Source organism: Dama dama, chromosome 13 (assembly GCF_033118175.1).
Source record: "Dama dama isolate Ldn47 chromosome 13, ASM3311817v1, whole genome shotgun sequence".
Lineage (NCBI taxonomy): Eukaryota > Metazoa > Chordata > Mammalia > Artiodactyla > Cervidae > Dama > Dama dama.
In genome coordinates this window covers 53,065,419-53,185,710 of record NC_083693.1, presented here as the reverse complement: position 1 = coordinate 53,185,710, position 120,292 = coordinate 53,065,419, and the positions used below count along the sequence as shown (strand labels likewise).

Sequence of the window (120,292 nt, the reverse complement as noted above, 5' to 3'; positions counted from 1 at the left end):
AGCTCTATACAGTCAGCAAAAACAAGACTGGCAGCTGACTGTGGCTCAAATCATGAACTCCTTGTTGCAAAATTCAGACTTAAATTGAAGAAAGTAGGGAAAACCACTAGACCATTCACGTATGACCTAAATCAAATCCCTTATGATTATACAGTGGAAGTGAGAAATAGATTCAAGGGATTAGATCTGATAGACAGAGTGCCTGATGAACTATGGACAGAGGCAGTGATCAAGACCATCCCCAAGAAAAAGAAATGCAAAAAGGCAAAATGGTTGTCTGAGGAGGCCTTACAAACAGCTGAGGAAAGAAGAGAAGCAAAAGGCAAAGGAGAAAAGGAAAGATATACCCATTTGAATGCAGAGTTCCAAGGAATAGCAAGGAGAGATAAGAAAGCCTTCCTCAGTGATCAATGCAAAGAAATAGGGGGAAACAATAGGATGGGAAAGACTAGAGATCTCTTCAAGAAAATTTGAGATACCAAGGGAACATTTCATGCAAATATGGGCACAACAAAGGACAGAAATGCTAAGGACCTAACAGAAGCAGAAGATATTAAGAAGAGGTGGCAAGAATACACAGAAGAACTATACAGAAAAGATCCTCATGACCCAGATAACCATGATGGTGTGATCACTCACCTAGAGCCAGACATCCTGGGATGTGAAGTCAAATGGGTCTTAGGAAGCATCACTATGAACAAAGCTAGTGGAGATGATGGAATTCCAGTTGAGCTATTTCAAATCCTAAAAGATGATGCTGTGAAAGTGCTGCACTCAATATGCCAGCAAATTTGGAAAACTCAGCAGTGGCCACAGGACTAGATAAGATCAGTTTTCATTCCAATCCCAAAGAAAGGCAATGCCAAAGAATGCTCAAACTACCGCACAATTGCACTCATCTCACACGCTAGCAAAGTAATGCTCAAAATTCTCCAAGTCAGGCTTCAACAGTACGTGAACCGTGAACTTCGAGATGTTCAAGTTGGATTTAGAAAAGGCAGAGGAACCAGAGATCAAATTGGCAAATTCCACTGAATCAATGAGAAAGCAAGAGAGTTCCAGAAAAACATCTACTTCTGCTTTATTGACTACTTCAAAGCCTTTGACCATGTGGATCACAACAAACTGTGGAAAATTCTTAAAGAGATGGGAATACTAGACCACTTGACCTGCCTCCTGAGAAATCTGTATGCAGGTCAAGAAACAACAGTTAGAACTGGACATGGAACAACAGATTGGTTCCAAATTGGGAAAGGAGTACATGAAGCTTGCATATTGTCACCCTGCTTATTTAACTTACATGCAGAGTACATCATGAGAAATGCTGGATTGAATGAAGCATAAGCCGAAATCAAGATTGCTGGGAGAAAAAGTATCAATAACCTCAGATATGCAGATGACACCACCCTTATGGCAGAAAGCAAAGAAGAACTAAAGAGTCTCTTGTTGAAAGTGAAAGAGGAGAGTGAAAAGTTGGCTTACAACTCAACATTCAGAAAACTTAGATCATAGCATCTGGTCCCATCACTTCATGGCAAATAGATGGGGAAACAGTGGAAACAGTGGCAGACTTTATTTTGGGGGGCTCCAACTCACTGCAGATGGTGACTGCAACCATAAAATTAAAAGATGCTTGCTCCTTGGAAGAAAAGCTATGATCACCCTAGACAACATATTAAAAAGCAGAGACTTTTTTTTGCCCACATTTGATGTTCGTCTAGTCAAAGCTATGGTTTTTCCATTAGTCATGTATGAATGTGAGAGTTGGACTATAAAGAAAGCTGAGCACTGAAGAATTGATGCTTTTCTTTTTTTTGTTAAAGAATTGATGCTTTTCAACTGTGGTGTTGGAGAAGACTCTTGAGAGTCCCTTGGACAACAAAGAGATCAAACCAGTTCATCCTAAAGGAAATCAGTCCTGAATATTCATTGGAAGGGCTGATGCTGAAGCTCCAATACTTAGGCCACCTGATGAGAAGAACCGACTTATTAGAAAAGACCTTGATGCTGGGAAAGATTGAAGGCAGGAGGAGAAGGGGACGACAGAAGCTGAGATGGTTGGGTGGAATCACCAATTCAATGGACATGAGTTTGAGCAAACTCTGAGAGTTGGTGATGGACAGGGAGGCCTGGTGTGCTGCAGTCCATGGGGTCGCAAAGTGTCAGACGTGACTGAGCGACTGAACAGAACTGAACTGACTGAGCTCAAGTCTCTTTTTTTCAACTTACAATCATATCATTCCCTCAAGCAGTAGGCCTATTTCTGTTTGAAATATTTCTTTCCACAACCTCCTGAAGAGAATCTGCAGGTGAAAAATAAAGAGAATCTTATTATCAAGAGAGAAATTTAACATCTTCAGTATTTTGGGCTTACAGTTAGAGTGCTAAAGGCAGACTTGGCTCAGCAAATATTTATCAACAAGTCACTTGTAACATATTTTATGATCTGTCTCAAAAATCTGTCTTTCCCAACTTCAAAATAGTAAAAGGGGGGAGAGTTAATTATAATGACTGAAAGGCTAATATTTACTCCATGCCTGGAGCCCATTTTATTTGATCCTTAGAGCAACCCTCTGAGGAAGGCACTAACTCCCATTACTGATCAGGAAGTAGGCACAGGATCAGGAAATAAACACAGACACGCATTGTTTAGTTGCAGCTATTAAAATCCCAGAGTTAGAATTCAAACCCAAGCCTGCCTGACTTCAGAGAAGAACCTGAAGTGAGAAACCATCACACAAACTGCTGTCTTATATGCTGTTGTTCTTTGCTACGCTAGAAAGGAAAGGTACCTTCCTGCCTGCCTTCGTGTTGTCAGGGGGATAGCGAAGACTCAGATTTGAAATGGTGCTTAGAAGCTGCTAACTAAGCAATTTCATTTCTTGTTAATTCCATCCCTATTGTGTGTCTGGGGCTTCTCTGGTAGCTCAGTGGTAAAGAATCTGCCTGCAATGCAAGAGACCCAGGTTTGATCCCTGGATTGGGAAGATCCCCTGGAGGAGGGCACGGCAACTCGCTCTAGTCCTCTTGCCTGGAGAATCCCATGCACAGAGGAGCCTGGTGGGCTGCAGCCCATGGGGTTGCACAGAGTTGGACATGACTGAAGCACCTAAGCGGCAGCAGCGGCAGTGTGTCTTTGGGCGTGGGTTTTGGTTTTTTATTTTGTCTGGTTTTTATAAAACATTCTGCTTTCCTTCAGGAACATGTGAAAAAAAGAAGGGTGGGGAAATGGTCCTTTTCTAGGGCCTCTGCTCTATTTTTGGAGGAGGGTATATGGGCTCAACAGTGCCCAGAGGGCCTATTTAAATGCATGCTTTCTTATCTGTCTTTGGCATCCCTGCAGGTATCTGAAACAGATGAAAATATGGACATAACCCTCCCTCCAATATTTTATCTATGTTATCCATATCTTTTTTAAAAAATTGTTTTAATTTATTTTTTAAATTTTTGCCAGTGCTGGGTCTTCGTTGCTGCACAAGCTTCGCTCCAGTTGCAGAGAGCACATGCTCAGTCTCTCAGTCGTGTCCGACTCTCTGCGACCCCGTGAACTGTATAGCCCGCCAGGCTCCTCTGTCCATGCCCTCCTTCGGGGGATCTTCCCAACCCAGGAACTGAACCCAGGTTTCCCACATTGCAGGCGAATTCTTTATTTTCTGAGCCACCAGGGAAGGCCAAGAATACTGGAGTGGGTAGCCTATCCCTTCTCCAGGGGAACTTTCTGACCCAGGATTCAAACCAGGGTCTCCAGCATTGCAGGTGGATTCTTTACCAGCTGAGCTACCAGGGAAGCCCTACACTATCTGTATCTTTATATTTTGAGCACAGCACCTGATTATAGCCATATATCAAAATTGTGCACAAAGAATAACTGAGAAAAGAGAGTAAGAACATGCAGAGAGCAGGGGTCACGCCCTAATTGTGGTGCACGGACATCTCACGGCAGTGGGCCCTCCTGTGTGGAGCACAGGCTCTAGGGCACACGGGCTTCAGCAGTTGCAGCATGGGGGCTCAGTAGTTAGGGTGCCTGGGCTTAGGTGCTCTGCAGCATGTGGGATCCTCCTAGATCAGGGATCAAACCCATGTCTCCTGAACTGGCAGGCAGATTCTTTACCACCAAGCCACCAGAGAAGCCCTATCTTATCTGTATCTTTATATTTTGAGCTCAACACCTGATTATAGGCATATAATCAAAATTGTGTACAAAGAATAACTGAGAAAGGAGAGTAAGCATGTTTTTCTCTAGTAACTTAAATGTTGAGTAATCTCAGCTTTCCTAATAAAAGAGATTGAAAACACATGTATATCTTTACTTCACTATAATTGTCAATAAGTCACCTTTCCCACTTCAGGATTGGCTCAGTTGCTGATTATGGGCAACTTTAATAGAATGTTGAGGTTATACTACTGTTTTCCTGTAGGTTACTGGTTTTTAACTGCTGGGAGGAAAAAACCAGTAGAATAAATAGAATACATTCACAGCAATATGAAATTCAGCCTGTAACTTTCCAACACCAAAAAAAAGGTAATTAATTATTTCTTAGCTGTTTAGAACTTTTGTTATCTGTAACTGCATTTAGTATTTATGATTTGACTATTTTGAATACTGTTTGGAATCAACTGTCTAATACTCCAGCTTGTTTGAAAAATTGGGAACGAGGTGAAGTTTTTCTCATGAATCCTTTACTCCTTTTCTGTGGCATCTTTCTGCATTCTCCACCCTTCCAGGGACTTGTGTTCTGCCGCTGATCTCCAGACTGCCTACTGTCACCATTGCAGACTCATTAGCTTGGCAGCTGTCCTTTCTTTCCCTTTCGGCACTGAGCTCCTGTTTCCTGCAAGTCTTCCTCAGGTTAGTAACTGATAAAATAATTCAAAACTAACATGTTAATAGCTGACAGCTGCCTTGGGAATCTGGAGCAGCGGTTTGGGGAAGGTATCTCCCTATGGCTTTCAGATCCCACCTGGGAAACAGATTAATTAGCTTATCTCTAACAGGGGTCTTGTTCCTAACCAAATTAATTGACAAGTACTGTATGTTTGGAAAGCCTATATTGTTTAAATATAAAATATTTCTTTATTAAGAGGTTATTTGCTTAGATTTAATTATGTCTTCCACGTGGGAATTCTTTTTTTTTTTTTTTGAACATCCAGATTTGAAGTGAGAATTAGGAAACTGATCCCAAAATCAATAGCAGAAACTTATCTTTTTTCTGGCTTTGTTGCTCTTAGATATACCCCTATATACAGTCTTATATTAATCTTTCATAAAATAGGAATAAAATGTCATATCCATAGAAATGTCATGGAAATTAATGATTATTCATTATATTAAAAATATAAAATTAATAATAATTATAATTAAAATCATAATCTTGTGGTTTCTACAATATTACCATTTATAAAAGTACACAGGTCTAAATATAGCATTATACATTTATCCTTTAAAATGTGTATAATGTTAATTCATATCAATATTAAATCAGGATGGATAAAACTTTGGAAATGTTAGACACTCAAAATGAATTTGCTGTAGAATTTAACTTTTGTGCATGTGAACTTTTTCCCTACTTAGCAAGTCAATAAAATAAGAAAGCGATTGGAAATTTAGCACTAATTATTTGTTCTAAATCAATATTGCTGATTGATACAAACTGAGCTATAATTTTGTTTCACATATATATTTCAGTATATACATATTTTTTCAGTATATATTTCAGTTGCAGACCTCATGAATCTGGTTTTAAACTATAGTACCTAATTTGGATTTCTCCTTGAGGGAGAAATCGGAGGAAAAATTTGCTTAGCTTTGAAAGCAGAATTGTTTTCAGATTATGCTGAAAGATTCTTGTATATTTTTACTCTCATCCAGATACTTTAATTAACTTTCAATACTTTGTGGACAATTTGAATTATATGTACTTCTTTCAGTTAAATAAAAAGAAATTTTGGACTATCACATGATCATGATTAAACATTGTGCATCATTTTACCAAACATTATATTTGCTCAGTTATTTTGCTCATGTGAATGATGAATCATAACTTTTTGACTAATTGGTAGTATAGACTGAAATGTGCAGACAATGGGGTTGCTTTTTCATTGTTGCATCAAATTGTAAAAATTAAATTGGATCTACATTTTCAGAGCTTAATAAGTCAGAGATAAAACTCAGAGGTAATTTGTGAATTCTGCTTATTCTTTCTGATCCATTTTAAGTAGATTATTCTGTTTACCTGTGAATTCTTTAAACATTTGCTGTACAATAATCACTCAGTTATTCAGCATGGATTTATTAGGTATCCTTTATAGGCATAGCACTTGGCTAAAGGGTATTTGAGTATAATGACCCTATTTTCTAAACCAAAACAAATAGGACTCGTGCTCAAACAAATATCTCTGGTGACTGTGCTTCTGTATCATAGAAATGAAAACCATCTAGGACAATCTCAAGCACAATGTTGCCAAATACACATTACTTGGAAAAAAATAAAGACATCTATAAGGTAATAATAATCAAGTGACTTGTTGAATATCAATTATATGTCAAGCACTTTGTATACTGTGTAGTGTACCTAATTTTTACAGCAACCCAGCAAGATAGGTGCAATTATTTCCATTTTATACTTGTAGATGATGATGTTTGGAAGTGGGAGTGAGATGGTTATGTAATTTGCCTGATATCAAATGGCTGGTCAGTGCCAGAGCTGAGTCTCAAAGTCAGAGCTGATCTAACATGGCCTATGGTGTCCTAGTATCTCAGTGTATTGATCCTCGTGGTTAGAAAAGAATGCGGAACTCAAATATGATACTAGCTGTGGGTAAAATGTTTGATAAATGAAGCAACTAAATTAAATTATGTTACTAAACAATTTTGAAACTCTGAAATGCACTATTAATATTCACATTTTTCTTTTACTCAATAAGGAGGCTTATTTATGAGATTCTATTGTTGAACCTTCTTTTCTAGAATAAACCTTGTAGAATTTGTAAAAAAAAAAAAAAGTAAGGGAAGGAAAGGATGGGGAAGGGAATCAGAAGTCAGACAAATCTGGGCTGACTATTGGGTATATGGCCTCTACTACTTAGTAGTTGTCTGACTGAGCGAGTCGACTTAACTCCTCTGAGCCTTAATTTTCTTATGAGTAAAATGGGTTTAATAATACCTATATTGAGGGATTATGAGGATTTAATTGAGATAATACATATATAGCACTTAACACAGTGCCTGCACATAGTTAGCATTCAGTAAATGTCATCTGTTATTTTTTGCTGTTGTTATTTTTATTATTATTTCATAGTAACAGTTCAAAGAAGAGTGACATTGATATATGCTAGTAAAAATGTTATTGCTGGTGAAAATTTTTATAACATAGATCTTCTGATCTCATGTAATTCTCTTTTATCAGATTTAATAATTAAACTAATAAAACTTTTTCTGAAAGGTAATTTCATTTTTTAGAATTTTGCTTTTTAAGAAGTTTATTACTTTTGTGCTTATAGTAAATCTAGATGAAGCAGTAATAGAACAGAATTAACAAATATTTGTTGAGCAACTATGTGCCAGGCACTGTTTAGGAGTTGGGGCTCTAAGGCTGAGCAAATGATGCCCTCATGGAGTATACAGTCTAGTGGGAGAAGCAGAAGAATCAAATAATCACACAAATAAACATAAAGTGGTCCTTGTAGTAAGGGCTACAAAAAGATGCAGATGGTGCTATGAGAGATTGTAGAAAACATATTTAATTTAGCTGAGGAAGTTATGCTAGGCTTCCATGAGAAAGAGACAGATGAGCTCTGAAGAATGGGCACAAGTAACTAGCAGAAATGCCTGGGAAGAATATTCCCGATAAAGAAAGCAGCATCAGGAAACATCAGGAGCGCCAGGGACTGAAAGAGAGTTTGCAGAAGGATACCCAAGCAGTGATTGGAATAGGAACTGGAGTAGGTGAGAGGCTAGAATGACCAGGATTTTGAAGGCTGTGCTAAGGCTTTAAGGACAATAGAGAGACAATGAAGTTTGTAGAGTTCAAAGTGACATGATTCAGTTCAGTTCAGTTCAGTTGCTCAGTCGTGTCCGACTCTTTGTGACCCCATGAACCGCAGCACGCCAGGCCTCCCTGTCTATTGCCAACTCCCGGAGTTTACTCAAACTCATGTCCATCGAGTCGGTGATGCCATCCAGCCATCTCATCCTCTGTCGTCCCCTTCTCCTCCTGCCCCCAATCCCTCCCAGCACCAGGGTCTTCTCCAGTGAGTCAACTCTTTGCATGAGGTGGACAAAGTATTAGAGTTTCAGCTTCAGCATCAGTCCTTCCAATGAACACCCAGGACTGATCTCCTTTAGGATGGACTGGTTGGATCTCCTTGAAGTCCAAGGGACTCTCAAGAGTCTTCTCCAACACCACAGTTCAAAAGCATCAATTTTTTGGTGCTCAGCTTTCTTCATAGTCCAATCTCACATCCATACATGACCACTGGAAAAACCATAGCCTTGACCAGATGGACCTTTGTTGGCAAAGTAATGTCTCTGCTTTTTAATATGCTATCTAGGTTGGTCATCACTTTCCTTCCAAGGAGTAAGCGTCTTTTAATTTCATGGCTGCAATTACCATCTGCAGTGATTTTGGAGCCCAAAAAAATAAAGTCTGATACTGTTTCCACTGCTTCCCCATCTATTTCCCATGAAGTGATGGGACCAGATGCCATGATCTTAGTTTTCTCAATGTTGAGCTTTAAGCCAATGTTTTCACTCTCCTCTTTCACTTTCATCAAGAGGATTTTTAGTTCCTCTTCACTTTTTGCCATAAGGGTGGTGTCATCTGCATATCTAGGTCTTATTAAAAAAGAAAATCTCTAGCATGGAGAGCTGCTAAGAGAGAAGGAAGAATAACTACAGGTAGAGCAAGAGGGCATGGAACTATTTGAAGCCAGGGATGATTGGTTCACCTTTGGATGGTGTTCATGGTGGTAATAGGAAAATTAAATTTTATTTGAGTGATATTTAAAAGAAACAAAAAGTTTTTTTATGGATTGGATCATGAGAACTAAAGGACAATGAAGTAAGTGGTTTTACCATGAAATATAGGCATGCTTTTGAGATAAAGTAATTTGGGAGCTAATTGTATTCACAACCACCACAGCAATAAATCAAAACAAAAACGCTCCTAGAATGTAGCTGAAGACTAAATGCTATTAACAGATAAAATATTTTATCTACACATTATTGACTATAAAAAGCATTAGTGAAAATCTAAACTATTTCTGTTTTTTGGTGGTAGCCATGACGTGGAACATTTACATGTCTTCTTACAAAATTTGAAATGGTGTGTTAGATGTACTTTCAAATTTGCACATGCAAATTGTGGTTATACTCTTCCTAATGATGCATTAATCTTGATCATCTTTCATCCCAGCATGGTAAAAACCTTTGCAGATGTTAAAATTCACAACCCCTCTGACAAACAGCTCATAAGTAATTAAATGCTGTCATCTACCCACTTGATGTATGAATCGTGTGTGTGTGTGTGTGTGTGTGTGTGCGCGCGCGCGCGCACGTGCACGCGCGTGTGTTCAGTCGCATCTGACTCTTTGTAACCCTATGGATTGTAGTCCACTGGGTTCCTCAGTACACTGGATTTAGTTTGCCACTTCCTACTCCAGGGGATCTTCCCAACCCAGGGATCGAACCTGAGTTTCCTATGTCCTCTGCACTGGCAAGCAGATTCTTTACCACTGAGCCACCAGGGAAGCCCCAATATATGAATCAGTTCCTGGTTAATATGCTCTCTTACCTATTTAAAGTGAAATATTAAAATTTAAATAATAATAATAATGACACAAGTCACAGAGAAATACAAAGGAGTTTAAAATAACTAGGAAAATTCCTTTATTCAACAACAGAGCTCTTTTAGAAATATGTGAAATCTTAAGCTTATATTAGTTCACGGTGGACCTAAGACACTGAAAATTAATTCATTTTTCAAGAAATATTTATAGATGTCCACAGTGCATCAGACATGCACTGGAGGGGGTAATACAAAGATGCATAAATACAGCAGCACTGGGCCCTGTCCTTGAGGAGCTACCTGTCTAATGAGGGAAGCCATTAAGGAAGCAAATAAATACTACAAAGTGACAAGTGCTGTAACAGTTCCAGATCCAGTCTGGTCTCTCAGTCGTGTCTGACTCTGCGACCCCATGAACCGCAGCACGCCAGGCCTCCCTGTCCATCACCAGCTCCCGGAGTCCACCCAAACCCATGTCCATTGAGTCGGTGATCCAACCATCTCATCCTTTGTCGTCCCCTTCTCCTCCCGCCTTCACTCTTTCCCAGCATCAGGGCCTTTTCAAATGAGTCAGCTCTTCACATCAGGTGGCCTAAGTATTGGAGTTTCAGCTTCAACATCAGTCCTTCCAATGAACACCCAGGACTGATCTTTAGGATGGACTGGGTGGATCTCCTTGCAGTCCAAGGGACTCTCAAGAGTCTTCTCCAACATCACAGTTCAAAAGCATCAATTCTTCTGTGCTCAGCTTTCTTTATAGTCCAACTCTCACATCCATACACGACCACTGGAAAAACCATAGCCTTGACTAGATGGACCTTTGTTGACAAAGTAATGTCTCTGCTTTTTAATATGCTGTCTAGGTTGGTCATAACTTTCCTTCCAAGGAGTAAGCATCTTTTAATTTCATGGCTGCAATCACCATCTTCAGTGCTTTTGGAGCCCCCCAAAATAAAATCTGCCACTATTTCCACTGTTTCCCCATCTATTTGCCATGAAGTGATGCAACTGGATGCCATGATTTTATTTTTCTGAATGTTGAGCTTTAAGCCAACTTTTTCGCTCTCCTCTTTCACTTTCATCAAGAGACTCTTTAGTTCTTCTTCACTTTCTGCCATAAGGGTGGTGTCATCTGCATATCTGAGGTTATTGATGTTTCTCCCGGCAATCTTGATTCCAGCTTGTGCTTTTTCCAGCACAGCGTTTCTCGTGATCTACTCTACATATAAGTTAAATAAGCAGGGTGACAATATACAGCCTTGACATACTCCTTTCCTGATTTGGAACCAGTCTGTTGTTCCATGTCCAGTTTTAACTATTGCTTCCTGAGCTGCATACAGGTTTCTCAAGAGGCGGGTCAGGTGGTTTAGTATTCCCATCTCTTTCAGAATTTTCCAGAGTTTATTGTGATCCACACAGTCAAAGGCTTTGGCATAGTCAATAAAGCAAAAATAGATATTTTTCTGGAACTCTCTTGCTTTTTCGATGATCCAGTGGATGTTGGCAATTTGATCTCTGGTTCCTCTGCCTTTTCTAAATCCAGCTTGAACATCAGGAAGTTCACGGTTCATGTATTGCTGAAGCAAGGCTTGGAGAATTTTGAGCATTACTTTACTAGCGTGTGAGATGAGTGCAATTGTGCAGTAGTTTGAGCATTCTTTGGCATTGCCTTTCTTTGTGATTGGAATGAAACTGACCTTTTCCAGTCCTGTGGCCACTGCTGAGTTTTCCAAATTTGCTGACATATTGAGTGCAGCACTTTCACAGCATCATCTTTTAGGATTTGAAATAGCTATAACAGAGGTGCTTACAAAAGTGCTCTTCTACTGATGCACAAGGATATTGTCCTGTGAAAACAAAAAATAGCTTCCTAAATGTAATAACAATCACTTCAGAGACTCTGCTCATGATATCAATTTTTCTAAAGCATGAAGCTGTGTTCTTGTACTATGAAATAATGTGAGGGGCCTCACAAAATCTATGAATATAAGCTGGTTCTGTGTCAAGCATCTAATTTAAACCTCTGATTTTATAGATTCGTCAACCCACTGCTGAGAAAACTGAGTGCCTACCACTACCAGAAGTTTAGTGAATAGAGTTAATAGCAGAGACTAAATCTCTTTGGAGTGGGTAGCCAATACCTTCTCTAAGGATTCTTCCCAACCCAAAGATCAAACCCGGGTCTTCTGCATTGAGATTCTTCTGCTTTGCAGGCACATTCTTTATCATCTGAGCCACTAGGGAAGCCCACTGTTTAAAACATGTACTTCAACCTTGTTCTTGATTCAAAAAAGGAAAAACTACTTCAAATCTCTGTAAATTCATACAATAGAGATGCAGAAAATACAGTCCAGATTATTTCTAGTGTTCATTCGTTCATATTCCTTCACTCAGGATATATTAAATAGGGTCAGGTCTTATTTTAGGGGAGGAAGGCCGACTCCCATCCCAGGAATACTGACATGCAAACAAGTGGATACAATGTGTTACAGGAGCTGTGTAAGGGAGTAAAGACAAAAAGAAAGAGATTTGCAGCATTATGGGTGTTTGGGGGCGGGAGTACAGGAAGCGCTTCCTTGAGAAGATAGTGCTTAGTCTAATATGTATTCTTAATCTGTACTTGCAAAACAAGGGCTTGGTCTATGCAATTATATCTGACTTGTAAAAAATTTGGAGGCAATAGTTGCTTTTTTTCGGGCCAATTAAAGTTATGTAAGAACTTTGCTGCTGCTGCTGCTGCTAAGTCACTTCAGTCATATCCAACTCTGTGCGACCCTGTAGACGGCAGCCCGCCAGGCTCCCTTTCCTAGGTCCTGCTTATTTTGGAAATTTTAGCCCTAAGTTATTGCAATTTATGTTTTCTCTGACTGTTGACACACACTAATGAGCTTTTGTTCTTGAACAGACTGGTTGCAACAGCTTTGGAATGTGTTTGTTAAGTTAAAAGACAAACAGAAACACTACAGTTCAAATTTAGCTTTCTATTAGACCTGCTACTTTGCTTCAGACTTTCAACTGTGCACAGATAACGCAAAAAACAGATAAGTGCAAGTTGCTGAGAACTTTCTGTGCTGATTGCCTCTTGGGAATCAACATTTGAATATACTTCCCAAGGTCTGAACATACAGTAGGAGTGGACTCCGGAAGATACAGGCGCCTACCTAGTTGTGAAACCCATTATTATGAAGAACAGAGTCACAGCCAAATGAAATTTTAGGCTGTCCTTGAGGACACTCATAGAGAGTTATGTTACTAATAGATGATTTGTAAGCCTGAAGCCCTTCAAAAGATTCAAGCAATATTCAGGCTGAAACAAAACTTGCTACTTTGTTAAAATAGAGAGAATATACTTTTTGTTGTGAATCTAAGTCCTAGGAGAGTCAGAGACAAATTAAATATAGATAGCAAGCCCCAAAGAATCTACTTTTATACTGAGTGGCATTGAGCTACCATATGAACCAAGGTGGCAGCTGTTTAGTTGCTCAGTTGTGTCCGACCCTTCTGTGACCCCTTGGACTATAGCCCTCAAGTCTCCTCTGTTCATGGGATTTCCCAGGAAAGAATACTGGAGTGGGTTGCCATTTCCTACTCCAGGGGATCTTCCCAACCCAGAGATGGAGCCCACATCTACTGCATTAGCAGGCAGGTTCTTTACCACTGAGCCACCAGGGAAACCCAAGACTCAATGACCTTCCTAGAAAAGTGAAGTGTTGCTGTTGCTTAGAGGCATCAGAGTGGTGTTTTTAGTGGGTTAGATCAGGGGACTTACAGGAACTCCGAGGAAGAACAGAAGCAGCACAGGAATAGAACTGAAATGTGTGAGTGGGGGTAGAACTTTGAGGGGAGGACACTAGGACAACATATAGACAAGGTTGGGCCCAGGTTGTGTTATAATGGATGCCTGCACAGCCTTTTTTGGCCCAGCATTTTTTAAAAGGTAAAATCAAGTTAAAATGAACATGAAAGCCTAGAAGTAGAAAAGAGATCTCTCAGGTTGCAGAGATAAGGCATGATTAGTCCCATTCCTGGTGGGAGGGTGAATAAAAGCATTGACCACTGATTTTGCTCCTACATATAATAGAAAGGGCGGCATGTCTACAGTAGAAAAGTAGAGAGTTCATGATGGCATGGGCTTCCCTGGTGGCTCAGAAGTAAAGAATCTGCCTGCAGTGCAGGAGCTTCAGGAGACCTGGGTTCAATCCCTGGGTCAGGAAGATCCCCTAGAGGAGGACATGGCAACCCACTCCAGTGTTCTTGCCTAGAGAATCCCATGGATAGAGGAGCCTGGCGGGCTACAGTTGATAGGGTCGCAAAGAGTCGGACATGACTGAAATGACTTAGCACACACAGGATGGTATGATAGTTCGATTTAGAATAGAAAACTTGCATTCCAGATAGGGCAATGAACCCATCTATCTCTATGTGTTGTTTTGTTAAGTCCCATTTTTCATTGGAAAGAGCATTCTAGGTGCATCCGGTAAGGGTCTGGCACACCACAGATTCTAGTTCTTTTTCTTAGCTTCCACTGGTGGGCTGTGTACCATCTTAAACTTTTTATTTTGAAATTATGGTAGAGTCACAGGAAGTTGTTTAAAAAATGTACAGAGAGATCCTATGTACCCTTCACTCTCAGTCTGGGCACTTTTTGAGTGGGATCTTTCTTCCCTTATATTTCCCAAATGGTTACTGCTACTCTATGGGAAAGTTCTCTTGTAACCAAACATCTTTCTGAAACTCTCTTATTAGTAGTAATAGTTTTTTAGTTGACTCTTGGTTTTCTGGTTTTATGTCATCTATACATAGTCATAATTTCTCTCTCTCTCTCTCTTTTTTTTTTTGAGACTATACCTCTTATTTACTTTTCTTATCTCATTTATTAACTAACTTCCTGAACTAATGTGAGGAATAGCAACAATTATGGGGATTTTTTGTTTTCTGTTTTGGTGGAAATGTAACCAAAATTTTAATGTTAAGTTTGAATTCTGAAAAAAAAGATGAGTTTTGCTTTATAAAACATAAGCTTTATTGTGTCTTCATTTATCCTTTTGTTTGTTTACAAACCAGGAACAGACATTGAATCTGATCAAGTTCTCTTTCGTTCTGTCTCAAAGCACTCTTGGATTTTTACTCTTTTGATCCATTAATGTGGTGAAATTAATTTATTGATATCCTAATGTTGAACCATCTGTGCATTCTTGAAATAAGCCCCACTTGGTTAGGGTGTGTTATTCTGATACTTTACCACTGAATTTGGTTGCTAGTATTTTATTTGGGAATTTTGGCATCAGTTTTCATAAATAGTGTTAATCTGCTGTTTTCTCTTTTTTGCCACTTTTTTTTTTTAATTGAAGGATAATTGCTTTACAGAATTTTGTGGTTTTCTGTCATACACTGTAAGAATCAGCCATAGGTACACCCATGTCCCCTCCCTCCTGAATCTCCCTCCCATTTCCCTTCCCATCCCACCCTTCTAGATTGTCACAGAGCCCCTGTTTGAGTCCCCTGAGTCATACTGTGACTTTCTTTTATGTGTGTCTGTGTGTATGCTGTGTGCCTCAGAATTTTGTTCTCAGATTATTCTAACTTTATAAAATGAATAACAATAAGCTTTCCACAGCATTATTTTCTAGATTAGATATTATTGATTGTAATCTATGTATACCTCAAGGTTTTGGTTGAATTTGTGTAGAAATATTTATGAGCCTGGAATCTACCTCCACTCTTTATAGATAAGGAAATTTCATTTCCCAAGGCTTTGTGTACCAAATGAAAAATTAAAACTTCCATCTTACCAAGGCATTTGCTTTCTGCAACAGCCTGTTGGTTTCTCCAGCATGATGAATTATCCTGAACTATTATAGGGATATCTGGCAAATAAGGGATTCTTCTCATCTGATAGAACAGACTTTATGAAAAGCTTCAATAATCTGACGTGGAGGGGAAATGAAACTTCTGTATTTGTGAATTTCCCATATATGATCACCCAGTGGTTAGCTGTCCCTCCCATCCCAGCCCCCACTTGCAGCTTCACTTTTAGCCTATGGGGGAGAACCAGTCAGGCTTATACTTTCTCTTGAAAATACTCTTTCTGGTTTTGAGACTCTCTGCTGCTACCAAAAACCACTAGAAACTGACTGAAGTCCATTCTTTAAGCTAATGCCTTCTCTCTGAACAGTATACCTCTGGCTCCAGCCTCCTTGTTCTTTTAGACTCCACAAAATTTACCTAGTAAGCTTTGAAACATAGACAAATTTCTCTAACGTCTATTAACAAAATAACATTTTCTCTGTATTTGCTGGCCTTAAGCTGAGTCAGTAGAAACAATAACTCTCCTTTGCTGTACAGGGCAACTTTGGGTCTTTTCTTCCCTTGCTCATAAAGCCCAGAAGCAAAATTAAAGCACTTTTAATAGCGGTTCTTTTGCCCCCCTTCCACCTAACAAAAATTATTCTGTTTATTTCAACCACTTAATATCAAAATCTTTTAAAATGTAAAGAAGTATCACCAAAGAAAAATCTGAATGGCCGATAAACATATAAAAAGATAATTAACTTCATTAGCAATCAGGAAAGTGTAAATTTAAGCTACAGTGAGGTATTACTACATACTCACCTGAATGGCTAAAAAAGAGACAATACCAAGTATGAATGAGGGTATGCAGTTACTAGAACTTATATAATGCTTCTGATGAGAATGCCAATTTGTATGACTACTTTGAGAGAGTTTGACTAATAAAGCTAAAAATACGTATGTCCTATTTCATTCTTATCTACACACTCACATGTCCAAGAAACATGCACAAGAGTATCCATAGGTAAAAACTGCAAACCAATATTCATCAACAGAAGAATGAATAAATTATGGTGAATGCCATATAGTGATGAAAATGAATAATCTACAGCCATGTGTAAAAATATAGATGAATCTCATAAAAAATGGAGTACAGGCTACCTTCTCTTTCTTTACCTCGGTAGTGTTTTTTTTTCTTTCTTTCTGTGTGTGTGTGTGTGTGTGTGTGTGTGTGTGTGTGTGTGTGTGTGATAATTCATTGAGCTGTATGTTTATTTTGTGCACTGTTCCATGTAATTCACAATGGAAAGGATTTTTAAAAAGTGCATGTATATACAGTATATATATGTAGTAAATGTAGTATATACACACTGAGACTCTTGAACAGTATGTTGAATATCATTTTGTCTTTTCTTAATGATTTAGAGGCACTAAGTTGTTGTAGTACTGGGCTGAAATAAACTTGATTTATGTGGAACTTTTTGTCCTACCATTAAATGACTCCAAATCCATGCTTTTTAAATTCTTGTATCTGGTTCTGAGTGTATTACTTGAGTCAGAAGCAGTCTGAGTCACCTTCTGAGTGGTAGAAATGATATCTGACTTTTATACTAGCTTGTAGTTATCTCTATTTTTCAGTAAAATGTATGATACAATAAATATGAATATGTATTTTCTTGTTTGTATTAGAAAGCTCTTAAGATGTAAAAGGAAAAATTCCTCTAGATGACTTCAAGAAAAATTTAGCTAATTTTCTGTCTTATTCAACATCTTACTGTGATGACAGGAGATGGTCCTATTTCTCTCTTAAAGATACTCTTACGGATGTAGAAATACAGTTCTTTTAAAGCCAGGATAAACTGACTTCTTATCAGTCAAGGAAGGAGTTTTCAGGAGTGGTCAGAATGCTTAAATGTTGTAGACAAATTGAGAGGCATGAGGACTGCAAACAACCTTTGGAAGGAAAAAGAGGTAGCAGCGGGTTAGAAGAGTGCTGTGGAATATGGGGTATGGTGTGGAATGAGAAAAAGAAATGAAAGTAGGGACATAGAGTCATCTTTCAAGCTGAGACATGACATGTATATTTAGTGTGGTTGGATGGATCCAGTGAAAGAGGCAATAATGAAGCTGGGTTTCAAAGGAGTCTTGTGATAAAGGTGATAAAATCAACAGCTTCAGTAGAAGGGTTAATCTTGGGAAAATAAATTCATCTTTACGTGTGTAGATAGGTGGCAAGCAAGAAGACAGAGGTGTTGTCAGCTAACAAATATTAATGCCAAGAATGCAGGGATCTTGTATTCTTCTCTGATGAAGCCCAAGTCTCTAGAACTGTATCTAACATATAAAAGCCACTCAGAAATATTTATTGAATAAATGGATTTTGATATCTAACCAATCTGAATTCTAATCCCAGCTCTTCTACCTACACAGAGAGGGATTTGGGTGATTTCTTTACCCTGCTATACCTCAGCTTTATTATCTCTAAGACAAGAATAATAATATTGGAATGTAGTTCTCCTATACATGTTTGTAACATAAACCTTTAATCTGAGCCATTATGACTTTCTTATATTTAAATATTAAGCTCAGTGTTTGGCAAAGACCTTTACACCTAAAAGTTGCTCTCTAAATGATTTTAATTTAATTTTTATACTTAATTAAGAGAAATAAACTTGCTGTATTTTAGATCATTTCTTTAGATATTTTTCAGGAGTTTTCTAGCTGTGGGGCCTTAATTTTGTTGAGATAACATTAAATACACATTTTATTTTTGTGAAATTACAAAAATAACTTTTTCTAAAAGTTGGTTATACAGTTAGTTTTTACACAGCTCATTCTTTAGCTCTTAAATCCAAATACTTAGCAATACATTCCAGCATGTTCTCTAACTTCATCAACAATTAGAAAGGCAGTATAGTGGACAAGGGTGAAAGGTATCTATTTTTTTAAACTTATTTATTTTTTAACTGAAGAAAGGTAGCTTTTTATGCTAGAAGGAGAACAAGGTGTATGTGTAGAGCAGAGAGGGGAAAGCACTGTCAACTTTCCTGATAGAAAGTTCTAAAACATAAATAACTTTTATGAAGTAAGATTAATTGTATCTAAATTAATAATGGAAAAAATTAGTATTCTCATGATGCCTTCTAAGTTTAAAACTGGAATGCCCACTTCTCGTGCTAGCATCTACATTTGTTGCTATAGGGATCGCCCAAGACTCACGCTTATGTTCTTAAAAGAGTATAATTGCTATTGTTACAGACATCAGAAAAATTCTGACTTATGACTAAGAGATAACCATCACATGACAACTCTAAGTGCATTTACAATTTTAACTCCTTGGAAACAGATAAGGGCAAAGTAGTACTATATTATTTATTGTTTCTTAGAAGTCAGCCTCCCAAATCTCACAATTATTTCTTGATTAATCATAGCTGAAAATATTTTATGATTAATTTACCATATGATTTCTGCCCTACTGAAACTTAAATTTTGGAACCTGCGAGACAAACATATAGGATATACATAAATAAGACTGCTCTCAATGGCACCCCACTCCAGTACTCTTGCCTGGAAAAATCCCATGGACGGAGGAGCCTGGTGGGCTGCAGTCCATGGGGTCGCTGGGAGTCGGATGCGACTGAGCAATTTCACTTTCACTTTTCACCTTAATGCATTGGAGAAGGAAATGGCAACCCACTCCAGTGTTCTTGCCTGGAGGATCCCAGGGATGGGATCCTGGTGGGCTGCTGTCTATGGGGTCGCACAAAGTCGGACACAACTGAAGTGACTTAGCAGCAGCAGCAGTGAGAATTCAAGCCACTATCAAGACAATGAGGTAAAGTTTATATTACTTAGTAACACCAAAAAAGAGTAATAAGTTGGTAGTTCTGAAGGAATCAAAGTGAAGGAAAAAAAGGTTTTTTAAAGGATAACGTGGGCTTGAATTTGTTAGCGGGTCAAAAAAGGAGCAACTGAGGGGAGATACTAAAGAAACAAGCATGGGATAAGATCCAAGAGGTTGAAAAAAATTATGGTCAAAAGCACAGCTGTAGCCTTGGAAAGAAGACAACAGAGAAGGAAAAGAGGGTGAGGTGAAAAGAAAATTTGGGTTGAGAACAGAAGTCATACTGAGTGGCCCAGATTTTGTAAATAAATGAGGAGGCAAGATGCAGCTAAGAAAGGAAGATGAGGTTGGAGTTTTGAGAAAAATGAAGAGGTTTAGAAAAACTGTTGTAGCGTGGTCAATAGAGATGGCTTTAAAAGACATTAGTGTGTCTATGAGGCCCTAAGATTAGAGAGCATGTGTTTCATAATACCTTCCAATGATAGATCAGGAAGAGGCAGCAGAAAGCAAATGCTGGGGCTGATTCATGGTGCAAACACCAGTGAGGAATTCTGGAGTGCCAGTGAGGGTCTAGAGCATCCTGATACTTGGTTCGAGCACCTGAAGAGCAGAAAGAGTATCAAGAGTTTTATTTATTTAGTAAGTATTATTTACTTTTGTATACCCATCAATTGTGTGTGTGTGTGTGTGTGTGTGTGTGTGTGTGTGTGCTCAGTTGTGTCCAACTTTTTGTGACCCCATGGACTGTTGCCCACCAGGCCCCTCTGTCCATGGAATTCTCTAGGCAAGGATACTGGAGTGGGTTGCCATTTCCTCCTCCAGGGGATCTTCTCGACCTAGGAATCAAACCTGGATCTCTTGCATTTCCTGCAATGCAGGTGGGTTATTTCCCACTGAGCCCGGTGTTCCTAATGCCCAGAGGGCATCACTTCTTTGATATTCCATGTCTAAAATCCAGTGCTTCATCTTCCTCCCAAACCTATTTCTATACACGATTGCCCCAACTTTGTTAATTATGACCTTTCTGGTCTCCTATGTCTGAAATTTCTGAATCATCTCTGACTTTTCTTCTCTCTCCCTTGATGTGTAATCAAGTTCTGTCACTAAATACATCCACTGAAATATTTCTCCTGGCTTTTCTTCCTTTCCATTGCCAAGGCAATATTCAGGCTGTTGTCTTTCCCTTGTCCTTCTCCAGTGTCCTCTCAACTGGTTTCCCTGCCTCCAGGCTCCACTCAATACAATCAGTCTTACCTACCACACCTAGATTAATCTTCATAAAATGTCAGTTTGTTGACTCATTTCTCATCTCAGAAAATCTTCAAGAAGCTGTGGTGGAGTCCCCAAGGGAACAGGAAGACCCTAGAAAAGCTCATGTTTCAGTGAGAATAGGGGCAGTTGATGTAGTCAGGAGGAGATGTTGGTTTTAGAGAAGGCTTCCCTGAAGAGTGACAGGTGAAGAGAATGGATGGAAGAAAGCTGGGAACCACCAGGGTTTAGGGAATAGGCTGAAGAGGAAGAGGTGATGGCTGTGACACTCAGGACAGTTCAGAGAGATCGAAGGAAAGCCAGAGTAGAACGTGTCACAAAGCCAAATGTAGGAGAGGATGCCAAGGAACAGAATGAATGAGGTGGACTCCTCCTTGGTTAGAGTCTATTGGATTTGGCAGTTAGGGGTTTAGAATCAAAAGCAGCTTCAGGGAGGAGTATGGGGAAGCTACAGAAGGTTGAGAAATGAAGAAGTAGAAACAAGGAGCATAGGTTTCCTTTTTTAAATGTTGGTTGAGAAAGAGAAATAGTGCCTAAGATCAAGAAAGATGTACTTAATCTCCTCCCCACCCCCACCCTCATGAAAGAAACTTGCAGCTAGATTATAGCCGAAGGGCAGAGATCTCAGTAGTGAAGGAAAGCCTAATATTGGATAGAGGAAAGATTGATGGAGCAAGACCCTAAGGAGGTCTGAGGAGATAGAAACTAATGAGGGGGGAAAGTCTTTGTTCACTGATAATCCTTTTACTATATACTGCTGCTGCTGCTAAGTCGCTTCAGTCGTGTCCAACTCTGTGTGACCCCATAGACGGCAGCCCACCAGGCTCCTCTGTCCCTGGGATTCTCCAGGCAAGAACACTGGAGTGGGTTGCCATTTCCTTCTCCAACTATATACAGCTGATTCTAACTATATATATTATGGTTGTGTATAGTTATGGTAAAAATGCATTATGAAATAACTAGATGAATTTTTGCAACTTGGAGAGGTAGCAGTTGGATGAATCATGGCAGAAAACTCTAGAAGTAGGAATTACTAATAACCTCAGCTTGAAAGAGCTAAATCATTCATTAAAGTTCAAAGGTATCATTCATTATTGCTGTGAAAATCAGCTGAGAATTAGGAATATTTTCATCACTGGATATATTATTTTTCTATTGCTTTTCTAAAAACTTACCAGAAACTTAGTGATAGGTCCACAACACAGGTCTCACTGGGCAAAATAAAGGTGTAGGCAGGTTTATGTCCCTTTCTGGAGGCTTTCAGCGGAGAATCCGTTCCCGTGCCTCTTCTAGCTTCTAAAGATCACTGCATTCTCTGGTTTATGGCCCCCTTTCTCCATTCCACACCAGCAACATCATATCCCCCTGACCTTTATTCAGTCCTTCCTTCTATCTCTGACCACACCCAGAAAGGTTCCCTACATTTGAGCAGTCACATGATTAGATTGGGCCAACCTGGATAATCCAGGCAGCTTGCTTCATCTCTAGGCCCTTAACCTTAATCATATCGGCAAGTTTCTTCTGCCATGTACAATGACATTCAGACTCTAGGTAATAGTCTGTAGACATCTTTGGGGGCTATTATTATCCCTACCACACTGGAACCAAGAGGGAGGTCTTTATTTTAAGAGGGACGATTGAAATGGAAAAAAAGAGAGGTTATTTAGTATTGGGGAATTTGGTTTTTGTTCCTAAAATAGGCAAGATGTTTATTCTGGTAGGTAAACTAGTTTCTAGATGCCAGGAATGTGGGGCCTAGATGCTAGGAAGTCATTGAGAAACATCTTACTGGTAGTTGAAAAAACTTTTTCAGATGAAAAAGATACATTTCAGTTGTGCTAAGACAATAAAAGATGGGTGTTTTGACCTAAACATTTAGACTAGAGAAAATAGGATAGTAGCATGACTGCTGGGTTCTAGGTCTGATGATGGCAATGGAGGTAAGAGGGAGAAAATCCTAAATGTCTTAGAGTAACATTAGCATGTTTCACCAGGAACTCTTAGATTAGAATTAAATGTTCAGAACTGGTTTCTGAATTTTAACTGTCTTAATTCTCTCTCTTCATCCATAATTGCCAGGCAGTCCATGCATACATTGCAATATGGGGCTAGTTATTGGTGTCAACATTGCAGTATGCCATGAATACCATGCTTCAACCACTTGAGCCAACTAGTAAAAAAGATGGTGGTCCTAATTACAAATATTATAAATAATAATCATTTAAATATTATAAGGAAAAAAATGAAAGAATTTAGCACATTTCTATAATAGGTTTGAGTGCCTACTATGTTCCAGGCATGGTAGTAAATTTTTTTAAAGATTTTTTAAAATACATAGTAATATTTAAAATGCTATCTGATGATAATAGGTTGTAGCCTGAACACTAAAGAGAAAGAAGAACAAAGTAGTATATTCCAGTATTTTATACTCAGTATTAACAGAAATTAGTAAATGAGATGGCAAATATTAGTGCAACTTTTATCTGGTAGCTATTTACTACAGATAAACTAAAACTTAAAAATTAGTTTTGCAATTGATAAAAATAAGAACCCTGTAATTCAAATTTTAAAACTTTCTACTTGTTCCTTATATGTCTTATTTTTAAAAACAATAATTAATCTATTTGGCTGAATGTAGTATAACTTTTTCTGTAAATTGATATAGAGATAATAATTAATGTAGTCTAGAGAGAATTTCTTGGTTGTGTGTAATCTAAATTCTATTTCTAGGATAAGATGAAAGCAGCCACCCATCCGACTCTGTTTCTTTCACTGTAATCAAATTAAGTTTGTATTTTATATATCCATCTAACTTCTCATCCATCCAACAAATATGTATTGAACTCGTGTCATGGAAAAAGCCCTGTGCTAGGCCCTGTAAAATATTTAACAGACATTTTTTACTTTGTATTTGCAATTCTAAACTTATTTCCAATTGTGTTGAGGATTTTATTATATTAGCTATCTGTCCTGACCTGGCAGCTTACCATCTAATCTCTGTATCTTAAAAAGTTTTATTCGACTTTCTACAAGTGAAAAAATCTTCCTTTGATCCCTGTCCCCCAGCAACTCTTTTCCCAGAGGCAACCAGTGTGTTATTTTACAGTGTCTTTCCAGATATGTTTTAATGTATCAAGCAAATATGTATATACATTAAGTCTGCATTTAAGATACACTAAATGCATATTTTAATGAACTTTTTTTTTAACTTTCTCATTCTTTCTTATATCTGCATACCATTCCATTATATGAACACATCATACTTTGTTTAATTATGGAAATTTCCATTAATTTTAAGGTTATGCTATTTCTGACAAAGCCAAAATAGAGTCTAATATTCAAATATACTTATGGGATATTTTCCTAGAGATGGAGATTTTATGTACATTTGTAATTTTGGATAAATATCACCAATTTGCCCTTTACAGAGGTTGTACCTGTTTCCCCAGACTTACCAACATATGACGGTGATCTTTGCAAATCTGAAGGATGAAAAATGTCATCTCTGTGTAGTTTTAATTTTCATTTCTCTTATATGGGTAAGGTGGAGAATCTTTCTATATGTTTTAGAAGGCATTTATGTTCTTTTTTCTGTGTATCTTAGCTTATTGTGATTTATTATTATGATAGGAAAACAGGAAGTTATACATAAGGGAAATCATCCCTTTGTCAGTGAGTTGCAAATAATTCTTTCCCCAGTTTGCTATTTGTCTTCCAACTTTGTGGTAGCCTTTGTCATGCAGAGACTTTTAATGTTTATTTTACAGAATTATCTTTATGGATTTGGGACTGTGAGTTATAATACTTAGGCTTTCCCTGCTCTGAGATAATTTTAAAAATTCTCCATGGCTTCCTATAGCAAACATTCTTGATCATTACAAGTTCTAAATGCATTGTATAGTGCATTGGCTCAATTTCCCTGCTTCAATTTATATCTGAGCTAGATTAGAAAATCAGTCCCTTGGAAATATAGAGTAGTAGTAAGGAGTTTGGACTCCATAGAGTTGATAATTTCAGTTTTTCTGCTCCTGGGGTATCTGACCTTGAGCAAGCTACTTAATTATCCTCTCTGAGCCTCAGTGGCTTCATCTGTAAAATGGAAATGATAAATAGTACTTTGTTGAGAGAACTGCATGAGATGATTCATTTAAAGCCCTTAGCACAGTGCTTGACAAGCTGGAAGCATTCATTAAATGTAAACTATTTCTGTGATGATGATGATGGCCACAGACATTCTTTCAACTCCTACTTACCATCTCATAATTCATATCTTTAAGGGCTTGAATAAAAAATGAATTCAAAAATTGCCAACATTCCTACTTCAGCATTAACAATCCAATCTCCTCTTAGGAGTTCTCAACTTGGCAGTATATTAGAATCATGAGTTGATTTTCTTTTTTATTTGAGTTGATTTTTAAACCCCAAACACTTGGGTCCCTAACCCAGAGATTGTATTAATTAGTCTAGGATATGACCCAAGCATCAGTATCTTTCAAAAACCCCTCTGGTAATTTCACTGGGCAGCAAAGGTCTAGCACCTCCATCCTAATACAAGGCCAATGGTTTCGGGTACTCATTGCTTCTAAAGAATAATATATAAAAATCTTTTATAGGCAAAATTGCCATGAATTATAAAGACATTAAAAAGAGATCAAGATCCCCTAGAGGAGTACATGGCAGTTCACTCCAGTATTCTTGCCTGGAGAACCTCATGGACAGAGGAGCCTGGCAGAATGCAGTTAATAGGGTCGCACAGAGTCAGACACGACTGAAGCGACTTAGCAAGCATGCAGGTACGTAAAAAGAGATCATAGAGTTGAGACAGGTGTCAGAGATACTAAGGAAAGGAGTTACGAAGTTGAAGATATTCCTTGTATATATTTATAAGACACCTTTCTCAGCTATCCTCTACATACTTGTATAACTGCTACTTAGAGGCAAGGGACATTAAATGTTTATATTTGTTAGATGTGTTTACTGAAGCATGGAGATAGCTCTTGTCAGCTCTTCAATTGGACACATTTAAGATTTGTATTACCCCAATTGCTTTTCTGGGTAATTCTCAAAAACTATTGTTTCTGATCATGAGTAGTTTATCTTATCCCCTTACACATTTTAGCAGTTTAGGAAGGATCTGTAATAGTATTTTAGCTCATTTATAGATACAGTGCAAGTAGGGTATACCAGAAAATTAAACATTATCAAATCCACGTCTAAAGAGACTAGACAAGGAGTTAGGAGGCCTAGATTTCAGTTCCTGAACTTCCATTTCTTCAGCTGCAAAATGAGAGAATTGAGTTCCTAAAGCTTAATAAAAATAATTTTTTTTAAAAAATGTGTTAAAAAAAAAGAGTTCCCAAAGCTTTCTTTCAGTTCCAGATAATTACTGTCTCACCAAATCACCTAAGTAAAGCCTTTCTTAATCATAGAAGAAGACAGGCAAAGTATTCTAGCTCAAGCTTTTAAAAAAATACATATTTCATAGTCTTGTCTTCACCTATCCAAGGCAGTATACCTTCTCAAATATTAAACTAGTCTTGATGGTATTAGATTGGTATATGTCCTGCCTAACTAGTATATTTACACTTTACATTTAAGTGGGGGCCACTGGTTTCTTCATCCAGAGGGGTAATGGAGTGGAGGCTTGCATCTTGAGACTTGAGAGGATATGCTGGAACATGAGCTTTCTATTGCCGTTCAAATCATGCCCTGTGAAGAATGACTTCATTTAGGACCCACCCTGGGTCCCCCTTCTATATTTTCTTTTAATCTTTTCTATGTCTCTTTTTCCATTGTATTACTCATGGTCATTAGGACTCACACAATTCTTGTATTAGTTATTTGCCCTTACATCATCTCTTTCCTACAAGATTATACATTTTTTGAAGTCAGGATACACTTATATTGTATCCCTTATATAAGCTAGTACAGTGTCTTGGCACATAAATGGAGGACAAATGTTTAACTGAATTAAATTGATAAAATTTTAAATTAATTTCATTGTTTTCTCTTTTTTCCTTGTGATACTCTTTCATAGTTTCCTTTACAATGTTTTCAATTTTTAAAAAACACAAAGTCCTATTTCATGACAGTATCCTTTCACTATTTTCTGAATACAGCAATTAGTTTTTCACTCTCAAAAGTCAAGAAGTAGTAAAGAAGCAAGAAGGTGATCATGATACCACTATATGAAATTAATAATACATTAGGTAAGTTTTCAGTAGTAAACATGTAGAATAATTTTAGGAGAAATGTTATTTTGAGGTACCTTAGCCATGCTATCGATTTGATCAAATATAAGCATATAAAAAATAAACTTTGAATGTTAATTATAGTTTACTAAACATGTTCCAAAATAATAACTATGTATAACAATGGTTAAATATCAGAAATTAAAGTAAATCCTATGTATGTAACTCAGAGAACTGAGTTATGATGGTACCGAAATTTGGGTATGGTAATTGGGAAAATTAGATGGTAGTAGTTTGAAGTAGAGTAAAATTTTAATTTTAGGTTAGTATAAAGAATCCAGTTGTTTAAAAATTTGTATTTAATAAAAGTAAAATCAACATTACTATTTTTGATCATGATTTTAACAAGATTATTTTAGCTTAGCAAATAGTGAGATCTAAGAAATATAAATACTATATAATTGGATAAAATTTCATCTAATTTTAGCTTAACAGTTAAGGTGGGATTTTGAGTTGTGAGAGTGATAGTTCAATATTGGTAGAAAATTATCCACTCTCCTTGTCCCCATTTTGAGTTTATCTTTGCAGGTTCTAACATTTTTATCTGGTAAGTTACTTTATAGGCAGGGAATTCTATATTATCACTCAGTGTACTAATTGGAGACCAGTTTAAAACACCAAATCTTTGCGTTCATAATTTTTTGAAGACTTTATCCAGGCTAAAGAATATACTTACTACTGAGAGCATTTCCAAGCTTCTTCGACTGTAGACTAGGTGCATTAATTTTATTAATGATTTTTGAATCACAAAGTTTTATTTTGCTAGCCACCATAGAAGTATCTTAAAAGAAGTTTAAAAATAACTCTTGAGATTTGGATAGAATTCTAACATTTTCTGCTCCAGTGTATATATAAACTTAATTTGAAGATACAGAGATGATCCCACATTGTTTCTATAACTGAGATCATTTCATAGTATTACTGCATCCTTTTTTGAATGACTGTTCTTCAGACTTAGTCTTTTAGACACATTCTTACATGTTAATCTGCAAATAAGCAAATTTCAAGGGCAGCAGCAAAAATGACCATTTAATACAAAGATGGCAAACATTTTGACAATTCTTTTTAATTCGTAAGTCACATGTATTATATGCATTAAAATTAATTTCACAAATGGAAATCATAGATATGGGAAAGTTGTTTTAGGGGAAATTTCAGTAGTAAATTCATAATCTTTGAAATTCTGGGCGATTGAACTAAATATTGATCCCTTGCATATATTTTCAGCGGCGTCTTCTAAACATTACTTTTTAAAGGTGTGGTTTTTAAATATGTGGGGGTCGTCCTGCAGGCATGATGACATTTTCTGCCATATACTTTTCTTTTTGGTCTTTTCTTCTGCTAAATCTTTGAATTATCCTAAGTATTAAAGAGCACGGCTGTCAAGAAAAGTATCTTCTTTTCGAGATGAATGTTTACACTAGCAAAGTATTTTATTTTAGACATGAGAATTCTAATTCTGAAGAAGAAAATTTCAAAAGGTTATTCATTTCTTATTCCTTATCTCTCGTCCCATCCTTAAAATACAAGTTAAATCTTAATCGGAATCCTTTTCCCATCGTGGAACCAAGCGCTGGTACCAAACTTGAAGAGGAAGGCTTTTACTTTGTTAGCCATGTGTTTATGAAACCCCAGCGCTCTCCCCAGATCTTTGGGCTGATAATCGCAAACATGGAGGATGCTTCTGATTCTTCACTAGGGGTTGCTCCATTAATTAATAATGTAGCTCTCCCAGGCTCTCCGCCGTCTCTTCCTGTATCAGTGACAGGCTGTAAAAGTCATCGAGTAGCCAATAAAAAGGTAGAAGCGAGAAGTGAAAAGCTCCTCCCAACAGCTCTTCCTCCTTCAGAGCCGAAAGTAGATCAGAAACTTCCCAGGAGCTCCGAGAGGCGGGGAAGTGGCGGTGGGACGCGATCCCCCGCGCGGAGCCAGGCCGTGGCAGCGGGAGAAGCGGCGGCCGGCGGTGCGGCAGGGCCGGCGAGAAGCGACCCCCCGGGGGGACAGAGCCTCCCCTCGCCGCCTTTGTAGTTGAGAAGGTGGAGAAGTGGCAGCCGGCGTGCTCGCAGGTGAGGGACTCGGTGTGGTCGCTCGGTAGCCGGCCGACGCCGGCAGGGAGGTGTAGGCGAGCGGGGGAACAAAGCGGAGCGGCGCCGGGGTCCGCCCGCAGCGAACTCCCTCGCGGCGTCGGGCCGGCCGGCTGCGCGCCGAGCACGTTGCGAGCCCGGCGGCGGCGGCAGGCAGGGAGCGGGCGCTGGGGGAGGGGGCCGCCGCTCCCGCACCGCCCGCGGCAGGGCGTCCGGCCCCATTGTGAGCCGGCAGCCGGGCGTGCGGAGGTTGGGCGGCTCCGCCGGTCCACTACCCTGGTCGCGACAGCAGCCACCTCGACTCGGGTGGCAGCCGCGGTGGGTCAGTCACACAAAAGGCAGCCGAGCTTCCCCCGGCGCGCGGACCGGCCCACGCCGCCGCCGCCGAGCGCTCCCTACCTTACCGGCTTTCCTTTCCCTCCAATTTTGATAGGGAAGCGGGGCCGGCGCGGGCGGCCGAGGGTCCGGGTGAGCCCGCGGGCGGACGCGAGATGCCGCTGCTACACCGAAAGCCGTTTGTGAGACAGAAGCCGCCCGCGGACCTGCGGCCCGACGAGGAAGTTTTCTACTGTAAAGTCACCAACGAGATCTTCCGCCACTACGAGTAAGGGCCGGGCCGGGCGCGGGGGGTGCGAGGGAGCGTGGGGACTCCCTCCCCAGCGTCCTTTTGTCTCCTTTTCCTCGCCCCGGGCTTCTGGCGGGGCGACTCGAAAGTGACGGGTGGCTGCGGGCCCGCGTTTCTCTGGCCCCCAGATCCCGACCCAGTGACTGCGCAGGGGCCCCCGGCGGCCCGAGCGGCCGCGGCGCGCGTGAGGGACAGCCGGCCGGGGCGGAGGAGCCTTTGGTCCCCGCCGGCTGCGGGGACCGCTTCTAGTCGCGGCTGCCACCCGACCGCCGAGCGGCGGAAACTCCCCGCCTCGCCCCTCCCCGCCGCGGCCACACGCGCGCTCCGGGGCCAGTTCCGGGATCCCCGCCCGGCGGCCGAGGGGATCCCCTCTCGGGTCAGCGGCACGGAGTCGCCGTCCCCCGGCCCGGGGAGGGAATCCCCGCCCCCGGGGGCAGGAAACGGCCGGGGCTGGGCGTCGTTTCCCTCGGTTCAGGAGCGGAGCCTGACGTTGGCGCTGCCCCGGGTAGGGGCGGGGGTGGGGTGGGAGCAGAGTTGAGACTCGGGGAAGCAAGGGGGGGTCCCCGACGGGCCGGGGGCCGTGGAGCGCGGGACACCGGAGCCTCGGCGGGCCGCCTCCGGTCCCGTGCGGCTAGGCCTTGTAGTGTGCGAAGCGAGCCGTGCGCTCTGTCACCGCCTCTTCTTGGTGACTAACTCCCGGCCCCGGGGAACTTGGCGTCTCCGCCCCCGGGAGACCGGGTGAGGAAGAAGTCGGGGCTGGGCGGGGGAAAAGGAGGGGGAGAGAGCCGGGCCCTGGGCGCCCCCTCGTTTTCACTTTCCCGTAGCCCGGAGCGCGGCGGTGGGAGTTGGGGGAGGGGGTTAAGACAAGTTCAACTCCAACCCTAACCAGCCTCCTCTTTATCCCCCTGAGCATGTGGACCGCCTGACATGTGCCACTCGCTATTGTTTTGATAAGAATCCGGAGCTGCTGCGTGTGTAGTTTCAACCCCTAAAATTTTAGTCCCTTGCCTGAGGTATCCCAAGAGATCGCCTTGTCCTGTGACACCTAACAACGGGGTGTTTCAGATCTCTGTGTTTAAGCAGGATCTCCAAGTGAGAACCTGAGTTGATCAATCGCTGGAACAGCCGGACCCTCCCTTTTTCTTATGCTTTATCCTCTCCACTCAGAAGGAATCCCTTTGTGGCTTAGAAACCAAGTGTTATAGCAACCAAATAAATTGTGTGTAGGAGGCACCTTTTCTGAGTGGGGGCTTGATGGAAGGAGAGCTTTAGGCATCTGCACCTGTCTGAGGAATGAGCAGTGGTTAGGAAAGACGTTTCCTTTAAGCTTTTATTTTTAAGCAAGTCGTCTTTTTCTCCAGCTCCACAGGAGTTACACGTAAACATGTTACATCTAAAGAAGTTTTTCAGCACACAATACTTTTAAATAAATAAGAGTGCACATCTTACTCTGCTCCTGTACAGACTTGTTTTGTTACTCAAATAGAATTCATTCTTGTAACTACTTAAGTGAATTTGGATTAAGTAACTTGACAAGGATGTTGTCGTATTTTTAAAGAAGATTTAAGTTAAAATCCTTGGTAATTCTGAATTTTTTCACAAAGTGTATTTAAGTGTCAACAAGATAGGAAATGGGGTTAAATTTCAAACTTTTCTTCTTTCATGTAAGCAGTCATAGTTTTTGAGACACTCTTCTTAGAAGGGAGCATAAATATGACCATTATCCTTTTTGAATTAAACACTTTTCAAATACTTGGGTTCTTGATAATTTATTGTTAATATAATCATGGAGAAATCCGAAATGCCAAATAAAGGAAGAGACTTTTGATATTCCAAACCTACCTTCCATTAATTTTAAGGAACTGCTTTCTTTATCGTCTTATGACTAAAATTTAAAAAGAAAAAAAAAGAACTAGTTTTTTTTTGGTTTGTTTTCTGTTTTCTCTGTGCCGAAGTGTTTGGATTTTTGGAAATTACGAGCAGTTTAGAAGACAGGGTTGGTTTGGGAGCAAAAATACTTGATATATCCTGAGCAAAGCAGAACTAGAGATGTTCTTGGTTATTAATGTTTATGACTTTGAATTGCAAAATTGGAAGAAGATTGCCATTTGTGTTAATTAAAATTTATTTGAATTACTTTCTCTTATATGATTACAAAGAGATTTTTCTAAAAATGCATTCATGATGAATGGTATATGGTAGTCTGCAGATTGTGGTAATCTGACCCTTGCCACAAATCTGGAGAAACTGTGATGGAAGCTTCTGTTTTCACTAACTCATTAAATTACAAATTGATTTATGTGAATTTGTTTGAAGACTATCCTTTAAGTGCATAAATTTGAATATTCTTTTGTATTTATTTGAAGATCACTATGGTCACCTATTTGCTCAGGTTTTTGATTTCTTGAATATAGCTTTAATCAGTCTTAAAGATTTTTACAACAGCTCTTCACCTCATTCACTTCCCAGCACAAGGCAAAGTAACTGCCTCTAACTCTGGTTAATAGAGGTTGCCAGCGACTTTTTACACTTGATCTTAGCCAAAAGGCCGAGAAGCGATTGCCAGCGACCTTTTAATTGCTAAGTAATGTTTTGTCTACCTTACTTGATATTATAGCCTAACACTTCCTCCTTTGTCCTTCCAGCAGCAGTGGTCACCACGTGGCTCCATTTTATCTAGTGTAGCATCTGCAGTTATTGCTCTGTAATGTAATGTGTTTGTTGCATCACATTTTCTTTTTCTAGACTCCGAATTCTTTGAGACAGGGACTATGACAAAGATGTATTCTTATCATAAGTATAATCACTTATACGGTTCAAACTCCTTTATTTATTTTTGAACTATATACTCTTTAACTAATTGCTGACTCTTGTTTGACCTGCTTTCCACAAGTAAAGAAGACCTAAAAAATAGCACATTAACTGTAGGCAAATGCATAAGCTAGAATGCAGAAGACTGAAACTGAACCACTGTCTTATGCCATAAACAAAAATTAACTCCAAATGGATTAAATACTTGAACATAAGACATGAAACCATAAAACTCCTAGAAGAAAACATAGGTGATAAGCTCCTTGACATAGGTCTTGGCAATGATTTTTTAACCCAACACCGAAAGTAAAAGCAAAAATAGAGGTTCTACATCAAACTGAAAAGCTTCTGCGCTGCAAAAAGCATTAACAAAATGAAAAGGCCGCCTACTAAATGGAAGAAAATATTTGTAAGTCTTACATCTGATAAGGGGCTAATGTTCTAAATATATAAAGAGCTCATACAATTCAACAGCAAAAAATAACAAAACAGTTAGATTTAAAAATGGACAGATCCGAATAGATAGTTTTCCAAAGAAGATATTCAAGAGCCAACAGGTGCTTTACATCAGTAATCATAAGGGGCAGACAAATGAAAACCATAATGAGTTATCACCTCACACATGTTAGAATGGCTATTATTATAATATCAAAAAGACGAAGTAATAAGGGTTGGGGAGGATGTAAAGAAAAATGAACTCTCCTGCACTAGTGGTAGGAATATAAGTTGATGCAGCCATTATGGAAAATAATATAGGGGTTCCTCAAAAAATTACAAATAGAACTACCATATGATCCAGCAATTCCACTTCTGGGTATTTATCCAAAGAAAATGAAAACACTAATTCTCTTTTTTAAAGATATATGCTGCCCCAGTGTTCATTGCAGCATTATTTCCGGTAGCCAAGATAAGGAAACAACCTAAGTGTCCGCTGATGGATAGATGGGTAAAGAATACACAATAGAATATCATTCAGTCTTTAAAAAGAATGATATCTTTCATTTGCAACAATTCCTATGGACCTTGAGGACATTATGCTAAGTGAAATGTCGGGCAGAGAAAGGCAAATACTATATGATCTCACTTATATATGAAACCTAAGGGAAAAAATATAAGAAAAATGAAGCTCATAGATAAAGAAAGTCAAATAAAGTACATAATTTACTCTCTTAAATGCAATAAACATTTATTCTATAATTTAGTTAGCTGACAACAATTTCATTAAATTTTTTTTTTTTTGGTCTGTGGAAATGGAATAGTTAGGTCTGAATCCCAGAAATCCTAGTTTTTCAGGATAGGAAAATGATTTGTATTACCTAGTGACTTGAATCTCCTTAATAAAGTGACTTCTTTTTTTAGGCATGTAGACTCTTGGAATGTATTTCCCATCTTTATGTGAGTCACATTTTTCACATACAATGCAGGAATCTCTTCCACAACATCACTGACAAACCAGCTTTATGTTTCCAACCTGACTGCAATGAATAGTGTGACTGGTTTATAAAACATCCTGTTTTCATTGTTCATCAGCTCTTCCCTTGTTGATTCAGTCCTTTTTGTCCTCTTTTTGCAGATGAGAAAGCTGGGATCGGGGTAAAAAGAATTAAGTCCAAGATCAGTGTCCCAAACTACCTGTCTAGCAATTGGTGACACTATCCGGTTCACATACCTAAGACTCTAGAGCTCGTGTTCTTAGTTACCAACACATAATGCTTATTACATGTTCCCTGGTGGCTCAGATGGTAAAGCATCTGTCTATAATGCAGGACACCCAGGTTCAGTCCCTGGGTTGAGAAGATCTCCTGGAGAAGGAAATGGCAACCCACTCCAGTATTCTTGCCTGGAAAATCCCATGGACGGAAGACCCTGGAGGCTGTAGTCCATGGGGTCGCAAAGAGTCGGACACAACTAAACGACTTCACTAATGCTTATTTTAGAGAATTCTTCATAATATTTGATAAAGTTTGCATAAGTATACACCAAAAACATAGGGACTGCTGCCTAGATCTTTGTGTAGGTACCACTATCTGCTGTCTGCTCAGATATTTGGCTTTTTTACTATATCCCCAAGTATAGTTCTAGATATTATATGTACAAACGAGAATGCCATTAACTTAACAGTGGGCAAAAATGTCCTTCACATAGACAAGTTCCCAAACTCATAATCAACTATGTATGAAATCAACTAGGTTTATCAGTAGGCCATTTCATGAGAAAAGGGTTTTCAAGGAAAGCTGGATAATCTCAATAACTAGTGACTTCAAACTAGATGTTCAGCTTCACTTTAGGAGTAAGTCTGCCACATGGCTCAGATACTTTACCTGGTCTCAGAGTCCTTTTTCTGTGGATGGTATAGCAGAGATTCCTAAATACTTGTCAAGTTTTAACCTTTTATCTGCTTCGCAGGCTACCATGTTTCTCTTCTTCAGGCAGAGTATGTATATCAGTTACTTATAACAGGCCAGCCTGAAACTTAGTGGCTCAAAACAACCATCCCTTATAATTGCCCTCTATTCCTCGAGTTGCCATTGTGGCTTTTGCTGGCCAGTCTGTGCTCGTTTAGCTCAAGTCAGGCTAGGCTGAGGCTAGATGGAGTGAGAGGTAGCCTCAGTCATATGTCAGGGACCTCAGCTCGGGTGGCTTTACTGAAATACAATTGACAAATAGAAATGTAAGATACCTTAAGTGTACTGTGTGATGATTTAATATATTCATAGTATATGTGTATATTAAATGGCATTTCACACCATGTGGTCTTTCATCCTTAGAAAGCTAACTTGAGACCCTGTATTGCTGTTCCTCACCTTGCATTCATGCAAAGTAGCTTAAGTCGTGTCTGACTCTGCGATTCTATGGACTGTAGCCCAACAGGCTTCTCTGTCCACGGGATTCTCTAGGCTAGAATACTGGAATGGATTACCATGCCTTCCTTCAGGGGATCTTCCCAACCCCAGGATCGAATCCTGGTCTCCTGCATCTCCTGCATTGGCAGACAGGTTTTTTTACCACTAGCGCCACCTGGGAAACCCATTCCTCACCTTAGTGTCATCTGAAGATTTTGGGAGCTTACCTTGTATGTCACTGTCTAAGTCTGACTGAGGCAGCACTGAGTGCAAAGTAATAGCTTGTTAAAGTGTATTTAAACTTTATATTTTTAATTAATTGACCTCCCCCTCACCAAAACAAACCTAATTTTCCTCTTGCAGCTTTTTCTGTCTATAAGACATGTTTAGTATACGATGCCCATAATTAACACTTAATCTGCTCTTGTAACCCCTTCAGTGAAAGCAATTGTTAGACTAACCCATGCTGTCTTTTTTTAATAGTTACTACTTTTCTAAGTTCATAAACCATACTTTCCATCTATTGCATGCCATATGCTGTTTTAGTCCAGTTATGTTAGTTTTTAACCTGTGGCTGCATTTCTCAGTTACTAATTATTTTGCTGATTCAGGAGTTTGCTTATGTCAGATTTTTTCCTGCAGTTTTGTGCTGGATCTTTCTTGTTGTATGTCTAGTTAATAGTTTGGGCCATTAAGTAAATAGAGTATGCTTTGCATTTATCTTTTCTTAATTGTATTTGGTTTCTGTTTTTTTATGTCACTTTGTTCTTAATCTTAATCTACTAGGTTTTTAGTTTTCCAGATACTCAGCAAGTTAACAGAAATGCTACCCTTAGAAGTGTGTTCTCACCAGCACTTGACCTGGTAACTCAGAAGCAATTTTTCCTTAAGAAATAATAGTAAAGGACAGGGATCATCAAACAATTTCTTAAAGGGTCAGGTAATCAATATTTTAGGCTTTCCAGGCTGTTAGGTGTCTGTTGCACCTACCCAACTCTATGGATGTAGTGAGAAAGCAGTTGTAGGCAATATCTAAATATATTGTGTTCCAATAAAGATAGAAAGACAGGTGGAAGTCTGGATTTGACCTCTGGTCTAATACTATGCCCATTTCTAGTAAAGAGGAGTGTTGAAGGAATGTATTATAGCAATCAGTTGGAGAAATAATAATCTATATTAGTCTAAACTGATATAAAATAGTACTTTGTATTTTATAAATTTTTCCTCACAATAATAAAAATGTGCTTCTTGGAAATTTTTCATTATTTATAGCCTTATAATATTGAAATTGAAGAGGCACTGTAACCTATCCCCTAGAGTTCAGTATTATTAACAAAACCCCACACATTTGAATGAGTATGATGAATGAGTGAAGAGCAGAATTGCAGAAGTGGAAGTAAGTGAAGGTATATGATGTTAGAGATGGTGCCATGTTGGTAGGGGGTGTTGAATAGGGAGAGATAACTTCTGGCTTTTTTCCCCCTTGCTTCCCACACCACTGTGGTAGTGTGTCCTGCCTGCCTCCTCCTAATGGTGGGTTTTATGCACAGCAGGGCTATAATGTAACAACAGCTTTGCAGAATAGATAAGCACAAAGGAAACAAACAGTAGAAACCCTTTATAAGAGGCTGTGGAAACCCGGGTGAAGAAAGGTAGCTCTACATCACTGGTTGTTGTCTGTTTACATGTTTAGTGGAAGTTTGTGGTACTTACACCATTCCTCTCCTTGGTACTTTGAACAGTGATAACAGATCTAAATAATGTTTATTCAGGGAGCTCAGCTCCCTGCTCTGTGATGACCTGGAGGGGTGGAATGAGGGATAGGGTGGGAGGGAGGCTCACGGATGAGGGGGGATATATGTATGCATAAGCTGACTCACATTTTTGTATAGCAGAAACTAACACAACATTATGAAGCAATTATGCTCCAATAATAAAAAATTAATCAAAATAAATAAGTAGTGTTTATTGCAGCGCAGTCTAAACTTCCCCCTGCCATGGCTGCAAATAGCCCAGCCTGTCAAATACCGACTTACAATGGCTAGAGCTGTGTTGTCTAATGCAGGAGCCATTGGTTATTAAGAACTTGAGATGTCACCTGTCAGAATTAGGATGCACAGTAAATGCAAAATACTTACTGGATTTTGAAGACTTAGTACCAAAAACAAAGGTTAAATATTTCACTATTGATTACATATTGCAATATTTTGAAATATATTGAGTTAAATAAAATGTATTGATTTCATTAGTATTTCTTTAAAAGTTTTTAAATGTGGCCACAAGAAAATTTTAAATTGTATGTGTAGCTGCCATTTTGTTTTTGATAGCAGTGTCTTAAACTAGTTGGGCTTCCCAGGTGCCTCAGTGTAAAGAATCCAACTGTCGATGCAGGAGATGCAGGAGACGTGGGTTTGGTTCCTGGCTTGGGAAGAGCCCCTGGAGTAGGAAATGGCAACCCACTCCAGTATTCTTGCCTGGAAAACTGCACATGGACAGAGGAGCTTGGCAGACTACAGCCCATGGGGTTGCAAAGAGTTGGATGTGACCGAGCACAAGCAGAGACTAGTTAATGTGTAAAATAGCTAGATTTGAAGTATATTTTTCCTTAGAGTTGGGGCTTCCCTGATAGCTCAGTTGGTAAAGAATCTGCCTACAATGCAGGAGACCCCAGTTCGATTCCTGGGTCAGGAAGATCCGCTAGAGAAGGGATAGGCTACCCACTCCAGTATTCTGGCATGGAGAATTCCATGGACTGTATAGTCTATGGGGTTGCAAAGAGTCCCACACAACTGAGCGACTTTGACTTCACTTCACTTCCTTACAGTTGACTATGAGTAAGGAGAGCTGATTGTTAAGTTACATAGAGATTTTTGGCTGTGTGGAGATGAGCACCCCTTCTTCCTCTCTCCTCACAGTGCAGAAGTCACTGTAGTATACTGCCGCTGCTAAGTCACTTCAGTCGTGTCCGACCCTGTGCGAACCCATAGACAGCAGCCCACCAGGCTCCCCCGTCCCTGGGATTCTCAAGGCAAGAACACAGCTTAAACTGTTAGAATATCTCATGCACATTAAGTATGTGGCTTGGGACCCTATGTTTGTTTCTAAAGGAAAAAGTTTAAAACTTTTTATGAAGCTTTCTAAGTGAACCACAGTTTTAGGCAGTGAAAAGACCTCTTCCAAGATCTATCTGTTCATTCATTTTATTCTGCACTGTTGATAACACTCGATTGGGTATGTTTCTTGCCTCTCACTTAGCTAAATTATTTATCTGACATAGATTTTATTATAAAAATCAGATTATATTCATTGTTTTTTCTGACATATTTTTTCTTCAACTCTACTTTTCCATTTCATCCTAATTCTTAATGCCACTTCCTCCCAAAGGTGTTTCCTAACATTTCTTGATCTTTTGTGCCTGTCTCTCCTTGTTCCCTTCCTGTGAATCCCAAAGGATATCTGCCTCTGTCTAGTAAAGATCATCACTTTTTATTTTAATGATGTGCACCCATTATCTCCATTACTAAAGGATACATACTTCAAAAGGATTTTCCTTTGTACTGAATTAGTCTGGGCTTTCCAGACTGGGCACTAGTGGTAAAGAACTCGCCTGCCAATGCCGGAGACACAAGAAACAAGGAGGTTCAATCCCTGGATTAGGAAGATCCCCTGGAGGGAGGGCATGGCAAACCACTCCAATATTCTTGCCTGGAGAATCCCTTGGACAGAGGAGCCTGGCAGGCTACAGTCCACAGGGTCTCAAAGAGTCAGACACAACTGAAATGACTTGGCTGATGTGTATTATCTCTTTAGATCTCATTTATGTTAAGGTATGATTAGTTTCTCTTTACTTCTATAGGTTTCATTTTTTGTTGTTCTTGTAGACTACAGACAAATATACAAATGAAACTATCTTAATGGAATTACTCCAAATCTTCTTTGGAAATCAGACCCTACTGTAGGGGTTACCTGTACAGATATACTAATGACGAAACATGCATGTAATAGTTTTTAACAATTTTTAGAATGACAGTAGAAGGAAAGGTGCATCTCAGGAAGGAGAAAAAGTTAGAGAATTGTGAGTTATGTTGGTTACACGTAATTGTTGAAAAGGAGACCAAAATATAGAAGAGGGCAAAATATTCACCCAAATCTTGCCACTTAGAGGCAGTTATTGTTAATCTTTTTGCATATTTCGAACCTTTTCCATTTAAAAATATTTTTGTTACGAAAACATGAATACTCATCATAAAAATTCAAATAGGGACTTTCCTGGTGGTTGAGGGGCTGAGACTCCACACTCTCCATGCAACGGGCATGGGTTCAGTTCCCGGTCAAAGAACTAGATCCCACATGCCACAACTAAAGATCCTGCATGCCTCAACAAGGATCAAAGATCCCGTGTGTTTCAACTAAGACCTCAAGCAATCAACTAAATACTTTTGAAAATTCAAACAATATGGAAATATTTAGAATAACAAATTTTCTTTTCTTCCTTCCCAGTTCCTCCCTTTCTCCATGGGGAACATCTGTTTTTGGTATTTGTATAAATACAAACCTTTGCACATTTTTGCTATTATTATATTAATGCATGTGGAATTGTATCATTCAGTGATTGAGTTTTTTCTACTTAATATACCTTGGAAGTCTATCTCTATAATAGACCTCTTGCATTTTAAAAGTGACTGAATTAAAGTTTTGAAGAGAAATCAGTGCCATAGTAAGAAATCCCAGCAGTGTAGAAAAACACCGAGTAGAATGGTCCCTTAATCCCATCCCCATTCTGTAGCTGTTAGCTTGATTTTTGTGTTAATATAACATATAATATATTTTGTATTATAATTCCAGAAATATTTTATGCTTCCTTAAGTCATCTTTCTCTGCTTTCCTTCCATCTTTCTTTTTCTTTCTTTTTTAAATTTTAACACAAGTGGACCATATTCTATAGTTTTAATAAGCTTTTTTTATACATTATTACATTATTTTGGAGTGTAGTTGATTTACAATGTTGTGTTAGTTTCGGGTATGCAGCAAAGTGGCTCAGTTGCACATGTCTACTGTCTACTTTAGACTCCTTTCCTGTAATAGGTTGTTACAGAGTATTGCGTAGAATTCCTGTGCTATTCAGTAGATCCTTGTTAGTTATCTATTTTATATATAGTAGTGTGTATATGTCCATCCCAATCTCCCAGTTTGTCCCACCCACTTTTTCCCTTGGGAACCATAAATTGTCTTGGTAAGCTTTTACTTTGAAAAAAATATAGGATGGAAGCAAACTGGAAAGTTGTCTTTCCTGTTTACATTATTTAAGAACTCTCTTACTGTTTAATGACTGTGAGTTTTCATTGTATGAAGTACTATAATTTATTTAATTTTTCTCTTATTGTTAGATGCTTAGTTTTCCCAGTTTTTCACTATTATGTTAAACCCTTTCAAAATTCATAGTCAAGTGCTTGAATTCAGTGTTTGGACTGCTTTGAAATAGAAAGCTTAAAAATTAGAAAGAAAAAGAATGGCTGAGCTTATTTTGTTTCACTCAGTTTCAAAACTGATAGAAATCACAGTCCAGTCCAATTTTGGCTGAATGTACCTTTAAATTGAAAACTATAAATGTCTAGTTTAAATATACTTTTTCTTATGTTTGTATTAATGTGTAAATTGACCAGTCCCTAAATTTTTGTATGGGTTGTATGATTCTGTGTAAAATTTTGCAATAAAGGCTCAAGCCTTTGTCAGCTTTTAATATAAAACTTGTGAAATGATAGGTAATGCATTTTTGTTTTGTTTTTGAATCAGTGACTTTTTTGAGCGAACCATTCTGTGCAACAGTCTTGTGTGGAGCTGTGCTGTGACAGGCAGACCTGGGCTCACCTATCAGGAAGCACTGGAGTCAGAAAGAAAAGCGAGACAGAATCTTCAGAGCTTTCCAGAACCACTAATTGTTCCAGTTTTATACTTGACCAGCCTCACCCATCATTCACGCTTACATGAAATTTGTGATGATATTTTTGCGTACATCAAGGATCGATATTTTGTTGAAGAAACTGTGGAAGTCATTAGGAACAATGGTGCAAGGTAAAGTACTTTTAATATTTTCTTTTGATATACATACATTCACATTGCTCAGATTCAAAATACACAAGCAGATGAAATGAGGAAAAGCTTAACTTTGACTACTTTCCGGCTACGATGTTATCCTCCCCACAGATAACCCTTGTGTTAACAGTTTCATATGTATTTTTCCAAAGCTGATTTTGGTATAAACCACCAAAAACGTGTACACACATGCATACACACACACAGTTTCCTGCCCCTTTCAATGCGAAAGGTAACATACTGTACATACTGTACACACCTTTTTTCACTCAAAATATCTTGAAGATTGGTCTATTTGCTTTATAAACCATTTTCCTTCTTTTTCATTTACTGTGTGTTTTATTATATCAAAGTTTCATCTCTCTTTTTTGACGGTGAAAAGATCTTAGATAAATATATCTACTATGTTGTCATTATGTTATCTATTAAATATGCCTACATTTCTTGCTGGGTTTTAGTAGTTCTTTGATAAGATGAAGACTACATTTTTGATAAGATGAAGAGAATTTTTGCTAAGTTCTCTTCTCCCTTACCCAGAAAAAAGTGGATTTTTCATATATGAAATTTAAAATGAGTTTATCTGTGGCACTAAGTTAAAAATTATCATTGCTTTTCTGAAATGTTAAGAATTTATGATTGGCTAGTCACTGCTGCTTATTATGGTAATCTTTATTTGCATTAAAACTTTTTATAGCCTCTTTTGAGACAGCAACTCTTTTGGGATGCCTTTTTTTCCCTTCTCTGTTAACCTGAATGCAAATTTATTTCTTTTTGAATTTTAAACTTCAGCAGCCAAAACTTATTATATATGTTCTTAATTATATGTCAATAATTATGTTCTTTATTATCTTATTGTGGAGAATCATCACAAGTTTATGTGTAATTTCAGAATAATGTCCTTAATATAATCCATTTCACTTATTAAATGCTACTGTATATGAATGTTAAAAAGCCAAAATATATTTATATTATGTTTGATTTTGGTGAATTACTGAATAAGTTCTTTTAACTGTAGAAGTAAAAAATGGTAAAAATTGAAGCATTTTTCATTTGTCTCCTGACATTTAGTAAAAGACATGTCTTTATTTTCAAGAGGAAAGATTGGTATGTCACCAGTAATCCCACCAAGAACATACCAATGTGTATCACGAAAAGGGCCTATTTGGGGATGAGGGCATTTTTTTTCTCCTTATAGTCATTATTTTATTTGACTTATGCCAATAGTGTTTTTTAACTCACAAATCATTGCGATACATTAACCTTTAACACTAGGTTAAATATAGCTTACATCTAGGAATATAGTTGTTTAGTGTTTCTTGCATAGCTTTTTTTAGTTGTACCAACTATCTTGGGCTTCAGGTAGTTATTGCTTTAATGACAGTAGTAAACTAGGATACATTGTAGAAATGGGAAATCTGAGAGTCACAATTTTGTTGTTTATTCATTAGAAACACACTTCTTCTGCCTTATAAAGCTTTTAAATGGTAAAATATAAGAAATTGATATTTTTCTGAGTAATTTAAGGCTTTATTTTCATAATACATATTGGCTGTTCTTAATCTGTGTGTGAAAGGAGAAATCATGGATGACTCAATCTTTTTTTCTTTGCCTTTAGCAGCTGGGTGGATGATAAGATGCAGAGGCCTCAGGAAGTAATACTGTCAGAGTCTAGGCTTCTTCGCTCTCATCTCAGGTCCAGATATTTCTGATTGCTCCGATTTTGTCTTTCATGCAGATACTGCTTAGGTGATTCATGAGTGTCACTTAGTGGGTAGACGCCAGTTATTGGAGATGTAAAAAGGATTAAGATGTCCTTTAAGAGTTCAGTTAAGGGAGAGACAAACATGTCAACTTGTGGGATATTAAAATAAACACATGAATGAGGTGATTCAGGAGCAACCAGGTCCAGAGTGCCTGTAGAGGCTAGGCTTGAGTTTCCTACACTCACGCTAACACTGGTTATTTTGGTCTTTTCATCTTTGCCAGATTTGATGATATCTCAGTGTTTAATATGCTTTTCAGGTCCTTTGCTCCTTTTTCTTTTGGTTTGTCTGTGATTAGTAGATTTGTGAGAGGTCTGTTAAATATGAGACATACTAAACTCTTTGTCACCTTGTTGCAAATATTTTTGTTCCATTTTTTGCCTTTTTTTAAATGTTCAGTAAATGTAAAGTTAAAAGGACTTTAAAAATATGTATAAGGAATACTAGTAGAATTAAGGGATAATGAATAAAAATTCAATAAATACACATTCACCACTTGGTTTAATAAAATATCTTTGTCTTTGATGTTTGTTTATAGTTTGAGAAAAAGTATAAATTTTTAGTTTTATAGGAAGCAGAGTTGTGTGATACTGAAGGTTTAGGCTTTGGAGTCAGACTGACCTTGTTGGACAATGACATCTTTTCAAGTTTTTGTGAAACTGAAACGAGAGCAGGGTGGGGAGGTTGGAGGGGGCGGGTACACATTTTTGAATTGCTGTATAAATAGAATATAATGTCATTTTACTGGGGGAATAATGCTGCTATTGGCCCACAAGTCTTATGTGGAAATTAGTATTTTTCTTCTATTATTGGCTAGTTTTTCTGTTGCTTTATATTATAATTAAGCTTCAAGCATGACTTGAGATTTCAGCAACTTTAGGTACTAGTTTCTGCATACACCCTTATCCTTTCACCTTTTTCACTTAAATTTCAGTTTAAAAAACTTTAATATATATTAAGCTTGACTAAATTTCCTTTGGTTGGAATTGTACCACCCCCATCTATTTATTATGCTCATGAACTTGGACAAACCCCATGAAATTTAAGGGAGAAGCCTGATGTGCTGCAATCCATTGGGTCGAAAAGAGTCGGACACGACTTGGCGCCTGAACAGTAACATGTATTTGTTACTTGTGCCCGTGTCTCCTACATTGGCAGGAGGATTCTTCACCAGTGAGCCACCAAGAAAGCCTTTGAATTCAGTTTTGAGGTGATGATGCTAGTGGTAAGGTTCTGGTGTCCCCTGGGTGGGCTAGGGCAAACCTAGCTTCAGTGATGAGAGAAGTGTCACATTGAGTTTCCTCAGTATCTCTGTTGACTTTAACTGCAGGCTCCTGTGGCCTTTGTACCTAATTGTGTCTTGAGGCTTATCCTTAGGGGACTTATTTGGAGAATTCAATGGATTTCTCCCAGTGGCTGAGAAATAGCAGGTACTCACTATCTTCATGGGGATCCATAGGATCCACAGTATGAGATCTGTATTCCTACTCCCACTTGCCACTCTCTGAAAGTTAAGAGTGTGAAGTTAGGGGAATTTTCTTCCACAGTACATATATTTTTATCCACCTTTGCTTTTAAAGTTTATTGAGATATAAGATTCACATTCTGTAACATTCACCCAGTGTACAACCCAGTAGGTTTTAGTTATGTGACTGTTTCCGCTATCTAATTCCAGCATATTTTCATCACCCCAGTAAATCCTGTACCAATGAACAGGCCCTCCCAACTGCGTTTTCCCTCAGCCCCTGGCAACCACTGATCTCTTCCCCGTCCCTGTGGGTTTGTCTGTTCAGGATATTTCATGTACACGAAATCATGAAGTGTATACCTTTCTTGTATGTGTTTGGTTTCTTTCACTTAGTGTAGTGTTTTTCATATTCACCTGAGTTGTAGTATGTATCAGTATTTTATTTCTCTTTATTAATAAATTCTGTATGGATCTATCACATTTTGTTTATCCATTTATCAATGGATAGATAAATTTGAGTCATTTCCACTTTTGGACAATTATAAATAATGTTGTTACAAGCATTCCTGTACAAGTTTCTATGTGGACATATGTTTACAGTTTTATTGGGTGTATACATAGAAGTAGAATTGCTAAGTCATATGGTAACTCTGTCTTTAGCATTTAAGGCATCTTCCAACTTTTCTAAGCAGATTCATCATTTTACATTCCTGCTAGCAATGTATGAGTGTTCCAGTTTGTCCACGTCCTCACCAAGCCATACATGTTTATTTATTATTGTAAATCTTTTTTTTTCATTTCTTTAAAAAATTAATTAGTTTAATTGGAGGCTAATTACTTTACAGTATTGTGGTGGTTTTTGCCATACATCGACATGAATCAGCCACAGGTGCACATGTGTCCTCCGCATGCTGAACACCCCTTCCACTTCCCTGCCCACCCTGTCCCTCTGGGTTGTCCCAGAGCCCTGGCTTTGAGTGCCCTGTTTCATGCTTCAAACTTGCACTGGTCATCTATTTTACTTACGGTAATATACGTATTTCAGTTCTATTCTCTCAAATCATCACACCCGTGCCTTCTCCCACAGAGTCTAAAAGCCTGTGTCTCTTTTGCTGTCTTGCTTATAGGGTTGTCATTACTGTCTCTCTAAATTCCATATATGTGCTTTAATAAACTGTATTAAATATATACAGCATTAAGTATATATTTAATATACTGTGTTTCTCTTTCTGACTTACTTCATTCTGTGTAATAGGCTACAGTTTAATCCACCTCATTAGAACTGACTCAAATGTGTTCTTTTTTTATAGCTGAGTAATATTCCATTGTGTATATGTACCACAACTTCTTTATCCATTTGTTTGCAGATGGACATTGTCCATCTGTTTTATTTTGCCATCCTAGTGGGTGTGAAGTGGTTTCTCTTTGTAGTTTTGATTTGCATTTCCTTAGTGGCTGATAATGTTGATCATCATTTTATGTGCTTATTGGTCATTTGTGTATTTTCTTTGGTGAAATGTCTACTCTGGTCCTTTGCCCATTTTAATATTGAGTTATTTATCTTTATTACCGAGTTCCAAGAGTTCTTTGTGATTTTGGGTACAAGTCCCTTAGCAGATATGTGATTTGCAAATATTTGCTCCCTTTTTGTGAGTTGTCTTTTCATATTCTTGATGGTACCATTTGCAGCACCATTTCCCTTTGCTTTTAAGCTTTTGTGTCAAAAGCATCTACCTTTTGTTTCTATCTCTGTTGGTAGAATTTAGCAGTGGTCCTAAAGACCTCTTCATCCATTAGAATTAGATTTACTTGAAAGAGCATGCTACGTTACAGAGAAGTGGATGGGCCCCTTCTTAGGCTGAATTATTTCAGTATGGATACTCTGGATCTCCTCACTTCAGTATTCTTATTGTCTTCTTTATTTTTAGATATCCCTCCTCCTTTCTTTTTTGCATCTTATAGATTAGGTGCTTCCCTCCTCACCGGAAGTTAGGTGCTTGCCTCCTCACCGGAACTTTCTGTTCTGAAATTAGCAATCAAGCTGACAGATTCTTCTAGAAGATCCTTTGTCATTTCTGTGTTAGATAAAGAGAACAGCAGGCTACCTGACTGAGCCACACCAGTTTCGTTCTTTATACGCCCATCTGCATTACCACCAGCTTGCCTGCCAGTCATGCTGAAATGTGTTTTCTGCTTCTTCCTTGGAGCCTATGTGAGAAGTGAGGGGATGGGTGGTCTTGTGAAAAAACCACCAGTCAGGTCTCTGTGAATTCTTAAATAACTACCAGATGTTTGTATATACATTGCATCTGCAGATATGAAGCAGGGACTTATGGTTTCCATTTACAGATGAGGAAATAGATCCAAAGAAGTTGTGATTTTGGGCGGTGGCCGGGGGGGGGGGTAATTTTTTTAACATATATTTACTGATACCTGCTATTTACTTGCACTGTTCCAGACACTGGAGATTAAGCAGTGTACAAAGCAGAGTCATGGACTGTCCATTCCAATCTTATAAGTCATAAATGGCAGGATTTAAATTCAGATAGACCTGACTTACAAAATTATTTCTTTCTCTGTATCACTGTGTCCTTGGTTTTGGATTCTGCCATTTGTGATTAGCTGCATGGTTCTGTGCAAGTGATTTCAACTCTTAAGTTTCTGTCTTTTTTTCTTGTGTTAAATGGACCCTTGACTTACAGGGTTGCCTCATGGGATAAAATGGCATAATGTGAATTTTTAAAAGCTATGTTAATATAATACTGTCTTTGCTGTAACTGTCTTGCTAGCATTTGAATGTGTTTATTGGTGGCCATGCAGTTGTGTTTTTAAATTTATTTTTAATTGAAGGATAATTTCTTTACAGTATTGTGTTGACTTCTGCCATACATCAACGTGAATCAGCCATAAGTATACATATGTCCCCTCCCTCTTGAACCTCCCTCCTACCTCCCACACCATCCCACCCCTTTAGGTTATAGAGAGCCATGCAGTTTTATTGTTTTATTTTTGTTTGTTGGCACATGCTAGTAGTGATGTGAGGCTACAGTAGGCGCCTGGGACACTGTAGCTCGGAATCAGTGATGTGAGGCTACAGTAGGTGCCTGGGACACTATAACTCGGAATCAAATTTCCGTTACAACTCTGAAAGGAAACCCCACAGTTAAGAATTTCAGTGTCTTAGAAGACATAGTTGTTTGTTTTTGAAGACAGTCATCCCACATTTTTATGTTATCTTCTAAAAATACTACACAAGCAGATTTAAAATGCTATACAAGCAGATTTCAAGACATCCAAGTTTCAATTTTTTTTTTTAACCACCTTGATAACCATTGTTTAATGAAAGGTTGGGAGGATGGTGAGCTAGAGCTCAAATTCTTGCATGATAAACCCATCTTTTCTACCTAACCCCAGAACTAGAGAATTAAATTAGGAAAAAGGAGGTAGAAATCACACAACATATAAACATTGTGGACTGTTGAGTCATCGTTCAGTGTAAAGAAAGAACTATAGAGTTTGAAAGAATTTTTAAAAAGGAGTCAGAATTACAATTTTATATTTGGTAATTTTTTTCAGTTAAAGTAGGCTTTGGGCAGCTTGTTTTCAGATATTTTACAAGCACAGTCAGGATGTTCTGGGAGCTGAAAGATTCATAGGAAATGTGAAGCAACAGGTGTGAGAAGGTACTTCTAAAAGTAGATACACTGACAACAGCAAGAGATGGCACCTTATAACAAAGGAGGAGATGGACTAAACACTAACGCCACAACACACTGACCTGGCTCAGTGTATACTTTGGTAAAGTTTGAAGACATTGCAGAATGGCAGTGTGCTAGATGTTTTCATTTTAATTCTCATGGTATTGATGGGTGACTCAGAACCTTTGAAAGATTATTTTCATGTTGGTATTTACCTAAAGGAGTTGAAAATTTATGTCTACATAGAACCTGCACATAATTGTCTTTAGCAGCTTTATTAATAATTGCCAAAAGTTGGAAGCACCAAAATATCCTTTAGTCAGTGAATAGGTAAATAAATGGCAGCATATCCAGACAATGGAATATTAATTCAGTGCTAGAAAGAAATGAGCCTTCAAGCTTGAAAAGACATGAATGAACCTTAAATGCGTATTACTAAGTGAAGCCAATCTGAAAGGGATACATATGGTAGGATTCCAACAATATGACTTTCTAGAAAAGGTAAAATGTGAAAAAGATAGTGGTTGCCAGGAGTTGAGAAGCGTGAAAAGGAGATGAATAGGTTGAACTTGGAGGATGTTTGAGGCAGTAAAAATAATCGGTGGTGCTATAATAATGGACATATTTGTCCAAACCCGTAGACAGCACCAAAAGTGAAACTTCGTAACTCTGAACTTCAGGTGATAATGATGGTCCGTGTAGGTGCATTGATTATAGCAAGTGTTACTTCTCTGGTGTGGGGTACTGAAAGAGGAGGAGGTTTTTCATGTGTTGGGGCAGGTAGTATATGGGAGATTTTTGTGTCTTCCTTTCAGTTTTGCTGTGAATCTAAAACTGCTCTAAAAAAACATGGTCTTTAAATTTTAAAAAGTTATGCTCTGCTTTTTAAGACTGAACTGTCTCATTTTTTAAAAATTTGCTTTTTTTCCCTATAAAAATTCACATGTAGCAGAGAAAAGTAAAAGGTGAAGGCCTGGAGTACATTTCCCAAGTGCTCCTTTCAGAGGTAACCACAGTCAAAAATATAGTGCACAGTTTTTGGGGGGTTTTTTGTATACAACACTAAATTTTAAAAAAAAAAGTAACTTTTTTGGTTAGTAATGGTTTGGATAGCTTCTTATATTAGAAAACCGTGCACACCGTTTCTAACTGATTTTTGCATAAACTAGCTAAACTGTTTAAAAAGCTTAATTGGAATATTGCTTTTTCTGAGGGTGGAGAAAGTTATTTCGTTTGTTAAACCTTGTGTGAATTTGCTCTTTGAAAATAATGATCTGCATTTTCTTTCACATAATCTGTGATCTATGACTTAATGACAGACCTTTTCTCCAATGTAGGTTAAATCAGTACAAAAGCAGCATTGGATTTGCACCAAAGAGTTTCCCCTGTAACTAGATGTTCCAAATACTATCCCCATACTATTTAGATTTAACATTTTGAAATGTTCTCTAATTAAGCATAAGAGACTATAGTTTAGTATTGTTTTTAGAACTGCCTTGCAAAATGAAGATTTTGAAATTCCTTTTAATCTTACAAACTGATATCAATTTTGGCATGAAATAGGGACCAACCACCTAGTTCCTTGAACACTTATCTATTCAACTATTAAGGTATATTCCCTCTGGCTTTCTATGTTGCATTGGTGGGTTGCTTCAAGCACTTTAGTCTAATGAAGTAAGAGAAAATTAGCACATAAACCTAAAATATAGAGAGTAGGTACTTATTACATATTAGAATTGGAAATGAGAAAATGAACTTTTTATCTTTGAGCTCTTTTTTGTACTGCTAACCTAAATGCTATTAGTGAATCCTAATTAATTAAAATGCATTAATATTAGGACAAAGGGAAATACTAAATATATTGAGGCGATAAGAGGAACATAAAAGGTGTAAGTAAGGAACAATATAGTTATTTTGATTTAACAATATGTGCTTGGATATCAGCAACTGGATCCAGATGATATTAATCCAAGGAGAAGTTTTTGGAAAAGGGTTATTTGGCTAGAAATTTGAAGACAGAGAAAAATAAAAATTAGCAGAAAAGATTGAGGGGGAAGGCTTCTTATTTAGGTGCTAAGATAGAGTGTATAACTTTTTCCCGGCACACCACGCAGCATACGAAACTGCCCTGACCAGGGATCGAACCCATACCCCCTGCAGTGGAAGTGCAGTCTTAACCACTGGACCACCACGGAAGTCCATGGTATATAAATTTTAACAACGTATATTAGTTGAGTTGATTATAGCTCTTTCAGATAAAGGCTTTCTATTGGTCAGCTTACTCTGCTACCCTTTTAAGGTCAAAGTTCCTGGTTCTTAGGCAAGGAGAGTCCTAAGGATCATCCCCAAATTGATGTTTCATTCTTTAATTGCTGATGACCCTAGTATGTTGATGATATAATTATTAATAGGGGAAAAAAGACTATTTTGGACAGCTGTTCTTTCTTTGGAAATCTTTAGATGTATATTATTGGATATACCAGAGACCCAGACTTACAACCTGACTGCCGTATTGTTGCAGTTAAAATTTAGAATTCTTATTTACTTCTATAATAATGTAAATTGAGAGGCCATCCTGGGAAATACTTTTTATGCCCTAAAAGTCCCTATTAAGTAGTCACAAAGATAAATGAATTTGTTTTTCTAAGCATGTTTAATTCAAATAACATATAAAACTTCTGTTGTAAATTTTCTGTATGGACTCAACTGCCTGATGCTTAACAAAATAGTTCAGTTAAGTTTGGGCTGATCATACAAACGTATTCATTTTCTTCAGTGTTCTGAGGGAGGACCTTCCCATTTGCATCGGCCATTAGGAGAATCTGTCTAATGCCTCTCAAAAGTCTTTGGTAAATATTGGAGGAGGGTAGCTGGTGCATGTGGGCATGCTAAGTCACTTCAGTTGTGTCCAACTCTTTATGACCCTGTGGACCTGCCAGGCTCCTCTGTCTATGGGATTCTCCAAGTAAAAATACTGGAGTGGGCTGCCATGCCCTTCTCCAAGGGTGGTTGGTATCTGTGGCAGTTTCTTTATTAATCCCTTGTGCTAATTTGAAGTCTAAGAGTCAGCTGAGTCTCCACCAGGACTTATGATCTTTATCAAGGGAATCTTACTTATAGTAAGACAGGTGATAAAAATGGGGGGGTGGCAAGTAAATTGAGGTCACCTTTTTCCTTATATAAAAGGAAATCAGTCTTTATTTCAGTTCGTGTCTTGTTTAATCGATTAGCAGCCGGATGTCAGTAGAATAGTAGTAGCCCTGAAGTTCTTAGTTCCTTGTGACCAGAGAATCTTAGAGACGAATCTCACAAAAGAGAAGAGACTATAGCTACCTCTGCCCTGAAATCCCTGTTAGGAATAAAAGGGAAGTCCATTTCCATGTGGTTGTTACACAGGCTCAGGTCTGGGAAATTAGAGGCCTTCTGAATAAAATCTCTCTCCTACATCATCTTCTACTTCCTGTATGGTCTGTTCTATTTGGCCAATATAAGATCACAATGGTTCCAAGTTATCTGTCTTTCTTAGACCAATTCAGAGACTATCAAAAAATAAAAGTTAAAAAGAACCTAGAGAAATGGCATAAGCTCAAATAATTTCCAGTGAATGGAAAAGGGGTGATAAAAGTACAAAAAAAGTCTACTCATCACTAAATGCTAGGCAAGGTCCTTTGTTTAACTTAAAAACATATGCCAAGAGAGTAATTCTGAGCAGATATTGGCACACCTTTTTAAAAATAAAGAGCCAGATAGGAAATAGATAGACTTTGACGTCCATATGGTCTCCAACACAGCCAGCCAACCCTGCCGTAACAGTGCAAAAGCAGCCATAGGTAATATATATGTGAGCATGGCTCTATTCTAGTAATTATTTATGGACACTGAAATTTGAATTTCATATTATTTTCATGTGTCACAAAGTATTCTTATTTTTATTTGAAGCCATTTTAAAAATGTAAAAACCATTCTTGGCTCATAAACCACACAAAACAGGCAGTGAGTTGAATCTGGCCCTTTGACCATAGTGTGCTGACTGCTGGTATAGAGGAAAGATTACTTATGCTTTAAAAAGGGTTATAGAATAAAGTTTCCAGAGATCCCCTTTTAATCTGGAACCTTAGAGTACAGCATAAAGAGGTGGCTTTGTGTGTGTGGGGGAAGCTTTTGGAACCAACCTGAGTTACTAGCACTGGGAATCTTCTTTGCTCATCTGTAAAACAGTGTGCATTCATATAGAGGTTGTATTTGGTTAGCTTTTGCTGCATAACAAGCTATCCCCAAAACTTAGTGGCATAAATCAATAAACATTCTCATGTTTCCTAGTTGACTGGAATGTTCTTATTATCTGGAGCTAGATTGTCTAAATTGCTTACTCTGGCCTTACATGTCTGGGGCCTCAGCCCAGGGTGGGTATTTTCTTGTGGCCTCTTATCAAGAGGCTAATCCAAACTTGTTCCCAGGGTAGGAGTAGAGTTCCCAGCAGCAAGAGAAGGCAGTGTGCAAGCACCTATCAAGCCTCAGCTTGCTCCATGTTTGCTAGTGTCATAGACCAAAGCAAGTCACATGAGCAAATCGAGAGTTAACGTGGGAGGGGATCAAGGATGTGGGGGCCGTAACTGCAATAGTCTGTCACAGTGGTTAATATTTTTTGGCGCCCAGCATAGTGCCTGGCACATAAAGCACTCCGTAGATGTTAGGTCCTTCCTGTTCTTGTCAGAGACAAGTGCTGCCAGCTGTGATGACTCATCTTTTCTTGTAGCCAGTCGCTCATTTTCTTACATCACAGTCACTGCTCTTCAGAGTTCACTATATGACATTTTAGGGAGGTGATGACAATGCCAGTAAGCTTTTGAGAGCTTGCTATATGCCAGGCAGTGTTCTAAACTTTTAACTTAGACTATCTTATTTAATTCCCACAGCAGCCACATGTGATAGGTGCCCATTTGCTCATTTTACAGTTGAGGAGTTCATGCACAGAGGTTAACTAACTGAAACTTGCCTACGGTCACAAACAATGATGTTATCAAGCCCAGACAGTTCTCCTCTGTAGGAGGAATGAATGTGAAAAAAATACTAAACGAGAGCCCTTAAGCAGGGTTGAAAGATTATAAATTGAATGTACTTATTGATTATTTACTTTTCATTTTACTTGAGCATTTTATAGTTCTGTCAAAGTGTGAAGCAACATAGGATTGTATATGATGTGGTTAGCTTAAGCTTTTTATCATTTACTCTTAAGACTGATCCATATTGTTGAATGTCTGAAAATTAACTGTCTTATGATCGTTGATTCAAAACGAAAAAACCTCCTGCGTTTAAACAGGTTCTTCTGTTATATTTTTAACCATTGTACTTACCAAGGTGCCTTAATGATTTTACTTCTGCATTCTGGCTGTATAAGCTTTCTTCTTTTCAAATATTTTGCTTGCAGATGAAAGAATGCTATTGAGTGGCAACAAAAGGTGAAAGTAACTGCAAACATGGGGGAAAATAGAATTTTTATTTATGTAATTGTTTTTCTGTCTTTTGGCTCAGTTTCAAGGGAAGAAAAATACAACAGTTTATGACTTTTACTTAGAGGTGGTAGGGAATATTCTGATTTAGTATTATACAAAGTCAAATTTTTTGTAATTCATTTATTGAACATTGCGTGCTCAGTGCTGTTGTAAGTATTGGGAAGAGGGTAGTGAGTAAGACAAGGACTAGTGACTTACATTCAAGTACAAGAGAGAGAAACACAAATCAGGATAATTTCAGATACTGATGAGTGCTGTAAAGAAAATAAAACTTGCTGGAATAATTTTGAGTCATTTTTTATTTTAGTCACTTAAATTCAATTATCTGAAAATCACTGTATTAGATGCAAGTGGTTAATCAAGTGTCAGAAAAGCATTAGTACTTATTGTTCTCTTAGCATTATATAGCCTGTTGGTAGTAGGAGTAGAATTTTTAGGGCAAAGATAAGCAAAATACATATGAGTGACTAATGAAGGATTGAATAAGATAAATGCATTAAGAGGACATAGAGGGAAGGAGAATGGAGGAAGGGTAGTCAAAAGGTGGGCTTCCCTGGTAGCTCAGTGGTAAAGAATCAGCCTGCCAATGCAGGAGATGCAGGAGATGTGGGCTCGGTCCCTGGGTCAGAAGATCCCCTGAAGAAGGAACTGGTAACTTTCTCCAGTATTCTTGCCTGGGAAATCCCATGGACAGATGAGCCTGGTGAACTATAGTCCATGGGGTCACAGAAGCGTCAGACATGACTTAGCAACTAAAAAACAACAGTCAGAAGGTATACACTCCCAGTTATAAGATAAATAAGTACTAGGGATATAATGTACAACATGATGACTATGGTTAACACTGCTCTATGATATACAGGAAGGCTGTTAAAAGTAAATCCAAGAATTCTCATCACAAGAATTTTCTTTTTTTTTTTTTTTAACTTATGAACCGCTGGGTGTTATATGAGATGCTGAATGTTAGCTGAACCTACTGTGGTAATCATTTCACTATATATGTGAATCAAACCAGCATGTTAAACAGGGAGGGGAGAGGGGCACTACCCACAGCACCAGTTTAGAATAAGGTTTCCTTCATGGAAAAGCACTTTTGAGAATTTCATATTTAAAATACGCCAAAAGCCTGATGTTCACATTGTGCTTTTAAAATCCCGTTAACAGCTGAATACAACATACTTAGTCTCCTTTGAAATTCCCTCCCCTTTTCAGTAGAGGATGAATATAGTGACCATAGCTGTTACGTTGAGAAGAGTGGGAATATCTCCAAAATAAGATTTTGGTGAAGAAAAAGTCTTAACACTGTTTCCTTTTGACCCAGCCAAATCTATATTATTACCATGAGCAGACTTCTTCAGGATCCACAAAGAAGAAAAGAAAGGCTTGGATGTCAGGAGTTCTTCCTTGGTGGGTGGGGTGTGGGTGGGGGGCGTTTAACAGGAGGGTAGCAGGGAGAAATGGTCAAGTCAGGGAAGGGGAGAAGAAAGAAAAACACAAATTGGCCTTAAAATAGCTTGGACTCTCCCAGAAGCTCATAGTAAGAGGAGATGACAGATCGTGGTCAGCAGATTATTTTATCAAATTGGTAATGTAAAAGATTTCTTTAAGCTCCATTTTGCAGAGACCACCACTTAGAGAATCAAGAATTCCTGTTTTGATATTTCTAAGTTAAAATAACTATATGTTACAGTTTATCTGGTACTTCATTTTTCTTAACTAAAATTACTTTTTACTTTAAGCTTGAATAAAATCTTCATTGGTAACTGTAAAAAAAAAAAAAACCAGCATGTTATATGCTTTAAGCTTATATGGTGATACATGTCAATCCAGTTCAGTTCAGTCACTCAGTTGTGTCTAACTCTTTGCAACCCCATGAACTGCAGCATGCCAAGCCTCCCTGTCCATCGCCAACTCAAACTCATGTCCATTGAGTCGGTGATGCCATCCAACCATCTCATCCTCTGTTGTCCCCGTCTCCTCCTGCCTTTAATCTTTCCCAGCATCAGGTCTTTTCAGAGAGTCAGTTCTTCGCATAAGATGGCCAAAGTATTGGAGTTTCAGCTTCAGCATCAGTCCTTCCAATGAACACCCAGGACTGATTTCCTTTAGGATGGACTGGTTGGATCTCCTTGCAGTCCAAGGGACTCTCAAGAGTCTTCTCCAACACCACGGTTCAAAAGCATCAATTCTTCGGCACTCAGCTTTCTTTATAGTCCAACTCTCACATCCATACATGACTACTGGAAAAACCATAGCTTTGACTAGATGGACCTTTGTTGACAAAGTAATGTCTCTGCTTTTCAATATGCTATCTAGGTTGGTTGCAACTTTTGTTCCAAGGAGCAAGTGTCTTTTAATTTCATGGCTGCAGTCACCATCTGCAGTGATTTTGGAGCCCCCAAAAATAAAGTCAGCCAATGTTTCCACTGTTTCCCCATCTATTTGCCATGAAGTGATGGGACCAGATGCCATGATCTTAGTTTTCTGAATGTTGAGCTTTAAGCCAACTTTTTCACTCTCCTCTTTCACTTTCATCAAGAGGCTCTTTAGTTCTTCTTCACTTTCTACCATAAGGGTGGTGTCATCTGCATATCTGAAGTTATTGATATTTCTCCCAGCAATCTTGATTCCAGCTTGTCCTTCATCCAGCCCAGCATTTCTCATGATGTACTCTGCATATAAGTTAAATAAGCAGGGTGACAATATGCAGCCTTGACGTACTCCCTTCCCCATTTGGAACCAGTCTGTTGTTCCATGTCCAGTTCTAATTGTTGCTTCCTGACCTGCATCCACATTTCTCAAGAGGCAGGTCAGGTGGTCTGGTATTCCCATCTCTTTCAGAATTTTCCAGAGTTTGATGTGATCCACACAGTCAAAGGCTTTGGCGTAGTCAATAAAGCAGAAATAGATGTTTTTCTGGAACTCTCTTGCTTTTTTGATGATCCAACAGGTATTGGCAATTTGATCTCTGGTTCCTCTGGCTTTTCTAAATCCAGCTTGAACATCTGGAAGTTCATGGTTCGCATACTGTTGAAGCCTGGCTTGGGGCATTTTGAGCATTACTTTACTAGTGTGTGAAGTGAGTGCAATTGTGTGGTAGTTTGAGCATTCTTTGGCATTGCCTTTCTTTGGGATTGGAAAGAAAACGGAACTTTTCCAGTCCTATGTCCAATGCTGAGTTTTCCAAATTTGCTGGCATATTGAGTGCACCACTTTCACAGCATCATCTTTTAGGATTTCAAATAGCTCAACTGGAATTCCGTTACCTGCACTAACTTTGTCGGTAGTGATGCTTCCTTCCTAAGGCCCACTTGACTTCACATTCCAAATAAAAGGTACTGTAATGCCAAATTAATTTAGTACTTCATTATTGATTTCCTGTGATTAGCACTAGATGGGCTGATATTTACCTTTTATCTTTATAAAGATGTGTTTGTATTTTTGTTTATCTACTTCTTAGTGATTCAGCATGTTGATTTCATTGTTATCATATTAAAAATGCTTATTGACCATAAGGATAACAAAAAGTATTCGGATTATTCTGTTTGAGCTTCTAGCTCAAAGAATCTGAGAATGCAGGGAGTAAAAGTATAATTTTGTCATCTTAGTTTGTTATATTAAAATCTCTTTGCAAATTCTTGTAATTTTTTATACACTATTTTTATAGACAGAAGTCATCTGATTTTGATTGATTTGGCTATCTCAAGTTGTAAGAACACCAATATATTGAACTTCTTTCTATGAAAAACAGGGATTTTAAGGTGAATTTTTGTGATGTTGAAATGGAAACAAATTCTATTCTTTTACATTAAAGAATAAAATGAATAACTTACATTCAGATAGGACTTTATGCTAAGTAGTAAGCTAATTAATTTTAATTAAAGTACATTGAGCTTCCCTTGTGGCTCAGCTGGTAAAGAATCCACCTGCAATGTGGGAGACCTGGGTTCGATCACTGGGTTGGGAAGATCCCCTGGAGAAGGAAAAGGCTATTCACTCCAGTATTCAGGCCTGGAGAATTCCATGAACTGTGTAGTCCATGGGGTCGCAAAGAATCAGACACGACTGAGAGACTTTCACTTTCAAGGTACCTTACTTTCTTCTGATAAAATTTATCCTTTTTAGTGTATAGTTCTGACTTTTGATGCATAGTTGTGTAATCCATCCCAATAAGATATAAAACATTTTTACTATTTCTTTGTGCCTCTTGTTACTGACCACATGGATCTTAGTTCCCCTGACCCTGGATCGAACCCCTGCCCCCTGCAGTGGTATTTGTGCCTCTTTGTAGTCACCCTTTACCTCCATCTTCTAGACTCAGGCAACCAGCGATCTGTTTTCTGTCCTCATAATTTTGCCCCTTCCAGACTATGAATGTAAATGGAATTTTGGGTCTATCTCTGAACTCCCTTCTATTGAACTGTATGACTGTCCTGCCAAAACTACAGGGTCATTCTTTATTACAGCTTTTTAGTGATACGTATATATTACTTCCATGTTTTACTGATTTTTCCCCCATGATGTGAAATGAATGCTTTTAATTAGAGTTAATATTTTCCTAATGTTTATCATTAGCATTTTTAAACTAAACTTTCTATTTTGATATAACTGTCGAATCACATGATGTTGTAAAATAACTCAGAATAATACAGAATTTCCCCCGCTGGTGCAGTATCACAACCAGGATATTGACATTATTATATCACGGTACAGAATATTTCTATCACTGTAAGGATCTTTCATATTGCTCTTTTATGCCACACCCACAAATCAGAGGTTGTTAAACTTATTTTCCTACTTCAGACTTTGTTTTCTGGAACAAATCTGACTTGAAAAATCTGTATTGCCAATGACAAGGTAACTTTCAAGTTTGAAAATCTTAACTCAGCTTTTTTGGCTGAATTGAAGAATACAGTATTCTGACTCAAAATAAATTTAACATATGTCAAGTTATAAACTGATTACTGTTTAATAAATAGAATACCTGATGGATTGCTCATATCACTTTTCCTTATCAGCTGGTATTTGACTCGTGTGCCTATAATAGGACAAATATTAGTGGCATTAACAAAATAGGAATTTCTGTCTCACATAGAACCAGGTGCAGAAGTTGTAGTATAAAGGCAGGTCCACAAAGTTGTCAGGAACCCAGGCTTTTTCCCCTGTTCTGCTCTTTCATCCCAAGGTTGTGACATTGTTTTCTTTGTTCAGGATGGCAGTAAAATAGAGGAAAGGCAAGAAGGCCTGCTTCTCTTCCTTGCCTCACACTGAGGCCAAGTTAAGTGCTCTAAAGTACTACTATCATTTTGAACTGAAGTGACTTGCTGCTGAGTCTGTCGTGGCTTTTCATTATGTTTAATGTTTTGTTTTTTCTGATCTGCATATGTTGGTCTTTCCTCCTCACAAGGTTATTGTTTTTGTTGGCATCAGCATAAAGCTGAGCCCACAAACACCTTAAATAACTATTAACTTGAATACACTAGTTGGAATTTTGCATAAAGTATTTTGGTGCCACTTTCATTAATTTGACTGATACTTCAACCAAGCTTAATCATGTGGCTTTAACATGATAATTTTGAATACTAAAGAGTTTAAACAGTATATTGCTAACATGCAAGTGTTTGAAACTTTAGAGATATGTAGGATATAGCCCATATCTTAAATCTAGAATTTTTCTTTCTAGAGATTTTTATTCGCTATATATATCTTTTAATAAAAGATTTAGTCTTTAGTAAGAATCTAATGATTCTAGTTGTCTTAGGATATTTAGGCTTATAATAAGTCAAATGCCAATTGGAGAAATAATAAGATGTGGTTCTCAGGTCCGCAAAGAGTCTCAGAGCAGTTCAGGATGAAACATTCTTTGAGCTGCTCTGATCAATTTGTCTAAAAAGTGAGAGATTACAAACAAAGCAACCTTTCCTGACCTCTTCTTCCCCACTGACAAGTGATCAACATAATTCACAGTCTTTTTGTTTGAAGCAGCAAACTTGTTGAGTGGTCTAGTTTCCTCCACTTAAAATGAGGTATCACTTAACCTTGAGTTTTTTTAAACTCTAAACTTCAAATTAAGCAGGTTTTACTCTGTTTCTACCTATAAATTTGAAGTAATTATTCAAGCACAACATTTTAAAAATAAATGTTCTTGGCACCTATATTTCAAGGAAATAAAAGGTAGCACAGGTAAGCAGGTGTGAAGCATGCCATCAGTTCAGCATTTTCCATTTTTAGAGACCCAAACAGAGAAGGGCAATCTTTTATGTCAAGCAGGTCTCCCCGGGTTTCTAGTCATCTTTTCTTTTGCTGTTAATTAATTATCTTCTACCCAAATGCCTTGTAAATGCATGTTTCAATTCTAGAATTTACTTTTATATTAATTAATTTGTATTTTGGGATATAAATTGAACTATGTGCATGCATGTGTGCAAAGTTGCTTCCGTCATGTCTGATTCTGTGACCCATGAACTATAGCCCACCAGGTTTCTCTGTCCTTGGGATTTTCCAGGCAACAATACTGGAGTGGGTTGCCATGCCCTCCTTCAGGGGATCTTCCCAACCCAGGGATCGAATCTACATTTCTTACGTCTCCTGCATTGGCAGACATGTTCCTTACCACTAGTACCATATGGGAAGCCCCAAATTGAACTATAACTATTACTAAATGACTATTAAAAACAACTTTTGTGGGGGAAGACATATACCATTCCAGAATATTCTAATAAAAGACTGTTTCCATTTTACCTGGTCACTATTAGAAATTTATGACTAACTTCTGCTATATCCTCATCCTGTGCTTGCTGCTGTTCCACAGACTTGCTTTCATTCTGAAACATGTTTTAAGTTTGAAATGTGTTTTGGAGAGGCTCCAAAAGTGCCTCTTGACTACTTGGGCTTAAAGCTCTGAACTACTCTTGTGTCAACATAGTGTTGTGTTCCCCTTACCTCCAGTAATAGAGTGGAAGATTAGAAGATATATGGGCTTCAGAGTCACATCATACCATTATTGGTTGTGTGACTATAAGCAAATGATTTAACTTCTCTGACTCTGAATTTCATCTTCTGAAAAATGTGTCCCTTGAGGAGTTGATACGAGGAGAGAACTTTGTGTCAATTATGTACTTAACACAGGAGCTCTAGTAATAATAAGGACCATCTCTTGATTGTCATTCTCTGCCGCTGCTAAGTCGCTTCAGTCGTGTCTGACTCTGTGTGACCCCATAGATGGCAGCCTACCAGGGTCCCCTGTCCCTGTCATTCTCTACTCTGTCCTCAAATAATGGAGCATGATTTTAGAGTTGCCATACTCTCCAAGACCCACTGCTGCTGTTGCTGCTAAGTCACGTCGGTCGTGTCCGACTCTGTGCGACCCCACAGACAGCAGCCCACCAGGCTCCCCCGTCCCTGGGATCCTCCAGGCAAGAACACTGGAGTGGGTTGCCATTTCCTTCTCCAGTGCATGAAAGTGAAAGTGAAGTTGCTCAGTCATGTCTGACTCTGTGCAACCCCACAGACGGCAGCCCACCAGGCTCCTCCGTCCATGGGATTTTCCAGGCGAGAGTACTGGAGTGGGGTGCCATTGCCTTCTCCCCAAGACCCACTAACTGGGTCTTAACTCATGATTCTTTAACCGTTTTTTAAACCCCAATCTTTTGGGGGTTTAAACTCCCTAGAACTAAGAAATTACAGCAAGTGGATTTGAAAGAGAGTCTCTGGAAATCTATTAGAACATGTTGACTTGACTTCTTGCAGTTAACTGAAGTTTAGACAGGCACCAGTGAGAGGCACAGCCTTGATTAGATTAGCAGAACTTGACCTATGGTTTGGGTGTGGTGCGAAGTGATAGTAGCACTGATAGTAACTAGTATAATTTATATATAAAACATTTACTACATTATAAGCAGTGTCTCTTGGAAAACTCAGCAGTGGCCACAGGACGGGAAAAGATCAGTTTTCATTCCATTCCCAAAGAAAGGCCATGCCAAAGCATGCCCAAACTACCTCACAGTTGCACTCATTTCACACACTAGTAAAGTAATGCTTAAATATCTCCAAGCCAGGCTTCAGCTGTACGTGAACCGTGAACTTCCAGCTGTTCAACCTGGTTTTAGGAAAGGCAGAGGAACCAGAGATCAAATAGCCAACATCTGCTGGATCATCAAAAAAGCGAGAGAGTTCCAGAAAAATATATATTTCTGCTTTATTGACTATGCCAAAGTCTTTGACTGTGTGGATCACATCAAACTCTGGAAAATTCTGAAAGAGATGGGAATACCAGACCACCTGACCTGCCTCTTGAGAAACCTGTATGCAGGTCAGGAAGCAACAGTTAGAACTGGACATGGAACAACAGACTGGTTCCAAATAGGAAAAGGAGTACGTCAAGGCTGTATATTGTCAGTCTGCTCATTTAACTTATATGCAGAGTACATCATGAGAAACGCTGGGCTGGAGGAATCACAAGCTGGAATCAAGATTGCTGGGAGAAATATCAATAACCTCAGATACGCAGATGACCATACCACCCTTATGGCAGAAAGTGATGAAGAACTAAAGAGCCTCTTGATAAAAGTGAAAGAGGAGAGTGAAAACGTTGGCTTAAAGCTCAACATTCAGAAAACTCAGATCATGGCATCCGGTCGCATCACTTCATGGCAAATAGATGGGGAAACAGTGGAAACAGTGGCAGATTTTATTTTGGGGGGCTCCGAAATCACTGCAGATGGTGACTGCAGCCATGGAATTAAAAGACGCTTACTGCTTGGAAGGAAAGTTATGACCAATCTAGACAGCATATTAAAAAGCAGAGACATTACTTTGTCAACAAAGGTCCGTCTAGTCAAGGCTTTGGTTTTTCCAGTGGTCATGTATGGATGTGAGAGTTGGACTGTAAAGAAAGCTGAGCGCCGAAGAAGTGATGCTTTTGAACTGTGGTGTTGAAGACTCTTGAGAGTCCCTTGGACTGCAAGGAGATCCAACCAGTCCATCCTGAAGGAGATCAGTCCTGGGTGTTCATTGGAAGGACTGATGCTGAAGCTGAAACTCCAATACTTAGGCCACCTCATGCGAAGAGCTGACTCATTTGAAAAGACCATGATGCTGAGAATGATTGAGGGCAGGAGGAGAAGGGGACGACAGAGGATGAGATGGTTGGATGGCATCACCGACACAATGGACATGAGTTTGGGTAAACTCCAGGAGTTGGTGATGGACAGGGAGGCCTGGCGTGCTGCGGTTCATGGGGGCGCAAAGAGTCAGACACGACTGAGCGACTGAACTTAACTGAAGCAATGTCTCTATAAAGCTGTACTGTTTCCTTCTCCCTTATTTCTCTGCCAGGGAATTGTATTTCTGTATGTTAATTTTCTTTTAGTTTTAAATTAATTAGCTCTTAAATTACTGTAGCTCTGTGGGCCCCACAGGAATCATAGACTGTTCCCTTCAGTGGGCTATCAGACCATTTAGGCACCACACCAACTGTCCCTGTGCCCAGCATAGATGCATTTATTTTTTCTCTGATGGCAGCCACTCCTGCCACGTACCTGCTGCTGCTGCTGCTAAGTCACTTCAGTCGTGTCCGACTCTATGTGACCCCTTAGACAGAAGCCCACCAGGCTCCACTGTCCCTGGGATTCTCCAGGCAAGAATAGTGGAGTGGGTTGCCATTGCCTTCTCCGAAGGGCACGTACCTAGACTCTGCCAAATGAAAACCACCTATTTTTCTAATTTAAAGAAGCTTGTTGCAGGTTCGTGAAAAGCCTCCTTTATCACCTCCTGTTACTCAGCCGTATGATCCCTGCATGTCATATCTAGGCCCATCAAAGTTGGTTCCATTTCACTATTGCTTATTTTTGTGCAGTTCATGTCACTTAAATTACAGAACTTTTTAACCATCAGACTACATAATTTCCTGTAGATGTTCCTCTTTAGAAACACTGGTTTGTTTCTATCAGCCAGTGATGAAAGTTGACCTGCAGTTCTTTTGACACTATTTCCATTGGCTTGGTAGGCTTGGTAATTGGGCCTTCTTCAGCTTCACTGTTGGGACAAAAAAAAAAGTTTGTTTTTTTTCTCAGTTGTGGTAAATAAACATAAACTTTACCATTGTAATCATTTCTAAGTGTATAGCTAAGTGACATTAAATACATTCACAGTGTTGTGTAACCATCACTACTATTTCAAGAACTTTTTCATCATCCCAAACAGAAACTCTGTACCCGTTAAGCAATAGCTCCCCATTTCTCCCTCCTTTCTGCCCCTGGTAACCTTTATTCTACTTTAAGTCTCTGCGAATTTGCCTACTTAAATAAGTGAAGTCATAAAATATTTGTTTTTTTTTTTTTAAATATTTGTTTTTTTCAGATCACCAGCCCAGGTTGGATGCATGAGACAAGTGCTCAGGGCTGGTGCACTGGGAAGACCCAGAGGGATGGGATGGAGAGGGAGGCGGGGGGAGAGGGGTCGGCATGGGAAACACATGTAAATCCATGGCTGATTCATGTCAATGTATGGCAAAAACCACTAAAAAAAAAAAATTTTGGTTTTTTGTGTTTGGCTTATTTCACTGAGCATAATGTTTCCAAGGTTCATCTGTATTGTAATATACATCAGAATTTTATCCCTTTTTACGGCTGAATACTATTGTATGTGTATATACTGCGTTTTTTAATCTATTCATTTGTTGATAGATACTTGAGTTGTTTCTACCTTTTGGCCGTTGTGAATAATGTCATTATGAACATTGGTGTACAAGTATCTGTTGAGTTCCTATTTTCAGTTCTTTGGGGTGTGCTGGGAAGGGGAATTGCTGCGTCATATGATAATTCTCTAATTTTTTTAGTAACTGCCATATTGTTTTCCATAGCAGCTGCATCAGTTTACATTCCCACCACTAGTGTACAAGGGTTCCAGTTTCTCTATCCTTCTCAATACTTTCTTTTTTTTTAATAATAGCCATCTTAGTGGGTATGAAATGGTGTCTCATTGCAGTTTTGATTTTTCATTTCCTTTATGACTAATGATGCTGAGCATTTTTTCATGTGCATTGGCCATTTGTATCCCTTTTGGAGAAATGTCTGTTTAGATCCTTGGCCCATTTTTGAATTAGTTTGGTTTTTGTTTTATTTTTAGTTTTAAGGTTTCTTTTGTTTTTTTGTCTGGTTTGTGTATCAGGGTAATGCTGGCCTTAGGAAATAAGTTAAGAACTGTTCTCTCCTTTTCAGTCTTTTGGAAGATTTTGAGAAGACTTGGTATTAATGTTTTAAAAGTTTGGTAGAACCTACCAGTGAAACCATCTGGTCCTGTACATTTCTTTGTTGGGATGTTTTTGATTACTGATTCAGCCCTCCTAATAGTTACAGATCCATTTAGATTTTCTACTTCTTCTTAAGTCAATTTGTATGTTGCTAAGAACTTATCCATTTCATGTAGGTTATCCAGTTTGTTAGTGTACAATTCATGGTATTCTGTTATAATCTTTTCCAACTTTTACTTCTGGTTTTAATAATTTGAGTCTTTCCTCAATTCTTATTTAGAAGTAGATTAGTAAGGAATCATATATGATGCTTGAAATGAATTGAGGGAAGAAGATAAAATGCTTAAGGGTTTTGTATTTACCCACATAGTCTATATTTTATTGATTATTAAACTTCAGGGTTCTGTAGAACGAGTTGTTTTCTTCTATTTGTGTATAGTGCAGAATTCCTAGCAGGGAATCCATGGTCTTGATTTCCTCTGCCAACCCACTCCAGTATTCTTCCCTGGGAAATCTCATGGACAGAAGAGCCTGGTGGGCTATAATCTATGGGATCGCAAAAGAGTCAGACATGATTTAGTGATGAAACAACAACAAATAGCAATACTAATTTTTGTTGGGGATACTTAAGATGTTCTCCTAAAGGAGAATATAAGCAAGCATATGCTAAAATGTACACTAATGAAAATAAGTTCAGTTATCTTGTAAACTTCAATCAGCTTCCCAAAATGAGTCAGCTCTAAATATACTGTTTGTCTTTCTGGAATTATATGCTTCTGTTTTGACTATAAATACAACATTTTACTTTGAAAATGTAGGCAAAAGGCCAGATTATGAGTTTATAGGATCAAAGGAAAGATAATAAACAAGTAAACTTGAGACTGGGCGAGGTGCAGCAGGAGTAAGAGAACGAGCTGCCTCTGGAACCCTTGCCGTCTCTCCTCTCTTCTCTCACTGCACAGTGACCTGTTGCACGTGGCGGAAGACATGGCTGCTGGCAGCCCTGGGATTTTACATCATACAGATTCCATGATGGGAGAGGAGCTGGTTTTTACTTTTCGATTGCAAATATTTAAATCTTGGAAAAGATAGATTGACTCAGCAAAAAGGTACCCACCGGGTAGCAACTGACTCTGGCCAGGGTCTTGTGGAAGCAGGTCAGCTCTACTATTAATACAGGTGGAGTATGGAGGGAATGAAGTTCTTGGAAGAGGAGGGTTGAGTGGACAGGCAGCTTTAAAAACGCCCACAATGTATCAAAATTTGTTTATGGTATGGGATAACCAAATGAATGACACAGTGAGTAGACTGTCTAATTTTGAGCCACTGTTTCTCAGAGACTAGGGATTTATCCCATGGGTAGGTGTATATGTGCCTCACATATTCTTAGTTAGTTAATACCCTGGATTGCCTGAGACCTGTAGAGGAGCCATAGATAAAATTCCAGAAGTGCTCTCTCTTTTTCTCAGTTAGTGTGTGTTAGTCGTTCAGTTGTGATCGACTCTTTGCGACCCCATGGACTGCAGCCCGCCAGGCTCCTCTGTCGATGGGATTTTCCAGACAAGAATACTGGAGTGGGTTGCCATTTCCTTCTCCAAGAGATCTTCCCAACCCAGGAATTGAACCCAGGTCTCCTGCACTGTAGGCAGATTCTTTACTCTCTGCCCCACCTATACCTTGCTATTACTTGTGACTTTTGTTTTTTAGCAACTTAGGATATATTTCACATACCATAGAAGTCACCCATTTAAAGTATATAGTTCAGTGGCTTTTAGTATATTCATAGAATTGTACAGCCATCACTACAAACTGATTTTAGAACATTTTTAACACTGCAAAGGAAGCCTATACTCAGCAGTCACTGCCAATTACGCTCCTCTTTCACCTTCTCCCTTATTCCCCTTTACCTTCAGGTTCCTTGCAATCACTCATCTACTTTCCCTGTTCTGAATGTTTCATATAAATGGGATCATATATTATATGACCATTTCAGTCTTGTTTCTTTAATTTACCATAATGTTCTAAAGGTTCATCCATACTATAGCATGTATCAGTATTTCATTCCTATTTTTTGCTGAATAATGTTCAATTGTAGGGCTATACCAAGTTTAAATTACTTATCAATTGAAAATTGGCACAGTAAAAATGAGATTGAGGAATATTTCAGTTGTGGTGAGTGAGTCTGAAATTGCAGCCCATAAAATCCAGATACAGCAGGCAGAGGTAAGGGAAGCCAAAGTAGGGTAGAGTTAGTGAGTAGGAAGCTTTCCAGAGATCAGAAATCACAATAAATGTTACTATGAGAAAGGTTATGATCAGAATTTCAGAATTTAAAATATTGAATGCTTTAAAAAAATTCTCATAATACCAATCTGTATAATGAGATATTATGCAATATTTGATTTTCTAAACTTTAGTGATAAATATAATTGCTAAGAATCTTGATAGACTGACTTTTAAAATAAGTTTGTATTGTTTTAAATTGTAGCTAACCTTTACTTAAATTGGGTGTTTCTTAAATTGATGGCTTTCTTTTGTGCTAAATTGATTATATTAATCACCCATAGTTTCTACAAAGTTGCTTTTTACTTGTTCAAAATAGATTGCTCTGAAATGTTTGATTATAAAATGTCAAATGATTTATGTTTTTAAATGTCTCATTTTCTTTCAGATTACAGTGCAGGATTTTGGAAGTCCTCCCTCCATCACACCAAAATGGTTTTGCTAATGGACATGTCAGCAGTATAGATGGAGAGACTATTATCATCAGTGATAGTGATGATTCAGAAACACAAAACAGTTCTTTTCAAAATGGGTAAGTGATTTTTATCAGCTTTTGAAATGTATGAATTCTTTGGCTGTCCACATTTTCACTGACAGGGGCCCAGGTTCAGTCCCTGATTGGGGAAATAAGTTCCCACAAGCCACACACAGCTTAAATAAATAAACAAGTGTATATATTATGTATGAATGTATGTCAGATTGGGTACTGGTAACCCACTGAAGTAACTTTTTCTTCTTTCTAACCATACACTGGTATATACTGTGCATCTAAACAATATGGTTCAACAACACATGTTAGAGTTTGCAAAACTGAAATTTACCTAGTTAATTCTAGTCAGCTATTGAAGAGCAATTGAAGCTCACTTCATTCACTTACACTTACGCATTCCACTTTTGTTTACTTGGGAAAATTCATTCTGTACTTTATTTTTCACTTTATGGTGTATATAGTAAAGAAACTGTAACTTTCTGAGCTTTATGTTTCACTTTATAGTACATGTAGTAGAGAAACTAACTCTGAAATTCAGTCAATTGACAGTTTTGGTCAGCTGAGTGTTCTCAGAGAAAGTCATATAAATCCCTATAGATTGACTCTGCAGTGTGTGTACTCTATTTGTATCACTTTGTATCTTACTTTCATTGCCCTATGCTTCTCTTTATCATCCTTTCATATCATTTTTTTCTCTATAACCTCCACTTATATCCCCTTTACATATACACTGGCATTCTAGAGGCAGCTTTTCTAGAATCTAACCATTTCACTCTACTACCTTATTCTGTCCTGCCAACATTTTTTTCTACTCAGTCTATTGTATTGCAGTTTTCCCACTGATATCCCCGTTTTCACTCTATCCCCCTGTTTACAGCCAAGATGATCCTTCAGAAGTGTTAAGTTAAATCATCCTCACACCAGTATTCAGAATCCTCTGGTGTCTTTACTCAGAGTAAAATTTAAAGCCCTTCATGGTGACCCCATCACCTGTCCCAGCTTTCACCTCTCTGACTGGACCTTTTTTTTTTCTCACTGTTTATTCTGCTTCTTGTGCAAACCATGCATGCTTCTCTGTCAGGACCTTTACACACTCTTTCTCTCTTACTTTAAAAACTCATATTCCCCAAGGTTTTTCTCATGAGTTGCTCACTCATTTCTTTCAGATCTCTGCTTGCATGTTAACTTTTCGGAAGGCCTACCCGGTCCATTTATTGGGGACCATCACCCTGTATGAGATAGGACCTTTCACTCTGTACTCATTCCCTTCATAGCAGCTCACCCCACCCTGTTGTGTATTTTGGGTGTCTCCTTACTGTGTTTCTGTTCTGCTCACCACTGAATCCTTCGTCTTGATTAGTATTTGGCACACTGTATGCTCTGAACTATTTAGTGAATGGATGGATGGATGGATGAATGAATGTACCCTCAAAGGGAGGAAAAAATGAGAAATTGGTGGGGGTGGGAATTAAATGTGTAGCCCTTTGCTAGTTCTTGAAGCAAGGTAAACTATATTATCTCACTTTTGCTCTTGGATTACATAGCTAGGAAGAAGAAAGTAAATCCAAGAAGAAGTAAATCCAGAGCTATTTGTTTGTTTATAAATTTGTCTAAACTGGGTATTCTGCTTACTTATCTGTAGTTAATTGCTTCACTCAAGGAAAACTTATTGAATGAGCAATTAAAGTACCTATCTAACATAAAATAGCGCTTTGTACTATTTTGGCTAATAAAATAGTGAGGCATATCAGTAACTTATAAAATCATAATTAAAAGCTAAATGCATTCAATTCTGTTATAGTATGTTTTTCAAAACTAGATTTCATTTAAAATATCTTGTTTCTAAACAAATTATTAACTTATTCATATCTTTGCTTTTTTTTAGAAAGAAAAAAGATGTAGTTGATCCCTTATTATTCAAGTACAAGGTGCAACCCACTAAAAAAGAATTGTATGAGTGTGCTATTGTTAAGGCAACACAAATCAGGTAAAATTCCATATCTTCTCTATGCTGGTTTAAAGTAGAATAATTATATTGTTCAGTTTATGGACCAATGAATAGTATAGTTTTACTGAGTTTTTTCCTTTTTTTGCTTTTAGCTCAAGATATGTTTTTTATATAATGTAATCCCCTGTTTAATATTTTTCACTTTTCTATTTAAATTTTGGCTTATACTTTAAATATAATTCTGCTAGATCTTGGTTACGGTCTTATTAACTCATTTTCTTCTTAATTGGTGGACCAGAGATTATAAGATGGGAAAGTTATGCTTGATAACAGAAGACTTAATTGACTTGCAGCTCTTTATTAGCATCAAATGATAATACTATACCTATAATAAAGAAATAGTAATATTCCTGTAAGGTAGCCTTACTATGATAGAGTAGCTCTGACAAGGAGGGCTTCCTTCAGTGACAGAAAGGTTATATGTGTGCTGTCTAGTATGATGGAAGTGTGGCTAGTAATAGTGCAGAATTGAAGTTTTTATTTTAATTTTATTTATTAAAAAAATATGGCTAATAGGTGCCATGTAGAACAATACATTTCTTGAGAACTAGTGTATTTAGTTAACAGCCAAAAGATAGTTACTTTCAGTTAGTATATGGTGCTGGGCTCCTTTTTCAGACTTCTTTTTCATGTAGTCCTTCCTATAGTTTAGGAAAAAATACGTATTTTGGGGAGGGCCATTACTTAAGAACTCCTATATTGTTTGTTTACTCATAGAAACTTTTAACATAGCGTTTTTTGAAAAGGAATACATTAAATTCAATTGAAATATTTGCCTTCTTTCCAGAACCTTTCTAGAAATACTTGTATGTTTATTTTTTTGTCTTCTGTGTGTGGTAATGGTACTATTGTGGTTGCTGTTTTTTAATTTGGAGCCTAAGGAAAATGAAAAATAGAGTATTTTTAGTTTTAATCATTCTCACTCTTTAATTTTAATCTCATGAATTTGCTGGCTGCCATATGATGTTTAAATACAAAATATTTTACAATTTGATAAAACCCATGTTCACTTCTGTTCACAATATCCATTTGAATGTTGATTTATGTAGCACTATGTGAGCTCAGCATTCAGAAAACTAAGATCATGGCATCTGGTCGCATCACTTCATGGCAAATAGATGGGGAAACAGTGGAAACAGTGTCAGTCTTTATTTTTTTGGGCTCCAAAATCACTGCAGATGGTGACTGCAGCCATGAAATTAAAAGACATATGCTCCTTGGAAGGAAAGTTATGACCAACCTAGACAGCATATTAAAAAGCAGAGACAAAAAATAAATAAATAAAAAGCAGAGACATTACTTTGCCAACAAAGGTCCGTCTAGTCAAGGTTATGGTTTTTCCAGTGGTCACATATGGATGTGAGAGTTGGACTGTGAAGAAAGCTGAGCGCCGAAAAATTGATGCTTTTGAACTGTGGTGTTGGAGAAGACTCTTGAGAGTCCCTTGGACTGCAAGGAGATCCAACCAGTCCATCCTAAAGATCAGTCCTGGGTGTTCATTGGAAGGACTGATGCTGAAGCTGAAACTCCAATACTTTGGCCACCTCATGCGAAGAGTTGACTCATTGGAAAAGACCCTGATGCTGGGAGGGATTGGGGGCAGGAGGAGAAGGGGACGACAGAGGATGAGATGGCTGGATGGCATCACCGACTCGATGGACATGAGTTTGAGTAAACTCCGGGAGTTGGTGATGGACAGGGAGGCCTGGCGTGTTGCGATTCATGGGGTCACAAAGAGTTGGACACGACTGAGTGAATGAACTGAACTGAACTGACTACATGGTAGTCTGTGAATTTTGATTATGTTAAGAATTTTAATGGTAATACTTGTAGGGATGATCATCTAATTTTATAATATTTGGTTTACTCTGTGTAGTGTATTTTCCTTGAGGTTTATTTGATTTCTAAGTGGTTCCTAAGCAACAAATGTATATACTGCTTTTGTAATAGACTTTTATGGTAGATCCACTCAAGTAGATCTTATAACATTCTACATAAATACTTCTTTACATATAAATATATATATATATTCTCTCCATCATTTTTGTTTAATGAAATAGTAACATAAATACTTCTGTATAAGTTTCTTGTAACTTATAAATACTATTGGAAAATGAAATGTTCTTTTCCTAGGTTTGAAATTGAATTATGGATCTAAAGAGATTATGGAGCTCAGATTGAATTCTTGGATATTAACACTTTTTTCTTTCTCCTTCTTTTCCTTATAGCCGGAGAAAACACCTATTTTCTCGTGATAAACTAAAGCTTTTTCTGAAGCAACACTGTGAACCACAAGATGGAGTCATTAAAATTAAGGTAGTTAGAACAGTGATATTATTTGTTGAAAAGAAGGAAGAAAGAGAAAAATGAATAGTGTTATAAGGTTGTAACATTGCAGAAATGTTACTCCAAAGTTGCTTGAAAATAGCTTTCTTTATCTGGAGCCAGTTTTTAGTAATTTTCTTTGTATTCACTGGATTAAATAACTGTTTTTATGCAATTGCTAGACATGCTAGATGCCTCAGTTACTTCCACTGTTCTCCTTGTATAAAAAGGTCAACCACGATAAATGTGAGTAAACGGAAAACTATGGGGGAAATTCCCTGGCAGTACAGTGGTTAGAACTCTGCATTTCCATTACACGAGGCTCAGATTCGATCCCTGGTCAGGGAACTAAGATCCCACAAGCTGCACGGCCAAAAAAAAAAGGTGAATGGGTAGTGCAACTAGAGTTTTCTAATAGTGTAATGCTGGCTCAGAAAAAAAGATCCAAAGAACAATGCTAAAATAGATCCTACTAGGTAAGAAGATAATATATATAATAAAAAGAATCTCAGAGACCAATACTAAGCAGATAGATTATATTTCATTAATAACTATTTAGAGGGAAAAAATCAAGTTTAGGAACCTCATATTGTATACTCAAGTAAAAAGTTAAATGGTAAAATAAAACTAGTGTTTTTAAATGAGAAATACTTAAAAAAAAAAAAAGAAATACTTATATTGGGAGAGAGACATTATCTAAGTAAAACAATAGAATGGATTAGAGAAATTATGCATGTGTCAAAAGTCAGCTACTGTATGCCTAAGATTTGTGCATTTCATCATATGTATATATTACATCAAGAGAAAAGATATGAAGGAAAAGGGTATTTGAGTTTATGTGAAAAGTAGTATTTCACATCTCTAGAGAGAAAGATAAATAGAACTGGGACACTTGGTTAACTACTTGGAAAATAGTTGGATCTATCTGGAAAAATGTTGGGTCTAACTCAAAAAATAAAAAGGACATAAAATAAATCTTAATGTTATTTATGCTAAAGTACTTAGGTGGAGCAATAGAAAAGAAATACCAAAGATGAGATTGATTTGACAATATGAACTTATGTAGAATTAAAAATGTCATGAACAGATTTAAAGGGCAAGTGCTGAAGGGAACGATACTTTGAGTGAATACATTGAGGAGCTCAAATCAATTATAAAACATGAGCACTCCATTAGAAAAACAGACATCAAAACTTACAGTGGATGAAGTATAAAAACTTGAAAACATGTAAGGTAAAATCATCTGAAAGAATTTTTAAAGTGTTTTTCTTGATAAGAGAACATGATTTAAGTATTCTTCTGTCTATAGTATTGAACAGGTAGTCATGTAAAATGATGCTTAAAAAAGTTGATGATTTAGGAGAAGGAAATGGCAACCCACTCCAGTATTTTTGCCTGGAAAATCCCATGAACTGAGGATCCTGGTAGGCTACAGTCTATGGAGTCGGACACGACTGAGCGACTTCACTTTCACCCACTCCAGTATTCTTGGGCTTCCCTTGTGGCTCAGAAAAAAAAAAAAAGTTGATGATTTAGACACTTGTGATAAATGGCTAGAACAGTGCCTGACATTTGATAGACAGTCAATGAATGTGTGTAAAGCCGCTTATGTGTATCATAAATAGCCAGTTGGCCAGTTCATCTCATTTTATAAGATTTCTTCCACATCAACGAACAAAAATAGCCCAATTAAGGAACAAATGGTGATGGACATAAGTTTTAACCAAGGAAAATAAAGTCAATAAGTTTGAAAAGTTCAACTTTACTTAATAAATAAAAATTAAAGTTATAGTAAACATTTTTCTCTTATGAGTATAATGAAGGATGGTTAGTGGCTATTCTAGTATACTTGTACACACACACACACACCCTTAAAACAACCAAGTTTGATACCTAGTATGGTGAAAGATATGGTTAGTGGATATTCTGGTATACTTGTACACACACACACACACCCTTAAAACAGCCAAGTTTGATAACCAGTATAGTAAATGTAGACTGTTGTTAGGAATACCTGCAAGAACACGAAGATGTGGAATTTTTTTATTGTGCGTGTTGTGTGTGTGAATAAGGATACCTTGGCAGTTAATATATTAAAGCCTATTTGATCCTTTTTGGGTATGTGTTTCAGAAGAAGCCATCCACTCATACTTATCTGTTCTTTATGAAGTGAAAGTTGCTCAGTCATGTTTGACTCTTTGCAACCACATGGACTATACAGTCCATAGAGTTCTCCAGGCCAGAATATTGGAGTGGGTAGCTGTTCCCTTCTCTGGGGGATCTTCCTAACCTAGGGATGGAACCCAGTCTCCCACACTGCACGTGGAATATTCACAGGTTATTTAAGTGGTACAGTAGACAGCCATCTTAATGGAATTTAATGTGAAATCTTAATGAATTCTTCATTTACTGTGTTAGGTATTAAAAGCTATGTTATACCAAAAGTAAAAATATTATATAGTAAATTGAATTCCCAGTAGAAGCAATCCTATTTTATTAATAACTTAAAATTTATATCATCACATTTTCTGTATTTCTGTAAATAGCATTTTTTTTGGAGAGGAAGAAAGAAGGTAGTCTTTGCTGTTAGACCAAAACTTACCTTCAGAATTGCTAATCGAAAATAACAAGTTTAGAGTTGGACATGGATGAAAGTAGAAGGAAAGAAAACTCTTGATTTTAGCAGATATCCAGGAACCACACAACTTACAGTAAAAATGAGGTTGACTTCTATGAACTTCAATTTTGAGTTGAAACTTTATAGAAATTTATCAATATTTCTGCTTTTATCCAGACCAGCTTTAAAATTTGATACATAAAGTATTTAAGTTATCACTTCAAACTGGAGGGGGAAGTCTAAACGTTCAGCAGTTAGGCTAAGAAAAATTTATTGATTTAATATAGTGTATTTTTTAATATTTAATATATGGATTATTTATTTACTAGAAAGCCTCGTACAAAATTAGTCAAAAGCAAACAAAAAAGATTATTGTATAAGTGAAATTTTGAGATAATTTTAGAATTCAGGAAACCGTTGAAGCATTCTTGCAAATTTTATGGTGAAGAAATCCTTTGAATTGTAGTTTTCTTCCTGGTAAAGCTGATTAATTATGCAATTTTTAAAAGGATCAAGAAGTAAAATGTATGTTACTACACAATACACATAAAATTCTAGTGCTTTTGACCTGGTTTTTAACAGTAATCATATGACATGTTAGAGCTTATCTATATATGATTTACTAATGTGTTATTATTGTACCCTGTGTCTTCTCTTTTTTTTTTAAATGAAGGAATCATCTCTTTCAAAGTATAAAATATCAGAACAAGATTTTTCTTACTTCTTCCCTGATGATCCACCCACATTTATCTTCAGTCCAGCTAACAGAAGAAGAGGGAGACCTCCTAAACGAGTATCTGTTAGTCAGGTAAATAGAGAACAGATAAAAAGTACTCAGTAATTCTTAATAAAACTAACCAAAATTAAGAGTAGGGTTTGACTCCCTTCACCCCTGGACCCTGTAGGAAGGAACACTTTCCTTCACACAAGAACAGGGTGTACTGTATGTTGATAACTGCTTAGCAGTGAGGCTTGCAGAAGTTTCAGGTGTGAGTTAGATATGAGTCTCATGCCACAGGGGTTTCATACTGAAATGTAAGCAGTTACTAAAATGTAAAGCAGGATGAAATATAGGGAATAAAGTATGGAACTGAAATGTAAAGGTCATTTGAAACATAAGAGATAATATCACAATTAAGCAGGCTAGAGACCTTAATCTACCAAGAAAGAAAGTAAAAATAAACTTGATATCTTTAATATTGACTACAAAAATGTCTCTGATGTGTGTTTACTCTGCCTCTTTCTTATTTGATGTCTACACCAGGTAGTTTAAGTACCCTGGAATGTTTTTGTTTGTTTTTCTAATGCATATTTTTAAGGCTCCCCTTATGTATTACTGGTTGTTTTTTCTGAGAGGTTTTTGTACTAATTTGTTGAACTACAGTATTAACTGATATTCTATATGTTACTATGATTAGAATTATTAAAAGTTCAATTATATTTTAGAATAAAACCTTAGTATAAAGAAAGTATAATTGATGAGGGCTTTAAATTTTTTCGTTTTTTATTTGAAGTGTAAGAAAAAAGTAGACCAGTTTGTAAAAGTTGTGGTTCTACAACTTTAGTTTCTTGGGTTTTATGTGTGTGTTTTGTTTTTGATTTTATTTTTTTTAGGAGGACAGCATTGCCAGTAAACAGACTATTGCAGGTTATAGGAACAAAATTACTAAAGAAAGAGACAGACTTTTAAAGCAAGAAGAAATGAAATCACTGGGTGAGTTTTAGTGCAAAGGATATACCAAAGATCTTGGCAAACAGAAGAGGCTTAATAAATGTCTCTAATTCCTTCACCTTCATTTGTTGTCTGCCCTCTTAATACCTTTTTTTGTCTCCAAAAACTGTTTAGTTACAGGAAAGTGGATTTCTCTGTGCCTAGGTAGGGAATGTTTCTAAAATGTCTTATTTCTGGTTTTGTCTTTCTTAAGATTAGTTTTTTCCCTCAAGATAACTATTAATTTCTTTGATAAATGAGACCTCTGTTTATCTCTTAAAACAACATTTCGAGGTATAACATATCCTCTGTTAAACTGACCTAATGCTCGATTAAGCACAAGTTGGCGGTTTCTAGCCATTTTTGTTTGATTCCTACAGCCTTATAAAACATTGTTTCCCAAATGTGACTATATTCATGAATCACTTGGGAATCTTACTAAAATGAAGATTCTAAATTAGTAGGCCTGAGTGGAAGAAAAGATTCTGCATTTCCAACAAGGTGGTACCTTGCTGCTGGTCTTAGGACCACACTTTGAGTAGCAAGGCTTTGAAAGGCAGGTTTGTGTTTGTCCTATGGTAGAAGTTTGTCGTCAGCAGAGAGGACTCGCTCTTCCCGTTTTAATCACCAGCTGACTCCCTCTGTGAGGTTTTCTTGATCTCATTTAAACCTTAAAATATTTCTGAGGTTCTTTTGTTACATTTAAAAAGTGTGTTATTTTCTGTCTGTGTATAATTCTAAGTCTGATCTTCTCCACAGCTTTTGAAAAGGCTAAATTAAAAAGAGAAAAAGCAGATGCCCTAGAGGCAAAGAAAAAAGAAAAGGAGGATAAAGAGAAAAAGAAGGAAGAATTGAAGAAAATTGTTGAAGAAGAGAGACTGAAGAAGAAAGAAGAAAAAGAGAGGCTTAAAATAGAAAGAGAAAAGGTATATCCAAGTATATTAGTTATACTCTCCACAAATAGAAAATAGTATTCAACATTTTGTATATTTAAATTCATGGTTAATTTTAAAATACTTTTATAACTCTCATTTACATTTATAGTTGTACATAGAGCACTGATAAACTGTTTTGGGATATCTCCATTTTCCTTGGAAAATTTAATGAATGATTTAAGGTTCAATGTATATGAGTGACTTTACACCTCAGAGCCTCTTCCGAAGTACAATTCTAACGTTGCTTTTCTTCATTGTTTAGATTTCCATATTTAGGGAAGTAAAACTTTCAGAAGAAAGCTACATTGTTAGAAAAATACAACAAAATGTATGAGCAATAAGAATTAGTATAGTGTTCTTATTTTCCTTGAAGAATAAATATCTTTGTTACCGCAAATCTTTGATTATCATCTTCAATGGTAGATATTTCGTAGAGAATTCTATAGTTGGTCTCTTCTGAAGTTCGTCATTGTCATTGGTTTTCTGGATATTCATAAGTCCCCTTGGAGAAGGACATGGCAACCCACTCCAGTATTCTTACCTGAAGAATCCCATGGACAGAGGAGCCTAGTGGTCTACACCCCATGGGGTCGCAAGAGTCGGACACGACTTAGCGACTAAACCACCACAAGTACCCTAGGTGATCATGTTATATATTATGTTCATTTAAATTGCATGTGTTTCTTGAATTATTTCAGATAGGCCCTTGGGTGGAGGTAGGGAGTGTCTGGTATGTGTTTACTCCAGAAAGTGTAGAATACAAGGAAAAAAAAACCACTTGTAATCTAAATGGTAATATTTAGAGATAGCATTATTGCTTTGATTAATTTATTTCTAATCCTTATTGTGGCACTTAAAGAATAAGATCCAGCATTTATAATTTTGTATATATATATATTTTGTTTAACATTATTATGAACATTCTGTCCTGCTACTAAATAAACTAAGTAATGTGAAATTTTTAGTGACTACATGTAATATTTAATCAAATAGATACAGGTAAGCACTTTACAAGGATTGTGTCTCTGGATTCATTTGTAGAAGTGAAATATTAGGTCAAAGGGTAAGAGCATGTTAAAAACTTTCTGTACCTGGTAAACATAGGTATTTGTTTGTCAGATGTGTTGTACTTATGTATACTGTTAGCAACAGTGAATGAAAATACCCATCTTATTACACCCTACAAGAATTATTCGGGTGGAGGGAGGGCTTATTTCAGCAGGCCACTCAAAGCACAGGTAAGTTCTGTAACTGTCTAGGTGTTTTCTGTTAAACTTGAGAAGTGTCCACCTGTTTACTTTCAGTGTTACTAAATTTTAAAGAAAGAATATTAACATGCATTAAACATATATGTTATTACATAGCTAATGTATATTTATTAGAAATAATTATAACAAATATTTTGTTTACATTCTGCCTTACCAGAGACTTTTTAGGGTCAATATTTATCCTGCAGTTTCAAATACCAGAACCAAGAAGAAAAGTTGTCAAAAGACCACTGAGCAAAAAGTCCACCAATTGTACTCTAATATTGCTTTTACTTACTGTCCCCTCTGTGTGTCTCTAGGCAGTTAGTCAGGTTTAAATGAATCTTGAAAACTAATGTATTACAAATATGGGGGGGTATTTTAGGTACTCTTATAATTTCTTATCTCTTCACTTGAGATCTAATTGATTTAAAGTAGAGAAAGCACTGCTATAGACAAGGTCAGATTGAATTCATGTTTATCCAGGAGTTGCTATGTTGTCAAACATCTTTCAACTTTGTAGCAGTTCTATCAGATAGGCATTGTTTTGATCAGTGGTTTTCACACTTTTATGTACAGCAGAATCCCCAAAAGAGCTTATTAATACATCAATTGCTGGGTCCCAACCCTAGAGTTCCTAGTTCAAGAGATCTAGGTAGGGTGCAAGTATTTGTGTTTCCTACTAGTTCCAAGGTGATGCCGGTGCTGCCTTATAAATATCTCATAAGAATTTTTATTGACCTTTCATTTTAGGAAAGAGAGAAGTTGCGTGAAGAAAAGAAAAAGTATATGGAATACTTAAAACAGTGGAGTAAACCCAGGGAAGATATGGAATGTGATGACCTTAAGGTATAAGCATGTTATGTGATATTTCACACACCTGTATAACAGAGGAGATAGCCGATTAAGCAAATATGTATATTTAGAGTACCAGGATAGCATTGTTAATATTTTATAACAAGCTTTGATAATGATTCTTATCCTGTGGAAATAGTTGGTCATCTGTGCTATCCTTGATAGTCCAGTAACCACTGAGGCCAGGCAAACATTTAATTTGGTTACTGGACAAAGTTTCTGCCTGCAGAAATAATCAGAGTATCTATACCAAACTCATTCATCTCATTTTATAAGGAACCATTTCTAAGACAATAGATGGTGGATTAATTTTGTTTCATATCCTAAGGAAAATACCACACTGGTGGTCATATTGATATGGCTAATGCCTTGGCCTCAGAATCTAGATTAGGAGTCGCTCCTAATGTAGTCAGAAGTACAGCTCAACCTAAAGTTATGCTGTTAGTAGAATGAAAGAAAAAGTGATTTAGTAAGTGATTTAGAGACTGTGATTTAGTAAAGTTGAATTAAAGCCACAGCATCTATAACTTTTTTTTATTTTTTTATTTTTAAAGTTTCAGATAACAGGGTTTCATTCAGGATAGGAAAGAAAAAAGTAGACAATTATACTCAAGCAAATAGAAGGGTAGAGTTGGTATTAAATGAGTTGGGAAAGGCTGCACGCATTACAGATTTTAGAGGGAAGGAGTTCAGCTTTGGACCTGCAGTTATATACATACACCCTGATGTTTGGGAGAGAAGTCTGGGTTGGAGATAAGTATTTGGATGCAATCAGCATATTAATAACATTTACAGCCATGAAACTTTATTATGAGCTAGCCTAAGCATCTATAACTTTTAAAGTTCCAAAAGTGATTATAATGAACATCCAGGGTTGAGAAATGGGAAATAGTTCTTATTAGGTAAAGAATATATCGTATCTGTCTTTGTACAATTTCCTATACTTGGTTCAAATAGTTATATAAATTGTTTAAACTTGCAGGAACTTCCAGAACCAACTCCAGTGAAAACTAGACTACCTCCTGAAATCTTTGGTGATGCTCTGATGGTTTTGGAGTTCCTTAATGCCTTTGGGGAGCTCTTTGATCTTCAAGATGAGTTTCCTGAGGGAGTGACCCTAGGCAAGTGCTATTGCTATGTGATAGTTCACCCTAAAATTAGTGGTCTAAAAGAACAAATTATTCTCTCTCAAAGTTCTGCGGAGTCCCTGGACCCAGCTAGCCAGTCTTCTCTTAGGGTCCTTCATGTGATTACAGTCACAGTGGCTGGGCCCGGAGTCCCCTGAAGGCTCACCTGGCTCAGTGTTCAAGGTGGCTTCTTCACACACAGGCCTGGTACCTCCAAGGTGCTCCTCCACACGCTGTCCCGCTTTGTCAGAGCAGCCTGCGCTTACGTGGCAGCTGAGTGCTCCAAGGGGCTGGACACGGAAGCTGTCACTTTTCTTAAAAGCCAGGCCTGGAACTGGCAAGCCTTGCTTCTGCCATATTCCATTAGTTAGGCCTGCTGGGATTCAAGTGGGTGAAGGAATAGACCTCACTTCTTGAGGGTTGCATGGTATGTAAGTGCAAGGAAGGGAGGGATTGACGGCCATATTTAAAGACAAGTTACTGCCTAACTTTAACTTTTGATTGTTCCTCCTCTGCATTTACATACTGTTACTTTGTATGTACATCATTTATAAGAACTAAATTAGTATGAGAAGGGCTTTAAATCCCATTTTAGATTTTTAGCTAACCTATAGAAAAATAATCTTCTTTAGATCCAAATAAAAATTCTAAAAGGATTTTAATGCCACTCTTATTTTATCGACTGTATTCTTCAGGAGGGCTTTCACATTCCCTTAGTTTTTCTTTATGAGCTAGGTGAGGCATGAATCACTGTGCCTTACAGATCAAGAAAGTCTAAACAACGCTGGTTGAGGTAAGACGTTTAGGGTAGGTGAATTAGATGAGAAACACTTATGACCTGAACACAATATTAGGATTATAGCTAATGCTGATGATTACCTCTTATGTATACTATTTGGTAAACAGTAATGTCCCACATAGCTCTTAAGAACGCTGGGACAACAATAACATCTTTGGTGTCATTACTCAACTTAGAGTAAGATTATAATTTTTAATATATGACTAATTTGCATCTCAGGCTTAAATTTAGATGAAATATTGTATCAACTGAGGCTAATTTGGCTTTCTTTGAATGCAGTGATTTTTGGCTTATGATTTTATTGTAATTACTAAAAATTATTTTGTGATTTTGCCTTAATACTTGGCTTTACTTTGATGGGCACATGAGAAAATAGTTACACAGGCTATTGTTGATTAAAATGTTTATTGTTCCAATGGAGTTGTTTTTCCAGTATGTGACCAGAACTTTAAATTCATTTTAAACATTTTATTCACAGAAGTGTTAGAGGAAGCTCTTGTAGGAAATGACAGTGAAGGCCCACTATGTGAATTGCTTTTTTTCTTCCTGACTGCCATCTTCCAGGCGATAGCTGAAGAAGAAGAGGAAGTAGCCAAAGAGCAAATAACTGATGCTGACACCAAAGGTCAGAATTCACTATTATTGCTGGCTGTGATAGTAGCTTTGTAGTGAAATAATCTTTTCATTAGTTAAATTTTAAATTAATTTGGCTTTTACGGTTATAAAACATGGTTGTTCAAGTACTTGATTTTTGAATCATATACTAGCAACACATTATCAGTTGTTTTACAAAAGCTTTGTTTTAATATATCCTGTTTCTGATGACATTAAAAATGCTGCAACCCTCACCCCGCCAATCTATCTTGTTTTTTTATTCCTTTAGATTTCTCCTGTGATTTAGGAACCTTACAAATTTCATTGACCAGTGTCTGTAATTCCAAGAAATTTACTGAATAGCACTGAGTTTTTGTCCCCATCCAAGAAAATACTTCAATTGTTGTTATTAATGCTTTAAAAGTATTATTATTGATTTCATTTCATATCTGACAATTTTTAGATCAGAGTTAAGTAACATTTAATTTTTAAATTTTGCTACTTTGAACTAGAAATTTTGCTCTTTAATTTCTGTACAGTTAAGTATCTAGAGTCTGTGTGGTACATATTAATATAGTAATAATTCTTGGGGAAACCTTTTTTATTTTTAATACAGAGTAGAGTGTTCACTGTTTTATTTAGGTTTTACCTCAATCAGAGGAATTCTTAAGCATTTATATTAACAGGTTGATTTGACTTCCTGAATAATATTCTCTGTGAATTTTGCCACCTATGAGATAGGACCATTAAATAAACTTTAGTGTATTACATAGAAATACACAGTAAGAAATAGTTTAGAGCCATCTTGATAACAGAATCTTAGTAGGAAAAAAAATGGGACATTTCTCCATTCAGGTAGCATGGTTGGCCTTAGATAATTGGAGCTAATTTCCTTTATGCCTGGTCGATGGAGCAATAGGCGAGTCATGAGTATGTAGTCAGTTCGATTGTCTTTTGATTTTGCAGCCTAAGTTCAAGCAAAATATATTCTCTTGCTTAAGTGCTAATCATTCTAGCTCCCTTATCAAGGCCATTTTAGGAATGTGGTCTTCATTGTCATCTCAGATGATTTAGTCAGTTTCATAAAAGGAAAGGAAAAGGGGTATATCCATTTATAAAACATCCAAAGATTTTCTAATGACAAGTACCACCACTAAAGATGGATGATCTAAGATAGATTGTGTAACATATATTCATTCTTTTAGCCTTTAGGTTGTCTTAATGACCAACAACATCACAGGGTTATTGACCAAATTCTGACCTTAATACAAGACATAAAGCTTTCTTTAAGTCAGGATTTGAATTAGGTGAATTTTGTAGTTTTGGAAGCCTTAATGACAAAAAGTGGGGTCTAAAGGAAATTGTATTGGAAAATTAGCTAATGTAAAGGAAAAATATATGTAACTGTTGATGCTTATATTGCTGTTTTATTTTCTATTCATGACTTGTTGTTCCTGTAATTTTTTAGTATATGTGCTGCCAAAGCGAGCACTCCTGTAATTTTTATAGCTCTACTCCTATACCAATTGTCTATAAAGTCTGCCTCGGAATAAGTATTGATCATTAATAATGCTTCTTTCAAAACTATTTAAATGTATGGAGGGAGAAAAAATTACTTCAGAAATTTCGCTCTGCTCTCATTTGCCTATTACCACACTTTAAGTGGTGACTTCAATTTCGTTAAGGGCCTCAGACTCTTCCCCCAGGTATTTTTCATATATTCTGCCATCTCAGTAACAAAAAGGCTTTTCCGTAGTCTTCCTGAAAGCACCTGAATAATCACATGGGATTGAATATCATTTACTTCTTCATTAGCTGGCCTTATTTTGTAAGGTGTTTCTTGATCCTTTTAGAAATGGGGAAATTGGGCAGACAATAAAAGCATGTATTTACCTCAGTGATGAAAAAACATGAGGTTCAGTGAGGTCATTTACTGAAGATCATGTAGAGAGTGAGTGATTGCATAACTAGTAAGACACCATATATGTGTTGTTTTATCCTCATACCACCGTTATAAGGAAGATGTAATTATTTTCTGCCTTTATATGTAAAAGAAGCTTAGTCTTAAGGAATTTAATTAACTTGCCAAAAGACATGTGGCTAATAAGAACTGATGGATACAAACTCAGGCACTCTGGACTGGAGCCTCTTAATGATTACATTTTATTACCTTATAATATGGCAAAGAAGTAACTATCTGTCAAGAACATGTAAATTTTTTGGCCTCCTTGTTTTTATATCAAATCTTGGAAATTTTGACCAGCAATTTTTTAATTCTTACATTATAAATATCAGTTCCTCTCTTTAGTCTTACATCATGAACTTAAATGCCTTTCACAAGTATAGGGACAAAAGCATTCTCCTGATATATAATAGTTTTGTGTATTGCTGAGATGTTATTGTTTAGTGTTGAAATTATGTGTACCTGATTGTAGATTATGATGGTGATAAATGTATCTGTTTCAGGTGGTCATCCCCCACACAGTTTAGCTATATTCTCTTGGTATGATGTATCCAAGTGACTGTATCAGCAGATAAATCCTAGAGTGATATTTACAGTTTCATGAAAGAGCACTTTGGTAGATAGTTGAGTTGAAGAATATGTGTTAGCATGTTAAACACAACTGAAAGTAAACCATCATTTTGTTGGTTGTCCATTTCCTGAGGCCTTCACAGCCTTTGTCCTAGGAAGTTATAACTTACTATAGATAAAATAAGTTGAATTGCTGCAAAGGAAGAGAGCCAGTACACTTATACAGCTTTTTAACTAGGGCTTGTTAATTTTAGAGTGCCTATATTAATTTTAAGTTGGTTTGGCTTTGTATGTAAAATGAAAATTGAAAAAAGTTTTACATCTAGTATTTCCCTGGTGACAAACATTATAAATGTCTGTCATTTCGACTAAGTTCATGGCCTGGTAGGAATAGCTTATGTATATATGTAACATTTAGTTAGGTCACTTCTCCTGTGTGGTACTGTTTATGCCTCAAATGCCGTGGAATTGTCAGTAACTGTAATCAGACATTTATCCCAAAGGGCCTTTTTCCTTTAGTAAAGGACAGCAGTTCTTTTCTCTAAAGTTCATTTTTTTAGCTTGTGAACTTTGAGGAGGGAATCATAAAGTAGAAAGTGAAGGACCCACAGAACCAGGTTAGCTAAGTGATTTCCCAGCTCTAATCCATGGAGGCCTACAAATTGTACAGGGGTTCCTCCCTGCTAGTGGAGGAAAGTTGAAAAGATGAATGGGCAGGTTTATCATCTCTATTCACTTTATATGGTGCTTCCAAGAAATACTTGAAGAATTTGAAAACTGCTGATCTTGACTTAGCGCTATAAAAAAAAAAATGAAGCCAAGTAAGTGCCTGATCTAAAGGCTACGTAAGTAGGAACTAGGGATGGACAGAGCTAAGAGTAGAATTTACATTATCTGAGACTTAGTCTGAAGCTGTGTCTACTGTGGTAGAGCAGAAGGTCTTTTTATCAGCTTACAAGTTTTTTCATTGGTGACATTTTAATTTTATTTTCTATGTAAGGAATAATTGTATATCCTAATGGTTTAAATATATTTGTGTCAGTAGGCTTGCTCTTTGGTCCTATTTGTAGCTTAAGCACTGTTTTCAAAGCTGAAGCAATTTACTTAGAAAATACAGGGATATCTTCCTATTGTTTCATGGATCAGAGAGTTTTCAAAATAAAAACAGGCAATTTAAATGAAGAGATAAATCTGTGGTTAAGTGACAGTAGTATTGTCTTTAAGTTCTTTTAGCTCTTTTTCTGTGTTGGTTTTGTGATGATTACAACTTACACTTTGTTATGATTCAGTATTTGTAATTGAATATTTATGAAAGATTTGGATATCTTCAAATAGATTCTGATTTTCAAAGTAGACTTTCTTTAAAGTTATATTGAGCAAGGAAATTTGTCTTTCATTTTAAAGTGTATTTTACCATTTTTTTGGAATGTGTATGTGTATCTTGTTGGTAACTTGGAAATTGTCTTCTTTATGTTAAGTAAGGGGAAAATTAGTGTGTAGTGCATATCTTAGGATTTATAGTTTTAGTTGGAGCCTAGGCAGAATGTGAATGATGCTTGTGGTACTTAGTGTCAGTTCTTTTGAGGTTCCTGAATGTTAAGCTGTTTGCTGTTTCTTTCATCATTTTAAAAGGGCATTATTCCCAAATATTCAAGCTTTGATTTGCACTAGAATAAAGTATTTATTTCCTTAAAGATCTAACAGAGGCTTTGGATGAAGATACAGACCCCACAAAATCTGCACTGTCTGCAGTTGCATCTTTGGCAGCTGCATGGCCGCAGTTGCATCAGGGTATGTGTGGGTTTTATTTTTTTTATTTTTTTGATTGCCTTTTTATTTTTATAAAGGTATATTTTACATTACTGAGGATTTATTGTTTACGTTCTAAATGACTCTTTCGTTTTTGACGACTACAGGCTGCAGTTTGAAAAGCTTGGATCTCGATAGCTGCACTCTTTCTGAAATCCTCAGGCTACACATCTTAGCTTCGGGTGCTGATGTAACGTCAGCAAATGCGAAGTACAGGTATCAGAAACGAGGCGGGTTTGACGCCACAGATGATGCCTGCATGGAGCTTCGCTTGAGCAACCCCAGCCTAGTGAAGAAACTGTCAAGCACTTCAGTGTATGATTTGACACCAGGTAAACTTTGCAAGTTAGAATTTGTATAACCTTCCTACTTATGCCCAGAATACTCGGTAGCTGGTGAGAAAATTTTAGATGACACTCAGTTTTAAAAGAAAGAAAGAAAGCAGTCTTTTAAAATAGAATTTTCAGAATACAAATAGTGACCTAAATTAACTACAGTTGTTATATTATTAACTTTAATTATTTATGATTTTCTTGTCTTTTTCTCTTTGGATTTTCTATTACTTTAAAAATGATGGTTAGTTAACTACATCTAGCAAGTCTAGAAGGATAAGTGGGAATTACCTAACTTTCATTTTTATTCATTAGTATATCAGAAATGTAAGCTGTAGCTGCAGAATTCTAACATTCAGTTGAGTAAATGTTTGAGCAGTGAGGCACAATATGTAAAATTAAGATGGTTATTTTTCACTTCCTTTTATAGATAAAAGTAAAAATTGTAATGTACAAATATATAGTATTGAATTTATTATGCTTATTTAAGGAAACATATAATAAGAGTACCTAATTCCTAAGAGTCATGTAGTTTAAAAAAATTTTATTGTGGTATAGTTGATCTAGCATTCATATAATTTTTTAAATTTATGGTAGTGTTTTTGTACAGTCTTTTCTGAGGAGTAGTTTGCCTGTTGCCATTTGTGTGTGTGTGTGCGTGTGTGTGTATGCGTGCTCAGTCACTTAGTCATGTCTCTTTTCAACCCTGTAGACTGTAGCCTGCCAAGCTCCCTCTGTCCAAGGGATTCTCCAGGCAAGGATGCTAGAATGGGTTGCCATTTCTTCCAGGGGATCATCCCGTACCAGGGATCGAACCCATGTCTTGCGTCTCATGTGGTTATAACTTAGTTTTGATTTGAACTTCATACATAAGCCTAAAATTAAAACTTAAAAATTAACTCTTTGCAATTAGAAAGTTTTTCATGTCTGTTTCACTAGTATATAAGGTAGTTATTAGTATTTGAAATGCGTTGTATATCACATAACTGTTAATTGGATTCAAAGTTGTTTTTTTTCCATAAATGCCACTAGCCTAGTTGTTTTTAAGAGACTCTTCCCTAGGCTTTATTAAATATTTTCACATTGAGCCACAAATTAAATTTTTTCTTGTCATTGATAATCCAGAAGTTTTTTACCAATTTTTGGCAGGAGAAAAGATGAAGATACTTCATGCTCTCTGTGGGAAACTACTGACCCTAGTTTCTACTAGGGATTTCATTGAAGATTATGTTGACATATTAAGACAAGCTAAACAGGAGTTCCGGGAGTTAAAAGCAGAACAACATCGAAAAGAGAGGGAAGAAGCAGCTGCTAGGTGAGAGAGAATTATAGTCTGTTGTGCTAATGAAAGCTGTTTATTTCTTTGCCTCTAAAAACATGTTGGGGACTTCCCTGTGGTTAAGACTCCACACTCCCCATTCAGGGGACATGGGTTCAATCCCTGGTCAGGGAACTAAAATCCCATACATGCTGTATAGCACAGCAAAAAAAAAATAAAAAGTAATAAAACTTATTTAAAAAAAAATAAAACCATGTTGGGCTGTAATGTGGCACTGGTGTACCGCTGAGAGGTTATGAATAGATTACTTTATAGTTTTGTGATAACATTTGGAGCATTTTCTGTAATTGGGTGGTTAAAGATACTAAAAGTTAAAAGTATCATATAGACTATAATATTTTATTTTAACTTTCAGAATTCGTAAAAGGAAAGAAGAAAAACTTAAGGAGCAAGAACAAAAAATGAAGGAGAAACAAGAAAAACTAAAGGAAGATGAGCAAAGAAATTCAATCGCAGATATATCTGTTGGGTATGGTTTGAATTACACTGCTTATCTGGATGACATAAAGAATAAAAATAAGCACCTTAAACTCTAAAATGCTTTAGAAAACTAATTTTCTGTAGTTTTGTAATAGTGTCAGCAAGCTTGTGAAGTTTACATACAGCCAGTTCTCAGATATACATGTGGTTTTTTATTTTTAAAGCACTTTCAGGGACTCTAAAACTCATCCTAGCATCACTGATAGTATCTCTCCCTCCCGCCATCATCACGGTTGTACTCTGGGTTTCACAGAGTTCCTTCAAGCCTTTTGAGGAAGAGATTGGAACTTTCGGTAGAAGGTGGAAGGAGAAGATGTCAGCGCCTTAAATAATTCAGTGACTGCCTAAAGTATTTTATTACATAGTGACATATTAGGAATGAAGATTGGCTGTGAAGACAAGTGGGAACTTTTCCTATATTGTAGATGGCAAATCATATTCAAAATTAACAGAAATAATCATTCTAAAATAAAATCTGCAAAAGAAATTCTAAAAATCTCAGTATTCCAAATTTAGTATATTGACTTTTGATTATACTTTACATGTAAAAATACCAGTTACATCTTAAGATCATAGGTCACAAACTTGGAACAGTTGTATTTTATATGGCCATCAATAATACTTTAAGGGATTTATTTGGATACCTTGAGAAAATTAATATTAGATATGACACCTAAAGTACAAGCAACCAAACAAAAAATAGACTTCACCAAAATTGAAAACTTTTGTGCTTCAAAGAACACTGTTGAGAAAGTTAAAAAAACAACCCAGAGAATAGAAAAAAAATTTTATAAATCATATATCTGATGATGGTCTGACATCCAGAATGTATAAAGAACTCATACAACTCAGTAGTAAAAAGACAACTCAGTTTTGAAAATGGGCAAAGGATTTTAACAGGCATTTCTTCAAAGAAGATCTATATGAAGCACATAAAAAGATGCTCAGCATCATTAGTCATTAGGGAAACGCATATCAAAACCATGATGAGATAGTACTGCACACTTATTAAGATGGTGGTATTTCAGTTGAGGGACGATAGATAACATGTTGGTGAGAATAAAGAAATTAGAACTCTCATACATTGCTCACAGGGATGTGTAAAACAGTGTGGCTGCTTTGGATAAGTTTGACAGTTCATCAGACAATCTAAACCATATGTTACCATGTAGCCAGCAATTCCACTCCTAGGTATGTACCCAAGAAAATTAAGAGCATACATTCACCCAAAAATGTATACATGAAAGTTCATAGCAGCGTTATTCTTAATAGCCAAAAAATAGTCCAACCCAAATGTCCATCAGTCCATCAGTTGATGGATAAACAAAATGATACACTGCTTCTGTGGTATATCCTTATAGCAGAATGTTATTCAGAAATAAGAAGGAATGGAATTCTGATACATGCTACAACGTGGATGAACTTTGGAAACATTATGCTAAGTGAAAGAAGCGAATCACAGAAGACCATGTAATTATTCCATTTGTAGGAAGAGTCCAGAACAGGCAAATCCAGAGCAGAAAGTAGAATCAGTGGTTACCAGGGCCAGTGAGGAAAAGGAATTGAAAATGGCTATCCAGTTTTTCTTCTGAGATGATGAATTAGATAGAGGCAGTAATTGTACAACCTTGATAATATTACTAAAAACCACTGAGTCATACACTTTAAAATGGTGATTTTTATGGTATGTGAACTATGTCTCAAATTTTTTTATATAAACATTTTTCCAATTATGTCAGTTATACATAAAGTACTGTATTCATTTAAGGTATACAAAATAATGATCTGATAAATGTATGTATTGTTAAATGATTACTATAATGTAGTTAATATTCATTGCCTCATGTAGTTGAAATTATTTTTTACTTGCAATATCTCGGTTTTTTAAGAAAAGAAATTAGGCATGTAATAGATCCCACCACTTCATACTCACTCATTTACATTATCCCTCTGGCTCCTAAATACACTGAGTTTGCAAAACTCTTTGAATGTAGAATGTAAATGGTGGAATTCAAATTCCACACAACCTTAGTTTTGATTTGGACAATCCAGTGGTAAAACATCCATATTGTTCCTACTTACTGTACCTGAATTTGTCTACTTCTCCCTTCTACTGTTTGTCTGCTTATATCCTTTTATACTCTGAGCCACCATTACCTCCCACCCAGCTACCTGGACTAATTACAGTGGCCTCTTGACTGGTCTCCCCTCTTCTGCTTTCTATTTCAGATGATTTTCCACATAGCAGCAAGAGTACCTTCTAATCATGTCATTTCCCTTTTCTAAACTCTTCCACTTTTTCCCTGTAGCTTCTCCCCACCCACCCCCATTGCTTTTTGAATAATGCCCTACAAGGCCCAATATGATCTTGCCCTGATTTTTCTCATTCGTATCTTAAATTGCTTCTTTTTTGTTTACATTCCTGTCAAAATTACAAGCTCCTTCCTTTTCCCTTGAGCTCAGTGCATTTGCAGGTTATTCCTTCTTCTAGGAAAAAAGATTTCTTCTTACCTGCCACCTCACCCCTCCCAGCCTCCTTAGTCTTGCAGTTTAAACGTCACTTCTTTAAGCGAGCATTTCTTGATCCCTGAGACTAGAGATCAAGTTCTCCTCAAAATGCTTTCATAGCATTTGAACTTCTTCTTTTTTAGTATTCATTACGTATTTTAATTTTGCAATGATTTATATCATTATCTGCAAGACTATAAACTCTGTATTGTCTTGTTCACTACTTCCTGAAGGATAAAGCCTGGCACTTCATAGGCAGGCAATAAATATTTCATGAATGGAATTATAAATATTTTTTTCTCCTTAAGGGAGGAAGAAAGGGAAGATTTTGATACTAGCACTGAGAGCAAAGAAATAGAGCAAAAGGAACAAGATCAAGATACAGTTACTGAAGATGAAGATGACCCGGGACCGCATAAAAGAGGCAGAAGGGGTAATACAGAATTTCTTAAGGGCATGCTTGCTTGTTTTTAATTGATAAGGCATATTATTAATTCACTATTCTGAAATATATATTAAGTTACTTCCATTTGTGATTCCAAGGTGTGTTGTTGCTTTTTTGTGTTTGCTACTTTATGTTGACCAAATAGAAATTTTTATTCTATAATGTACCCATTCAACACTGAATGTCTTTTAGATGCTAGAGATGCAAAGATCAGTAATGCTTGTAACTGGTGTCATATTGCTGAGAATGGAAATCTCTGCTGCCTTAAAGTAATCTCATAAGTTGCTGGATCAAAGGAAATACATTTTTTTTAAAGCTTGTGATACAAGTTACTTCTGAGGATCTCTAACCATTTTCACTTGATAACTATTAAAGGAGATACTTAAGTTTATTCTGTGCCTGTAATTTGGACAGTATCTCTTTTTTTACATTATTTTTAAATGGTTATTGTAAGTGGACAGAAAATCTCTTATACAATACCATGGTGGCTGTATTCTCTGACTACAAGGCAATTGATTTGGAAATCCAAAACAAATCTTATGCTATTAGAATTTAGAACATGTAATTAGAGTTTCAAAAGAGAAGCCCTAATAGAAATTTAAAAATATTTAAAACTAATTAATACTGCATATTGATGGATACAGTCCATACAAGTCCATACTTGTTGGATACAGTCCCTCTACTTACAGGAAAATTTATAGCTTCAATACATATTAGGAAAGTAGAAAGGCAAATTGCGCTAGGCATTCATGTAAGAAGTTAGAGGTAAAAACTAGAATACTCTCCCTAAATATAAGGAGACAATAGATATGAGTAGAAGTTTATAGAAAATAAAACTGTAATAGAGAAAAACAACAAAGCCAAAAATCTGTTCTTTGAAAAAGACACAAACTAGACAAACCTTGGTTTAATTGACTTTCAGGGGAGTGAGGGAATCACAATAAACAAAATTAAGGCTAAAAATTGAAGCAGCATAACTAGAGATAGAGTAGAAATGTTAAGATAAGGGGATAACAACAATTTAATACCAGTAAATTTGAAAGTAGAGGGCAAAAAGCGAAATCCTAGAAAAATGCAAATTATAGAAATTAATTAATACAAAGATTAAAAATGTGAATGGTCCTAAACCGTTAAAGATCTTGAAGTAGTATTAAAAACCTTCCTATAAAGAAAACATCGTTCCTAGGCAACTTTGTGGTGAATTCTGCCAAATTTCAAAGAAGCAGATAATTCCAATCGTACACAAACCCTTTCAGGCAAAAGAAAGAGAGGAAACACCCCCCCAACCATTTAAACAATTTGACAATGACTGAAACAGGAGAGAAGTCTAATTCTTCAACACAGCGTAAAAGGCCAGCCAGGAATCTAGGCTCCTTCTGTTTGTTGGTACTGTCATCCTTGAGGGTTTGCTGCCATCCTCATGTTCCAGAATGATTTATCACCCTGTCTCCGTTCTATCTAGGGAAAACGGAAAAGAGGCATAAACCCAGCGGTTACATAGAATGCTTCTGCTTCCGTCTCTTTGACCAGCAGTTTCTAATGTAGCCATGTTTACTGGGGAAAGAGGATCTGGGAAATGGCCTTCTCTTGGATTGCTAGGTGCCTGCTAATAACTAAGGCTTCTGTTACCTTAAAGCAGTGGTTGTTAAAGTACAGCCCATTGGCCAAATCCTCCCTGCCCCCTGTTTTAATACCACCCATGTTTTTACATTTTTTAATAGTTGGAAAAAAATATTTAAAAGAGTGATACTTTGTGACTTGTGAAAATCACATGAAATTCAGACTCAGTGACCATAAATAAAGTTTGTTGGATGTAGCCATGCGCATTCATTTGCGTGTTGTCTGTGACTGCTTTCATGCCACAGTGGCAGAGTTGGGTAGCTGTGATGGAAACCATATGACCCACACAGCCTGAAATATTGACTAGCTAGCCCTTCATAGAAGTGGTTTGCTAACTTCTGCCTTAGAAGAAGGACTGAATGTATCTGGCAGAATAACTAGCAGACTCTGGCACACTCTCCAGTATGGAGATAGAAGATTTTTGTGTGTCTCTTTATATATAAGTGTGCCGATTTCTTACTAACTTAGTGTATTAGTATATTCATGCTGGCATAACAAAATGTTACAGACTGTGGTTTAAACAACAAAATGTTTTATCACAGTTCTGGAGACTGGAGGGTACAAGTCAGGGTGCCAGCAGGGTTAGTTTCTGGTGAGGCTTTTCTCAGCTGATGATAGCACCTTCTCACTGCGTCCTCACATGACCTTTTCTCACCCACAAGTGGAGAGAGAGTGCCCTGGTCTCCCTTCCTCTTGTTTAAAGACACCAGTCTGACCTTAATTACCTCCTTAAAGGCCCTGTCTCCAAATTCAGTCACATTGGGGTTTAGGACTTTAACCTACAAACTGGGGGTGTGTGGGAGTGGCACATAGTTTACTCCGTAATGTGTAGTAACTTGGGGTAGCTTGTGTTATGTTTTTCTAGTGAAAAATTAAAATATGATTATGGTTTCAATTACAGGGAAAAGGGGACAAAATGGATTTAAAGAATTTACGAGGCAAGATGAGGTCAACTGTGTAACAAGAGAGCCTCTTACTGCTGAGGAGGAAGAAGCTTTAAAACAGGAACACCAACGAAAAGAGAAAGAGCTCTTAGAAAAAATCCAAAGTGCCATAGCATGCACCAATATCTTTCCCTTGGGCCGTGACCGCATGTACAGGCGGTATTGGATTTTCCCTTCTATTCCTGGATTGTTTATTGAAGAGGATTATTCTGGTCTCACTGAAGACATGCTGTTGCCTAGACCTTCATCATTTCAGAATAATGTACAGTCTCAAGCACCTCAGGTATCCGCTAAAACTGGAGATCCTTTGATGTCTGAATCTACCTCCAGCATTGACCACGGTCCGTGTGATGATAGTGCGCAGCTGCCAAAACCGGTGCACAAGCCGAATCGGTGGTGCTTTTACAGTTCCTGTGAGCAGCTGGATCAGCTGATTGAAGCCCTTAACTCTAGAGGACATAGAGAGAGTGCCTTAAAAGAAACTTTGTTGCAAGAGAAAAGCAGAATATGTGCACAGCTAGCCCGATTTTCTGAAGAGAAATTTCATTTTTCAGGTAAAATTTCAATGAAACCTGTTTCCTTTATTTTTCTCTTCCTGTAATCTCTGGGTCAGGAGTAAACATTTTTCAAATTATCAAGAGGTGTATTTAAAACACTTTCTCTTTCATCTGGACAATGCTCTCAGTTCTTGAGTTAGAGAAATTTGCTAGTTAGAGAAATAAGGTTTTCTAGATTCTCCTGGGTTCCACTTGGGTTATGAGAAACACATCTTAACAATATGAGAAGTTACATACTCTTTCTGAGCTCATTGTTTGATCAGTAGATTGAATACTTGAGGCACTAGGGTTACCATCGAGTTTTGAGATCTGATAGTGAGTGAGGTCACTTACTAAAGGTTTTAGCCGAGGGTCCAGGGACAGGTTCTATTAGTGATCACACCTTAGGAGATGGGCTGCAAGGACAGTTCAGGCAGGTAGCAGTATTTCCTATTTGATGGCTGGTCTGTTGATGACAAATAAGAGAAAGAAGTAAGGCATTTTTAGGTGTAAATGGGGTTTTATAGGTAGAGTGATCTTAAATTTAGGGTTATATTAATACCATGACTACTTTAGTTCTCTAAGAATTGTTGATCACAATTCTTTAACAGCTTTGTTGAGATTTAATTCATTTATCATACAGTTCACCCTTAATTAAAGTGTACAATTCCATAGTTTTTTATATATTCTTAGATATTTTACACAGTCAATTTTAGAACATTTTCATTATCCCCAAAGCTGGTATTGTATAATACATGGTCTTTTGTGACAGGCTTCTTTTACTTAGCATAATGTTTTCAAGGTTCATTCAAGTTGTGCCATACATCAGTACTTCATTCTCTTTATGTTCATTGTAGACTACATTTTAGTACATTTTACGGATCCATATGTTAGTTGATGGACGTTTCTATTGTTTCTGCCTTTTGGCTATTATGGAAAATGCTGCTTTGAACATTTGTGTATAAATTTTTGCTGACATATGTTTTCGTTTCTCTTGGGTATATACCTAAGAGTGAAATTACTGGGTCATCTGGCTTCCTCATTGGCTCAAGTTGTAAAGAATGTGCCTGCAATGCACGAGACTCAGGTTTGATCCCTGGGTCAGGAATATCCCCTGGAGGAGGGCATGGCAACCCACTCCAGTATTCTTGCCTGGAAAATCCCATGAGGAGCCTGGTGGGCTACAGTCCATGGGGTTGCAAAGAGTTGGATACAACTGCAGCAACTTGGCATGCACACATCATCACTACGCACCATGGTAATTCTGTTTAATCATTTGAGGAACTGTCATCAGACTGTTTCCTGAAGTGGCTCACTATTTTATATTGAAGGTTAAATTTCTCCACATCCCTGTCAATGCTTGTTATCAGACTTTTTTATTCTAGCCATTGTAGAGGTGTGAAGTGGTATCTCATTGTGGTTTTGATGTGCATTTCCCAAATGACTAATGATGTTGAGCATCTTTTCATGGTTTTATTGGCCAGAGAAAAAATGTGTTCAGGGAAATTCCCTGGTGGTCCAGTGGTTAGGACTCAGCACTTTCACTGCCATGGGCCTGCATTCAATCCCTGATCATCAAACTAAGGTCCTGCAAGCTTCATGGCCCAGCAAAAAAAAAAAAAAAGAGAAAGGAAGAAAAGTGTGTTCAGATCCTTTGCTCATTTTTTAACTGTATTATTTGTCTTTTTATTGAGCTGTAAGAGTTCTTTATATATTCTGTTGGATAGATACAAGTCCCTTATCAGATAAATGATGTGCAAACATTTGCTTCTTTTTTCCCCCGTACTTGAGGACTTACTAGGTGTTTTTATATCTACTGTGTCACAATCATACAGTCATATGGGTAATTATATTTGTTAATGAGAAAATCATAATAAAGATGTCTGATAACTATTTCAGACAAACCTCAAACTGATAGCAAACCTACATATAATCGGGGAAGATCTTCCAATGTATATGATCCATCCCAGATGTCTGCAGAAAGACAGCTTGAGTTGAGGCTGAGAGATTTTCTTTTGGATATTGAAGACAGAATCTACCAAGGAACATTAGGAGCAATCAAGGTTTGTACCTGTTCCCATTTTTAACTTGCCTAATTACCAGAATTTTGGTAACTTATTTGATATTTTATGTTTGTTAACTTATTTGATATAGTCAAGGCATGTGTGTTCTGAATAAATAGCAGGAGTGATACATTTTTTATAATAACTAATTTTATTTCCCTGTATCACATTATATATATATAGATAGAAATCTTTCTTAAAACCTTTTTTAATATTAACTTTTGGTATTTAAAAAATATCTGTTTTACGGTATTTTCATCCAAGATGTTGAAATGTGTAAGGATATTTTCTTCTTCCTTGACTAGCTCCTGCCTGCTCTGCTGAGTCTGGTTTGTTTATTGGTTTCTTTGTTACCTTTTTAAAATCTGTAAGTAATTCATGCTTGATATGTGTGTTCTGTTCATTCCTTTGCTATCATCTGTCACTTTTTTGCTACTGTCAGGTGACCAACCTTAGAGTCATTTATAATTTCACTATATAGAGAGTAAGGCATTAAAGCTTCCATCTATGATTGATATGAACTCCATTTTGGCCACTTAGGAACCTTATTTTTAGATCTCTTTTTGATTCACAATCTGTTCTAGAATATTCATGAATTTTTCATATGTACATTGAACTTCATACTTCTTAGGAACACTACATGCCATTTTTCAGGGTTAGTAAATTTGAGTTTTGTTACAGGTTACAGATCGATACGTCTGGAGATCAGCGTTAGAAAGTGGACGGTATGAGCTGTTAAATGAGGAAAACAAGGAAAACGGGATAATTAAAACTGTGAATGAAGATGTAGAGGAGATGGAAATTGATGAGCAAGCAAAGGTCATAGTAAAAGACAGGTACAAAAAGGATTTTCTAAAGTAACCATCACTTTTTCTTGCCATTTTATGTTTGTTTTTAAGAAAATGTTTCTTCTTCAAAACATTGTCTTAAAATCTTATTGTGAGGACATTAATATTTATCACCACTGAAATGATGACTTTGCTAAACCACAAGTTCTCTCTTACCTCTCTTAGTACTAAAGCAGCCAGAAGACAGCTTGTTAGGATGATGGTGGTTATTCAAGTTTCTAAAAAAGTCTTTGAACTTAAAGTTTTATTAATTTCAGAAAGTAGCTTTACGTTATCCATTTTTCTTTTCTGTAAGAGAACTTGGTAAACTGTAATAGACTAAAATATTATTTGAGCTATTAATCAGAACTGATTTATCTATAGACAGATAATTTTACTTTTTCAGATAGCATCTGCCCTTAGGAGAAGTTTATTGTCTAGAAGGAAATGGTGGAGGGACCTTAAGCTAGCAGTGACAGAGCAGGGTCAGAGTTCTGGTAGAAGTAAATACCCAGTGGAGATGTAATATTGATACGTAGGAGAATATGGAAGACAGCAAAGGAAATGCTAGGGAAGTGACTGTGAAACTGAGACCTAAAGGTGGAGAGGATATGAAACTGGGAGGAAGACATTATACAGGTTTTCAATAAATGAGCTTGCATTTTTAAATGGTCGTTTTAGGTGCAGCATGGAGACTTATTACAAAGAGAGTAAGAATGGAGGCCAAGGAACTAGTTGGTTAGGAGGCAGCTATAAGTAAAAGTTGAAGCATGAGATATAGAGATGAGCTGCCTGAGCTACTCCTCCCTTAAGGCCCATCTGGTATCACCTCTCTGAAACCTTTTCTTAGCCTTCTATGGAAAGGCTTCTTTCCTTAGAGCCTTCTAAGGCTTCTTTCCTTAGAGCCTTCTAAGGCTTCTTTCCTAAAGCCTTCTAAGCCTTCTCTCATCCACCTTCCCACCTCTCTGTATTTGCCCTTGTGATGTGCCTAAATGACATGATAGTTTAGCTCTTGATTCATGTTTTTCTCTCCCTTTCCTGGTGGCTTATGAGAACTCCTAGAGATTGAGGAAACCATTTCTTACACAGGTATAAGTAAGGATTTGGATAAGTCAGTGGACTCAAGTTTCATCTAATAGTGGTTTTAAGTACTTTATGCTTCAATGTTTTAATTGTAGACTTTTGGGCATAAAAACAGAATCTCCAAGTACTGTCTCAACTAATGCAAGTACACCACAGTCAGTGAGCAACGTGGTTCATCATCTTGCAATGGCACTTTTTCAAATAGAACAGGGTATTGAGAGGCGTTTTCTAAAAGCTCCACTTGGTGAGTATCTGTTTTTAATTCAAAATATGTTATATTTTAAATGCTTTTCAATTACCCCTTAATTAATAGAACTTTACTGGCTGACAGAATAAAATTGATCAACTAATCTGAAAATATAAGTTCTTTCAGGTAAGATTTATTTAATAATACTTTAAAAATTTATTCTAGGTATTCATTCATTTCAATGAATGTCTGTTTAACTATTTCTGTCAGTCTCTTTTATGAATGTTTCTTCCAAAGAGATTACTAAGTCCTATGACTCTCCAGACCCTGAATAATCAAACACTAAATGTATTGTCATTTAAAACAGAACCTCAAAGAAACTACTTAAATGCCCCCCATTAAGGGTATGGTTTAATAATGTGGGTCACTCACCTGAGCATGTGTACGACGTGCTAAATCAGAAATATCAAGTGTTTCAGGGTACATAGATGAGGAGGTGCTCTACAATATATGGTTAGGATAACAAATAATTCTATCATGAGTGTGTTTCAGTAGTTATGAAATTAATCTGCTTTTTAGGACTAATCTAGGAAACATAATCCTTATGTTTTTAGGAAAATATGTTTCAAGTTCCAAATCAATTTTCATATCATAACTGCCTCTAGTTTGCTGTGGTCTTTCTGAAAAACTGAATTAATTTATAATTCATTATATTGAGATAGTTTATATCTCAATAATAAAGTACTAGAAGAAACAAGTTGTTTTAAACCATATCTTTTTGATCTCATATTGAGAGAGAGACTTGAGTAGACTAAAATCCTTTAAAAACAATTTGAATGTTAATTTTTTGAGTAGTAAGAACAAAGTTTTCATAAATATATGGTACTTGAAACATTAGTATATTCATAAATTATCTATTTTTAAAATGAAAAATTTGTAGTCAGTATCTCATTATTCTAAGCCTGTCCATATTTTAATTTTTTTTATAAATTGATAATTCCACCATGCGCTTCATAACTCACTTTTCACATTGAAAGTAACATTTGTAAGAAATAGAATACATATAATCACAAAGATTCAAATTTGTGTTTGTTGTATCACTGTTAACTTTGTCTTCGGTATTTCCTAATACTTTCTGTGTTGAAATCAAATTATATATATAAGGGATCTCTGTATTGTTTCTTAACAAACACATGTGAATTTACAGTTATTTCAATTAAAAGTTATTTGTAAGTCATAGGACTCTTATAAATAAATGTAAAATGTTATTACTACTATTAATTCTGTGATTCCAAAAGGGGTATGAGAATAAAATGTAATTCTGCTGATTTTTCCACTTCTGAAATTGCCATCAGTTAAAGCTATTTATAGGTTTGGTGAGGGGGGATCAAATTTATTATTTAATATATTTGTATTTTCATCAGTACCTTTTATTAAATATTTAGACAAAGGGAAAAAGTTGACACTCAGCAGTATTGCAGTTTACTTCTAATAGATTATACAAGAACAGAGAACTATAGTGTTCCCTATGCTTGTTTGTATACAGCAGTGTTTAGACATTCATTTCATCCTGAGACATATAAAAGAAAAAATAAATGAAATAAGACAAGTTCAACTTGCCTTACTTATTTTGTAAGTGTTCAGCTTACTTTACTTTGTAAATGTTGGTCAGAGTCAGATGTTGATCATTTGTAATAATGGATGTTACCATCTACCATTGCTACCTCAAAGTTAATAGAACTGGTGTCTGTAACTCTTTAAGCCTTTGAATGATCTATTTTGAATGAGACAGCAGGAAATGGAAGTGCCTCTAGGGTTTTAAGGTAGTCTAAATATTTGGAGCAAGGTAATCAAGAATATATACTTAATCCAGGAGAGAAAAGGGTGTTCCACTTTATGAATGTTTGAGATAGAAAACATTACAATTCTCTGGTTTTGATAATTTTTCAACATAGCAAATTAACTATAGTAGGAATTTTCCCACTTTAGCTTCAGAAATTATTTCAGTTTCTTGAAGAATCAAGTAAGAAATAAAATGTTTGCTTATATTCCACCTTCTCTAGATGTCCCTCTTATTCTAGTGATCACATTGATCACATTGATCAATCACATTGATAAAACTTGACTTTTTAAACTTGGGGAACATAATCATATTTCACTTAATTTTAGGTAAGATGTGATATTTGTTTTAGGTTGATAATATAATTTATTAAGTCATGCTTATGGTTAAAGCCTTAAGCTATAGGGGGGAATTGTCAAACTAACTTTATCAATTTGAAACTTGGTAGCACAGAAATTAATAAAGATCAAAAGGGAGATAGAAAAAAAAAGGGACAAGAAAAAGGAAGATCAGTCTAGTGTGAGAGATGGTAAATATTTAACTTTTTAAAGAATTTTATATTTTTAAGGAATTATGATTTTACTTTACTGCTGAATATTGATTTACATTTTTAGCTTTTGAAGGAAAAACCTTAAATTTGGTTTTTTGGAGAGAGTAGGGTGGAGGGCAAGCTTATAAAACAGTATCTTCCTAAAATTTTTCTTTTTCTTGATACATTTCATACCTCAGCTAATCAAACTCTTTTACCCTGTTATATAAAAAATTGACATTGTTGAACCTTAGTATACTTAGTTATTGTTAAAGAATGAACATCTATGGAATTTACGTGTACTTGTTTTACATATAGTATTTATTCACATTGTTTTTTCCTTTATGAGCATAGGGAGAATTCTGGAGTAAGAGATGTTATTGTTTTATTTCCTAGGGAAGCCTGCATGGCATGGTGACATGAATTACTGTGTAGTGGTAGTTAGCAGCATAAAATCTCCTGGTGTAATATTTGATCATATGAATCTACAAATATTTTATATTAGTAAAATGCTTTTAATTAGCCATATCTTGAGGAATTTATCTGTGCTAGCTTAATGGAAAATGAAAGACATTTCTGCCCTTGAGAATTGTATAATCTGGAGAAGCAAAGTTTAAGATGAGAAAACAACAGAAAAAATGGAATCAATTTTGTATACTATTTTTTAATCCTTTTTTAAGTAGTTATACAAAAATAGAAAAATATGGACATCCATTTATATTTCATATTTAGAATATTTTAAATGGATTGGAGTAGGTGGGATTAAAAAGGGAGCTACCACTGGGTTGATTTTCTTAAAGCATCTTTTTTGATCAAAACCTATGGTTTCACCAGCCTTTGAGTCAAGAACCAGTCAAATTGACTTTTAATGTTCCAAAGGTTTGTCATAGTTTTTCTTCCATTCTTTCACATTGGTCTCTGCAATCTTATTTCTTGCCATTACCAATAAGAATACCCTCTGATTTACCCAGAAATATTTCTTTAAGATCTTTGAACTAGCAACTCCTGTTGCCTTCTTCCTTGGAGAGTCCCACTTAGGGCAGAACTTTCCATAAAGACTTACGTTAGAAAATTAGGGTAAATAGAAGCACAAAATGAGAGGATGGAAGAAAATCACATGAACTATATTATTGCATTTATGTCCCTCTTTGCTAATATTTCTCTTTAGCTTTGTCTAAAGAGTGATTTGATCCATCCATTTTTCTCCTTCTCTCATTGAGTTATAAATCTCAATTATTTTTAGAGATCCAGATGCTTTTTCAAATGGCTTGGTCATTTACACATACCTTCAAATGTTTATTTCTTAAGGCATGTTAAACAGTTATTTTATATAGTGTCTAATTCTGTGTCTCATGCCTCTTTATGGGTCAGATTCTGCAGGCTCTTGCTTATAGTGTTTTGTTTCCACATGTGCCTTGTGGTTGTTAACTATTAACTCTCATTCCTTAGAACTTAATCTGCAGAAGTTGCTTCATTACAGAGATTTGCCCTTGTTTCTGTCATACCTGAGGTCACCAGTTCAGTTCAGTTCAGTCGCTCAATCATGTCCGACTCTTTGTGACCCCATGGACTGCAGCACGCCAGACCTCCCTGTCCATCACTAATTCCCAGAGTCCACTCAACTCATGTCCATTGAACCAGTGCCATCCAACCATCTCATCCTCAGTCTCCCCTTCTCCTCCCACCTTCAATCTTTCCCAGCATCAGGGTCTTTTCAAATGAGTCAGCTCTTCGCATCAAGTGGCCAAAGTGTTGGAGTTTCAGCTTCAACATCAGTCCTTCCAATGAATATTCAGGACTGATTTCCTTTAGGACGGACTGGTTGGATCTCCTTGCAGTCCAAAGGACTCTCAAGAGTTTTCTCCAACACCACAGTTCAAAAGCATCAATTCTTCAGTGCTCAGCTTTCTTTATAGTCCAACTCTCACATCCAAACATGACCACTGGAAAAACCATAGCCTTGACTAGACAGACCTTTGTTGGCAGAGTAATGTCTCTGCTTTTTAATATGCTGTCTAGGTTGGTCATAACTTTTCTTCCAAGGAGCAAGCGTCTTTTAATTTCATGGCTGCAATCACCATCTGCAGCAGTTTTGGAGCCCAAAAAATGAAGTCTGCCACTGTTTCCACTGTTTCTCTATCTGTTTGCCATGAAGTGATGGGACTGGATGTCATGATTTTATTTTTCTGAATGTTGAGCTTTAAGCCAACTTTTTTCACTCTCCTCTTTTACTTTCATCAAGAGGCTGTTTAGTTCTTCTTCACTTTCTGCCATAAGGGTGGTATCATCTGCATATCTGAGGTTATTGATATTTCTCCTGGCAGTCTTGATTCCAGTTTGTGCTTCATCCAACCCAGCGTTTTTCATGATGTACTCTGCATATAAGTTAAATAAGCAGGGTGACAATATACAGCCTTGACGTACTCCTTTTCCTTTTTGGAACCAGTCTGTTGTTCCATGTCCAGTTCTAACTGTTGCTTCCTGACCTATATACAGATTTCTCAAGAGGCAGGTCAGGCGGTCTGGTATTCCTATCTCTTTCAGAATTTTCCACAGTTTATTGTGATCCACACAGTCAAAGGCTTTGGCATAGTCAATAAAGCAGAAATAGATGTTTTTCTGGAACTCTGGTCACCTGGACCACTTTAAAATCTTAGCTTGTGTTTTTTTAGGTTTTAAACCTGTTCAAGGCTTTGCTTGTAGTTACATAAAATAGATTTATTTCCACTTTCCACCCAATACCATGGTCCAGATGAGCAGATTTCCTTGCCTGTTTCCTTCCTTACCTGTTTCCACCCTGACACTTACAGGTGCAGCCTTTTGGGGCCCTAACTTTTAAGGGAGGATTCACCACATTGAGTGGGCCCTAGGTTTCATGTCCTATCTCTCCCTCTTGCCTAACAGTCAAACAAAAGTTCAAAATCTGCTAGTGTTTGACAGGTCTCTTGCTTTATGACTTCACCTCATTGTGTACATCATCATCCTCCCAGCTATATTAAAATTTTCTTAAAAGCAGGGGCCATAGAGTAGACTTGTTTCATGTCTTCTAAAATGCTGCATATTGGAGGGGAAATACAATGCAGGAATAATGATAACAGCAATAGCATTTGCACTGTGACAGAGTTTACATGTCTTATGTGTATTATCTCATTTAATCTTCCCAACAGCGCTCAGAGGTATAAGCTAGCCACATACTGCTGCTGAGTCACCTAGAGTAACTTGCCCAAGCTGTATAGGGGAGCCAGTACTCACCTCAAGGCAGACTGACTCCACAGCCAGTGTTTTCTTAGCTGTCATGCTACTATCCATGAGATTTCATTTGAGGATATATCTTGCAGAATTTTGATGTGATGTGGTAGGCGCTTTATAGTTAAGTATAATGTCTTAGGAAAACAAAGGTAGTTGCAGTAGTGAAGATCAATTCGAGGTCAATGTCACATGCCAATGTAAAATGATAGACTTGCTAGATTAATAGGGTCCAGTCAAATGATTCTTAATAGATTCAAATGTTTCTATATAAAAATTGGTACTGAAAGTCCTTTTTAAGGGGGTATTAACATTTTTTAAATCTACCTTATTTTAAAAACAATATTTTTTTAGATATAGAAGGCAATATAGTTGGCATTTATACATACTTGATATTGTAGTAACAGTTTTATTGAACCATATTTCACATATATAAAATTCACCTTTTTTTTAAATTGTTCAGTTCAGTGGTTTTTAATATATTCACAATTGTATAGTTATCCACCACTGTCTAACTTCAGAACATTTTCATTAGCACCAAAAGAAACCTCAGATATGATTGATACTTAACTTAAAGAGCAATCCATCTTTTATCTGCAAATGAGGCAGTAACATTCTTGATTCATATGAATAGTGGCCAACTTTCAATCAGTAAGATCAAGATTTGATACAAAGAACTAGATTGCTAGATTGAGAACACATTGCCCTAAGTTATTTTTCTTTTAACTGTTGAAATCCCCAAGCATTTGTTTTACAGATTTAAGTAATTCTTCATGTCATAAACAAGGTGTGGCTCAGCAAATTTTCTTTATCTTGAATTTTTTGTTTCTAATATCAACATGGTCTTTTTGTGAAGTATTAGGAGAGAAGAACTCTAAATTCTTACCTACTTAACAATACCGAGAAAAATAGTTCTAGGAGATGTCTAGGGTTTGCCTAGGAAGTTTTAATTACTTTCCCTTTCATTTAAGATGCCAGTGACAGTGGGCGTTCTTATAAAACAGTCCTGGACCGTTGGAGAGAGTCTCTCCTTTCTTCTGCTAGTCTATCGCAAGTCTTTCTTCATCTCTCCACCCTGGATCGTAGTGTGATATGGTCTAAATCTATACTGAATGCCCGTTGCAAGATATGCCGAAAGAAGGGTGATGCTGAAAACATGGTACTTTGTGATGGCTGTGATCGGGGCCACCATACCTACTGTGTTCGACCAAAGCTCAAGGTATTTTTCTTTTTCTGCTTCTGCTTCTCAGATTAGAATTGAGATTTTGAGTGAGAGATGATTACTGATCATTTGTGTGATTTATCAGACTGTGCCTGAAGGAGACTGGTTTTGTCCAGAGTGTCGGCCAAAGCAGCGTTCTAGAAGACTCTCCTCTAGACAGAGACCATCCTTGGAAAGTGATGATGAGATGGAAGGTAGTATGGAAGGTGAGGATGATGAAGTTGATGATGATGAAGAAGAGGGTCAAAGTGAAGAGGAAGAGTATGAGGTAGAACAAGATGAAGATGATTCTCAAGAAGAAGAAGAAGTCAGGTAAGTCCTAACATGCAATAAAACGAGAGTTTGTGAGTCATGACTAGGCAATCTCTTGACTTTTCAAATACAAATGGAGTGGTTGGGGCCTCTAATTTTTAAAAAAACAAGTGTGCAGTATAGTGTCGTAAAGTTCCCCTTGTTTTTTATGTATTATAAACATATGAAATTATTCCCAAGGGAGTATGGTCCTTGTGTGAACTTAGCCAGATAACAAAGTCAAATATGAGTTAAGTTTGGATAGGATGTCAAGTCAGAGCCTCATTAGGGTTGATATTACTTAATTTTTTACTTAAAGTAGCAAATAAGCAGTCCAAAGGACAGCTAGGAGATACGGATGAGCACAGCTCTGGGTGCATCTTTTGCTTTCTCAAGAAGTTATACCCAAATATCAGTGATCTTGGTAGTCAACAGAGAGAAATGCCAGGAAGCAGGTTGTATTTTTATACTCCCGCCACGTCAGCACCTACTATACTACTGTACCACACTACTGCATCGCCAAGTATTTGACAACTTAGCGCAAGCGGTGTCACCCAGCCTAAAGAATGGATCTGGTTATTCCTGCTGGGCAGTCTCTTCCTGTTTGTCCCTAAGGCTCTCCCATCCCTTTTCAACATTTGAACTCCATTCATGTGGAATCACTTCCCAGGTGGTTCAGTGGTAAAGAATCCACCTGCCCACATAGGAGATGCAGGTTCAATCGCTGAGTCAGGAAGATCCCCTGGAGTAGGAGATGGCAACCCATTCCAGTATTCTTGCCTGGTAAATGCCACAAGAGAGGAGCCTGGAGGGCTATAGTCCGTGGGGTTGCAAAGAGTCGGACAGGGCTGAGCGACTGAGCGTGCACACATACACATGTGGAATCCAGAACGTGAATGTGCAGCAAGGGCAGCTGGCACTGACACAGTCCCGGAAGGTCACAGCCTGAGGGAGGTGAGGAGAGAGAGCCAGCCCCTCTGTTTCAAGCAAGTTCCTTAGGAGCTCCAACTCAACAGTGTTATATTAAGCATAAAGACAATAAAGAACCTGGAAAATTCTTGGAAATATTTTAGGCAAACCAGAGGTTCAGGTATGTGGGGAGATGGATATAGGAGGCTTAATGGGATTGTATCATCTTTGTCTACAACATAAAGGCAATTAAAAGGTTGAATATAGTTTTGTATCTTACAGTAAACATCAAAATATAGCAAAGAGATTCTTGGCCTGGTGTTGAGGAATAGTAGATTCAAGGCCTACTTTTGTGGAACCCATTGGCCAAAACTGTAGGTTACCTCGGTATCAATAATAAAGAGTGACAGTCTCCTGAAGCATAAGGAAACTAAAGATTTGCATTTTAAGTTTTCAACATGATCAAGTCTATTTATTCAGTTCTCCTGAGGATCTGATTATAGTTTATTCATGACTTAGGATTTGATTTTTACGATGATGTCCTGGAGTTACTGAGAAATATTACATGTTCTCCTTGCATTACAAAGAAATGAATGAATAAATAAATAAATAAATGAAAGCACATTTTAGATTTCATCAGTTCTAAGTTTTAAAAAAAAGTGAAAGTTGGTCACTCAGTCATGTCCAACTCTTTGCAATCCCATGGACTATAGCTCTCCAGGCTCCTCTGCCCATGGAATTCTCCAAGAAAGAATACCAGAGTGGGTTGCCATTTCCTTCTCCAGGGGATCTTTCTGACCCAGAGATCAAATCCAGGTCTCCTGCATTGTAGGGAGATTCTCTACCATCTGAACTACCAGGGGAAGAAACTGAGTAATAAGGATGTTGCTTATCCATGTGTTACTGAGGGCAAGTCTCAGTAACACGTAAGTTATGTGTGTTAAACTCATTGGCTGAATAGTAGAACAAAGGGGATAAAAGTATCATATGTGCATCATTTCTCTGTACAATAATTGTTTTCTAACACTGTTTATAGCCCACCAAAACGAGGAAGACCACAAGTTAGATTATCAATTAAAACAAGAGGGAGACTTAGCTCTTCTTTCTCAAGTCGTGGCCAACGACAAGACCCTGGAAGATACACTTCACGGAGTCAGCAGAGTACACCGAAAACAACTGTTTCTTCTAAAACTACTGGTAGAAGCCTAAGAAAGATAAAATCTGCTCCTCCTACAGAAACTAAATCTTTAAGAATCGCCAGTCGTTCTACTCGCCAGAGTCATGGCCCGCTGCAAGCAGATGTGTTCGTGGAACTACTTAGTCCTCGTAGAAAGCGCAGAGGCAGGAAAAGTGCTAATAATACACCAGAAAATAGTCCCAGCTTCCCTAACTTCAGGGTGATTGCCACAAAGTCAAGTGAGCAGTCCAGTCCTCTAAATGTTGCTTCAAAGCTTTCCCTCCAAGATAGTGAATCCAAGAGAAGAGGCAGGAAAAGACAATCTGCAGGTATGAAGATGTCTAAATTAATCTATTTTCACCTAAGAAAATTGAGTAATCTGAAAAGATTGAATGTTTAGATAGTTTGTATCCTTTTTGAAAGGCTGTCCACTGTACAGAGATTTTAGGGAGCAACCTGACCTGAAGCATAATGTTCAAAGAAGGGGCAGCTCTCTGGGGAATAAAGGTCAACTACACTGCTAGTATCGGTGGTCGTGTAGCAGAGTACTAGGAAGAAATTTGCTAACAGCGTTTTGTGTTTAATGGAGAGATTTGGCCAATACTTGAACAACCTCAGTATATCACATTATAACACATTTCATTCTCATCCACCTTTGCTTCCTTCAAAACACACACACTCAACATCACCTAGACAAGCTACAATTGGTAATTTGGTAAGGTTCCCACCTGACATACTGAATTTGGGGGCAAGGGAGAGTTGAGAACATTAGTATTGTTAGGGAGCGATTACCAGCTATCTTTTTTATTCTGATAATTATTTTTAATATTTATATATAATATATAAATTGTTTACATACTATGTAGGGTTACATTTTTATCATGTTTATTATATGATAAATTATTTGTCATGTTTATCTATGTAATAATCTCTTTACCCATTAATCTCTTTAATGCTATCCTCTTTTTTCTTTATCATAGTGGTAATAAAACCTTGGTATTTCAAAAAGAAATTACACATAAAAAATGCTACTCGTCATTGACATAAATACACTACTATTTGTAAAATAGATAGCTGATGGGAAGCAACTGCATAGCACAAAGAGCTCAGCTCTGCTCTTATGACCACCTAAAGGGGTGGGGTGGGGGAGACAGCGGGTGTGAGGAAGGCTCAGGAGGGAAGGGGTATGTGTATACTTACAGCTGATACACGTTGTTGTCCAGCAGAAGCCAACACAGCATTGCAAAGCAGTTATCCTGCAATTAAAAAAAAAAACGAATGCTAATTCCTGTTGTTTGAAGAATTTTAGGTAGCTTGTACTACATAAACACGTGACAGGATTAATTCATTGGTGAAAGAACGCAACATAATGCAGTCATCAGGTTCTCAGGTTTGGTGGGTTGTGGATATGAGGTAACTTTGTACCAAGATCTAATTGAGCTTTTCCTATCCTCTTACTTGTTTTGCTCTTCCACAATCCTGAACCCCAAGCTATTTGGAAAATAATACACCTGAAGCGTTTTTACTTAAAAAAAAAAAAAAAAAAAAACTGCTGGAAAAAAATGTTTTTAACTGATTTGTAAACTTACTAACCTAAGGACAAATAAACTAGGAAATGTGTGGATTTACATTTAAGCAGGGAATTTAAACACCTGGATTCATCTATGGACTATACTACCCTTTTCTACTAACTCATACACCTTAGATCTCATTATATACGTTACATTTTATGAGAAAGCATTTTGCTTTAAGAAAATTCTGCATATGAAGTTAGATTTATAAGAACAATCTTTTATTTCATCGAGAAATATTTTCTGTTATGCAAGGTAATTTATAAAGAGTCCAGGTTTCTAGATCTGAAGAGGTTATTTTCTTAAGGATGTATTTCAGGAAATACCAGATGATTGCTTGCTTCATCTTACTGTAGTTGAAAACATATTTTTAGAACAACCCAAAAACTTTGTGTTCTAGAATTACCTTTTGTATTACACTCTTTTTACACCAATCTGTTCCCAATGAGTGTTTATTTCTATTTGAAATTTTTAAGATCAAAAGGAAATAATGAATACTTGGTCCAGATTTACCTGTCTCTCAGAATATATGTTAGTTTAACATCTCAGTGTGTAGAGTGTTGATTTTCTGTTTGAATGTAGTTTGTATTTATATGCCGTATTTAACTTATGGTGACCAAATACTTTATTTTATCATCACCTAAAGTTAATATAATTATTTGTTCAGAATCATCCCCTATGACACTTAATCGAAGGAGTTCAGGTCGACAGGGAGGAGTTCATGAACTGTCTGCTTTTGAACAACTTGTTGTGGAATTGGTACGGCATGATGACAGCTGGCCTTTTTTGAAACTCGTTTCTAAAATTCAGGTAATGATACTGGACTGTATAAAATGTATTTGTGTATATTATCTGATTTAATCTGCATGGCAACTTGAGGCCGTCAAAATGCTTATTTAGTCACTGTCTACTTAGAAAACAAGGTAAAAGTTGGACAGTTGGTTCCTATGTTGAAGAAAATGAAGTTAGCATAGTCTCCTCAGTCCCTTCGAGTTCTGTGACTGATTCTTATAATCGATGACAGTGTATTGCAATAACCTCACCGTTTTTATTCTGTGTAGTGAATATGAATAGAGTTGATTCAACCAAAAGTACCACTTTTGGTACTTCCCTTATGTTAAACAGTGTTTCTTAAACTTTAGCATATATCAGAATCAACGGAGGGCTTGTTAAAACACAGCTGACTGGGCCCCACCCCAGAGTCCTTGAGTCCCTAGGTCTGGGATGATGCCCAACCATTTGCATTTCTGACAAGTCCCCAAATGATGCTGATAGTGCTGGTCCAGAAACCACATTTTGAGAAACACTGATGTAAAGGGTACTCTTAACAGAGATGGCATAACCTAACTAAGGGGTTTGAGATGGTGCTGTGGTTATTTATATATGTTTGGCAGAATATGATGTGCCATAGCAGAGACAGGCCAGTGTTGGAGTACTGGACTGGAAGTTATACTGTCTTGCAGAAGTAGAAAAGAGAGGATAGATTTGAGCATTTCAGAGGGAATAAATAGCAGGAATTAGAAAGTTTTTTTATGGAAGGAAAATGGGATTTCAACAGTGAGAAATAGAATAAGGACATTTTAGGGCGAGACGGCAAGTTAAAGACCTAGAAAAGAGAATATGGGAATGGTGGATAGTTTGAATGGAGCAGAGGGTGTATTAGAGGGGCTCAGACACAACTGGATTGTAAAGGGCCTCATTTGTCAATATGAGGTGAAGGTTTCTCAATGAAAAAGTGACATCATCAGATTTCTGTTTTGAGACTTATAGAGCCAAAATGTGAAGAGTTAATTGAAATAGCATCTTATAAAAATTAGCTCTCAGTTCCAACTGTAACTTGTTTTTCCTGAGTAGTTTTTTGTGCCAAATTTTGTTATACATATTTTATTCTTCATTACAAATGCAGTTGTGCTCATTAAAGAAGTTTTTTATAGATATATGTATGTGTATATATAGAGAGAGGCTTTTCCAGTATCAAATAATCTTTTACATTATAATGACTAAAATGTATTATGTAATTGTAATGGAATAATACAGAGGTTAATATTCAGTTGCTTTTAAGTACAAAACTTGCATATTTTTGACTACTTATCTTCAATAAATTTTCTATAGGAGAGATATATTTGAATTATTTTACAGGTCCCAGACTATTATGACATCATCAAAAAGCCCATTGCCTTAAATATAATTCGTGAAAAAGTGAACAAATGTGAATATAAATTAGCATGTGAGTAATTTATGTTTTTCTCTGATAATTATTTTAAGGAAATAGAGGCTGTTTTTCTTTCAATGATGCATATTAATGTAATTGTGTCGATGGCATCCCAAGAAATCCCTAAAATGCTTATACATGCATATATGGATATGAAAGATGGATGGGGATTAGATGAGTTAAATATATTTTATAGAATCTGATCTTAATAGACGTTCTGTACAGTTATATAAAATACATCTAATTAAACATTAAACTTCAGTTCTGCCACCTTGTTTCAGTTTTCAATTTCTAAAAAAAACTGGACTTACATTTTCTTAATGAGATTTCCAGATATGATACCAACAAAGATTATATTTATAATGGACTTTCATTTAATCTTATTTGGTTTTTTCATTCTAGCTGAGTTTATCGATGATATTGAATTAATGTTTTCGAACTGCTTTGAGTACAACCCTCGTAACACAAGTGAAGCAAAAGCTGGAACTAGGCTTCAAGCATTTTTTCATATTCAGGCTCAAAAACTTGGACTCCATGTCACATCTGGGAATGTGGATCAAGTTAGCACACCACCGGCTGCAAAAAAGTCACGAATCTAATTTTGTCCTTCTAAAGGATATGAAGAAATCAAATTGTTCATGAAAATGGAACATTAAATCATGCTGTAAAGCAGACATATATGTATAAAGCAATAACAACTGATTGACCACACTGAAATGTGGCCTGCACTATATTCTCAACTTTAATATTAAGCACTCAGGAGAATGTAGGAAAGATTTCCTTTGCTACAGTTTTGTTCAGTATCTAATAAGTTTGATAGATGTATTGGATACAGTACTGGTTTACAGAGGTTTTTGTACATTTTGAGATCATTCATGTGTCCCAATATCTCAGAAAATATTTTTTCACCTATGATTTATTTTGTCATTAACCTTTTTTTAGAAGTGTGGTATTAAGGGAGATTTATCGACACAGAAAAATCTTCCATTATAGCACAGTCTAGGAAAAAGTGTATACAACTAAGAATTGCTTAATGAGCACATTCTTTCAACACTACACATGAATGAATCCAATTTTATATCCTTGAAGTGCTGTACCAGTGCTGGCTGGAGGTATTGAGTCTTGAGTTTATTAACTAGATATTTATTTAGCATTCAAAGTAATTTGTGAATTTGTTTTGTATTTATAAAATTTGTACCTGGAAAATGTTCTTTTAATTTTTTTAAACATTTTATTGTGTTTTTGTTTTATTTCTCTAACTTCCTTAATGATCAGTCAATAAAGGTAACACCCTCCCTTTTCCTTGACAGTTCTTTCAGTTTTACACAACTGTATTATAAGTTTCTATGTACAACTTTTTAAATGTACAAATAAAATGATACATTTTTTTCAAGTATTCTGAGTTTCTGGAATTTTTTACAAATCAGAATTGGACTTCTACATGTGATAAATACAGACCATAGGAACCAATGTTTTATTGTACCTGAGTCTCAAGCTATGAATTGAATCTTTTCTGCCCAAACCCTTTAGGAGTAAGATACCTTCTGTCAGAACAGTAACATTCTATCTCAGGGATTCTTATTAAAAAGAAAAATACCCACCTGTGTTAAGAAACACAACTCTGAAAACTTTTTAAAAATAAATGCTATTTCCTATTCAGACAATAACCAGTCTGTTCCAGCCATAGAAAAAAAACTGGCCTTACAAAAATAGGGAGCCTAGACCTCACCCTCATAAGGATAAAATGAAGTGCCAACACCCCCACTGGTGTAGGACCATGGATGACCAAGTAGAGATCTGGACTTTCATCCCCATCAGCCAGTAATGATGGGTCCCTCTATCCCTGCACAGTGTCAGTGGAGACCAGGTGCGGGGCCAGGACTCACCCAGCAATAACGAGAAGCACCCAGTTTCTGGTGGCAACACAGGCTGAGTGGATAACCTTGACTTAGCTTGCATCTGGCAGTCACAAGGTTCAGCCCCAGCTTCTCCTGTCAGTGGGGTCTGGGAAGGCCAGCTAGCTACTGACAGATGGTTTAAATAGCATCTGGAGTCTCACAACACAAAAAAATGTCCATGATTCAATCAAAATTATACCAAGAGCCAGACAGTTCAAATTGAAGGGAGAAAAAAGACACCAACACCAAGATAACATGTTAGGATTGACAGATTTTTAAGCCACGATAAAAATGCTTCATGAGCAATTTTAAACACACTTGAAACATGAAAAAAATAAGTTTCAGTGCACTAGATTTCTATTGATACTGTAACAAATTACCACCAATTTAGCAGCTTAGACAATGCAAAGTTAGTTCTAGAAGTCTGGCAGGAGTCTCACTGGGCTAAAATAGTTTCCAAAGGGTTGCTTTCCTTTCTGGAGGCTCCATTTCCATGATTTTTCTAGATTTCAGAGGTTACCCACATTCCTTGGCTCATGACCCCCTTCCTCCATCTTCAAAGCTGCCAACGTTACGTCTTCATAGTTTCTCAGTGGTTTCTGTGCTTGCTTCAGTAGTCACATCTTCCTTGACCGCTGCCAGGAAACGTTCTCCCATTTTAAGGACCCATGTGATTAGACTACACCCACTCAGACAATTCAGGATAATCCCCCCATTTAAGGTCCTTAAACTTTTCACATTTTAAAGTCTCTTTTGCCATGTAAGGGAACATATTCATAGGGATTCCAGAAATTAGGACGTGGGCATTTTTGGAGGACTTATCCAAAATATACAAAAAAACTAAAATGAAACAATAAGAAAATGAGCAACCCAATTTAAAGATGGGCCAAAGACCTTTAGACATCAAAGAAGACACATAGATGGTAAATGAGCATATAAGGAGATGCCACACATCATATATCAAAGACATGAAAACTGAACAACGAGACACCTACAGACCTATTAGAATGGCCAAAATCCAGACCAATGACAATCCCAAATGCTGCTGAGGATATGGAATAACAAGAACTCTCGTTCATTGCTGGTGGGAATGCAAAATGGTTCAGCAGCTTTGGAAGAAAGTTTGGCAGTTTCTTTTTTTTTTTTAGTTTGGCAGTTTCTTACAAAATGTATCGATGTAACAACTACAGTGCTTGTTATTTACACAAATAAGTTGAAAACTTAAAACTTATGTCCACATGAAGATCTATATACTAATGTTTATAAGCAGTTTTGTTCATAATTACAAAACCTGGATGCAACCAAGATATCCTTCAGTAGGTGAATGAATAAACTGTGGTACAAATAGACAATGAAATATCATTCAACACTAAAAAGAAATGAGCTATCAAACCATCAAAAGACATGGCAGAACCTTAAATACATTTCCCTAAGTAAAAAAAGCCAATCTGAAAGGGCTCCATGATCCCAACTATATGACATTCTGGGAAAGCCAAGCCTATTGAGCTAGTAAAAGGATCAGTGGTCACCAGAGGTGAGGGAGGAGGGTGGGATGAATAGGTGGCGCTCAGGAGGTTTAGGAGGCAGGAAAACTACTCCATATGATACTATAATGGTGCACGTGGGCTTCCCTGGTGGCTGAAAGGTAAAGAATCTCTGCCAATGCAGGATACACAAGTTCAATCCCTGGTCCAGGAAGATCCCCTGGAGAAGGAAATGGCATTCTACTCCAGTATTCTTGCCTGGGAAATCCCATGGACAGAGAAGCCTGACCAGCCACAGTCCATGGGGTCGCAAAAACGTCAGACATGACCTAGTGACTAAACAGCAACAACATATCTTTATGTTAGTATTTGTCCAAATCCATAGAATGTACACCAAGAGTGAACCCTAATACAAACTGTGGGCTTTGGGTGGTAACATGGCATTGTAGGTTCATCAATGGTAACAAATATACAACTCTGGAGGGGTATGTTGATAATCTGGGAGACTATGTATGTGTGGGGGTAGGGGTATATTGTGAATCTGAATCTTCCACTCAATTTTGCTATGAACGGGATAATTTTTAGAACAGGAAACTAATCTGTATGATATTATAATGATGGCTACATGTCATTATAGGTTTGTTAAAACCCATACAACATACAACACAAAAAGTGAATCCTAATATAAACCATGGGCTTTAGTTAATAATAGTGTATCAATAGTGACTTATCAATTGTAACAAATGTACCACACTAAATGGAAGAGACTAATATGGGTAACCGCTCCAAAATCACTGCAGATGGTGATTGCAGCCATGAAATTAAAAGATGTTTACCCCTTGGAAGGAAAGTTGTGACCAACCTAGACAGCATATTAAAAAGCGGAGACATTACTTTGTCAACAAAGGTCCATCTAGTCAAGGCTATGGTTTTTCCAGTAGTCATGTATGGATGTGAGAGTTGGACTATAAAAAAGCTAAATGCAGATGAATTGATGCTTTAGAACTGTGGTGTTGGAGAAGACTCTTGAGAGTCCTTGGGACTGCAAGGAGATCCAACCAGTCCATCCTAAAGGAGATCAGTCCTGGGTGTTCATTGTTAGGACTGATGTTGAAACTGAAACTCCAATATTTTGGCCACCTGATGCAAAGAGCTGACTCATTCAAAAAGACCTTGATGTTGGGAAAGATTGAGGGCGGGAGAAGGGGATGACAGAGGATGAGTGGTTAGATGGCATCACCGACTCAATGGACATGAATTGGGGTAAACTCCAGGAGTTGATGATGGACAGGGAGGCCTGGCGTGCTGCGGTTCATGGGGTCACCAAGAGTTGGACACGACTGAGCGACTGAACTGAACTGAACAGAATACAGGTAACCAGGATTAGGAGCTATATGAGAATGCTGTACTTCCTGCTCTATTTTTCCATAAACCTCCAAGTGCTCAAATAAATAGTCTATTAATTTTAAAAAATGGCAAAATGGATTAAAAAATATGATCTAACTATATGCTGATTCCTATAAGAAATCACTTCAAATTTAACTAGATAGGTAGCTTAGAAGTTAAAAGGATGGGAAAGATATAGCATGCAAACATTGACAAAAGAAAACCAGGAGTGGCTATTTTTTTAAAAAATATTTATTTATTTGGCTGCACTGGGTCTTAGATGGGGCATATGGGATCTTCGTAGCAGTATGTGGAATCTATGGTATTTGAACTCTTAACTCTTAGTTGCAACATGTGGGGTCTAGTTCCCGGACCAGGGACCAAACCAAGGCCCCCCTGTGTTGAGAGCACCGAGTCTTAGCCACTGCACCACCAGAGAAGTCGCAACCCTGTGTCTTTTAAGCAAGTTTAAGCTCTTTTTTTTTTTTTTTTTTTTGAAGAATTTTCAGTGTAAATTAATAAATAAGAGTTTCCTGGTGGTCCAGTGGTTAAGACTCCATGCTCCCAATGCAGCGAGCCCGGGTTCGATCCCTGGTCAGGGAACTAGATCCCACACGCCATAACTAAAGATCCTGTGTGAGGCAACCAAGACCCAGCACAGCCAAATAAATAAAGAAATAAAAATAAATGGATCACTTTCTCATTGTTTCAAATTCTACCCTACTCCTGAACTTTATTCAATATTCCATCTCTTATTCTTCTATATTCATCCCAAGCCTGCAAGTTTCCATTTGAAGGGTTAAAAGAAGCAATATGATTGAGTGATTCAGTCTTCTGCAGAAGACTAACACTTTCCAAGTTCTCAGATGCTGATCTAGGCTATAGGATCAGATGATGAGAACTATGCCAGTGACATAAGCACTGAATGAAGTACTTCTGTCTCTCTCTGGGCAAAATGGAAGCTTCAGAGATAGATGAGTTTTTGATGTTTTCTGTCTCATTTTATAATGGTGCTTATTTTTGGTCATTAAAAGTTAAGAATTGGTAGAAATGAGAATGTCTCCTAAGTCTCAAGTATCTATTCTTTTTTTTTTTTTTCAAGTATCTATTCTTAATTGAAAGGAGAGAGAAGCAGATACAACCAATGTACCTCTTTGAACACTTGTATCTGCTGCAAGGACTATCACTGAATTCTCTGCTTTGCCATTAGAGTTGGTAATGGGTTGTTTAAGACTTTTTGCACAAAGAGTTGGGCCGATAAAGTACCAAACACATAGGGGATACTCAATAAAACAGCATGGCCTCTAAATCTGCAGGAAAGGAAGCCAGGTTTCCTTTGTTCTGGGTTGTATTACAAGAGCATATTTTACTTTATTCTGAGATCTCCTGGATCTCAGTAAGGCTGGGCAATCACATTTTATTTCAGAGGAAGAAAAAAATTGTTTTCAAGTCATATGCTTCTTCCTTACTACTCTTCCTCCATTTCAGCTCAGAGCCTTTTCTCTCTAAAGTCTAAACTAACAATGTCAGAATCTACACTATATTGTACTTAACTTACCAAGTGTTTTAACACTTTAAACATCTCTTAGGGCAAACAAAGATAAAGGGCCCCCCAGTCCAGACTATTTCTTGACAATTTCTTGGAGAAAATAAGCAAACTACAAATCACAAGAACTTCTGGAAATCCATCCTATGTAATATAAAGCCAGCAGTCTGTAACTAAAGCAGCTTATGAGTTGATGAACTCTGAACAGCTTGGCTACATCTGGTAGAATTAGAGAAAGTGTGTTGAGGGTTCACATGGGTTAGAAATCCGAGCAGATCAGTGACTCTGAGCCTGAACTCTTTGCTAGTAGATTCAAAAACATCTGTCACTCACCCCACCCGAAACGTAACAGGAGCTCTTCATCTTTCTAAATATATGTGTTACTTTGAAGGTAGGAATTTGGGGGCAGAATCTTGAAGAGTGAACTTTTGAGATTAAGGCTTTAGCAAAATTATTTTACACAGATCAATAGGCATTCATTACATTTTAAAAAATATTCTGACATCACTGAAAACGCATAAATGGTCAAAAAGAAACTAAGGATTTAAAAATCTTTTAATAACTTAAAATGTTTCCTTTGGTTATTCCTACTTCAGAGGGATTTCTCAAATTTGTTTCCAAAAGCATGTTTTTACATAACCAAAGCAAGTTGTCCCATTAATTTGGAAAGGGCTTTCCAAAGACAGAGAAATGTCATAGGACCCAGCCAGCCACACAAGCACTCCTCCTGAGCACGTGTGGGAAGCCCAATAAAAGCCCACATTCTCTGAAGCTTTTCCCATTCTTCTATGGTGCTTCTTCAGAATTATCCGGGATTAGAGGCCTAAATGGAAAAACAAACCTTAACATTATTTGAAGAATGTATAGGAAAATATTTTTATATCAAGATTAGAAAGGACTTCCTCTCTCTCTCTTGCCTAAATAATAACAAAAGAAGGAACTGGCTAAAATCACTGAGAATAAATTTGGGCTGAAATAGTTTCCAATTAAAAACATATCCTTTGATACTGAATAAAATCCATCTGGGAAAGTGGTGATCCCCACCTTGGGGAAAGGGTTCAAAGACTGGAACCTTACTTTGAGTAATCACACATGAGGACTATTAGGATAGATTTGGTTCCATAAAACAAAAAACAGTCCAGGCCAAGTAACAGCAGCTTAAATAAGACAAATTTCTCTATCATATATGTAAAAAATGAATCAACAAAAACCACAATTAAATAGTTGGAAGACCATAAGGGGAAGCGCTCATGCCCTGTCAGGATAGCAGAGGCCCAGAGGAAGAAAGACTTCTTTCATGGCAAAGATTCAGCCAATGAAAAGCCATAGATCCTTTGTTTAATATAGCCTGCCTACTTCCCTCCATATAAAAAGCATGGGGGGCGGGGGGCGCGGCAGGGGTGGTGGGGGGAGGTTGGAGTTCCCTGGTGGTCCGCTGGTTAGGACACTGCACTGCGCTTTCACTGTTGTGGCCCAAGTTCAGTCCCTTAGTTGGGGAACTCAGACCCCACAAGCTGCTTGACACAGCCGAAATAAATAAATAAGTAAATAAAACGCACTCTCCTTCCCTTACCCCGAGAGGAACTGCATGTGGCCAGCGCGATGGTTGGGCTTCCCAGGTGGCCCTAGTGGAAAAGAACCTGCCTGCCAATGCAGGAGACATAAGTGACACAGGTTCGATCCCTGGGTCAGGAAGATCCCCTGGAGGAGTGCATGGCAGCCCACTCCAGTAGTCTTGCCTAGAGAATCCCATGCACAGAGGAGCCTGGCAGGCTACAGTCCATGGAGTCGCAAAGAGTTGGACACAAGTGAAGCGACTTAGCACACATATGGCAGCGCCACAGTGAAGTGAAGTGAAGTGAAGTCGCTCAGTCGTGTCCGACTCTTTGCGACCCCATGGACTGTAGCCTACCAGGCTCCCCCCTCCATGGGATTCTCCAGGCAAGAATACTGGAATGGGTTGCCACTTCGTTCTTCAGGGGATCTTCCCAACCCAGGGATAGAACCCGGGTCTCCCGTATTTCAGGCAGATGCTTTAACCTCTGAGCCACAGCAGATCCTGAATTGCGATTCTTTGCTGATCCTGAGTAAACCCATCTTTGCTGGAGAAATATCAATTTGTTTCAGGCCAACATATATGAGTCCCAAGGAAGACTGTCCAGGACTACTGTGGTGGCTCCACAGTCATCAGAGACG

General features: G+C 37.3%; 1 protein-coding gene across 1 annotated transcript; it reads left to right on the top strand.

Annotated features, from left to right (window-relative positions):
* Window positions 1-28,816: 28,816 nt before the first annotated feature.
* BAZ1A (bromodomain adjacent to zinc finger domain 1A) lies at window positions 28,817-113,175 on the top strand. The gene is made up of 27 exons (XM_061159157.1): window positions 28,817-29,005; window positions 29,457-29,627; window positions 41,096-41,374; window positions 67,760-67,903; window positions 69,747-69,848; window positions 72,098-72,185; window positions 75,485-75,619; window positions 76,426-76,525; window positions 77,282-77,448; window positions 79,458-79,553; window positions 80,542-80,680; window positions 81,964-82,110; window positions 86,308-86,403; window positions 86,529-86,753; window positions 87,903-88,068; window positions 88,448-88,561; window positions 91,389-91,513; window positions 94,047-94,643; window positions 96,525-96,688; window positions 97,370-97,524; window positions 98,694-98,842; window positions 105,372-105,619; window positions 105,708-105,934; window positions 107,859-108,328; window positions 110,238-110,380; window positions 111,710-111,797; window positions 112,185-113,175. The coding sequence occupies exons 2-27, from the start codon at window positions 29,515-29,517 to the stop codon at window positions 112,379-112,381; spliced, it is 4,674 nt and encodes a 1,557-aa protein (XP_061015140.1). The 5' UTR covers window positions 28,817-29,005; window positions 29,457-29,514; the 3' UTR covers window positions 112,382-113,175.
* The last annotated feature ends 7,117 nt before the right edge of the window (window positions 113,176-120,292 follow it).

What these genes read in the sequence shown, in the direction of transcription:
- BAZ1A (XM_061159157.1), top strand. Translation starts at nt 29,515, where the DNA reads ATGCCGCTGCTACACCGAAAGCCGTTTGTGAGACAGAAGCCGCCCGCG. An exon ending in ATGGAGTCATTAAAATTAAG is followed by an intron (nt 72,186 to 75,484) that starts GTAGTTAGAACA and finishes TTTTAAATGAAG; the next exon opens with GAATCATCTCTTTCAAAGTA. An exon ending in AACGAGTATCTGTTAGTCAG is followed by an intron (nt 75,620 to 76,425) that starts GTAAATAGAGAA and finishes TATTTTTTTTAG; the next exon opens with GAGGACAGCATTGCCAGTAA.